Below are 144,179 nucleotides of genomic sequence, written 5' to 3' on the forward strand. Positions count from 1 at the left end.
GCATCCATTGGTTCAGGTTTCTTGTTTTTGTATATAGTGACATAGCATTCTGTGCCTTTCATAACTGTGGCAAAGAGCCACTGCATCAAAGTTCAAGAAACTTCTGGACTTAAAATACAATTTGCAACATTCTGTTGTTATTGTTTTATAGGTTTAGAATGCTGAAATCTTTTCCAAGTTAAATAAACAGTTTTACATTTTTTATAAAATGCAATGTGTCCTAAGAGGGGTAGCAGTCATTTATGACTATGTATGAATGAGCTTGGTTGGTTCTTTCCCCTGAAGAAAGCACAAGGACAGAATGCCCCCATTAGAAGGGAAAAGAAAGTCAGGAGGATAACTGTGAAAGCTCTCCAATCTTTTCACATTCATACCTAATCATTTAAATAATATTTAAACAAATTAGGCAATTACAATTACAAATGCAATTACAAATAAGCAGAATTAGGACCCACTGTAAGCACACACCTTACAAAGAGAGCAGATGCACAGGGGACACTGGAAAGTGGGAAACTAATAGGTGCATCCAGTTACCATGGGCATGAGGCAGCATAATTACTGAATGAAGTATATGGGTGCTCAGAGTCTCAATTGCACTTCACACTTTTTCTTAGGGTTGGATTTAATCATAAACCATTCCCAAATTCTACCACTGCTAATTCAGAAATACAAATAATACAAAACCCAAATAAGTCAATATATTTTCGGGTCACACACTGTGTCATACCATGTCAAGTACATTTACTATGTGCTAAGTGCTCATTTGGTCCTCACCACAGCACTATGATATAGACGTTATTATTCCAGTTTACAGATGAGAAATCTGGGGCATAAAGAGGTTAAGTAATTATTTCAAAGTCAGAGCAACTACCAAGTGGTGGAAACAGGATTCAAACCCATGGGTCCACTGACTCCCAAGCTTAAGGTCCTCATCACATATTTTGCTGTTTTGTATGTATTACTGTGAAATATTATCAGCAGTATATACATACCATTCATTAATTGAAATTTTGTTGAGCACTAAATGCCAGGCCCTATGCTGTGCATAGGGAATACAAACATGAATAAGGGCCTCTCTATTCCTGCGGAAATTTGAACGTAATAGAGAGTAAAGCAAAGTCAGATCATCTAGGATCAAACGCTGTCTCAACTACTAGCTGGTGTGTATATCTCAGGGAAGTTATTTAATGTCTTTTGGCTTCAGTTTTCCTAAAGGTAAGATGGGAATAATAAGAGTTCCCACCTGCATAGTTAGAGAGAAGACAGTCCACAAAACTGCCCTCACATCTGACATCAACTACAGAGTTCAGGGGTTCCTAAGATTTCCCTCAGGTTTGATAGTTCTCTAGATGGACTCACAGAGCTCATTGAAAGGTGTTACACTCATGGTTACAGTGTATTATAGGGAAAGGATACAGATTGAAATCAGCCAAAGAAGAGACACATGCGACACAAGTCCAGGAGAGTTCCAAATGCAGAGCTTCCAGTTGTCCTCTCATGGACAGCACTAAATCCTAGTAGAAATTATGCATGACAATATGCACAGAGTATTGCCAACCAGGCAAGCTCACCTTGGTGCCACTGTGGCTGAACTCAGTCTCCTGCTCCTCTGCTGGTCAAGCTGACACCAAGTGGCTCAAAGTCCCCACTATAAATCACATTGTTAGACTTTCTGGCATGGTCAAGGCCCCCAGGTAAAAAAGGACACCTTTATTAGATGGGACATTCCAAAAGCTTAGCAATTAACTCCAAGGGCCAAGGTTAAATTCTTTCAACTTCAGTTTTCCTATGTGTAAAATGCGAATAATAAAAGTTCCTACTACTTAAGATTGTTGGGCAGAACCATGATATGATTAATAATTAGCATAGTACCTGGAACACGGCGAGCACACAATAAATGTTAGCTAAGATGATTATTGTCTCTGACATCTCAAAAAAGCAGGATTAATTGGAGGTAATCACAAGGCATGATTATTTTTTACTCCCACTGTCCCTTTAAAATTTATTCAGCAATGAAAATACTTTCCTTGACTCTGGACAAAATCTCAGGCATTTGCACAACATTTATGACTATTCCTAAGTAATAAAAAGTATTTAGGTCACTATCATAAAAACAGTCTTAATTCAGAAATCAGAATGTCCCCGTCTCATGTAATAAGTACAACTTCCATCCTGAGTTGATGTTAAGTCATCTCCTGGAAGAGTTCTGCTGAAGGCCGGCATCATTCAATGGGAAAGAGAGGCCTTACCTTTCCTTCACCCCAGCACTGCCTCTCCAGCCCTCAGTATTTCATCTCTCTCCCGGCTTGCTGACCATGCAAGAGGGAAAGAGAGTGGAATGAAGGAGCACAAAAGGTGGGCAGAGAGGCCTTATTTGATTGATCTTCTTGTGGGACAAATTCTTCTTTGAAGGGCCTGATAGGTGTTTAAAAATGACTCTTTCTCACTAACAATTTCAGGACTCTTTAGACTTCCTCCCCACCACCCCCACCACCAAAAAAATGGGAATATTCAACTAATCTGTCTCTGAGAAAGGTAATGTATTTTATACTCTGGATGTCCCTCTCCTTTCTCTACTGGTCTCCTTTCTCTCCTCCAGGCAACAATCTTGGGAAGGATTACAAATGACTCCAGACTGGCTCAGTCCCCAAATGGTTCACATTTGCTCCATGGGAAACTCTCAACTTCCCCCAATAAATTCTGGGAATGTCCCCTTGCTCCTGCTGTCAGTGGAACTGTCCAGCCTATCTGCCTTTTACAATTCCTAGGCAAGACTTAAAAAGCAGTCATGTCTCTATAACAGCCAAAGACACACAACTCCAAGTAGTCCCTTTGAAATCCCTTTTTCTTGACTTGAGGTGAAGGTACAAGTACCCTCCATCTCCTTCTTGTGGGGTACTCACAGCATAACTCTTAAAAGGAATCTTCCCCTGGTGAGTTCTAAAAGACTAAAATCTGGTTGGTTTGTACAGGTTAGTATGAAGCCCTGATACATCCCAGAGTAATTTGGACAGAGAATAAAAATGTATTTGCAAAGCCCTCTTGAGGGCCTGGGGGAAAATGTGGAAATATTAAACTTCCCCACCTGGGTAATTACTGATATTCTCACAAGCATTGGGGACTACAAATTTAGAAGGCCGAGCCCTCAATCTTGGGGTTTCCCTTATGAAGTTTGTTACTGCAAAGGAGAGGTTAAGCCTACTTAAAATTGTGCCTAAGAATCACCCCCAGAGGACCTCTTTTGTTGCTCAGATGTGGCCTCTTTCTCTAAGCCATGTAGTCCTCCTTCCTACATGGAACATGACTCCCAGGAGTGTAAATTTCCCTGGCAACGGGGGACATGACTCATGGGGATGAGCTTGGCCCTGGCATTGTAAAATTGAGAAAGCCTTCTTCAACCAAAAGGGGGAAGAGAAATGAAACAAAATAAAGTTTCAGTGGCTGAGAGATTTCAAATAGAGACTAGAGGTCACTCTGGAGGCTATTCATATGCATTATATAGATATCCCTTTTTAGTTTTTAGCATATTTGAATAGCTAGAAGGAAATACCTGAAAAGTTGAACTGCAACCCAGTAGCCTTGATTCTTGAAGATGATTATATAACTATATAGCTTACCTGGTGTGACTGTGTGATTGTGAAAACCTGTAGATCCCACTCCCTTTATCCAGTGTATGGACAGTTGAGTAGAAAAATGAGGACAAAACGTAAGATAAATAGTAGAGGGGTTGGGGGTATGGGATGTTTTGGATGTTCTTTTTTACTTCAATTATTACTCTTATTCTTTTTTGTGTGGTAATGAAAATGTTCAAAACTTGATTATGGTGATGAATGCACAACTATACAATGGCACTGTGAACAACTGATTGTACACTGTGGATGACTGTATGGTTTGTGAATATATCTCAATAAAATTGAATTTTAAAAATAGATAAGGGGAAAAAAAAGAAAAAACACCCAACTAGTCACCAGTGTGAAATGATTTCTTGACAGACAAGGAAGGGCAGAGTACATACCTCATGGGCTGGGCATAATGAACAGGTTGCCCTGTTTAAACATATTCTGTTTATTCTTGTTGACTTGGTGGAAACAAGGTTGTGGTTGTGGACTCCCTAGACCTAGATGAACAACTGCTAAGAGCTGCAGAAAGGGAATGAAAGCGTTCAGTTAGCCTAGTTCTCTGGTTTACAAGTTCAAATGACTGATAGCTAACAGCTTGCTGACAACCCATAGGAGAGACCTGTTAAAATTTTAGGAAAACATCAAGGGACACAACAACTTTTCACCTCTCAAATAAATGTATTAAAATTGCTTTAAAGGTCCTGATGTCATCAACATGGTGACTTAAGACATTCCCTGAAAAAGCCTCCCCAGAGATTCAGCAAATGAAAGGACAAATCTCACTTGCTTAGAACTCTGGAGGATGGTAGAGACTGGAGAAGGACTCCACAAACCCAGAATCAAATAAAAAGAAAAATATCAGGTAGGAAATTTCCATCCTGGACCCACTGGTCTGTTCTCCTCACCCTCAATTGGTCTTAAACAGCTTAGGAGTCACTCAGAGGCACCAGCAAGACTCCCTCCTACTGCAGACAGAGACTAAAGAACAACTCACAGCAGTGAGTTAGAACCCCACGCATATCCAGGTACAGGGATCCAAGCCAGCAGAGACCCAGGGTGGAACACAAATTGCTGAAGAGTGCTACATTCAAAAGGGCCCCTGGCAGAGACAGGGAGAAGAGACCACAGTAGAACAATTGGCAAGAGGTGTGTTCACTCAACCCAGTTTCTGTTGGCTGAACCACCTAAACATAAAACAGACTTTCCTGGAGTGACCCATCTTTCTGTATTGAGCACATCTTGTCCCTGGGGTGGGATACCCTAACAGGGAAGAAACTAGAGAGAGAAAACCCTCACAAAAAAAAGGGGTGGGGCTAAAATGAACTGCTGTAAGACAGGACAGGTTTCAGAACTGAAAAGTATCAGGAAAACAGGGCACTGAATGAGGAAGAGAATTTAAACAAATCATAGGAGCTGGAGAGAAAATTCTGCACAAAAACAAGCAGAACAGATAAAGTTTCCCTGAGAAGGAACAGAGGAAAGGAAGCTTTCTCCTAGAGGTGAAACAACTGCACAAAAAGAGCAATCATAAAAATTGTACTGCACTTCCAGAGCAAGAATCAGATGAAGAAGAACTGAGAAAATCTGAACAGTTAAACATAGGCTACTCTAAATGCCCAGAGTAAGTTGGACCAAGCATCAAAGAAGATCTTTAACACCAAGCCAATCATCAGTAAGCCCTAGACAAGATGGAGAAAAGGACCTTCAGTGTTAGCCCATCAAGAGAATCAGATGTCTACATATCAGAAATAAATTACAAGTCATACTAAGAAACAAGAAGATATGGCTTGGTCATGGATGCAAATTAAAACTTCAGAGGAGATACCACATTTGAAAGAACTAACCAAAGAACTTCAAACAAATCAAAATCAATGCAAGGTGATGAAGGAAACTATGGATAAATAGTTAAAGGATATTATGAAGACAATGTTGTTTTTGTCTCACTTTACACCTTTATATTTTGCAATCTGTTATCAGGAAATATGCCTTTTCTTCTTCAATTGTACTCTGATTCTTAGAGGAATTGAAGAGTAGGGCTATATATTGAGGATACAGTACTTTTGGGTTTGGCATTTACCCTTTAGTTACTCTTACTGATGATCTTCATTTCTTCACACTACTCTAAGCCACTCTTTCCTGTCTTTTCCTTTGAACCTGTAGAACTCCTTTTAGTAATTCTTCTATGACAGGTCTTTTGTTGATTAACTCTTTCAGTTTCTGTTTTTCTATGAATATTTTAAAGTCTCTCTCTCTCATTTTTGAATGACAGTTTTGCAGGATAAAGAATTTAGGCTGGCAGTTTTTCTCTTTCATTATCTAAAATATAACATACTACTGTCTCCTCACTTCCATGGTTTCTGATGAGAACTCAGAAATTAGTTTTATTGAGGATCCTTTGTATATGATGAATGCTTCTTTCTTGCTGCCTTCAGAAACTCTCTTTATCTCTGACATTTGATATTCTGATTAGTATGTATTTTGGAGTAGGTCTATTAGGATTTATTCGGTTTGGAGTATGTTGCACTTCTTGGACATGTATATTTATGTTTTTCATAAAAGTTGCAAATTTGGGGGCATTATTTCCTCAAATATCTTTTCTGCCCATTTTCCTTTCTCTTCTCCTTCTGGGACCCCCATGACATGTGTTTGTGTGCTTCATGCTGTCACTCAGATCCCTGAGACTCTGCTCAATTTTTTCTATTCTTTTCTCTATCTGTTCTCCTGACTGTATGATTTCAATTGTACTGTCTCCTAGTTTGCTGATTCTGTCTTCTGCCTGCTCAAATCTGCTTTTTATGCCTCTAGTGTATTTTTTTAATTCAATTTTATTGAGAAATGTTCATACACCATATAATCTATACAATGTATACAAACAATGGCTCACAGTATCATCATATAGTTGTGCATTCATCACCACAATCAATTTTAGAACATTTTCATTGCTCCAAAAAAATAATAAAAATAAAAAATAAAAAAGACCACCCAAAACATCCCATACCCCTTATCCCCACTATTATTTATTTTTTTTCTTTATTTTATTACTCATCTGCCCATACACTGGATCCAGGGAGTGTCAGTCCCAAGGTTTCCACAATCACAGTCACATGATAAAAAAGCTATATATTTATACAACCATCAAGATCAAGGCTACTACATTACAATTCAACCATTTCAGGTATTTCCTTCTAGCTATTGTAATAGACTAGAAACATAAAGGAATATCTTTATAATACATAAGAATAACCTCCAGAATGACCTCTCAACTCTATCTGAAATCACTCAGCCACTGAAATTTTATTTTGTTTCATTTCTTTTCCCCCTTTTGTGGCTTTCTTAATCCCACAATGCCAGGGCCAGGTTCATACCTGGGAGTCATGTCCCACATTGCCAGGGAGACTTACACCCCTAAGAGTCATGTCCCACAAAGGGGGGAGGGTAGTGAGTTAATTTGCAGAGTTGGCTTAGAGATACAGGACACATCTGAGAAAGAAAAGAGGTTCTCTGGAGGCGACTCTTAGTCATAGTTATAAGCAGGTTCAGATTCACCTTTGCAGAGATCAGTTTCATAAGGGCAAGCCCCTACTGTTTAAGAGAATAGCAGGAATTCTCCAGGGGAAGTTTAATAGTTCCACATTTTCCCAAATCCTTCCAGGGGGCTTTGCAAATAACTTTTTATTCCCTTCCCAAAATATTCTGGGATATATTGGGGTATTACATTAGCCCGTACAGAATAACAAGATCTCATTCCTTATTCTATGTTCCATGTAATTTCACTGTTTAAGTAAACTAACCAAACAGGTTAAATTGGATATTCTGCTACAGAAAATAGAAATTTTGTCCAAATAAACCTCTCTTACTTTGGTCTTACACAGAAGTTGGTGTTTTAAAATACAGTTAATATCTAGCTGAAGCTTGCATAGGAATAACCTCCAGGACAGCCTCTTGACTCTGAATTTTCTTAGCCATTGAAACCTTATTTTGTTGCCTTTCTTTTCCCCCTTTTGGTCAAAAATGCATTCTCAACCCCTCAATCTTAGAGTCAGGCTCATTCCCAGGATCTGTGTCCCACGTTGCCAGGGAGACTCATTCATCTGGGGGCTACTTGTTAAACCATACTTTGAAAGATACTACCTCTTTGTATATATGTTATATTTCACAATAAGGAAATAACTGAAACTGTGGAACTGTAACCCATAACATTCTTGGAAATTTGCTCTGTAACTCCTTATTAAAGTGCACTTGGAAAGTTATCACTTCTATGCATATATATTATATTCCAAAAAATTTTAAAATATGATAAAAAATGAAATAAAATACAGTCAATATCATCCTTTACCCTGTATTCTAATTTACCTTAGTCCTAAGTCCATTTCATTCATATCTCTAATTGTGGCCTGATCTCTTTTTCACTTCTTTAGCAGTTGCTGTATGGAGTAATGCTGACTTTCAGAGGTACAGAACTTTAATTCTGAGTCTTGGGTGTCATACAGATACCCAAATTTCCAGGGAACTACCAGGTTATACACAAAGAGCTCAGCATCTCAGAATTTAGAAATAACAGTTAAAACTCAGCAATAGATGTGACCGCTGTAAGAGCTCACAATCTAGGAACTTTTAAAATAATCCATATTGAACATTCTGTACTCCCTAATTATTGATTGCCCAATCTCTGCCTATGCTCTATCCCTGGATAACCTATGTTTTCTAATTCAATTCTCAGCATTTGCTCATTATAGTTAGTTTATGTTATGACTTATTACTGTTGTGACTTTCATCCCCAAAATTTCTGTTATGTTTCTTTTTATGCTTTCAAATTCTTCTTTATGCTTACACATTATCATCTTAATACCCTTTATCTCTTTATGCATATTTTCCTTAATCTACTTGAATTGATTTAGGAGATTTGTTTGAACTTTTTTGATTAGCTGTTCCAAATTCATTTACAATAGCAACAAAAAGAATCAAATATCTAGCAATAAATTTAACCAAGTTCAGTAAAGAACTTGTATACAGAAAACTAAAAAACATTGCTAAAATAAATCAAAGAAAACTTAAATAAATGGAAGGACATTCCACATTCATAGATTGGAAGACTTAATATCATTAAGAAATCAGTTCTACCCAAATTGATTTACAGATTCAATGGAATCCTGATCACAATTCTAGCAATCTACATGCAGAAATGGAAAAGTCAACCATCAAATTTATTTGGAAGGGTAAGTTGTCCTGAATAGCCAAAAACATCTTGAGAAAGAAGAAAGAATTTGGAGGACTCACACTTCCTGACTTTAAAGCATATTACAAAGCAACAGTGGTTAACACAACATGGTACTGGCACAAGGATAGATATATTGGCCAATGGAATCAAATTAAGAGTTCAGAAATAGAAAGTCATATCTATGGCCAATTGAATTTGACAAGACTGCCAACTTCACTCAATTGGGAAAGAATAGTCATTCAACAAATGGTGCTGGGAGAACTGGATATCCATATGTGAAAGAATGAAGGAAGACCTCTGTTTCATGCCATATACAAAAATTAACTCAATAAGTTAAGGAGTTGAGGAGACTGGATGTAACTCCTGATTTGCAAAGCATAGCAGGGATGGGAGTTAGAGAGTTTGGGAGATGAGACAAAGGTGATGGGCTTTTTGAATAGAGGATATCTAAGCCCATTTGGAGCCTGGGGCAAAAGAGGCAGGAGGGGGAGACATTGCAGATCAGAATGAAGATACTCCATGTTCTGGTTTGCTAATGCTGCCATTCTGCAAAATACCAGAAATTGATTGGCTTTTATAAAGGGGATTTATTATGCCACAAATTTATGGTTCTGAGGCCTAAAAGTGTCCAAACTAAGGCATCAACAGATTATACCTTCACTGAAAGATGGCTGATGGCATCTGGAAAACCTCCTTTAACTGGGAAGGCATGTGGCTGGCATCTGCTGGTCCCTGGTTGTGTTTCGGCACCTCTCCCAGCTCCTGTGTGTCCTTAGCTTAGCATCTCCAAACATCCTTCTGTCTGCAACTCCAAGCATCTCTGAGCATTTCAGTCAGCTCCCAAGTGTCTCTCCAAAAGTCTCTCTCAGATGCTCTTGAAGCATTTTGTACTCTCTTAGCTAAGTATCCCGGCTTGTCATTTTCAAATTCTGCCTTCCATCCAACATCAGGACTCAATTCTGCCAAATTCTCTGCTGCTTTAAAACAGGATCATCTTTCTTCCAGTTTCCAGTGACACATTCAACATTTCTGTTCAAGGCATCATCAGAAATATCTTTAGAGTCCATATTTCTACCAACAGTCTCTTCAAAGAAATCTAGGCCTTTTCTATCAAGAGCCTCACAATTCTTCCAGAACCTTCCCCTTATCCATTTAAAAATCCATTCCAACATGTTTGGAATTTTGCAAACTCAGCAGCACCCCACTCCTGGTACCAAAATTTGTTCTGGTTTGCTAATGCTGCCATTTTGCAAAACACCAGAAATGGATTGGCTTTTATAAAGGGGATTTATTAGGTTATAAATTTACAGTTCTGAGGACATAGAATTGTCCAAACTAAGGCATCAACAGGTGATATCTTCACTGAAGGATGGCTGATGGTGTCTGGAAAGCCTCTGTTAGTTGAGAAGGCATGTGATTGGTGTCTGCTGATCCTGGATTGTGTTCAAGCTCCTCTCTCAGCTCCTGTGCATTCTTGGTTCTTCCTCCCAAGACATTTCAAAATGGTTTTCTCCAAAATGTCTCTGGGTCTCTCTTAGCTTCTCCAGCTCCTGTGTATCTAAGCTTCAAGTTCCTCTCTTAGCTTCTCTGGAGTAAAGTCTGGGCTAGCATCTCCAAACTTATCCAAGCATCTCCAAGTGTCAGTGACAGTGTCATCTCTTAGCTTCTCTCCAAAATGTCCCTCTCAGCTGCTCTGAGCTCCTTCTGTTTGTGAGCTCTTTTATAAGACTTCAGTGATTAAATCAAGATCCACCCTGAATGGGTGGGGTCCATAGCTCCATGGAAATAATTTAATAAAATATTTTACCCACAGTTGATTGAGTCACATCTCCATGGAATCACTCAATCAAAAGATTCCAACCTAATCAACACTAATCAACCTCTGCCCCCGTAAGATTGCACTAAAGAATATGGCTTTTAGGCGGACATAATATATCCAAACTGGCACCCTCCACAAGAGGGGTAGAGAGATTCATCCCAGCTAAGGGCTTGCTCTTAAAAGCAGATATTCAAGCTCAAGGCACTGGGTGTCCAGACCAGCCCCATCCAGCACTGCTGTCCTATAGCCCCATGGGTCCCTCTCCTGGTCTCCATCTGAGCTCCCTCAATGGTTTTGCTTACTCATTCAAAAAAGAAAATACAGTGCTGAGTAAGAGAAGCCATATACAAAAGAGTACATGTAGTAAGATTCTATTTCTCTGAAGTTCTAGAACCAGCAAATTAACCTATGGTGATCCATAGTGATAGACATCTGACCAGTGTTGCCTGGGTCTGGTGGTAGGAAGACCAACTGCAATGGGATATGAAAGAACTTTCTGAGAAGATGAAAATTTCTACATCTTTATTGAGGGCATTGGTTACATGGCTGTGTAACTGTAAAAAGTCATCACCTGTACACTTAAAATGTGTGTATTTTATTGCAAGTCAGTTATACTTTAATAAAATTTATTCAAAAAAATTTAAATCAAAATGGGTCAAATATAAGAACCAGAACTATAACTCGCAGAAGAAAATGTAGGGGAAGTATCTTCAGGATATTATGTTAGGCAATGGTTTCTTAGACTTTACACCCAAATCACAAGTGATAAAAAAAAAAAAATAGATAAATGGAACCACCTCAAAATTAAAAACTTTTGTGCATCAAAGGACTTTGTCATGAAAGTGAAAAGACAACCTACTCAGTGGGAGAAAACATTGAAAACTACATATCTGGTAAGGGTTTAATATCCAGAAAATACAAAGAAACCTGACAACTCAACAATAAAAACACAAACAACCCAATTTTTTAAATGGGCAAAAGACATAAATAGACATTTTTTCCAAAGAGGAAATACAAATGGCTAAAAAGCACATGAAAAAATGTTCAACATCACTAGTTATTAGGGAAATGCAAATCAAAAACACAATGAGATATCACTTCACACCCACTAGAATGACTACTATTAAACAAACAGAAAACTGCAAGTGTTGGAGAGGATGTAGAGAAATAAGAACACTTATTCACCAGTGGTGGGAATGTAAAATGGTACAACCACTGTGGAAGAGAGTTTAGCAGTTCCTCAGGAAGTTACGTATAGAACTACCATACGACACGGCAATCTCACTATTAGATATATACCAAGAAGAACTGAAAGCAGGGGCACAAACAGACATTTTCACACTGATGTTCATAGCCATATTATTCACATTTGCCAAAAGATGGAAGCAACCCAAGTGTCCATCAACTGATGAATGGATGCAAAACGTGGAATATACATACAATGGAATATTATTTAGCTGTAAGAAGGAATGAAGTTCTGATGCATGTGAAAACATGGATGAACCTAGAGGACATTATGTTGAGTGAAATGAGCCAAGCAGAAAAGGACAAATATTGTACGATTGCATTAATATGAACTAAATATAATGAGCAAACTCGTAGATTTAATATCTAGAATATATGTTACCAGAAGATAGAATGAGGATAGAGAATAGGGACTGATGCTTAATTTGTGCTGAATTTTTTAATAAGGTTGATTGTAAATGTTTGGAGATGGATAGAGGTGATGGTAGCACATTACCATGTGTGTAAATAACAACACTGAATCGTGTTTATATGATTGTGATTGAAAGGGGAAGTTTAGAGTTGTGTATATCACTAAAGGAAAGCTAGAAGATGAAACAAGAGACTGTATAACATAGTGAACTTCTTGTGGATGATGAAGATGGTTGATAGTACAAATACAAGAAGGTTTTTCCATGAATTAAAACAAACGTACGTCACAACTACAAGGTGTTAATAATAGGGTGGTTTGTGGGAAAGAATACACCTAAGGCAAACTGTAGACTACAGTTTACAGCAATATCTTAATATTCTTCCAAGATGTAACAAAAGAACCACACTAAGCTAAGTATCATTAATGGGGGGAGAGTGTATAAAGGGCATGGGTTTTTTTCTTTTTGGAGTAAATGGAAATGTTCTAAAATTGTGGTGATGAAAGCACAACTCTGTGATTATACTGAGACCCACTGATTGCACACTTTGGATGAAATGTATGGTGTGTGAATAAAAATGTATTTTAGAAAAATGAGAGCAAGCAATGAAGAGATTTTTCATTGTTATCATTTTAATGAACTTGGAAGGGTAAAGTAATATGCATTAGGGTTGCTGTGATGCTTCACAATAAGCCTCAGGAATGAAACAAACTTTCACTCTTTAGCTTGATATTCCCAAAAGGGATACATTGTGGCCAAAACAATCTAGCTGGAAGATATCATCAGAGTCAGATTAAGTCTGACAAATGTTGGGATATATGACCTTGTATTTAAGAAAACATCAAGTTGGAACTGAGTAATATGCAGCATCATAGGGAAAGATCTGTTAAGATTGGAGCAGAAGTTATCCACGTATATGGGCAGGCATTCTTGTGATTTATCACCACGCTTTAATTGAGCCTGTCATTGATAACGGATTTGGTAGAATAAAATAGTTCATAGAGTAACAAGTGGAAGCTGCTTATAGGACCAATGTGAGCTTTTTTTGTGACACTCATTTCACAAAAGGATGACCAAGGGCATCTCTGGGGGAGGTAAAATAAGATTCTAATGTAGAAATGTATGACTCATGGCAAAAAAATAAGCAAAAGAAACCTGTGGCACATTTTGAAAAGTCAAAAGGGAAGTTTTCTACATCCTTGTTTCCACCATTGAAAATATATCAGGACACTGGAAAAGAGGTTGATGGATGTTATGAAGTATATTGATTGGAGAAGGGGCAGGTTAAAATCACATTTACAAAAAACGACAACAATAAAAAAAAAGAAACCCTACCCTACAACTCAACAATAAAAAGACAAGAACCCAATTTAAAAATAAGCAAAAGACTTGAATAGATGTTTCCCAAAAGAGGATATACAAATGGCTAGAAAGTACATGAAAGATGTTCAACATCACTAGTTATTAGGGAAATGCAAATCAAAACCCAATGAGGTATAAATTCACACCCACTAGAATGGCTACGATTAAAAAAACAGAAAATTACAAGTGTTGGAAAGGATGTGAAGAAATAGTAACACTCATTCATTGCTGCAGGGATTTTAAAATAGTGCCACTGCTGTGGTAGACATTTTGACAGTTCCTCAGGAAGCTAAATATAGAATTGCATATGACCCAGCAATCTTGCTACCCAGAAGCATTGAAAGGAGGGAGTTGAACAGATATTTGCACACTGATCTTTAGAGGAGCATTATTCACAAATGCCAAAAGAAGCAACCCAAGTGCCCATCAACCAATGAAAAGGATAAATAAAATGTGATATATACATATGGTTGTTCAGCCATTAGAAGGAATGAAGTCCTGATGCATGCAACAACATGGATGAACCTTGAAGACATTATGCCAGTTTGAATGTATTGTGTCCCCCAAATGCCATTATCTTTGTGGTCTTGTGGGGCAGACGTTTTGGTGCTGGTTAGATTTGCTTGGAATGTGCCCCACCCAGCTGTGGGTGGTGACTTTGGTGGGATACTCCCATGGAGGTGTGACCCCACCCATTCAGGGTGGGCCTTGATCAGTGGAGCCATATAAAACATGCTGACTCAAAGGACTGGACGGAGTGCAGCTGTGAGTGACGTTTTGAAGAAGAGCAAGCTTGCTAAAGAGGAATGTCCTGGGAGAAAGCCATTTTGAAACCAGAACTTTGAGCAGACGCCAGCCACGTGCCTTCCCAGCTAACAGAGGTTTTCCGGACGCCATCGGCCATCCTCCAGTGAAGGTACCCGATTACTGATGTGTTACTTTGGATACTTTATGGCCTTAAGACTGTAACTGTATAGCCAAATAAACCCCCTTTTTATAAAAGCCAGTCCATCTCTGGTGTTTTGCATTCCGCAGCATTAGCAAACTAGAACAGACATTATGCTGAATGAAATAAACTAGTCACAGAAGGACAAATATTGTGTGATCTCACTGATATGGACTAATTATAGTAAACAAACTCATAGAGTTAGAATCTAGAATATTTGTTAGCAGGGTATAGATGGGGGTAGAGAATGGGGAGCCGATGCTTAATTTATACAGAATTTCTATTTACATTGATTGTAAAGGTTTGGAAAGGGACGGTGGTGATGGTGGCACATTACTATGAGTGTAATTAACAGTACTGAATTACATATGTGAGTATGGTTAAAGGGGGAATTTTAGGTCATATATGTTACTAGAATAAAAATTAAAGATAAAAAAATCCTTCTCATAAAAACTCTCCTCATTTCAACTCACTTGGTCCTTCAATATCCATAATGTGGATAGGGTTTTCTAAAAGTTAAGAAATTCATGAAAATTTGCATTTTTGCCTGTCACCTCACTTTGGAATTTTATACCAATTGGTGCCTCAAACTTCCAATTTAATACTGTTACATCAATTTTTATCATCATTTTTATTGAAATATGAAGAACTATCATACATATAGGACTAAGTGCTTTATACAAATATAAACAAAGTGCTATGGTAATGTAGAGGAAGGATAAATAAATTTTATTCAGGATTGGGAGTAGAAATCTGACATGGAAAGCATCACTGTGGAGATTACATTTGATTTAAGACTTCAAGGATTCACTTGTCCATTTAAGAAATATTTAATGAGTACGTACAATGTTCTAAGTAATGTTCTAGGTGCTGGAGATGCATCAGTGAACAAAATCAAGATCACTGCTCTCATGAAGCTTACATTCTAGTAGGAGGATGAAAGACCAGGCAATAAACAAATTATATAACAGAGAGTGATTAATAGAAAAAAAGAAAAAGTAGAGCAGGAATCAGAGTTTCATGAGACAGTAAAGAGGAAGGCTGTCCCAAGTATAAACAAAGTATGAAGGACATTCAAAACAGTATGAACAGGCTGATGCATGGAGACATTTGGAGATGCAGACAGAAGGACTTCTGGAGATGCTGAACTAAGAGATGAAGCCCGGAGTTTGCCCTGGAGAAGCTAAGAGAGGACCCCCAGATGCTTAGAGAGAAATGCCCTGGGGGAAAGAAGTAAGAATGCACAGCTGCTGAAAGAGAAGAGCAAAGATAGAAGCCCAGAGACATTTTAGAGAAAGACATTTTGGAACAGAACCGGGGAGCAAGGGACCAGCAGACACCAGCCATGTGCCTTCCCAACTGACAGAGGTGTTCCAGACACTATTGGCTGTTCTTCAGTGAAGGTATCATCTTGTTGATGCCTTAGTCTGGACACTTCTAAGGCCTTGGAACTCAAAGTTTGTAACCTAATAAATCCCCTTTATAAAAGAAAAAACAAAAAACAAAAAACAGTATGAACAAAGTCCTGGAAGCTGAAGGGGAATAGCATGATCAGAGAACTGAGGATAGTGTCATCTGACCACAGCATAGAGCAGTATTAAAGATGTGTATACCAGCCCTGCCTTACACCACATCCCGACTCAATAAATTTTCACTAAGCATCCAGTTCTTTACAGGCTGCTCTCACCTTCTTTCTGGAACCCATCAGCTTGCCTTTTGTTTTTATCTGCATGGACACATATCTGAGACTTATAAAGAGAAGTACAAGTTAAAAAATGAAAATCTATTTTTAAAAATTGTTCTTTAAAACTCTGTAAGACAATTAGCTGAAAAGGTTTTGGTGCCAAAAAGTATATCATGCATCTATAAAATAGTACACAATATAGTAGGCATGGTGCCGATGCTACAGATACAATAATGTACAAGATGGATACTGTCTTTGTCTATGTAACAAAGCGTAACACAAAGTTCCTCATCTCTCTATGTGGTCCAGCACAACTCGGGGAGACTGAAGGGGTAATGGTAGATCCACTGCTCAGGACTCAGAAGTGACACCATCTGGTGGAAGATAGCATACGCAAGCACTGGAAACAATTGAGAAACCTCTGTGCTACTTGCTTCACAGGCAGTCTAGACAGTAGGCGAAGGCTGAGAAATCAAACAGTAGAGCTTGGGAAAGACCAGAGGTCCTGCAATACTGAGTTAGGCCAAAAACCAAAGAAATGTAACTTTTTATTGTGCATGCGGCTTTATTTCTCATTCTCATTCCGGGTCAACTTGACTTGAAGAAATTCAGCAGAGTAGCAACAAGCACTGTAGACTGTATTCACAACTTTATAATCACAAATGTATCTTAAAAATACTACTTTGGTAGAACCATTTTTTTCCTTTAAATACAACCCATAGTCTTCAGGATTGAGTCCGCTCTCGGCCTAACATTCTTCATTGCAATCCTAACCCCAAGCCTTCCTTTGGAATAGCGTCAAACTATCACCAGTACATAAATTCTAATTCCTTTCTTTAAAAGAAGTTGACATAATCAGCTTAAAGACTCGTTCCCACAAAGTATGGCTTCAAATCTGTATGCTGAATCCAAATACAGCAGCTTAGGAAACAAATTATTTTTCTCGAACTTTTAAAAGAGGATATGTTTCATTAACAAAAAAGATGGAGGAAAAAAATCTTTCTTCTGAAGTTAGCAGCCTGAATTGCCTTTGAAAAGTGGGACTCTGCTGCCCCCTGCCTTCCACTATCAAAACTGTTTAGTATAGAGTTGGAAATGACTAAATCATTGAAGGACAATAATATCCCTCTCTCTCCCTCTCCCTCCCTCTCTCTCTCTCTCTCTCTCTCTTTCACAACACACACACACACACACACACACACACACACCAAAACAAAAGATACTGATATTACTCCAATTTAGGAGCTCCAAAAGCATCCTCTGTTATCTAAACACCACCGTTACCTAAATACAGGTTACCCAGACACAGTGATCAGCCTCAGGAGCCTGGCACAGCCTCAGCACACTGGAGAGAATTATGCATCTGCCTCCCAGAATCTGCCCATCTGTATTCTTCCTAGACTAATCCTCCCTTCCATTCTGACAGAGAATTTCCAACCCTCACCACCCAGGTTTTACCCAAACCTTGTTGGGTATCCAACAAGGTCTTCAAACTCAAAATTACCAGAACCAAGCTCAGCATGTTCCCTCACAAACCAGCCAATTTGAGGATTTCCTTCTGTGATCTTTGTTCTTTTTAATCATACAACAATTCTCTAGTCAGTCAAGTTTAAAAAAAGTCTTAATACCATCTTTTTCTTTTTTTCCTCTTGCTGGCCCCTAGGTTCAAATCAATTGCAGGTACTGCCTTCTTCTGTGACATCTTTCAAACTTATCACCTCCTCTCCATTGTTACACTCATCTAGTCCTTCCGTGGACCTTTACCATTTCTTCCTGGAATCTTACACTAACCTTCTAAATGTAATCTTCACTACAATACCTCGCAGATGGAATTGCCTTCCTGCGGCTCTGCTCTTATCACATCACTGTGTGCCTCACTTCACAATGAAGTCCAAACCCTTTAATCTGGCATTCAAGGCCCTCCATGATCTGTCACCAACTGATTCTACCACTCTTTTTAAGTGCCCTGTATTGCAGCCACACGGAAGCAAAAGCTGGTCCCTGTAGACGGTCCATGGACCTTCTTCTGTGCCTTGCTCTTGAAACCTCTTCCTGATGCTTCATATCACCACCCCTATTATACCTAGTTCTTTTTGTTCAAATCATATGCTCCTTTCAATTTCTAGGTCAGATGCCACTAATTTCACAAAGCCTTCCCTAATTCCTTCAGTTGGAACTTCAGCATTCTTTCTATGTAATCCAATAGCATTCTATTTGCTGCTTTCTTCAGTTCAAATGATCAAATATTTATTGAGTCCCTCTGTGAAAAGGACTATGCTATGTCTGGGCACATTGAGGTGGACAAAAATAGACATGATCCCAATCTTTGTGTATCTTAAAGTCTAATATTTACCACTTTCTAACTTGTACTGTCTTTCTACATTTATCTGGCCCTTTTAGATTGAAATTTTCCTAAGTGCAGTATCAATGTTTCAATATTTCATCCACTTTTTATGCCTCACTTATACATAATATCTAGCAGAGTTCATTGCATGTGCTCACTACTCATTAAGTATTTGAATAAATTAATAAAAGCATTAAGTGTTACTAGATATTTCCAGGTCATTACTTACTTCCCAAGTTCGAGTAACTGCCTAAGTTTAAGTTTGAGAGTATAACAAATTCTATGGAATCCCTGATTTTAAAAATTGTTCATAATTTAAACTATACACATAACAGAGTAACATGCAATCTTTGAAGACAGAACTAGGCATAAATTCCAGCTCTTCTATTTACCAGCTGTGTGTACTGGGATTTGGAACAGGGTATAGGGGAGCAGTTACTTAAGCACTCTGAACCTTGTTTTCCCTATCTGAGATTGGATGAAGGTTAAGTAACATAATGCAAAGCAACTAATGCAATCCTTGGCACGTGGATGTTCAAGAAATTGAAGTCATCACTATTGTTATTTATCACTGTTTTTTTCTTCTGAAATGTAGCATATCAATACCAATCCATGAGTTGTTGTGATTTCAGTGGCATGCTTGTTTTTGTACCTTCTGGGAGAAATACTGATGGACAACTGACTCAACAGTCATTTCCAACCCTCTTCTCCCTTGTCATCTTCCACCAGAGGCAGCTAGGAATGGCCATGTGACCCAGTCTGGACAATAAGACATATGCAGAGCTTTGGAGGGGTGATATCATCAACAAGACATTCCCTGAAAAAGCCTCAGCAGAGACACAGTGAATAAAAAGAAAATCTCACTTGCTTAGAACTTTGGAGGATGGTAGAGAATGTATCAGGTAGGAAAAGTGCAACCCAGACTGCTGGTCTGTTCCCATTCCTCTCCCTCTCATCCATTCCCACACAGCTTAGGAGTCAAACTTAGGCAACACAGCTTGGGTCCCTCCCATTGTGGACACATATTATAGAGCAACTCACAGCAGCAAGTTAGAACTTCATGCATATCCAGGTTCAGGGACTTAAGTCCACAAGACCCAGGGTGGAATACAAGCTGCTGAGAAGTGCTGCATACAAAAGGGTCCCAGGGGATGGGGGGAGGGGACCATGATAGGCTGCTGCCAAGAACTGCTGCCAAGAACTTCTATGCCCTAACTCAATCCAGTTTCAGTTGTCTGGACCACTTAAATACAAAATGGATGCACCTTTTTGGATTAACCCCATCTGACTCCCCAGAGCAAGATATTCTAATGTGGAAGAAACCAGAAGCAGAAAAATCTCACAGAACAAAAGGGGGAGAGGGGTTAAACTGAACTGCTGTAAGATAAAGATAGGTCTCAGAACTGTGTAAGGAAGTGTGAGGAGAAGTCTAAGGGAAAGGGGGCACTGAGTAAGGGGGAGAATTTAAATAAATCATAGGAGCTGGGGAGAAAATTCTGCAAAAAAAACAGAACAGATCAAGATTCCCAGAGAAGGAGAACAGGAAAGGAAGATTTCTCATGGAGGGGAAACTATTGCAAAAAATGCAATCTTAAAAATTACAATGCATATCCAGGACAAGAATCAGATGAAGTAGAGCTGAGAAAATCTGAACAGTTAAACATGTACTATTCTAAAGATACAAAATAAGTTGGACCAAATGCCAACTTTGTGGCCTTCACACAAAGCCAATCAACAATAAAACACTAGACAGAGGGGAAATTGGACTTTTAGAGTTAACTCATCAAGATAATCAGATGCCTAGACATCAGCAAAAACTTACAAGAGGGGAGGCAGGGCAAGATGGCAGCATAGGGAGGTAGGAATTTAGTTAGTCCTCTGGAACAACTAGCATATAGCCTGGAACAACTAGTAAATAGTCTGGAACAATGGTTAGAGGACATCTGTGACCGGCAAACATTGTACACCAGTTTGTAATTGGTGGAATGACTGAGATGACAGCATAAGAACTGTAAGTAAAGCTCCCCAAACTGCGGCACTGGCGCCCCTCTCCCACCAGCATGGCAGGCTGAGTTGGAACACTTCCCTATAGGAAAAAGAAGCAGTCTAACTAGGAGGAAGGGAAGGTAGCTCAACCAAGCTCCAGTTGCAGTTTTTATTAATGAATTTGGACTATGGAATACAGGCTACAAGCACAGTAAACCCAGAGCAAACAGGAAAGGAACCTGGCAGTTTCTCCTGACAGAGAGGAGGTGGGACTAATGGAAAAATAAATAAATAAATAAAAACAGAGGATTTTGGAATTGGCTGAGCACAGAATACTGAAAAGGGGCTGTGTCCCAAGAAAAGCAGCACAGAGAACTGGGCACCAACTCCGTTTCTTGACTGGTAATTAGGGGGCTGTGGAATGACTCTGAAAAGGGGATTTCTTTATTTTTTCTTCTTTTTCTCTCATTCTAAATAGCTCATTAGAGAAAGCTTCAGGCACTTTTAATTGTCAGTGATGACCCAGACAAGGGTGGAATTAAGATAGAGAGTGAAAGGAAGAAGTCAAATATAGGAGATAAATCCCTAAAGGACTGATCTTCTCTAAGAAAACAGATAGGTATGGCCCAGTTCAAGAGGCTGTCCTCCCTCGGAGAACTCAGACCCTAGGGCCTGGGAAAGAAGAAAAACAGAAGCAGCTTAAACTTGGCTTCTGATGCTCTTAGCCCCTGGTCAAGACAGGGCCCACTGAGAATTAAAGGCAATGCACCTCTTTACACCAGTGGGGAGCTGAGACCTGACAAGTACCACCTACTGGGCAGGATAGAAAGAGCACAGTGTCTAGAAGTCTCACAGGAAAGTCTGACAAATTACTGGGTCTCATGCTCAGGGAAACCTGATACAGATTATACCCTCCTGAGACCAGGGCCCATCTGGTCTAGGAAAATGTGATTGGGGTGATCAGGGAAACCAGATGCCTAGACAACAAAGAATTATGAATCACATTAGAAAAAATGAAGATATGGCCCAGTCAAAGGAAAAAACTTACACTTCAAATGAGATACATAAGTTGAAACAACTAATTAAAGATCATCAAACACATGTGCTAAATCAATTCAAAAATCAAATCAACAAGTTAAGGGAAAATATGGCAAAGGAGATGAAGGACATAAAGAAGATATTGGGTGAACATAAGGAAGAACTTGAAAGTTTGAAAAAACAATTGTCAGAACTTTAGGGAATGAAAGGCACAATCAAAGAGATGAAAAACATGATGGAGACAAACAATAGCAGATTTGAAGAGGCAGAAGAAAGGATTCAGGAACTAGAGGACAAAAATCTGAAATCCTACACAGAAAAGAACAGATAGGGAAAAGAATGTAAAAATATGAGCAGGGTCTCAGGGAATTGAATGTCAACAAGAAGCATATGAATATATGTTTCATGGGTGTCTCAGAAGGAGAAGAGCAGGGGAAAGGGGCAGAAACAATAATGGAGGAAATAATCACTGAAAATTTCCCATCTCTAATGAAAGACATAAAATTACAGATCTGAGAAGCGCAGCATACCCCAAACAGAATAGATCTGAATAGACCTACTCCAAGACACCTACTAATCAGATTATCAAATGTCAAAGACAAAGAGAGAATTCTGAAAGCAGCAAAAGAAAAGCAATCATTTATATACAAAGGAAGCTCGATAAGACTATGTGTGGATTTCTCAGTAGAAACCATGGAGGTGAGAAGGCAGTGGCATAATATATTTAAGATACTGAAAGAGAAAAAGTGCCAACCAAGAATTCTGTATCTGGAAAAACTCCTTCAAAAATGAGGGAGAATTTAAAATATTTTCAGACAAGCTGTCTCAGAGAATTTGTGAACAAGAGACATGCTCTATGAGAAACAGTAATGGGAGCACAGCAGGCAGATAAGAAAAGACAGGAGAGAGAGGTTTGGAGAAGAGAGGAGAAATGAAGACTATCAGTGAGAGTAAAAACAGAGAGAGAGGGAAAATAAAATAAAAAGATATGATCTATAAATTGCAAAAGTCAAAATGGTAGACAGTAGACATTACATTCAGTTAAATTAGTCAGAAACCAAAGTACGGGTACTCTATGGACTCACTAATATGAACTAACACTGATGAGCAAAATTTGAGAGTTAAAGTTGAGGACACAGGTTATCAAGAGATAGAAAGAGGTTAGATATTGGGCATTTGATGCTGAGGGAGTACATAAGGGTAAACAGGATTGATTGTATAGATCTAGAAATGGTAGCATAATATTGTGTGATGGTAGCACAATATTGTAAGTACTCTGAACAAAGATGAGTGTGAGTATGGTTGAAAAAGGAAGGCTATGGGCATGTATAAACCAGAAGGAAAGATAAAAGATAAAGTCTGGCATTGTATAACTTAGTGAAACCTAGAGTGATCAGTGATGGTGGTTAAATGTTCAAATAAAAGAATGTTTTTTAAAACGGGAGAACAAATGAATGTCAACATTGCAATGTGTTAAAAATTGGATGGTGCAAGGGAAAAAAATACAGTCAATGAAACTAGAGTCTATAGTTAACAGTAACATTGTAAGATGCTTCCATTAATTGTAAAAAAGGCAATATACCAAAGCTAAATATCTATAAGAGGGAGTTATAAGGGAGTGATATGGGATTCTTGGTGGTGGTGGTGGTGTCTGGCCTTTTCATTGTATTTTACTTTTTCTAATTTTCTTCTACCTTTTGTATTTTTATTCAGTTTTTTTTCCTCCTTTTCCTCCTTTGTGGAAGAAATGGAAATGTCCTCATATAGGTTGTGGAGGTAAATGCACAGCTACATGACTATATCAGGAATCACTGTTTACATAGAATGGATTGTATGGTATGTGAATAAAATGGTTTAAAAATAACAAAGGGATACAAGTGCTGGAGAAAACATGGTGAGAGGAATGTACCTATTCACTGTTGGTAGGGAAGTAGAATGGTGCAGCCCATCTGCAGGGCACTGTTGTGGTTCCACAGGAAGCTAACTATGGGTTTGCCATATGGTCCTGCAACCCCATTATTGAGTATATACTTAGAAGAACTGAGAGCAGGGACATGAATGGACATTGTACACTAGTGTTTATTGCAGCAATCTTCATGATTCACGATGGATGGAGGTGACATAAGGGTACCTCGACTGATAAATGGAATGGTGAACTGTGGTGTATATACTCAATGGAATATTGGGCATTAGCAAGAAGAAATGAAATTGTGAGGAACGCAACTAGGTGAATGGACCTTGAGGACAGTATGTTGAGTGAAAAAAAGCCAGAATCGAAAAGATAAACATTATAATACCTCACTAATATGGACTGACTATAATATGCAAACTCTGAGAATTGAATCTGAGAGCATAGTTTATCATGGGAAGGCTTATGGTAAAGGTTCTTAGATTGTAAGCTCTTACAGCACACATCTATTCATGAGTTGTAACAGTTATTTCTAAATTCTGCGATAATGAACTGTGCATAAACTGGCTGGTCCCTGGAATTTCAGGTATCTGTGTGACACCTGAGACTCAGAGGCAGAGTTCAGCAGCTATGACTATCAGCATTACCCCATACAGAAAATGTTAAAGAAGCTGAAAAAGAGATCAGACTTTAATTAGAGATATGAATAAAATCAACTTGATTAGGAGAAAGGTAAATCAGACTAAAGGGAAAAGGATGATATTGACTGTATTTTAAAACTTCAACTTTTGTGTGACACCAAAGGAAGAGATGTTTATTTGGTCGAAAATCTGTATTTTCTGTAGCATGCTATATAATGCAACTTACATGGTCAGTTTACTTAAACACATAATTACATGGAAACTTGAATAGGGGGTGAGATCTAGGTGGTTTGTACAGGTTTGCAAGAAACCCTGATACATCCCACAATAATTTGGGCAGAGAATAAAAAGCACTTGTGAAGCTCCCTTGAGGGACTGGGAAAAAATTGGAAATATTAAACTTCCCCACCTGGGGAATTGCTGATATTCTCACAAGCATTGGGGACTACCTTGTACTAGGCCAATCCCTTGATCTTGGGGCTTGCCCTTATGAATCTTGTAACTGCAAAAGAGAGGCTAAGCCTACTTATAATTGTGCCAAATAGTCACTCCCAGAGAACCTCTTTTGTTGCTCAAATGTAGTTTGTATCTCTAAGCCAACACTGCAAGTAAATTCACTGCTCTACCCCCATGTGAAACATGATTCCCAGAGGTGTAACTCTCCCTGGCAATGTGAGACATGACTCCTCGGGATGAACCTGGGCCTGGCACCATGGGAAAGCCTTCTTGACCAAAAGGGGTAAGAGAAATGAAATAAAATAAAGTTTCAGTGGCTGAGAGATTTCAAATGGAGTTGAGAGGTCATTCTGGAGGTTATTCTTATGCATTATATAGATATCCCTTATTTTTATTTTTATTTCTTGGAGTAATGAAAATGCTCAAAAAATTGTGCTGATGAATGCACAACTATTTGATGATATTGCGAACAACTGACTGTACAGTTTGGGTGATTTTATGGTATGTGACTATATCTCTTCAAAATTGCATTAAAGAAAACTTATAAGAAACAGGAAGATATGGTTCAGTCAAAGGAACAAATTAAAACTACAGAGAGACTCAGAATTTGAAACAACTAACCAAAAATGTTCAAACAAATCTAAATCAATTCAAGTGGATGATGGAAAATATGGATAAAAAGATAAAGGATATTAAGAAGACAATGTGTGAGCATGAAGAATTTGAATCTACAAAAAGAAACAACATAAACACACTAGAGGCATACAAAATTAGATTTGAACAGGCAGAAAACAGAATCAGTGAACTAGAAGACAAAACCATTGAAATCATACAGTCAGAAAAACAGATAGAGAAAAGAATAGAAAAAAAAATTGAGCAGTGTCTCTGGGATTTGAGTGACAGCACAAAGCACTCAAACACACACATCAGGGGTGGTCCCAGAAGAGGAGAAGCGAAAAGGGGCAAAAAAGTATATTTGAGGAAAGAATGCCGAAAATTTTGCAAATCTTATGAAAGACATAAATATACATGTCCAAGAAGCACAATGTACTCCAAACAGAATAAATCCTAATTGACCTACTAACACACATACTAATCAGAATATCAAATACCAAAGATAGAGACAATTCTGAAAGCAACAAGAAAAAGTGATTCATCACATATAAGGGATCCTCAATAAGACAAAATGCCTACTTCTCATCAGAAACCATGGAAGTAAGAAGGCAGGGTGATGATATATTTAAGATACTGAAAAAGAAAAACTGCTAGTCCAAAGTTGTTTATCCTGCAAAACTGTCATTCAAAAATGAGGAAGAGTTTAAAGAATTCACAGTTAAACAGAAACTGAGAGAGTTCATCTAAAGACCTGTGCCTACAAGAATTACTAAAGGGAGCTATTCAGGTCGAAAGGAAAAGACAGCAGAGAGTGGTTTGGAGTAGTATGAAGAAATGAAGATCATCAGTATGAACAACTAAAAGAGTAAATGCAAAACCCAATACTACTGTATCTTCAATATACAACTCTACTCTTTAATTCATATAAGAATTAAAATACAATTGAACAAGAAAAAGGCATATTTCCTGATAATGGATGCGCAAAATATAAAGTGGTTTATAGGACAAAAACAACATTAAAAAGGCAAACACAGGGATAAAGGTGCAGAGAACGTGTATGCTACTGAAGTAGGTTGGAATCTTTTCAAATTGGTAGTTTATAGATGTAAGTTGTGTAGCATAAACCCCAGGGTAACCACAAAGAAAGTATTTTAAAAATATACAGAAAAAGAAATGAGAAAGGGATCAGTCAAATACAGCACAAAATATCAACTATGAAGAAAAGAAGGCTGCAATAAAGGAAAAAAGAGACAAAAAAAAAAAAGATGCGCTATACAAAAACCAAAGGACACAATGTTTGAAGTAAGTACTGCCTTTATAGTAAGAACAGTGAATGTTAATGAATTAAACTTCCCAATCAAAGACACAGGTTGTCAGAATGGATGAAAATGCATGATCCAACTGTATGTTGTTTACAAGAGATTCATGTTAGGCCCAAAGACAAAAATATAGTTAAAAGTGAAAGGATGATAAAAGTTATACCATACAAATAATAAACAAAAAAGACTTGAGGTATCTGTCCTAATATTGGGAAAAATAGATTTTAAGTCAAAAGCTGTTATAACAGACAAAGAAGGATACTATATATTGATGAAAGGGGAAATCCACCAAGAAGAAAAACAGTCATAAATATTTATGCACCTAACAATGGTGCCCCAAAATATATGAGGAAATGCTGACAAAACCAACGGAAGAAATAGACACCTCTACAATAATAGTTAGAAACATCAATACACCACTCTTGTCAATAGTCAGAACAACTAGACAGAAGATCTATAAGGAAACAGAGAACTTGAATAATATGATAAATTAATTAGACCTCACAGACATATACAGAATATTGCACTCCAAATGGCAGGACATACATTCTTCTTAAGTATACATGGCTCATTCCCCAAGATAGACCACATGTTGGGTCCCAAAACAAGTCTCAATAAATTTAGAAAGATTAAAATCATACAAAGAATCATCTCTGACCATAATAGAATGAAGCTGGAAACTAATAACAGAGAACTGGAAAATCCACAAATATATGGAAGTTCAATAATACTCTCTTAAATAATCAGTGGGCAAAGAAGAAATTGCAAGGGAAATCAGTAAGTGTCTTGAGACAAATGAAAATGAAAATACATCATATCAAAACTTATGGGATGCAGTAAAAGTAGTGCTGAGAGGGAAATTTATAACCCTAGAATCTTCCATTTAAAAAGAAGAAAGAGATAAAATTGAAGGCCTAACTGCACACCAAGAGGAACTAGAAAAAATCAGCAAATTAACCCCAAAATAAGCAGAAGGAAAGAAACAACAAAGATTAGAGCCAAAATAAATGAAATCAAGAATAAAAAACAACAGAGAATTAGCAAAACCAAAACTTGGTTCTTCAAAAAGACCACTAAAATTGTCAAACCCTTAGATAGAATGACAAAGAAAATAAAAGAGAAGATTCAAATAAATAAAATCTGAAATGACAGAGAGTACATTGCTAAGGACCCCACAGAAACAAAAAGGATTATAAGAGAATATTATGGACACTTGTACACCAACAAGTTAGACAACCTGAATGAAATGGACAAATTCCTAGAAACACATGAACAAACCTACACTGACACTATAAGAAACAGAAGACCTCAACACACTAATTACAAGGAAAGAGATTGAATCTGTCATCAAAAACCTACCAACAAAGAAAAGCTCAGGTTCAGGTGGCTTCACAGGTAAATTCTACCAATCATTCCAAGAAGAATTAATACGAATCCTGCTCAAACTGCTCAAAAATCAAAGAGAAGGAAACCCTACCTATCTCATTCTATAAAGCCAACATCACCATAATGCCAAAGCCAGAAAAAGATACTACAAAAAAAGAAAATTACAGACCAATTTCTCTTATTAATATAGATGCAAAAATCCTCAAAAATTAGGCAATTAGAGCAATTAAGCAACTAAAAGAAATATAAGGATCCAAATTGGAAAGAAAGAATTAAAACTTTCCCTATTTGCAGATGGCATGATCCTATATAAAGAAAGGACTGAAAAATCTACAACAGAGCTACTAGAACTAATAAACAAATTTGGCAAAGTGATGGGGTACAAGATCAGCAGGCAAAAATCAATAGTGTTTCTGTACACTAGTAATAAGCAATCTAACAATGAAATCAAGAAAAAAATCCATTTACCATAGCAACTGAAAGAATTAAATATCTAGGAATAAATTTAACCAAGGATGTAAAGGACTTGTACTCAGAAAACTACAAAACATTTCTAAAAGAAATCAAAGAAGACCTAAACAAATGGAAGGACATTCCATGTTCATGGATTGGAAGGCTGAATGTTGTTAAGATATCAATTCTACCCAGAATGGTTTACAGATTCAATGCAATCCCAATCAAAATTCCAATAATCTACTTTGCAGAAATGGAAAAGCCAATTATCAAATTTATTTGGAAGGGTAAGGGGCCCCAAATAGCCAAAAACATCTTGAGAAAGAAGAACTAAGGGTACACACACTTCCTGAATTTAAAACATATTACAATAAGGGAGGGGTATGGGATTTTTTTAATTTCCTTCTTTCTTTTTGGAAGAAAAGGGAATGTTCTCATATAGATTGTGGTGGTGAATGCATAACTATGTGATTATAACAGGAGCCATTAATGGTACACTTAGGATAGATTATTGGTGTGTGAATAAAACTGTTTAAAAAAATAAACAGAAAACTACCAGTGCTGGAGGAGATGTGCAGAAAGAGGTATACCTATTCACTGTTGGTAAGGAAGTAGAATTGTACAGCCCCTTTGGAGGGCAGTGTGGCAGTTCCTCAGGAAGCTAAGCATAGAATAGCCATATTATCTAGCAATCACGTTACTAGGTATGAATTCCAAAGAACTGAAGACAGAGACACAAACAGACATTTGCACACTGATGTATATGGCAGCATTATTCATGATTGCCAATGAATGGAGGCAGCCCAAGGCAGCAACTGATGAGCAAAAGGGCAAGCTGTGGTGTGTACATACAATGGAATATTGTGCAGCTGCAGAAAGAAATGAAGTTGTGAGGCATGCAACGATGTGAATGAACCCTGAGAATATTATGTCGAGCAAAGTAAACCAGAAATGAAAGGACAGATATTGTATGGTGTGCTGGTTTGAAGCTGCTATGTACCCCAGAAAAGGCCATGTTCTTTAAATTCATTCCTGTGGGTGCAGACCTATTGTGGGTGGGACTTTTTGATTAGGTTGTTTCAATCAAAATGTGACATACCCAATTCAAGGCAGGTCTTAATCCTTTACTGGAGTCGTTTATAAGGATAAAATACAGAAAAAGCAAGAAGCTCAGACAGCCACTGAAGGGAAGGGCCAGCAGACACCAGCATGTGCCTTCCCATGTGACAGAAGTGTCTCAGATGCTGGCAGCCTTTCTTCAGAGAAGGTATTGGTTCTGTTGATGCCTTAATTTGGACATTTTCATGGCCCTAGAACTGTAAATTTGTAAGCTAATAAATTTCCATTGTAAAAACCAACCCATTTCCGGTATATTGCATTGTGGCAGCTTTAGCAACTGAAAACATATGGTCTCACTAATATGAACTAACTATTATGAACAAATTCTTAAAGTTGAAAGCATAGGTTAGCAGGAGATAGAAAGAGAGCAGAGATTGGGCAATCCATCCTTAAGGAGTACAGAATGTTCAATAAGGTTGATTGTAAAGGTTCAGAAATAGATAACACAATACTGTGTAATGGTAGCACTAATACTGTAAGTGTAATTAACAAAGCTGTGTATGAATAAGGTTGAAAGAGGAAGACTAGAGTCATGTATGTCACAGAAGGAAAGCTACAGGATAAAAACTGGGACTGTATAACTTAGCAAAACCTAGAGTGGACAATGATGGTAGTTAATTGTATAAATATCAGAAAACTAGAATAAATGTACATCACTATTACAAGGTGTTAATAATAGGGTGACATATGGGAAAAATACAATTAATGTAAACTAAGGTCTATAGTTAACAGTAACATTGTAATATTCTTGCATTAATGTTAACAAAGGCACTATAACAAAGCTAAAAGTCAATAATGGGATATAAGAGGGGGTGGGATTTTTTCCTTCGGAAGAAATGAAAATGTTCTCATATTAACTGTAGTGGTGAATGCATTAAATATGTGATTATACTAAGAGCCACTGATTGTATACTTCATATGGTGTGTAAATAAAACTTTAAAAAAAAAATAAGAAGGGGGGTAAGGAGTATGGGTTGTTTTGGATTTTCTTTTTAAATTTCTTTTTCTGTAATAATGAAAATGTTCTAAAATTGATTATGGTGATTTACAACTATGTAATGATATTGTGAGCCACTGATTATATGCTTTGGAAAGTTTGTATGGTGTGTGAATATATCTCAATAAAATTGCATAAAAAACACATTACAAAGCAGCAGTGGTCAAAACAGCATGGCACTGGCACAAGGATAGATATATTGACCAATAGAATCGAATTGAGAATTCAGAAATAGACCCTCATACCTAAGGTCAATTGATTTTTGACAAGGCTGCCAATTTCACTCAGTTGGGAAAGAATAGCCTCTTCAACAAAGGGTGCTGAGAGAACTGGATATCCATATGCAAAAGAATGAAAGAAGACCCATATCTCACACCATATACAAAAAATTACTCAAAATGGATCAAAGACCTAAATTTAAGAACCATGACTATAAAACACCTAGAAGAAAATGTACAGAAGCATCTTCAGGATCTTGTGTTAGGCAATGGTTTCTTAGACTTTACACCCAAATCACAAGCAATGAAAGAAAAAAATAAATAAATGGGACCTCCTCAAAATTGAAAACTTTTGTGCATCAGAGGAATTTGTCATGAAAGTAAAGAGACAACCTACTCAATGGGAGAAAATATTTGGAAACCACATATCCAATAAGGGCTTAATATCCAGAATATATAAAAATATCCTATAACTCAACAATACAAAGACAAACAACCCAATTCAAAAATGGGCAAAAGAATTGAATAGACATTTTTTCTGAACAGGAAATACAAATGGCTAAAAAGCACATGAAAAGATGCTCAATTTCACTAGCTGTTAGGGAAAGGCAAATTAAAACCACAATGAGATATCATTTCATACCCACTAGAATAGTTATGATTGAGAAAACAGAAAATTGCAAGTGCTGGAGAGGGTGTGCAGAAATAGGAACGTTCATTCATTGCTGATGTAAATGCAAAATGGTGCAACCACTGTGGAAGACAGTCTGGCAGTTCCTCAGAGTCTAAGTATTGAATTACCATATGACTCAGTAATCCTGATACTAGGTATATACCCAGAAGCACTGAAAGCAAGGAATCAAACAGATATTTGCACACCAATGTTCACAGCAGCTTATTCACAATTGTCAAAAGACAGAAGCAACCCAAGTGCCCATCCCCCAATGAATGGATAAATAAAAATGTGAGATAGATATATCACACACACGTACACACACACACATAATGTACAATTATTCAGCTCTAAGAAGGAGTGAAGTCCTGATGCATGCAACAACATGGATGAACCTTAAGGACATTATGTTAAGTGAAATAAGCTAGACACAAAAGAACAAATAATGTATGATCTCATCAATATGATCTAATTATAATAAGCAAAACTCATAGAGTTAAAATCTAGAACATAGGTTACCAAGAGATAGAATGAGGGTAGAAAATGGGGAGCTAATTCTTATTTTGGGCAGAATTTTTAATTAAGTTGATTGTAAATGTTTGGAGATGGATAGAGGTGATGGTAGCACATTTTTGGAGTGTAATTAACAGTGCTGAATTATGTATGAATGTCATTGAAAGGGGAAATTTTCGGTTGTGTATGTTGCTAGAATGAAAGTTAGATGATAAAACATGGAACTGTATAACACAGTGAACTCTGTTGTTGATGATGGACTGGGGTTAATAATACAAGTATAAGAATGTTCTTTCATGAATTATAACAAATATATAACACTAATACAAGGTGTCAATAACAGGGTGATAACATGAGAAAAAAATACACGTAATATGAACTATGGACTATACTTAATAGTACTATTTTAATATTCTTTCATCTATTGTAACAAAGGTTCTACACTAATTCAAAGTGCCAACAATAAGGGGGTATATGGGAATTATGTATTTGTTTACATACTCTTCTGTAAACCTGTAATTTCTCTAAATAAAAATAATAATTTTTTAAAAAGACATATGCAGAGGTCTGCTAGAGAAATTTCCAGGAAGCTTTCCAAATAACAGAGATAGATAGATAAGTCTGGGGACTGCCTTCCATGCTATCCCTTTTTCCTGCCTTAAATGTAGAATGTAGATGCATTACTTGGAGATGCAACATTCACCTTGAGAAAATGAGGGAAAGGCCAAAAGAATCAGAGATGCTAGCTCAGATAACACAGAACAACTGAACCAATACCAGTAGTTTCTAACTCCAGACATCTTATGTGAGAAAAGCAAACCCTATTTGTTTAAGTCAACATAAATCAGTTTTTATTACTTGCAGTCAAACACAATCAAAATTGATTCAACATCTTAAAGTAGTTTAGGGTATATGTAAGAGGACAATATAAAAAGGCAAATTTATATCTATGTTCTTCAAAGACTCTTCAAAACATAAAAGTTTGGATATCTTATCAAACTTTATACAGGAAGGGTTCTCCTTAAAGTCTAAGAAGGATTCAAATTAAATGAAGAATCATCTAGTAATAAACTAATCCTGAGGGAAGAAACTAGAAGCTTTAGCTGTCAAGAAGAGTTCAGGATGCCTATCACTTGGATATGTCTCCTGCCCTAGTCCTTATTGGTGTTATGTCTGAATAGAGAACTGTAAATGAAAAAAACCTTGCAATGTTTGGATTATCATTCAGCAAATATTCACACACTCCCTCCTCCCTCTGTGGGTGATATACATCTCAGCACTTTGATTTGGTCTTGGCCATGTGTCTTGCATCAGCAAATGTGTTTGAGAATATAACAATAATAGAAGCTTGAAATATGTTAGCATGATTGGACTTACCTTTTGGCACTCCTGCTTTTCACCATGAGGACATGACTCAGGTAGCCACTGGTACAAGGAGAATGAGAGATATTTGATGTAGACTTGAATCAAGCCTGAATCTTGAAGACAAACCAAGCTGAGCCCAACCAAGATCAGCCTAATCCCAGCCAACCTGTAGGCATTTGGATAAGAAAAAAACTATATTTATTGTTGTATGCCACTGAGTTTAGGACAGATTATGCAGCATTATTGTAGAAATAACTAAAAGTATTTCTCCAAAAACTTGTTAAGACCTAAGTGTGCAAGTTTCCCTGCTTTTGGATTTCTCTGATAAAGTGGTTCACATCCAGGGGCAATTTTTTGCCCTCAAGCAGACATTTGGCAATGTCTCAAGAAAATTCTGGTTGACACAAGTTGGGGACAGCAGAGGGGTTAGTACTACTGACATACAGCAGGTAGAGGCCAAGGATGCCTCTAAACATCCTACAGTGCACAGGGCAGCCCACCTCAACCAAGAATTATGTGGCTCCAAATATCAATAGTGCCAAAGTTGAGAAACTCTCTCGTGATACAATATGACACAAATAAATGATATATTCTTTTCTGCCTTACCACACACCTCTGCTCAGCCATAAGGACTACTGTGTAGTTGTGATAAAACTGATTGATTAATTAATTAATTAAATCTGTAAGACCTTATTGAGTGCCAGCCAACATTTATTGAGTGCCAGAGGCTAAGAATCCACAGCTGAATTGGCAGATGAAATTCCTGTCCTCATGGGGTTACATTCTAGTGAGGGAGATAGATAGGCGATAAATAAATAAAATAATTTTAGGTAGTGGTGAGTGGTAACAGGGTAATGGTATAGAGAATGACTATGTGGTAAGACTCTCTGAGGAACTTGCTAAATGATGAGAGAGAACCAGTCATGCAAAGGTTTGGGGGAAGAGCATTGTGGGAAGAGAAAACAGTGCAAGTGCAACAGTTGCACAACACAAGAGTGCATGATGAATCAAAGGAGCAGAAAGGCCAGTGTGCCTGTGGCATAGTGGTTAAGGAGAATAGGGGCAGGAGATGAGGTCAGAAAGACCAGGGCAGGATCACTTAGATGGTTCCAAATTTAGATTCAAAGGAAGATGTTGGAGATGTCAGACAGAGGAAGATCCCAGTGCCTGGAAGTGACCACATGCAGTGTTAGTAAATATTCTTGAGCATCTGAGGAATACTCCCTGGTGTATATGGAAAGCTAGGATGAGGGAGGAAGTTTACAGGGGAACTGGAGAGAGTAGTGAACAGGTAGGGGCAAGAGTAGGAGAATTTGAAATACTTTTGTTGCTACACTCCACAAATACCCATAGGCAGCTTTATTCCAAAGAAGTTTAGGAAGATATTTATAACTAGAGAAGAAAACTATTCCGTTTTTTTTTATTTCAAAATCTTCTACTTTCTTAGAATGTTGCCTTTATAGTTTCCTGCCTCTTCATTACTTTTTAATGAAGATACCACCACTGTTGACCCCAAATTTTCTCTTCTGGGATTCTGGAGACTTGGCAAAAGATGGAAGAAATAATTTGGTATCTCTGAAGTGAAGAGGAAAGCCAGGAAGTCTACAGACATGTTGCTTTGTGCCACGTATCTAAAGGTCGTCTCTAGGCCTTACATAATTTTGTTTTGCTTGGAAACCAGGGTCATTAGACAGACCTGGGTAAGTAGGTTGTTCCTGAGTCATAATTGTCTCTTAATTGTCTGTATACCTCTGTAAGATCCCCAAGGATAAGAATTATGTCTGTTTTGTTGATAACAGTATCCTCAGCTTCTAGCATTAGTGCCTGGCTTACAGTAAGCCCTCAATATATATTAGGTGAATAAACAATACTTTATAAAAATAAAGTTTAACAGGCTTTTAAAAATTAAGAGATTCCATATACCCACATCTATAAAAAATAAGATATGTATATTTATAGATAAAAGAGAAAAATAACTATAGTATTCATTGATTCAATAAGTTCCTCTTTTTTTAACATCTACTAAGAGCCAAGCACTGTGCTAGAAGTAGAGACCTTGCTGGGAAGCAAGCAGTTCACAGTCTCAAATGAAGAAAGAAAAATCTGTAGCATCTTTGTACACAGATAAAGTAATCACTTTCAGGCAGGGGAGTGGAGAGGTTATTGGTGATTAGAGGGAAAAAAGATTGAGAAAGGCCAGGAATACTTCCTAGAATACCTGAATTTAAACTACTATGGGAGAATATATTCTTTCAAATTAAATCCTAATACCTTCAGGCAGCATAATTAGCTAAATGCTTTTAAAATAAAAATGGTGTTGCCTTCCAGGAGACATTTGGCAATGTCTGGAGACATTTTTGATTGTCACAACTAGATACATTCTCCTGAAATCTATTTGGTAGAAGCCAGGGATGCTGCTAAACATCCTACAATGCAGCTTCCCACAACAAAGAATTATCCAGTCCAAAATGACAATATTGCCAAGATTGAGAAACCCTGATCCAGAATGAGTGAACTATTAAGTACCATGAAAATAAAAATCCACAGAAATCATTTAGTCAAGGTTTCTCTAACGCAATTAATGTGAGCATCACAATCAATTAAATTCGCTGTCTCAACTGTGAAACAAAAAAGTGCAAATAGTAAAATTATTAAATTTTGTGATGGCTATAAAGTATTTAAGTCTCATGATATGTACAATTCAAATATTTATATTAATGTTATATTCCTAGTATTAAAAATCAAACTCAGTGTCTCAGAAAAACATTGCTCAATTAGAATCCCAAATTGAAAAATGTCATACTTAAATAGAAATTGTGGGATTTTATAGCTTTCAGCTCTAGGATGAAAAAGTCTTATCCCATTTCTTTTGAATTTAAAATTACATTACATAGTCATATATTCAGTATCCTTTAGCTGCATATGTTTGCTCCCTATAGGAAGTTTATAATTTGTAAAAGGAATTTTATGCAGAATACAAATTGGGAATATCACATGACTACCTCTTGAGGACACTGAGCTGAGCAAACAACATCACTTTATCTGATGTCGTGGCTCTGGATTGGTCTATCTGTTCACCCTAGAGCTGACTGGAATTATAGATCAGGGACATCACTGTCATACCCCAGCTGCTGCAGAAAGCTACTGGAAGAAAAGGAGATTTATGAGTATTTTGGTTATACTGAACCGAAGATACAGGAGCTATACAACAGGGAGCCTAGTGGTTTTAAATTGTAGGCATTATGCAAAAAGAAAATGCAGAGTTGAGTGTCAAGGGAGTCCTCCAGTAGCAATAGGACACCTTTGTAAAATCTCTAAAGAATAGATTTAACAGTTATTAAACACCACCCTATTTTTGCAGGCAATGAACTTTTTATCACAAGAAGAAATACAAGGGATTTTCAAGAAAACGTCTGTCATTTAGCAGTGATAGTGACCTCAGCACTGAAAAGCAATTCAAATCCCAGTTGAGAAAAGTTATTTAACCCTTTGGGGGTGGGTGAATTTGGAGCTCTAACTTTAGCAGGTTATTATTATTGTTGCCAGTTGAGAACCTCTCATGCTGAAGGGAAAAGTTATTGAGAAACAACCATGATTAATTCTGTTATATGAGACACTGATGAATTATTTCTCTTCAATTATATTATCAGATCATGATTTTGTTGATTTTGATCAAAGTTCTGTGCAAGAGTTAAGGAGATATAAGTAGATGTCATGTGATCTTCAAAACAGGTTACGGAAGATCAAAACTAGATTGAGGAGGCGGGGCAAGATGGCAGACTGGTGAGCTGTATGTTTTAGTTACTCCTCCAGGAAAGTAGGTAAAAAGCCAGGAACTGCGTGGACTGGACACCACAGAGCAATCTGTCTTTGGGCATACTTCATACAACACTCACTGAAAACGTGGAACTGCTGAGATCAGCGAAATCTGTAAGTTTTTGCGGCCAGGGGACCCGCGCCCCTCCCTGCCAGGCTCAGTCCCGGGGGAGGAGGGGGCTGTCAGCTCCAGGAAGGAGAAGGGAGAATTGCAGTGGCTGCTCTCAACGGAAACTCATTCTACTGATTCAAACTCCAACCATAGATAGACTGAGGCCAGACACCAGAGACTCTGAGAGCAGCCAGCCCAGCAGAGAGGAGACGGGCATAGAAGGAAAACAACACGAGAAGCTCCAAAGTAAAAGCAGAGGATTTTTGGAGTTCTGGTGAACACAGAAAGGGGAAGGGCGGAGATCAGGCCTTGAGGCGCATATGCAAATCCCGAAGCAAGGCTGATCTCTCTGCCCAGGGCACCTTTCCTTAATGGCCCTGGTTGCTTTGTCTATTAGCATTTCAATAACCCATTAGATCTCTGAGGAGGGCCATTTTTTTTTTTTTTGTTTTTTTTTTTTTTTTTTTAAATCCTTTTTGCTTTTTCTAAAACAATTACTCTAAGAAGCTCAATACAGAAAGCTTCAAAGAATTGAAATTTGGGCACGTCAAGTCAAGAGCAGAAATAAGAGAGCTCTGAGACAAAAGGCAATAATCCAGTGGCTGAGAAAATTCACTAAACAACACAACTTCCCAAGAAAAGGGGGGTGTCCGCTCACAGCCACCATCCTGGTGGACAGGAAACACTCCTGCCCATCGCCAGCCCCATAGCCCAGAGCTGCCCCAGACAACCCAGTGTGACGGAAGTGCTTCAAATAACAGGCACACACCACAAAACTGGGCGTGGACATTAGCCTTCCCTGCAACCTCAGCTGAATGTCCCAGAGCTGGAAGGGGGAGCAGTGTGAATTAACAGAGCCCCATTCAGCCATCATTTGAGCAGACTGGGAGCCTCCCAACACAGCCCAGCAGCCCAGAACTGCCCTGGGGGGACGGCACTCACCTGTGACATAGCACAGTCATCCCTCAACAGAGGACCCGGGGTGCACAGCCTGGAAGAGGGGCCCACTTGCAAGTCTCAGGAGCCATACGCCAATACCAAAGACTTGTGGGTCAGTGGCAGAGACAAACTGTGGCAGGACTGAACTGAAGGATTAGACTATTGCAGTAGCTTTAAAACTCTAGGATCATCAGGGAGATTTGATTGTTAGGGCCACCCCCCCTCCCTGACTGCCCAGAAACACGCCCCACATACAGGGCAGGCAACACCAACTACACACGCAAGCTTGGGACACCAATTGGGCCCCACAAGACTCACTCCCCCACTCACCAAAAAGGCTAAGCAGGGGAGATCTGGCTTGTGGAGAACAGGTGGCTCGTGGACGCCACCTGCTGGTTAGTTAGAGAAAGTGTACTCCACGAAGCTGTAGATCTGATAAATTAGAGATAAGGACTTCAACTGGTCTACAAACCCTAAAAGAACCCTATCAAGGACAGCAAATGCCACGAGGCCAAAAACAACAGAAAATTATAAAGCATATGAAAAAACCAGATGATATGGATAACCCAAGCCCAAGCACCCAAATCAAAAGACCAGAAGAGACACACCTAGAGCAGCTACTCAAAGAACTAAAGATGAACAATGAGACCCTAGTACGGGATATGAAGGAAATCAAGAAGACCCTAGAAGAGCATAAAGAAGACATTGCAAGACTAAATAAAAAAATGGATGATCTTATGGAAATTAAAGAAACTGTTGACCAAATTAAAAAGATTCTGGACACTCATAGTACAAGACTAGAGGAAGTTGAACAACGAATCAGTGACCTGGAAGATGACAGAATGGAAAATGAAAGCATAAAAGAAAGAATGGGGAAAAAAATTGAAAAACTCGAAATGGACCTCAGGGATATGATAGATAATATGAAACGTCCGAATATAAGACTCATTGGTGTCCCAGAAGGGGAAGAAAAGGGTAAAGGTCTAGGAAGAGTATTCAAAGAAATTGTTGGGGAAAACTTCCCAAATCTTCTAAACAACATAAATACACAAATCATAAATGCTCAGCGAACTCCAAATAGAATAAATCCAAAAAACCCACTCCGAGACATATACTGATCACACTGTCAAACATAGAAGAGAAGGAGCAAGTTCTGAAAGCAGCAAGAGAAAAGCAATTCACCACATACAAAGGAAACAGCATAAGACTAAGTAGTGACTACTCAGCAGCCACCATGGAGGCGAGAAGGCAATGGCACGATATATTTAAAATTCTGAGAGAGAGGAATTTCCAGCCAAGAATACTTTATCCAGCAAAGCTCTCCTTCAAATTTGAAGGAGAGCTTAAATTTTTCACAGACAAAGAAATGCTGAGAGAATTTGCTAACAAGAGACCTGCCCTACTGGAGATACTAAAGGGAGCCCTACAGACAGAGAAACAAAGACAGGACAGAGAGACTTGGAGAAAGGTTCAGTACTAAAGAGATTCGGTATGGGTACAATAAAGGATATTAATAGAGAGAGGGAAAAATATGGCAAACATAATCCAAAGGATAAGATGGCCGATTCAAGAAATGCCTTCACGGTTTTAACGTTGAATGTAAATGGATTAAACTCCCCAATTAAAAGATATAGATTCGCAGAATGGATCAAAAAAAATGAACCATCAATATGTTGCATACAAGAGACTCATCTTAGACACAGGGACACAAAGAATTTGAAAGTGAAAGGATGGAAAAAAATATTTCATGCAAGCTACAGCCAAAAGAAAGCAGGTGTAGCAATATTAATCTCAGATAAAATAGACTTCAAATGCAGGGATGTTTTGAGAGACAAAGAAGGCCACTACATACTAATAAAAGGGGCAATTCAGCAAGAAGAAATAACAATCGTAAATGTCTATGCACCCAATCAAGGTGCCACAAAATACATGAGAGAAACATTGGCAAAACTAAAGGAAGCAATTGATGTTTCCACAATAATTGTGGGAGACTTCAACACATCACTCTCTCCTAAAGATAGATCAACCAGACAGAAGACCAATAAGGAAATTGAAAACCTAAACAATCTGATAAATGAATTAGATTTAACAGACATCTACAGGACATTACATCCCAAATCACCAGGATACACATACTTTTTCTAGTGCTCACGGAACTTTCTCCAGAATAGATCATATGCTGGGACATAAAACAAGCCTCAATAAATTTAAAAAGATTGAAATTATTCAAAGCACATTCTCTGACCACAATGGAATACAATTAGAAGTCAATAACCATCAGAGACTTAGAAAATTCACAAATACCTGGAGGTTAAACAACACACTCCTAAACAATCAGTGGGTTAAAGAAGAAATAGCAAGAGAAATTGCTAAATATATAGAGACGAATGAAAATGAGAACACAACATACCAAAACCTATGGGATGCAGCAAAAGCAGTGCTAAGGGGGAAATTTTTTAGCACTAAACGCATATATTAAAAAGGAAGAAAGAGCCAAAATCAAAGAACTAATGGATCAACTGAAGAAGCTAGAAAATGAACAGCAAACCAATCCTAAACCAAGTAGAAGAAAAGAAATAACAAGGATTAAAGCAGAAATAAATGACATAGAGAACAAAAAAACAATAGAAAGGATAAATATCACCAAAAGTTGGTTCTTTGAGAAGATCAACAAGATTGACAAGCCCCTAGCTAGACTGACAAAATCAAAAAGAGAGAAGACCCATATAAACAAAATAATGAATGAAAAAGGTGACATAACTGCAGATCCTGAAGAAATTAAAAAAATTATAAGAGGATATTATGAACAACTGTATGGCAACAAACTGGATAATGTAGAAGAAATGGACAATTTCCTGGAAACATATGAACAACCTAGACTGACCAGAGAAGAAATAGAAGACCTCAACCAACCCATCACAAGCAAAGAGATCCAATCAGTCATCAAAAATCTTCCCACAAATAAATGCCCAGGGCCAGATGGCTTCACAGGGGAATTCTACCAAACTTTCCAGAAAGAACTGACACCAATCTTACTCAAACTCTTTCAAAACATTGAAAAAATGGAACACTACCTAACTCATTTTATGAAGCTAACATCAATCTAATACCAAAACCAGGCAAAGATGCTACAAAAAGGGAAAAACTACCGGCCAATCTCCCTAATGAATATAGATGCAAAAATCCTCAACAAATACTTGCAAATCGAATCCAAAGACACATTAAAAAAATCATACACCATGACCAAGTGGGGTTCATTCCAGGCATGCAAGGATGGTTCAACATCAGAAAAACAATCAATGTATTACAACACATTAAAAACTCGAAAGGAAAAATCAATTGATCATCTCAATAGATGCTGAAAAAGCATTTGACAAATCCAACATCCCTTTTTGATAAAAACACTTCAAAAGGTAGGAATTGAAGGAAACTTCCTCAACATGATAAAGAGCATATATGAAAAACCCACAGCCAGCATAGTACTCAATGGTGAGAGACTGAAAGCCCTCCCTCTAAGATCAGGAACAAGACAAGGATGCCCGCTGTCACCACTGTTATTCAACATTGTGCTGGAAGTGCTAGCCAGGGCAATCCGGCAAGACAAAGAAATAAAAGGCATCCAAATTGGAAAAGAAGAAGTAAAACTGTCATTGTTTGCAGATGATATGATCTTATATCTAGAAAACCCCTGAGAAATCAACGATACACCTACTAGAGCTAATAAACAAATTTAGCAAAGTAGCGGGATACAAGATTAATGCACATAAGTCAGTAATGTTTCTATATGCTAGAAATGAACAAACTGAAGAGACACTCAAGAAAAAGATACCATTTTCAATAGCAACTAAAAAATCAAGTACCTAGGAATCAACTTAACCAAAGATGTAAAAGACCTATACAAAGAAAACTACATAACTCTACTAAAAGAAATAGAAGGGGACCTTAAAAGATGGAAAAATATTCCATGTTCATGGATAGGAAGGCTAAATGTCATTAAGATGTCAATTCTACCCAAACTCATCTACAGATTCAATGCAATCCCAATCAAAATTCCAACAACCTACTTTGCAGACTTGGAAAAGCTAGTTATCAAATTTATTTGGAAAGGGAAGATGCCTCGAATTGCTAAAGACACTCTAAAAAAGAAAACGAAGTGGGAGGACTTACACTCCCTGACTTTGAAGCTTATTATAAAGCCACAGTTGCCAAGACAGCATGGTACTGGCACAAAGATAGACATATAGATCAATGGAATCGAATTGAGAATTCAGAGATAGACCCTCAGATCTATGGCCGACTGATCTTTGATAAGGCCCCCAAAGTCACCGAACTGAGCCATAATGGTCTTTTCAACAAATGGGGCTGGGAGAGTTGGATATCCATATCCAAAAGAATGAAAGAGGACCCCTACCTCACCCCCTACACAAAAATTAACTCAAAATGGACCAAAGATCTCAATATAAAAGAAAGTACCATAAAACTCCTAGAAGATAATGTAGGAAAACATCTTCAAGATCCTTGTATCAGGAGGCCACTTCCTAGACTTTACACCCAAAGCACAAGCAACAAAAGAGAAAATAGATAAATGGGAACTCCTCAAGCTTAGAAGTTTCTGCACCTCAAAGGAATTTCTCAAAAAGGTAAAGAGGCAGCCAACTCAATGGGAAAAAATTTTTGGAAACCATGTATCTGACAAAAGACTGATATCTTGCATATACAAAGAAATCCTACAACTCAATGACAATAGTACAGACAGCCCAATTATAAAATGGGCAAAAGATATGAAAAGACAGTTCTCTGAAGAGGAAATACAAATGACCAAGAAACACATGAAAAAATGTTCAGCTTCACTAGCTATTAGAGAGATGCAAATTAAGACCACAATGAGATACCATCTAACACCGGTTAGAATGGCTGCCATTAAACAAACAGGAAACTACAAATGCTGGAGGGGATGTGGAGAAATTGGAACTCTTATTCATTGTTGGTGGGACTGTATAATGGTTCAGCCACTCTGGAAGTCAGTCTGGCAGTTCCTTAGAAAACTAGATATAGAGCTACCATTCGATCCAGCGATTGCACTCCTCGGTATATACCCGGAAGATCGGAAAGCAGTGACACGAACAGATATCTGCACGCCAATGTTCATAGCAGCATTATTCACAATTGCCAAGAGATGGAAACAACCCAAATGTCCTTCAACAGATGAGTGGATAAATAAAATGTGGTATATACACACGATGGAATACTACGCGGCAGTAAGAAGGAACGATCTGGTGAAACATATGACAACATGGATGAACCTTGAAGACATAATGCTGAGCGAAATAAGCCAGGCACAAAAAGAGAAATATTATATGCTACCACTAATGTGAACTTTGAAAAATGTAAAACAAATGGTTTATAATGTAGAATGTAGGGGAACTAGCAGTAGAGAGCAATTAAGGAAGGGGGAACAATAATCCAGGAAGAACAGATAAGCTATTTAACGTTCTGGGGATGCCCAGAAATGACTATTGTCTGTTAATTTCTGATGGTTGTAGTAGGAACAAGTTCACTGAAATGTTGCTATATTATGTAACTTTCTTGGGGTAAAGTAGGAACATGTTGGAAGTTAAGCAGTTATCTTAGGTTAGTTGTCTTTTTCTTACTCCCTTGCTATGGTCTCTTTGAAATGCTCTTTTATTGTATGTTTGTTTTCTTTTTAACTTTTTTTTTCATACAGGTGATTTGAAAAAAGAAGGGAAAGTTAAAAAAAAAAAAAAAAAAAAAAAAAAAGATGTAGTGCCCCCTTGAGGAGCCTGTGGAGAATGCAGGGGTATTCGCCTACCCCACCTCCATGGTTGCTAACATGACCACAGACATGGGGGACTGGTGGTTTGATGGGTTGAGCCCTCTACCATAAGTTTTACCCTTGGGAAGACGGTTGCTGCAAAGGAGAGGCTAGGCCTCCCTGTATTTGTGCCTAAGAGTCTCCTCCTGAATGCCTCTTTGTTGCTCAGATGTGGCCCTCTCTCTCTGGCTAAGCCAACTTGAAAGGTGAAATCACTGCCCTCCCCCCTACGTGGGATCAGACACCCAGGGAAGTGAATCTCCCTGGCAACGTGGAATATGACTCCCAGGGAGGAATGTAGACCTGGCACCGTGGGACGGAGAATATCTTCTTGACCAAAAGGGGGATGTGAAAGGAAATGAAATAAGCTTCAGTGGCAGAGAGATTCCAAAAGGAGCCGAGAGGTCACTCTGGTGGGCACTCTTATGCACACTTTAGACAACCCTTTTTAGGTTCTAAAGAATTGGGGTAGCTGGTGGTGGATACCTGAAACTATCAAACTACAACCCAGAACCCATGAATCTCGAAGACAGTTGTATAAAAATGTAGCTTATGAGGGGTGACAATGGGATTGGGAAAGCCATAAGGACCAAACACCACTTTGTCTAGTTTATGGATGGATGTGTAGAAAAGTAGGGGAAGGAAACAAACAGACAAAGGTACCCAGTGTTCTTTTTTACTTCAATTGCTCTTTTTCACTCTAATTATTATTCTTGTTATTTTTGTGTGTGTGCTAATGAAGGTGTCAGGGTTTGATTTAGGTGATGAATGTACAACTATGTAATGGTACTGTAAACAATCGAAACTACAATTTGTTTTGTATGACTGCGTGGTATGTGAATATATCTCAATAAAATGATGATTTAAAAAAAAAAAAAAAAAAAGCTGTATTGAACTTAGTTTTCAGAACTGTGTAACACACTGCTTTCGCAGAGTCCCACGTGACTGCTTTCAAAAAAGTCGTTTTTTCAGCCCAAAAAAAAAAAAAAAAAAAAAAAAAAAACTAGATTGAAATGAATTTGAAAGAAAACTAACTTATGTATTAATTTTATGTTAGGACTTACCAAGCCTTAATAAATAAATTAGCTCTGACTTTTAATCGACAGTAGGAAAACTCTAAACTTAAATGCTGAGAGCCAACTACATACCCACACAGTGCTAGGTGTTTACTTACACTGGTTTAACTCTTCATAACAATCTACAAAGAAGTTAACATTATCTTCACTTTATAGATAAGAAACTGAGGCTTTTCTCAATTTAAATGTTTTATCCAAGATGGTTAAAACTGGGAAGTGGTACAGCTGGGCTAGGGAGTGGAGGAGAGCAGGGAACAAGAGCTGTTGAATCCCAAGGCTAATATTACACTATGCTGTCACAGGAAATTACATTTTAATTGTGTCAGACACATGAATATTAAAATGCATCACTTGAAAGAGAAAGTATTAATACTGTAAGTTGATTATGAGCTCTCCTAAGCTCTATAACCATCTATCCATTTGCTTACTTGATATCACCACTTCAGTGTCCAACAGGCAATACCAGCTTAAACAGCCCCAAATAAATGGATCCTCTTTCACACCTAACCCTGCTCCTCTTTCTGTTTCCCATAGCCCAAGAAACAATATCAATATCCACCTAGCTGCAAAGAAACATGGATGTAAAAGGGAATGTAACGAAAACTGTAAATAATGCTATTATTTGGCTAGATTCTAGGTGTTTTTAATTTTATTCTTTATACTTCTCTATATTTTCCAGATTTTCTTTTTTTTAACCTTTAACATGATAAACATAGCACATGATTACATCCTTATTGTTTAAAAAACAAAAAACCGATATAGATTTTTAAAAAGTTTTGTTTTGTTTTTTACTTTCTCAATACAACTTCCCTCCTCACAAGTAAACACTATTTGCATATCCTTTCAGGTATTTTTCTATGTAAATATACTATATTTTTATTTTTATGCATTTTCATACAAGTACATAGTTTGGAATTTATACATTTACATATATACAGTTTTTAATAGGTGAAATTCTCATACATTATATTGTAACTTTATTTTTTTCCTCTTAACAATATATCATGGAGATTTTTCCAAGTCAACATATACTAATCTCTTTCTTTCTAATAGCTACAGGATATTCAGTAGTCATGACTGTATCATAATTTATTTGTTCTCTGCATCGCTGAATATTTAGGCTGTTTCCAATTCCTCATTATTACAAATAATGCTGCAAAGACCATTCTTATAGATTTGCCCTGTTTCAGGAATTCTTAAATAAACTTTTTTTTCACATCTTATCATCTCTGGGGCTGAAAAGCATCTTACAACTGATGGCATCTTACCATCGCTTGTCAGCCAGGTGGTATTTATGATCCTGTTGTGTAAAACCTTTCCTTAACACTTTCTGGGAAGAGTTTAAAAAAAAAAAAAGCATTAGCCTCAATACAATCTAGTTTAAATGAAACATAGTATCTTCCCATTGGTATATTTCTGTTAAGTAGCTATTTATAGGTAGGATTGCTGGATCAAAGGATATGTGCATTGCAAATTTTGCTAGACACTTCCAAATCGACCTCCAAATAAGTGAAGCAATTTATACAGCCATCAGCCATCTGGGAGAGGGCCTGTTTAACTCACGAACAGTGGATATTGTAGACCTTTGAATATTTATCAACATCATAGTTTATAAATTGGAATTTTTTATTGACTTAATTTAATCTTTTGTCTCATACATAATGCAAGTATTTCCTTCCAGTTACTCTTCTTCAACTTCGTGATATCTTTCACCTGTGTTTATTCCTATTTTTAATGTACCAATCCTGTCAATTTTTTTCCTTATGGCTTCTGGAGTTTGTGTCTTGCTTAGAAAAACCTTCTTCATCTCAAAATTTTAAACAATTTTTCTACGTTTTGTTTTAGTACTTGCATATTTTTTACCTTTATCTTAATCCATTTGAGATTTATTTTTATGTATACTGATCTGAGAATCTGTTTTCCAAAAATGCAGCCAGCTATCCTGTCTCCAAGTCATTCACAGGCTACTTTATCTTTTATCTGTGATTTGAAATAGTACCTTCGTTAGATACTGTATAACCACATGGTACAAGTCTGTTTCTTCACTCTCCATTCTGTTTCACTGATCTATTTATCTTCTCCCCTGACAAGGCTACCCTATTTTAATTATTGTAGTTTGTTTTATGTCTCTAGTACACAAACATAAAAAAGTTTCCCTTATGGTTTTATTTTTAATTTATTTTTCTTGGTTCTTTATTTTACATATGAATTTCTGAATGCATTTAAGTGGCATATACTGCTCTAGTAATGCCCTAATATCCATCCCCTCCCTTTTCCTTTAATAGAACCCCTGCTTTTAAGCTGAGAACATGGCTTATATAGAATAAACACCATTCCCAGCATTCCTGACAAGGAGGTATGTTAATGTAAGAGTTTTAAGTGTTTTTTACAAAGAAGTAAAAAAGTAGGTACAATTTCTGGTAACTGTTCTTCAAGAGAAGGTGTGTGACTTTCTTCCTCCTCTCCACTGGCTGAACTGTAGATAGAAAGAATGGAGATAAGAGGTTTTGAAACTGGCAGAGAAACAAGATAGTGGGAACCTCAGTTGCTGACACCGTTAAGTGTGACACCAGCCCTGCATTGCCCACCTGAACTTTTATAAGAGAAATACACATCAATTTTTAATTAAATGCAATTTTATTGAGATATATTCACATAACATACAATCCTTCAAAGTGCACAATTGTTCACAGTATTATTATATAGTCATGCATTCATCACCATGATCAATCTTTGAACATTCTCATTATTCCAAAAAATAAAACAAAAATTACAATACAAATGAACATTCAAAACATTCCATTCCCCTTACCCCTCATTGTTCATTTGCTTTTTTTAACACTCATTTATTTTTTTAACTTAATCAAAAAAATTTAAAAATGAACAATAAAACATTTCAAACAAAACCAAAACAAAGGAATAAGAAAAAAAAAATAACCTAAAATAACTACATTGCTTCCAACATGTTCCTATCATACACCAAGAAAATTAACAAACCGTAACCGAACAAAGGAATAAGAAAAACAAATAACCTAAAATAACTACATTGCCCCCAACATGTTCCTACCCTACCCCAAGAAAATAAACAAACTATAACCCAACAAGGGAATAAGAAAAACAAATAACCTGAAATAACTACATTTCTGTGAACTTGTTCCTAACATACCCCCCTGAAATTAACAAACCATAGTAGTTGCTGAGCATTCCCATAACATTAAGTTTACCCTCTGTGCCAGTTTGTATGTATTTTGTCTCCCAAAACACCATTATCTTTGATGCAGTCTTGTGGGGGCCGATGTATGAGTGTTGATTAGGTTGGAACCTATTGATTGTTTCCAGGGAGATGTGACTCAATCAACTGTGGGCAAGAGTTTTATAGGATAATCTCCACGGAGTTGTTATCCCACCTACTCAAGGTGGGTCTGAATTAAATCACTGGAGCCATATAAATGAGCTGACAAACAGAAGGAACTCAGTGCATCTGTGAGTGACATTTTTTTTCATTTTTTAATTCATTTTTATTGAGATATATTCACATACCATGCAGTCATACAAAGCGTACATTCAGTTGTTCACAGTACAATTAGATAGTTGTGCATTCATCACCAAAATTAATTTTTGAACATTTTAATTACCACACACACAAAAAATGACAAGAATAAAAGTTAAAGTGAAAAAGAACAATTAAAGTAAAAAAAAAAACACTGGGTGCCTTTTTTTTTTTTTTTTTTGCCCCCATTTTTCTACTCATCCATTCCATATGCTAGACAAAGGGCAGTGTGGTCCAAATGGCTTTCCCAATCACATTGTCACCCCTGTGAGTGACATTTTGGAGAGCAACTGAGAGTGACATTCTGAAGAGGAGCTGCAGGTAAGAGAGGACAAAACACCCAAAGAGCAACATTTTGGAGAACGCCATTTTGAAATGTAACCTGGGAGCAAGCGGACACCAGCCACATGCCTTCCGAGCTAACAGAGGTCTTCTGGACACCACTAGCCATCCATCAGTGACAGTACTCTACTATTGATGCCTTAGCTTGGACACTTGTATGGCCTTAAGACTGTAACTTGTAACAAAATAAAACCCCTTTACAAAAGCCAATCCATTTCTGGTATTTTGCATGACTGCAACATTAGGAAATTGCAACACACTCCATAACTTATTTGTTCTTATTAGATTATTATTCCCCCTTCACTATTTGCTATAGCTAGATCCCCTATATTCTACAATATTAAACATTTATTTTACATTTTCCATACTAGTGGTAACATACAATATCTCTCTTTTTGTGCCTGGATTATTTCACTCAGCATTAGGTCTTCAAGGTCCATCCATGTTGTCATATGTTTCACAACCTCATCCGTTCTTACTGCTGTGTAGTATTTCATCGTGTGTATATACCACATTTTGTTTATCCACTCATCTGTTGAAGGACATTTGTATTGTTTCCATCTCTTGGAATTGTGAATAATGCTGCTATGAACATCAGTGTGCAAATATCTGTTCATGTCACTGTTTTCAGATCTTCCATGTATATACTGAGAAGTGAAATTAATGGATCAAAGGGTAGCTCTATATCTAGTTTTCTAAGGAACCACCAGACTGTCTTCTAGAGTGGCTGTACCATTATACAGTCCCATCAACAATAAATAAGAGTTCCAATTTATCCACATCCTCTCCAGCATTTGTAGTTACCTGTTTGTTTAATGGCAGCCAATCTAATTGGTGTGAGATGATATGTCATTGTGGTCTTAATTTGCATCGCCCTAATGGCTAGTGAAGATGAACATTTTTTCATGTGTTTTTGGCCATTTGTATTTCCTCTTCAGAGAAATGTCTTTTCATATCTTTTGCCCATTTTATTATTGGGCTGTTTGCACTATTGTCATGGAGTTGTAGGATTTCTTTATATATGTACACATATCAGTCTTTTACCAGATATATGGCTTCCAAATATTTTTTCCATTGAGTTGACTGCCTTTTCACCTTTTTGACAAATTCCTTTGAGGTGCAGAAGTTTTAAGTTTGAGGAGTTTCAATTTATTTTTTCTTTTGTTGCTTGTGCTTTGGATACAAGGTCTAGGAAGTGACCTCCTAATACAAGGTCTTGAAAATGTTTCCCTACATTATCTTCTGGTAGTTTTATGGTACTGTCCCTTATATTTAGGTCTTTAATCCATTTTGAGTTAATTTTTGTGTACGGTGTGGCGTAGGGGTCCATTTTCATTCCTTTGGATATGAATATCCCACTCTCCCAGCCCCATTTGTTGAATAGACTGTTATATCCCAGTTCAGTGCTTTCAGGGCCTTATCAAAGATCAGTTGGCCATAGATCCGGGGGTCTACCTTTGAATTCTCAATTCGATTCCATTGATCAATATATCTATTTTTGTGCCAGTACCATGCTGTTTTGACTAATGTGGCTTTATAGTAAACTTCAAAGTTAGGGAGTGTAAATCCTCACACTTTGCTTTCTTTTTTAGAATGTTTTTAGCAATTCAAGGCTTCTTTCCCTTCCAAATAAATTTTATAACTAGCTTTTCCAAGTCTGAGAAGCAGGTTGTTGGAATTTTGATTGGAATTGCATGGAATCTGTAGATGAGTTTGGGTAGAATTGACTTTTTAATGACATTGAGCCTTCCTATCCATGAACATGGAATATTTTTCCATATTTTTAGGTCCCCTTCTATTATTTTTAGTAAAGTTATATAGTTTTCTATGTATAGGTCTTTTACATCCTTGGTTAAGTTTATTCCTAGGTACTTGATTTTTTTAGTTGCCACTGAGAATGGAATCTCTCTTGAGTGTCTCTTCAGTTAGGAACATTACTTCTGATGTATAGGAACATTACTGACTTATATGTATTAATTTTATCCCACTACTTTGTTAAATTTATTAGCTCAAATAGCTGTGTCATCAATTTCTCAGGGTTTTCCAGATATAAGATCACATCATCTGCAAATAATGACAGTTTTACTTCTTCCTTTCCAATTTGGATGCCTTTTATTTCCTTGTCTTGCTGGATTGCTCTGGCTAGCAGTTCAAGCACAATGTTGAATAATAGTGATGACAGTGGGCATCCTTGTCTCATTCCTGATCTTAGAGGGAAGGCTATCAGCCTCTCACCATTGAGTACTGTGCTGGCTTGGGTTTTTTCATATATGCCTTCTATCATACTGAGGAAGTTTCTTTCAATCCCTACCTTTTGAAGCATTTTTATCAAAAAAGGTTGCTGGATTTTGTCAAATGCTTTTTCAGCATTTATTTAGATGATCATTCGATTTTTCCCTTTTGCTTTGTTAATATGTTGTATAACATTGATTGATTTTCTTATGTTGAACCATCCTTGAATGCCTTGAATGAACCCCATTTGGTCATGGTGTATGCTTTTTTTAAACCTGTCTTTGGATTTGATTTGCAAGTATTTTGTTGGGAATTTTTGTGTCTATATTCATTAGGGAGATTGGCCTGCAGTTTTCCTTTGTTGTAGCATCTTTACCTGGTTTTTGTATTAGAGTGATGTTAGTTTCATAAAATTAGTTAGGTAGCTTTCCATTTTCTTCAATGTTTTGAAAGAGTTTGAGTAAGATTGGTGTCAGTTCTTTTTGGAAAGTTTGGTAGAATTCCCCTGTGAAGCCATCAGGCCCTGCGCATTTATTTGTGCGAAGTTTTTTGACGACTGATTGGATCTCTTTGCTTGTGATTGTTTTGTTGAGATCTTCTATTTCTCCTCTGGTCAGTCTGGGTTGTTCATGTGTTTCCAGGAAATTGTCCATTTCCTCTACAGTATCTAGTTTGTTGGTGTACAGTTGTTCATAGTATCCTCTTATAATTTTTTTAATTTCTTCAGGATCTGAAGTAATGTCCCCTCTCTCATTTATTATTTTGTCTATCTGGTTTTTCTCTCTTTTTGATTTTGTCAGTCTAGCTAGGGGTTTGTCAATCTTGGTGATCTTCTCAAAGACCCAACTTTTGGTTTTGTTTACTCTATTTTGTTTTGTTTTGTTTTGTTTTCTATGTCATTTATTTCTGTTTTAATCCTTGTTATTTCTTTTCTTCTACTTGGTTTAGGATTAGTTTGCTGTTCATTTTCTAGCTTCTTCAATTGTTCCATTAGTTATTTGATTTTAGCTCTTTCTTCCTTTTTAATGCATGCATTTAGAGCTATAAATTTCCCCCTCAATACCAACTTTGCTGCATCCCATAAGATTTTACATGTTGTGCTCTCATTTCCATTCATCTCTATATATTTAGCAATTTCTCTAGCTATTTTTTTCTTTAATGCACTGATTGTTTAGGAGTGTGTTGTTTAGCCTCCAGATATTTGTGAATGTTCTAAATCTCTGATGGTTATTGACTTCTAGTTGTATTCCATTGTGATCAGAGAATGTGCTCTGAATAATTTGTCTTTTTAAATTTATTGAGGCTTGTTATGTGGCACAGCATATGATCTATTCTGGAGAACATTCCATGAGCACTAGAGAAGAATATGTACCCTTGTGGTTTGGGATGTAAAGTTCTATATATGTCTGTTAAATCAAATTAATTTATCAGTTTGCTTAGGTTTTCAATTTCCTTATTTGTCTTCTGTCTGGTTGATCTATCTGTAGGAGGGAGTGATGTACTAAAGTCTCCCACAATTATTGTGGAAACATCTATTGCTTCCTTTAGTTTTGCCAATATTTGTCTCATGTACTTTGGGGCACCCTGATTGGGTGCATAGACATTTATGATTATTATTTGTCTTGTTGAATTGTCCCTTTTATAAGTATATAGTGACTTTTTTGTCTCTTATAACATCCTTGCATTTAAAGTCTATTTTATCTGGGATTAATATTGCTACTCCTACTTTCTTTTGGCTGAAGCTTGCATGGAATATTTTTTTTCTTCCTTTCACTTTCAATTTCTTTGTGTCTCTGGGTCTAAGATGAGCTTCTTGTAAGCAACATATTGATGGGTCATATTTTTAATCCATTTTGCCAGTCTATACCCTTTAATTGGGAAGTTTAATCCATTCACTTTCAATATTATTACTGTGAAGGCATTTCTTGAATCATTCATTCTATCCTTTGGTTTTTATTTTTCGGATATATTTTTCCCTTTCTCTCTGTATTTCCTTTAATGTACCCTTACTAAAACTCTTTAATTTTCAACCCTACTCCATACCTCTCTCCTTACTTTTTTTCTCTACTGGTAGGGTTCCCTTTAGAATTTCTTGTTTGGCAGGGTTGTTAGCAAATTCTCTCAGCATTTGTTTGTCTGTGGAGATTTTAAGCCCTCCCTCAAATTTGAAGGAGAGCTTTGCTGGATAAAGAATTCTTGGTTGGCAATTTTTCTCTTTCAGAATTTTAAATATGTCATTACACTGCCTTCTTTCCTCCATGGTGGCCACTGAGTAACCACTACTTAGTCTCATGTTGTTTCTCTTGTATGTGGTGAATTGCTTCTCTCTTGCTGCTTTCAGAACCTACTCCTTCTCTTCCGCATTTAACAATCTGATCAGAATATGTCTCAGAGTGGGTTTATTTAGATTTATTCTGTTTGGAGTTCATTGGGCATCTGTGATTTGCATATTTATGTCATTTAGAAGGGCTGGAAAGCTTTCCCCAACAATTTCTTTGAATACTCTTCCTAGACCTTTACCCTTCTCCTCCCCTTCTAGAAACCAATAATTCTTATATTTGTGTGCTTCATGTTGTCCATCATATCCCTGAGATTCCAAATGCAGAGTCTTGGTTTCACCAAGTATACAGTCACTGTGGAGGTAGTGGACCTTGTCCAGCTAGTACAAACCTGGAACTAGTATTCTGGGACATTTTCTGTCTTTTATCTTGTGTTTTTCATGGAGAACTATTTTTCTCTGTCTCTCCTAATCCACCTTCTTGGATCCCACATCAATCTTCATTAAACCAAGGTTATTTTTAACTTTCTCTCACAGCCAACACTAATTCTAAGTAACAAAGTCTGGTTGGAAAAAGAACATAAACAGGGACAAGATGGTGGCATAGAGAGGAGTGTAAATTAGTTAGTCCTCTGGAACAACTAATGAACAACCAGGAACAACTAGTAAATAATTTGGAATAACTTCTGGGGGACAACCTTGACTGTCCACAAATTATACACCAAACTGGATTGGGAGGAATGCCTGAGATTACAGCATAAAATCTGTAAGTAAAAACTCTGGAACTGTGCCAGGAGCCCCCTCCCCCCACAGCAGGCTTTGCTTCAAAACTCACTGTGATAGAAAGCATTCCCAGAGTGAGCAAATATAGCTCAGTCCAGCTCCAACTGGGGTTTTAATTAACAAATGTGGACTACTGAATACAAACTACAAACCCCCAACAAGCAGAAAGAGGCTTTTAGTGATGACTGAACTTAAAGAACCAGAAGACTTATCTGTCCCAGGAGAGGGAGCCCAGAAGACCAGGTGTTACCTCTGGCCGATGAGTGAAACTGGGGTCCGTGTACTGGCTCTAAAAGGGGGCTTTCTGTCCCCTTTTCTCTCTGTCAAACTGAGGGGCTCAGAAGAGAGAGCTGCAGACAATTTCAGCTCACAGTGCTCTGACTCAGACAGGGGTGGATACCACAGAGTCAGAGAGACTATTCAAATGCAGATGATAACTTCCTAGGGGATGTATCTTTGCTAAGAGTAAAGAGATGGAGCCCAGCTCTCCCTTCAGAATCAGACCCCAGAGCCAAAACAGAAACTGAAGGGGCCACATCTCCTTACACCAGTTGGGAGCAACAGGCTGACAGGCACCACCTGCTGGACAGGTTAGGAAAAGCACAGTAACTGGAGACCTCACAGGAGAGTCTGTCATTCTTCTAAGATACACCCTGAATATAACCCCATTCTGAAACCTGAATCTGTTCTGATCTGGGAAAAATTGACTGGGGTAAACAAGGAAACCAGATGCCTAGACAACAGAAAACTGCTAACTACACTAGGAAAAAAAAAAAAATCTGGCCCAGTAAGCTAGTTTGAATGTATTATGTCTCCCAAAACACCATTATATTTGATTTAATCTTGTTTGGGCAGACGTATCAGTGTTAATTAGATTGCAATTCTTTGAGTGTTTCCATGGAGATGCAACCCACTCAACTGTGGGTGATGATTCTGATTGGATAGTTTCCATGATGGTGTGGCCCCACCCATTCAGCATGGGCCTTGATGAGTTTACTAGAGCACTATATAAGCTCAGAAAGGAAAGAGCTTGATACAGCCAAGAGGGATACTTTGAAGAATGCACAGAGAGCTGAGAGAGGAACTGCAGATGAGAGACAGTTTGAAGATGGCCGTTGAAAGCAGACTCTTGCTCCAGAGATGCTAAGAGAGAACAAATGCCCCCAAGAGCAACTGAGAGTGACATTTTGAAGATGAGCTGAGGCCTAGAGAGGAACATCCTGTGAGAAAGCCATTTGAAACCAGAACTTGGAGCAGACGCCAGCCACGTGCCTTCCCAGCTAACAGAGATTTTCCAGATGCCATTGGCCATCCTCCAATGAAGGTACCCAATTGTTGATGTGTTACCTTGGACACTTTATGGCCTTAAGACTGTAACTGTGTAACCAAATAAACCCCCTTTTATAAAAGCCAATCCATTTCTGGTGTTTTGCATTCCAGCAGCATTAGCAAATCAGAACACCCAGTCAGAGGAACAAGCTTACACCTCAATCAAGATACAGTTGAGATATTGTTTCACTTTAATGAAACAATCTACTAAAGACTTTCAAAGAAATATGCTAAATCAAATAAAAAACCAAATCAATGAGTTCAGGGAAGATATAACAAAAGAGATGAAGGCTATAAAGAAAACATTGGGCGAACATAAGGTAAAAATCAAAAGTTTGAAAAACAACTGGCAGAACCTATGGACATGAAAGGCGTTGTTTATGAACAAGATACCTGTGCTACAGGAAATACTAAAGGGAGTACAGACAGATAGGAAAACAACACAAGAGATGAAAAACACAATAGAAACATACAACAGCAGATCTCAAGAGACAGAAGAAAACACTCAGGAACTGAACAACAAGACACCTGAAATCCTACACAGAAAAGAACAGATAGGGAAAAGAATGGAAAAATATGAGCAACATCTCAGGGAACTGAATGACAACAAGAAGCGCATGAATGTACATGTCATGAGTGTCCCAGAAGAAGAGAAGAGAAAAGGGGCAGAAGCAATAATAGAGGAAATAATCATTGAAAATTTCCCATCTCTTATGAAACACATAAAATTACAGATCCAAGAAGTGCAGCGTACCCCAAACAGGATATGTATAAACCTACATCAAGACACTTAATAATCAAATTATCAGACATCAAAGAGAAAATGCTGAAAGCAGCAAAAGAAAAGCAATCCATCACATACAAATGAAGCTTGATAAGACTTTGTGCAGACTTCTCAGTAGAAATCATGGAGGCAAGAAGGAAGTGGGGTGATATATTTAAGATACTGAAAGAGAAACCCGCCAAGCAATAATCCTATATCCAGCAAAACTGTCCTTCAAATATAGGGAGAGTTTAAAATATTCTCTGACAGACAATGTGAGAGTTTGTGAACAAGATACCTGTGCTACAGGAAATACTAAAGGGAGCAGTACAGACAGATACTAAAAGACAGGAGTGAGAGGTTTGGAACAGAATGTAAGTACACTGAACAAAGATGACTGAGTATGGTGGAAAGAGGAAGGTTAGTGGTGGACAATGACTGTGAGTAATAGTACAAATATAAAAAAGTTATTTCATGATCTAGAACAAACATGCAATACTATTACAAGGGATGAAAAATTGAGTGGTATATGGGAAAAAATGTATCTATTGAAAACTATGGACTATTGTTAACAGTAATATCTTAACATTCTTTCATCAACAGTAACAAATATACCACACTGAAACCAGGGGTGAATAATGGAGGGGGTGGGTAAGGGGTATGGGATGTTTTGGGCTTTCTTTTTTTTTTCTTTTTTGTGGAGTAATGAAAATGTTCTAAAACTGATTGCAGTGATGAATGCCCAACTATGTGATGACACTGTGAGCCACTGATTTCATACTTTGAATGGATTGTATGGTGTGTGAATATATCTAAATAAAATCTCATTAAAATAAAAAAAAAAAGAAAAGAAAAGAAAGAGGAAGGTTAGGAGCATGTGGGACACCAGAAGGAAAGAAGAAGGATAAAGACTGGGGCTGTATAACACAGTGAAACTGTGAGGGAGAACAAATGTATGTCAGCCTTGCAAGGTGTTAAAAATGGGGAGGCATTGGGGGAGCATAGATGCCCTTATGTAGAGTGGTGAAGGTGGTGAACACATAAATATGTGACCATACAGAGAACCATTGATTGTTTACTTAGGATGGAATGCATGGTGTGTGAACAAAACCATCTTAAAAAAAAAAAAAAAAATGGGTTGATGACAAAACCTCAAGGGCAATATACTGAGTGAAATAAGCCAGATACATATGGACAAATATTGCAGGGTCTCACTGATAAGAACTAATTATAATATGTAAACTCATAGGCATGAACTATAAGGTACCAAAATATAGGATGAGGCTTAAGAATGGGGAGCAGTTGCTTAATATGAGCAGAATGTTCAACTAGGATGAACTTAAATGTTTGGAAATGAACAGAGGTGTCGGTAGCAAGATGTGAGAATAACTAACAGTGCCGAATGGTGCGTGAATGAGGCGGAAAGGGGAAGCTCAGAGTCATATATGTCACCAGAAGGAAAGCTGGAGGTCAAAAGATGGGAATGTATAAAACTGAATCCTGTGGTGGTCAATGTCCATGATTAACTGTACAAATATTAGAAAACTCTTCCATGAACCAGAACAAATGTATGACAATACAACTAGAAGTTAATAATAGAGGGGCATATAGGGAAGAAATATATACCTATTGCAACCTATATACTACAGTTAGTAGTATTTCAACATTCTTTCATAAACAATAATAAATGTACTATACCAACACTACAAGTCAACAATGGAGGGGTAGTGGTTCGGGATATGGGAGGATTACAGTTTCCTTTTCTTTTCTTTTTTTTTTTTCTTTTTTCGTCTTTCACTTTATTTCTTGTCCAGAGTAATGAAAAGGTTCTAAAAATTGAACAAAAATTAAGTGCGGTGATGGATGCACAGCTGTATGAGGGTACCAGGGGCAACTGATTGTACACTTTGGATCTTTGATAATTGTATGGTATCTGAACAATCCCAATAAAAATTAAAAAGAAAAAAAATAGGGTGGTGTTGGGGAAAAATACAATCAGTGCAAACTAGAGACTATAGTTAACAGAAACATTGTATTATGCTTCCTTTAATGTAACAAAGGCAATATACCAAAGCTAAATGCCTTTAAGAGAGGGGCATAAGGGAGGGGTATGGGACTCTTGGCATTGGTGATGTTGTGTGACTCTTTCATTCTACTTTAGGTAAACTCTTCCTTTTTGTTTTTTTTAGCTGTCTTTTTTTTCTCTGCTATTCATTTTCTTTTGCCTCTCTGCCTTCTTTGACTCTTCTTCCTTCTTTGTGTAAGAAATGGAGATGTCCTTATATAGATAGTGGTGAACACATAAATATATGACTACAGAGGGAACCATCAATTGTTTACTTAGGATGGAAAGTATGGTGGGTGAACAGAACTGCCTTTAAAAACAAAACACATTGAAGAAGAAACCTTGAGGGCACTATATTGAGTGAAATAAGTCAGATACATAAGGACAAATGTTGCATGGTTTCACTGATATGAACTAATCATAATATGTAAACGCATAGACATGAAATGTAAGTTACCAGGATATAGAACTGGGTTAAAGTATGGGGAACGGTTGCTTATTATGAGCAGATTGTTCAGCTAGGTTGAACTTCAGTGTTTGGAAGTGGACAGAGGTGATGGTAGCAGGTTATTGTGAGAATAAGTAACTGCTGAATGATACGTGAATGTGGTGGAAAGGGGAAGCTTAGAGTCATTATGTCACCAGAAGGAAAGTCGGAGGTTGAAAGATGAGAATGTATAAAACAGTGACTCTTGTAGTGGACAATCTCTATGATTAACTGGACAAATGTTAGAAATCTCTTTCATTAACTAGAACAAATGTATGACACTATAACTAGAAGCTAATAATAGAGGGGTATATGGAAAAAATATATATACCTAATGCAAATTATGTACTACAGTTAGCAGTATTTTAACATTCTTTCATCAATAGTAATAAATGCACTATATCAATACTAGAAGTCAATAATGAAGGGGGGTGGTTAGGGGTATGGGAGGATTTTAGTTTTGTTTTTTTGGGTGGTTTTTTTTTTGTCTTTATTGCTTTTCTGAAGTAATGGAAGTGTTCTAAAAATTGAAAAAAAAATAATTGTGGTGATGCACAGCTGTTTAATGGTACTGTGGGCAACTGAGCACTTTGGATCTTTGGATAATTGTATGGTATGTAATCAATCTCAATAAAATTAAATTTTAAAAAATCCCATTGGAATGGTAATTAATTTATGAATTCATTTGAGGATGAGTGACATCTAGACAACATTGAGTCTCTACAAGCAAGAAAATGTTTCTTGACTTATTCAGGTGTTTCACATCCTTCTTTAAAATGTAGTTTTCCAATATAACTTCTACAGTCCGTTTTTTTCAAACACCATATTTACATTGAACTTTAAATAGGAAGTGAGAAATGGTAGGTTTGTATAGATTAGAGTGAAATAGTGACACATCCCAAAGTAATTTGGACAGAGAATAAATACATATAAGCAGGGCCCCCCGAGGAGCTGGGGAAAAATGTGGAAATGTTGGACTTCCTCACCTGGATTGTTGCTGATGTTCTCACAAACATTGAGGACTGACGGTTTGATGTGCCGAGCCCTCAAAAACGTAACATCTATACAGTAACAGGCATGGAAGCCTGCAGATAATAGTTTGCCAACCACTAGACTTTTTTGTATTGTTACTTGGAGTTTATCTTCTCACTCTGAGTGAAAAATTCCCTTTCGCTGGCAGATTTTGATTACAGGGAACCTAACATTTTAATTATGTGAGGAGGGAGAAACAGGATAAATTGGAAATGGACAAACAGGGTAAACAACAGGTTTTTCTTTATTTGCCTGTCTTCTAAGTATGAGGAATCACAGTCCCTTGTGGTATCCACAGAACTGGGGCACTACCATACTTATAGGGCTCTTTCATATACTTCTGGGAGCCTACCATATCAGAAGTCTCACTCTATTTGGCAAACAGCAAGCTATGCTAATGGATTTAGTCTGGAAAAATTCCAGACTAACAGCTCTGAATCAGGAACTGGCATAACCATTTCTGGCTTACAACATTACAACCAAACCCTCTTATACGTGCCTCCAAAAATGGGGATAAATCAATAATTTTCATCAGTATGTACCTGTGAGCATCTTGGCCCTCTTGGTTTCTCCAAGATCTGATTCCTTGTTGTAGATATTCTAGAAATGTCTCACAGCACCCTTATTGCTTCTCTAATATGGTAATCAAGTTATCTTAATCACTGTAATTTTATATCATTGTTATTTCTTCTGTAACTTTAATAGAACTTTAAAAGACAACTTGAATCCGGTACAACATCTTGATCTGGAATTCCTAACAGATTCATACTTCATAGTCATTTAATAACTGAGCTGCTTGTATGGAGTTCCCCTCCAAGCTCCATGCTGTTTCACACCTTCCTGTTCTTGCATCCCCTGTTGAACACAATGCCACCTCCTGTTACCATCAATACCACCTAAATCCCTTCTGTTCCTGTACAATATTTTTAAACACTCTCTCTTCTCTCTCTCAGGAAAATGAGAGGAAGGGGAAGTGGGAAGAGACTAGTATAAAGATTAGTATGATTGTTTCCAAGGACCAAGGAGTCCTCCCAGGGTGGCAGCCCCTACTGAATATACTACTGTCATGAATTTGGCCTCCTTGAACAGGGCTCCCTGTTTTTGTCAACACATCAAAAAGGGATTCATCTATTCCATCCTTTAGGGCTGGTTCACCTTATCTGGACTCAAGGAACCAGTAACTATCAAATAAGAAAGTCAAAATTGTTAATTTATAATATGAACTGTAGCTGTCACATAGACAGGAACACTTCTGAAAGCATGACTTTTCCATTTTCAGTGGATGTCAAACTATAATAGAAACTTTGCTTGTATTCAAAATAAGGATAATTTGGTAGATGAATCAAATGTTAAACAACATTAAGTCTAAGATAACCTAATAGGATCTACCTCTATAATGAGGACACTCTCAAATATGTTTTGACATACACTACCAATATTTGCCTTTGTATTTGTAGCACTTTGTTCTATGTGTCCACGACTTTTGATACACACTTTTCTAGATATTTTCATCTATTTTCACCTTATTCTTAAAAAGGATTAAAGGCTTTTTAGATATTACACTATTATAAAATAGAGATGTTATGTATCATATTGCAAAATATAAATGGATATATTTTATAATAAAATATAAATATGATATTTATATATTATATAGTCAGGTTATAGTCAAATCTTGCAGCTCTTGGAACCACTCCATCTCTTGAAGCAGGGATCATATTCAAATATTTAAGGACCAAGGCAGTTAACATACATATATCAAGACTGCCAAGATATAAGGCTGGAGAAACAGGCAAGGAACAAAACATTCAGAGCCATGTAGACAATGCTAAAAGGATAAGGACATTAAACTGACTGGTTGAAGAGCCAATGAAGGATTTCAAATACGATAATGACACAAAAACCCGTACTATGGATAAACTACAATTACTATTATTCTGACTTCACAGTATGATCATAAGAACTAAACCTAAAGGGTTAAAAGAAAAAAAAATAGGGCCAGTTTTCTAACTTCCAGAGAGGTCCATGACAGGTCATACCAATGCTTTAGTAAAATATTACGGAGAATCACTCAGACCTATGCCTGCTTTCAAAGGGCAAAAGTTCCTGCTTTGATATGGAAGAGTCACAGGCACTAAGAATTTGCTTGAGGACCCCAGCAATGTTCTCAAAGAGTAATCACTAACCACTACCACCATCAGGTTCACCTTGGATTCTTGTTAAAAATTTACCATCTCCAAAGTATCTGATCTAGAAAATCTGGGATGGTGCCCTCAAATCCTTTTACAAAAATTTAAGTGCTGTCCCATGTTTCCTCAGAAAAGCTTTATCTAACAGTTACAAGACCTAAAGGATCAAGAGTCAGCCAAGAAAAGCTGACAGGCATAGGCTACAAAAAATGCTAAGTTCTGGAGACAGGGAACAACTTCATCAAAAAACAAACAAACAAACAAACAAAAACGTGCAGAAGGCTAGTTTGACTGGTATGAAGAATGGCATGATATAAAATTGGAAAGGAAAGCTAGGCCAGGGCCATGGAGTATAGATTCCACAGGTACAAAAGAAAGCCAGTAAGGGGTTTTAAGCAGGAGAGAAATATCTGAATTATACTTTTAAAGGATTGTATATTCTGTGTAGAAAACTGAGTTTAGCAGGGAGAGAGGGGCAGCAAAGAAATTAGTCAGTAAGCTATTTCAATAGTCTGGGAAAGATATGATGGTTACTTGGACTGGATTGGCAAGCAGTGGAGGTGGAAACCTAGGAGCATAAATTTTGGAAGTAAAACAGGGAGATTTTCTGACATATTGGTGGTAGGAGGTGATAAAAAAGAAAGAATAAAGGATAGTCCCTAGGCATCTGGCTTAAACAACTGCATATGCCATAAGTAAATTTCTTTTGCTTATTAGAACTGTTACGTGTAGCTTTTAACAACAATAACAAATAGTACTTGGAAAACCGAAGTTGAAAGATCTTACAGAAATCATTATAAAAGCATTTAAAATATAAAGGATCACAAAATTAATCTGCCTGCAAACTAAACTGCATATCTATAACTATATAATAGAATATATACAAATTTGAATCTCTGAATTAAGCACATTAACAAAATACATTTCATTAATACAGGCATACCTCATTTGATTACGCTTTGCTTTATTGTGCTTCACAGATAACGGCATTTTTTACAAGTGCAGTTCTGTAGCAACCCTCCATCAAGCGAGTCTACTGGCGCCATTTTTCCAAAACCATGTACTCACTTCGTGTCTCTGTGTCACATTTTAATTAAGGTATGTACATTGTTTTTCTAGACATAATGCTATTGCACACTTAATAGACTTCATTTATACTGTAAATATAACTTTTATATGTACTGCGAAACCAAAAAATTTGTGTGACTCATTTTATTGTGATTTTTGCTTTACTGTGGTATCTGGAATTGAAACTGCAGTGTCCATCTATACCCTGCCAATTAGTTGGTCTATAACAGCTTTCACGTGTTTTTATTTTTCATATAGCCTCTGAAAGAAGAATCCACAAAAATTACTACTTAGATCTTCTTTGCTACCTCTCATTCTAAAACATCTACTTCGAAGTTTTACACAGGATTCTTGCTATACAAGATTCTTTCCCAAGTTTAGCATCTTAAACAGACTATTAGACACACTCTTCTTTTAAAAGCACCATAGACAGTACCAAAAGAACCAAATTTAATTCTAACACAAAGAGATTATTCTTTCACCTTAGTCCTTCTACAGATATTTTTTAATAAAGGAGGAAATAAGAGGGTTGATCAAATCCTATTATCCTTAAATTGTGAACTTTTGAGCAAAAAGAGTTTCTGAAGCCTGTTTAAGTAAATACAGACTCCTTGACAGATCAGAACCAAATTTCTCCAGTCCTCAACTAACCTTGTTCTTATTTGGCTCCAAATCTCTACAACTGGATATAAGTGCCTACTTGATTTTCCCAGTGTAAAGGTAAACAAACCTAGCCCACTGGAAAAAAAAAAAACCTTACTGGCCCAGAAAAACTTTATTTTAAAAGCTTTGTTATATGCAAAACAGAAATTATCTGTGGAAAGCTACAAATACTGATACATTCATCCATTTAATGTCTTAAAATTACTTAGTATACCCCCATATGCATATATTCATCCATTTAGTACCTCAAATTTTTGAGAACCTAATTTTCAATGAAATTGTCTCCCTTTCAAAAGAATAAAAGTACTGCTTCTAAGTGATATTGATGGATGGTCATTGAAAATAAACCAATCTCATCTTCCCTTCTTGAGTATGTAAACCTATGAGCCATAAAAGGTAAGAATTTTATTTGAAGAGAAAAATCTTTTTAAAAAATGATATTTCACAAACTCAGACATGACAAAAGAACTAAAGAAAGTATGAAAAAATTATTTGTATTGAAATGCTTTTTCAGGAAGATTTCAAGATTTTGCACAGGCACAGAGAAAACAAACAGAATAAAAATGTATATAAACAGGTCAGTTTGAAACTGACCTCTATTTGAAATAGATTAAATAAAAATATTTTAGCCATACTTAAAAATACACGACTGAAATAAATTTTTTCTTTAATTCAAGTTTTCTCAATCATTTTGAAATACAGGTGAACTGAACTCATACATTAAGGCAAATTCTGATTTTAAATACTTTAAATTGATGAACTCTGCTTCATTTAAACTGCTAATCTAGGGAGAAAGTTTTTGTAAAAAACATTTTATTGCTACAAAGGGAAGCATAATCACAAAAAGCTTTCAAACATATCAACACAAATTACTATTCAATGTCCAGTGCAGTAAAAAAAATACACAGCACAAAATACTTGCCCAGTTTATCTCTTCTAGGGTAAGCATTCAAAAAATAAATGCACACTTGAATATTACTCCCCAAAGCAGCATTTAAGTTCAAATGATTAGAACAGATATACTAAGAATACACATCTATTATTCTTAACACCAATAAAGTAATAAAAATTAAGCTTAAAAATTATACAAACAATTTATCAGATCTAAGTTTGGTAGCTATAAAAACTAAACTAAAATAGTCTTACCTTCATTTTATTAAACAAATTGCAAACATTTAGAAATCATATTAAACAAATTTTAATGTTTGGAATGCATGCAACATCGGTGTTATTTTAAGTTGATAAAATTTTTACCCTTTTCCAGATTAGCACAGAAATTTAAAGCTCTTTTTAAACCTGACTAATATCTTATATTTAATTTTCTTCAGGCTGGTCAATATACAAGTGACCAGGCTCTTCCTCTGCTTCTTCCCCCACTCCCTCTACTTGCCCCACTCCCTCTGCTTCCCCCACTCCTCCTACTTCTCCCACTCCTCTGACTCCCCCTATTCCTTCTACTTCGCCTCTCTCCACCTCCCCAACTCCCTCTACTTCCCCCCATTCCTGCTACAACCCCCTCCCCCTCCATTTCCCCTACTCCCTCTATTTCACCCTCTCCCTCTACTCCTCCAACTTCCTCTACTTCCTCCACTTCCCCCTCTCCCTCTACTTCTTCTTCGTCCTCTTCCTCCTCTTCTTCTTCAATAGGTTCATCAATCTTTTCATCTTCCTCCTCATCTCCTTCTATTTGCTGATCCTGAGAATGATCTTGAATTTCAAACGGATTCTCACCCTAAAAAATGAGAAATAGCTTTTAAAGTCAGCACACTAACACATTCTTATACTAAATTTAATAAATCAAATGCTGAATATTATATGATTCCACTTATATGAAATATCCAGAATAAGCAAATTACTGAAACAAAAAGTAGATTAGAGGTTACCAGGGCAGGGGGAAAGGCAAAATGGGGACTTACTGCTTCATGTATACAGTTTCTCTTTTGGGTCATGAAAAAGTTTTGGTTATGGACGGTAGTGATGTAATTACATTTACATAACATTGTAAATGTAATTAATGTCACTGAACTGTACACCTAAAAATGATTAAAATGACAAATTTCTGTTATATGTATGTTACCACAATTTAAAAAGCAAAAAATGTAGTAAACAGTGACAAATATGATTACAAATTACAAAATAGGACCCTAAGGAACAAGACCAAAGAACTGGGACTATTCAGCTTAGAGATCACCTGCTTGGGGGATTAACTGAATGGTCTTTAACGATATAGCAGGCTTCTTCATAGAGTTTCTGATAATCACTACAATAGCCAAAACAAACCTTCTTAAAATTTTATTCTACAAAACAAAAATTTAGTTAACTAAGTAAATAATAGATTTTCATAAATCTTCAACATAACAGCTTTGTTCAAGTAGAATGATTTTAAGTGATGTATTATTTTATACGTAACTAAAATTTTATTTCTCTAAATATCCTGTATAGTAAGTTCTTGTATGTGCACTACATGTTCATAACATGCTATATAAAGAAGGATTAAAGTAACAATACATGGTAAAAATCCTGAGGGACCAATGGGTCAGGTATACCCAATTGTTCAAATCTGAGTTTCCTATCATTAGGAGCAAACCTTCTTTCTCCCGGCTTCTTGATTCTATAAGGAAGTTTCTTCTAGAGCAACATATCTGACCTACCTCCTACTCAAGAAAAAGGAATGACTTATCTGATCAGTATGCTTGGGAGAAGAAACTGTACACATAAAATATGGTCCCTTATGGGTTCTCTTGTGGATCTCCTAGCCACAGAAAGGATATATTCTAGTCTGTTCCATGCCATGTGATAAATTGGGGGAAGTCTGTTGCTGTCTAGCTGGGCCAATGACAGGGGTTGGGGAGACATAACTATCTTATTCAAAAAGTCCACAGTAACTACACATCTAAGACATATCCTCCAAGCCATCCTTTAAAAAAATAAATAAATAAATAAAGAATAAAGCTGACATTTGATCTTCTATCAGACTGTGTATTACTGCTCAATTGGTTTAGAGCTAGAAAGAAAGAGAAGAGTCACTTATTGACTTCCTACAATCCCCACACTTAAGAATACAGAAATTTTAGCAATGCACAAGATATTAAGAAAAATCTTCCTAATAGGTTGTACAATACCTAAATATCACAAAAGGTTACTATGACACCATTTAATTACTGCAATATTACAGTAGTACTGAAAAGGCTTTTGTGCTAAAATCTTACCTTAACAAAACGTTCATATCGTGCTTTCACTATTGGATTATTTAAAATGCTTGTAGCAGTCAAGACACTCTCTCTTTTTATTTGTTCTTTATAAGCCTATGAAAAACAGAACATACTCATGGTACCTAAAAACCATGTCATGAAAAATATTTACATAATTAAATATAGCATTTTATGTCAGATCCTTAGATTTAAATGAATTGTTTTCTGGCATATTGAGTTATAGAGTAATAAGAGCTACCATGTCAACAATCTAAATCATCTACAGATTAGAATAATGTAGATTTCTATTAACTAATCAACTTTAATTTAAAAAACACTAACTCTCCAAATACTAGAAGTCTAGGTCTACAAGGTGTTTTTTGCCTTTCCACTCTATATCCACCTCCCCCTCCACCAACTATTTCCAACTACTAATTTTCATGCTACCCAAACAGAAAGAATAATTGTTCTACTATACAAGTAATTAGCTCCCCTGGGCTATAGTAATCATAAGGCTGTATTATGCAGAGGAAGAACGGTAATAATGTGGAATGTCTAGTTGTTAAAACGGTGGCAAGGGAATAGCAAAAGAGAAGAAAAAAATAAAGATCAAGAAAATATTTGTGCTGAAAGTGCCTAGAAATCTGAATTAAATGAGTTCCACTTCAGTGCAAAATACGAATTTAAGATTCAGGTATGCTTGATTTAAAAACTAAAGCCTTTAATATTTGCTTTTTCTAAAGGTGTTTTTCAAGCAAACTAATTAAACATTAGTTTTGTCTGAAATAAATCTGGTGCTAAATATCACCAGCCAATCTGGAAGCAGAAATGTTCTCATCGAAAAGAAAATAGTAAACTTTTCAGTGATAGTCTATTCAAAAAATAAAACAACTGATGGTAACCAGCAAGTTTTTAAATTTATTTTTCCTAACCATCAGAAAAACGTATCACTTATAAATCAAATCTTTACTTCCCTTTACTTCTTGTTTTAAAAAAAAAAAAAATACATTCAAAAAACTATTTTACACTAACTTAAAAAAACATTAATTCAATGAAAGCTATGATTTCCTAAATGCTTACAATGTGCCAGGCACTAATTTAAGTGCCTTGTATGTTTTAATTAATTTAATCCTTAATCACAAAAGAGATCAGAATGATTATCCATCCACATTTTACAGAAGAACTGAAACTATTCAGAAAAGTTAATTTACTTGCTCAATACACTTTATGTACTGAGCCAGGACTCAAACCCAGGATGCACTGCTCCAGAATTCACAATCTTAACCACTATGCTACACTACCACTCTAGGTACCCTTACAGTTATTCACATCTAAGATTAATAGGGATTGTATGAAGGTAGTTATTAAACAATAGCCAAAGGACAATAAAAGATTGATGGACAATTCAATGACTTTATTAACATATAACAAAACATACCTGCCTGCCTTTGATATGGTCAGGAGATTTTAAGTGCTGCTGAACTGTACTATGTAAAGCAGGGATATACACACTGCAGGCACTACAGTGAACAGTCTCTACTTTCATCATGTGATCATCTGCAGTAACACCTAAAAAGAAATTAAACTATTAAAGAATAATAATGATTTATATATACTTATTCCTGACAAATCGAGTTTTTACTACCTAGTATATGCAATTATTTATATTCCTTCTTCCTAAAACAGGATCAGAATATGAAGGTCTATTTTTAGTTTTTCTACCACATCTATATGCCCCAATTTCTGAGATGTGGATAGGAACGACATCACCAAGATGGCAAAGCAAGATGCTCCAGGACTCCAGCCCCCCAAAGAAGCTTTGAATAACAACCAAAAAACTTGCATAACCATTACTTCTCAGAGCTCTAGAAAAGTCAAATAGCTGCTGAAACTGGAAAAGCACTAAATCAAGAAAAAGGCAACTTAAAAATGATAGGAAAATGTTGTAGGGCCCTTGCTGGCCCTTCCCCTGCCCACTCTCCAGCTCAAAGTGCAGCCAGCTCATGTCCCAGCATGGAACCCTAGTCCTAGCTCTGGAGGGAGCAGATACTATGCACATACTAGGGTGCATGTATGTCTGTGCCAATATATCTGGTGGCAGCCTGAAGGACTATATCAGTAAAACTGTCGCAAGCTTGCTGTCCCAGAATTTGCCCTGTACATGGAAGTGGCTTGCAGGGTAGGTGGAGCACTGAGAAAGCAGTCAAGTTGCGGCTGCCTGGGGAAAAGGAGTGCTAACTTTGGGACCTGCAGGGTGGCATAAGGGACTGGAAGGAAAGACTGTTACTAGGGGATAGGGGATGTTCAGATCCATATGGATGGGAAAATTCCTAGGGCCTTGCACACACCAAGAAGAGAGACCTCTATGGAAAAGACCACAGATGACCATAAACTTTCACCTCAGACTGCTCTTTACACACACTGTTGGGCAGGCTACGCTCTGAAGGAAAGCAATTACACAGAACAGATCTGCAAATACCGAGAAAGGGGTTTTCCTCCCTTTGTTTTGTTGTTACTTTCCAGCATTCAAGAAAATGTCATAATAATAGCTGAATACAAGCTTAAGGAACAGGTATCTCAGTGACTAAATTCCAAAAAAATTTTCTAAAGAATATTCCTTAGACTATTAAAATATCCAGAGTGCAACAGAAGATTATATGGCATCCAAAGAAACAGGGAAAAATGGCCCATTCAAAGAGTAAGAGAAAGCATTAGAAACGGCCAAGAAGGAACACAGGCTTTTGGCTGTATCAGGCAAAGTTCTTTTGTTGTAATTGTCTTAACTATGCCCAAAGATGAAAAGGATAACACAGACAAAGAAATAAATAAGGAAACAATAAATGAAAAAAAGAGAATTCCAATGAAGAAATGGAAATCACGAAAAGGAACCAAACAGAAACACTGGAGATGAAGACCACAGTAACTGAAATAAAAACTTCCCTAGAGGGTAATAAAGAACAGGCAGAAGAAATAATCAGCAAACTTAAAGATAAGACAATTGAAATTATGCAATCTGAAAAGCAGAAAGAAAAAAGTTCAAAGAAAAGTGAACGCGCCTAAGGGACCAGTGGAACACCATCAAGCAAACCAAGATATGCATTATGGGAATTCCCAGAAGGAAGAGAGAAAGGAGCAGAAAGAATATTTGAAGAAGTAATGGCAGAAAACTCAATCTTAACAAAAGACATAAATATATACATCCAAGAAGCTAAAAAAAATTCCAAATAGGATAAACTCAAATATACCCATAACGACACATGATGAACAAACTGCTGAATGACAAAACAAAGTGAGAATCCTGAAAGCCACAAGAGAAGCAGCTCATTATGTATGAGGGAGCTTCAATAACATTAAGTGCCATTTCTCATCAGAAACTATAGAGGTAAGAAGGCAGTGGGATGACATATTTAAAGAGCTGAAAGAAAAAAAAAAAAAATTTCAACCAAGACTCCATATCTGGCAAAATGGTCTTTCAAAGGTGAGGGAGAAAACGGACAAATATTTTATGATCTCACTGATATGACCTAATTAACAATATGTAAACTCACAGACACAAAATACAAAATATAGGTTACCAGGATATAGAATGAGGCTAAAGAAAGGGGAGCGTTCTTTTAATATATGCAGAATGTTTAACTAGGGTGAACTTAAATGTCCGGAAATGTACAGAGGTGACGTACAGTAGCATGTTATTGTGAGAATAAGTAACAATGTTGAATGGTGAGTGAGTGTGGTGGAAAGGGGAAGTTGAGTCATGTATGTTACTAGAAGGAAAGATGGAGGTTAAAACATGCAAAGTGTAACACATTGAATCTTGTGGTGGACAATGTCAGTGATTAACCGTACAAATATTAAAAGTTCTTTCATGAACTAAAGCAGATGTACGACACTATTTTAAGGAGTTAACAATAGAGAGGCATATGGGAAGAAATGTACCTACTGCAAAGTATGAACTACAGTCAACAGTAATATAATGTTTCATCAACAGTAACAAATGTACCACACCAACACTATGGGTTAATAATATGGGAGGATAAGGCGTACGGGAAGATTAGGGTTTTCTTTTTTTATTTAATTTCTTTTCTGAAGTAATGAAAATGTTCTAAATTTGATCATGGGGCTGTATGCACAACCATGTGATGATAATGTGAACCAGTGATTGTATATTTCAGATGGTTTCTATGCTGTGTGACTATCTCTCAATAAAATCACATTTAAAAAAATGAGGGAGAGATTAAGACATTTCCAGAATACACAAATGCTGACAGAGTTCACTGCCACTAGACTGGCCCTACAAGAGATGTTAAGAAGAGCTCTCCAGGTTGAAAGAAAAGGACAACAGATAATAGATTGAAGCCACATGAAAAGATTATCTCTGGTAAAAGTAACAACATGGGAAAATATAAATGCCAGGACTAATGTATTTTTACTCACTTGTTACTACTGTATATTTACTCACTTTGTACTCACAGGACTATTGCATTTGCAACACACTTTTTTCTTTCTGCAGGACCTAAAACACATATACCTAAAAAATAATGATAAATGTATGGTTTTAGACACACTAGGTATAAATATGTAATTTGTGGTAAGAACAACATAAAGGAGGGGGAGAGCAGGGAAGTATAGGAACAGTTTGTATGTTGTTGAAGTTAGGTTCGTATCAAATCAAACAAGACTGTTACAGATTTAGGATGTCAAATTGAAACCCCATGGTAAGAACAAACATAATATTTGAAAATATTTACAGAAGGATATGAGAAGGGATTCTATAGGGTTCACTACAAAGTTCAACTAACCATAAAAGTAGGTACAAAAAAGGGATAAAACTTACAAAATACACATAGCAAAATGACATAAGGAAGTATGGCGTTATCAGTGGTTACTTTAAATGCAAATGGGTTACAAACTCTTCAGTCAAAAAGCAAAGACTGGCAGAGTGGAAAGTAAAGAATTACCCAATATATGCTGTTTGTAAGATTCACCTTAAATTCAAAGTCAAAAGTATGCAGAAAGTGAAAGAACAGGAAACTATATATTCCATGCAAAGCGTAACCAAAAGAGAGGAGTGACTATACTAATATCAGGCAAAATATACCATAATCCAAAAATCTGTGAGACAAAAAACATTATAAATTGATAAAAGTTTCAACTCACCAAGAAGATAAAACATGCAAATATATATGTACCTAGTAACAGAGCCCCAAAATACATGAAGCAAACACTGACATATTTGAAGGGAGAAATCAATGGTTCTACATTAATAGTAGACTTCAATATAATACTTTCAACAACGGAGAGAACACACAGAAGATCAGTAAGGAAACGGAGGACATAAACAGTACTATAAACCAACTAGACCTAACAGACATATATAGAACACTTCATCCAACAGCAGAATACATTTTCTTCTCAGGAACACATAGATCATTTTCAAGGACAGATCGTATATAACGACAAGAAAGTCTCAATAAATTTAAAAAGACCAAAAGGAATAAAGCTAGAAATCACTAACAGGAGAAAAAGGAAAACATTCACAAAAACATAGATATTAAATAATACACTCTTAAACAACCAGTGTGTCAAAGAAGAAATCACAAGGGAAATTAGGAAGTTTTTTGAGAAGAATGACAGTGAAAATAGAACATACCAAAACTTGTAGGATGCAGCAAAGGCAGTACTCAGAGGGAAATTTATAGCTCTAAAATGCTTACCTTAAAAAAAGATCTTAAATCAGTAACCTAACTTCACACCGGAGGAACTAGAAACTGAACCCAAAGTGAACAAAAGGAAGGAAATAATAAAGATTAAAGCAGAGATAAATGAAATAGGGAATAGAAAAACAGAATCAACAAAACCAAAATAGTTCTTTAAAAAGATCAATAAATTTGACACACTTTTAGGTAGACAAAGAAAAAGAGAAATGACACAAATAAAAATCAGAAATGAAAGGGGGACATTACGGTATACCAACTTTACAACAATAAAAAAGATTATAAGACGATATTATGCACACCTGTATGCCAACTAACTAGATAACTCAGATGAACTAGACAAATTCCTAGAAACACACACATGACCTACACTGACTCAAGAAGAAACAGATGATCTCAACAAACCTATACCAAATAAAGACATTGAATCTGTAATCAAAACCCTCCCAGGAGATCCTAAGAAGGTGGCTAGGTGAGACAGGGCAAAAAAACACCTCCGTGAAAAATACTAGATAAAAACCAGAATACCAGTTTCAGCGATGCACCAGCTGGACAAGCTCGGCTAAAACCACAGGGACCGTGCACTTGGTGAAACTGGGAGTCTGCATTCTGAAATAAGCGAGTAAGCCAGCTGAAAGTCCCGCAGCCATGCTGCAGTGTGGGGAAACCAGGGGTTGGCATTTGGAGATGGACTAGTTCTTTTTAAAAAAAAAAAAAAAACAACAAAAAAAAAACCCAGGAGTGGCTGCAGTTACGACAGTGAGAACGACGCAGTGAAGCATGGCAGGACTGGGCTGCACCAACATCTAGGTGTCTGGTGTGGAAGACAGACCGCTGCTGATTCCCTCAGGACGGGGGGGGAGAGGGGAGAGCCAAAAGGAGAAAGAAACCGCACTGTTTGCAGCCGGCTCCCCGGCAGGCTGGACACTCCTGCTCAGGGCTGTACCCACAGCCCAGAGCCGCGCCAGGAAACCCAGTCTGACAGAGAGTGTATCCCACGGCACCGTGCACAGGCCACAGTATCAGCCGTAGACAGTGGCCTTGGGTGCGTACACAGCTAGTTGTCCCAGAGCTGGGAAGGCAGAGCTGTGCGAAAAGGGAGGGGGGTTGAGATGCCCCATTCAGCCATCTTTGCTTCAGGCTGGGAGCACCCCTGTATGGCCCGGCGTCCCGGGGCTTCCCTTGAGGGACAGCGCGCACTTGTGACGTAGCACAGCCTTCCCTCAGCAGAGGTCCTGGAAGAGCACAGGTGAGAAGGGGGGCCCACTCAGAAAACCCAGGGATGCTACGTCAATGCCAGGGACTTGTGGGTCAGCGGCAGAGAAAATCTGTGGCAAGACTGAAATGAAGGCTTAGACTCTTGCAACAGCCTTAAATCTCTGGGAACACCTGGGAGGTTTGATTATTAAAGCTGTCCTACCTCCCTAACCACCCAGACACATGCGCCACATTCAGGACGGACAGCACCAACAACACACCCAAACTGGGTTCACCAACTGAACCCCACAAGAACCATTTCCCCACACATCACAAAGACAAAGTTGAGGAGAACTGACTTGAGGGGAATAGGTGACTCGCAGACGCCATCTGCTGGTTAGAGAAAGTGTACGCCACCAAGTTGTAGATCTGAAAAATCAGATTGGTATTTTTTACAACTTGAAAGAACCCTATCAAGCAAAGCAAATGCTAAGAGGCCAAAACAACAGAAAATCTTAAAGCATATTATAAAACCAGACGATATGAAGAATCCAATCCCAAACACCCAAATCAAAATTTCAGAAGAGACACAGTACTTGGCGCAATTAATCAAAGGACTAAAATTAAAGAATGAAAGCATAGCACAGGATATAAAGGACATGAAGAAGAACATGGCACAAGTTATAAAGGACATGAAGAAGACCCTAGAAGAGCATAAAGAAGAAATTGCAAGAGTAGATAAAAAAATAGAATATCTTATGGAAACAAAAAAAACTGTTGGCCAAATTAAAAAGACTCTGGATACTCATAATACAAGATTAGAAGAAGGTGAACAATTACTCAGTGTCCTAGAGGACGACAGAACAGAAAATGAAAGAACAAAAGAAAGAATGGGGAAAAAAATAGAAAAAATCGAAATGGATCTCAGGGATACGATAGATAAAATAAAACGTCCAAATTTAAGACTCATTGGTGTCCCAGAAGGGGAAGAGAAGGGCAAAGGTCTAGAAAGAGTATTCAAACAAATTGTTGGGGAAAACTTCCCAAACCTTCTACACAATATAAATACACAAAGCATAAATGCCCAGCAAACCCCAAATAGAATAAATCCAAATAAACCCATTCCAAGACATATTCTGATCAGACTCTCAAATACTGAAGAGAAGGAGCAAGTTCTGAAAGCAGCAAAAGAAAAGCAATTCACCACACACAAAGGAAACAACGTAAGACTAAGTAGTGACTACTCAGTGGCCACCATGGAGGCGAGGAGGCAGTGGCATGACATATTTAAAATTCTGAGAGAGAAAAATTTCCAACCAAGAATACTTTATCCAGCAAAACTCTCCTTCAAATTTGAGGGAGAGGTTAAATTTTTCACAGACAAATAAATGCTGAGAGATTTTGCCAATAAAAGACCTGCCCTACTTCAGATACTAAAGGGAGCCAGCCCTACTGACAGAGAAACAAAGAAAGGACAGAGACAGAGAATTTTTAACAGACATATATAGAACCTTACATCCCAAATCACCAGGACAAACATTTTTCTCTAGTGATCATGGATCTTTCTCCAGAATAGACCATATGCTGGGACATAAAACAAGCCTCAATAAATTTAAAAAAAAAAAAAAAAAAAATTGACTATTGATATTCAAAGCACATTCTCTGACCACAATGGAATACAAATAGAAGTCAATAATTTTTGATTTGTAACTCCACTATTTACTTCCTACATGATATAAAATACACAAACTCTAATGACAAATCAGTGGTTTGGGACTCAATGTAAAATATGTAATTTTTGACAAGAACTATGTAAAGGTGGGGGAATGGAGGAGTACAGGAACACAGTTTATGTGTCCTATTGAAGTTAAGTTGGTATCAGAGAAAAACAAGAGTGTTACAGATTTAAGAGGTTAATTTTAAGCCCCACAGTAAACACAAATTATCAGAGAATAAGACCATAGAGATGAGAAGTAGAGTATGGGTGATGAGAAGTGGGGGAAGGGGCAATGGGGAGTTAAGAAATGAGTGTAGGGTTGCTGTTTGAGGTGAAGAGAAATTTCTAGTAATGGATGGTGCGAAGGTGATAGCATTACAACATTCTAAATGTGATTAATCCCACTAATGGAATGCTAGGGAGGAGGTGGAATGGGAAGATTTAGGCTGTATATAAGTTTCCACAATTGAAAAAAAAAATACAAGTGTAAACAGATGACAACTGAATGCCACAGATGATCCTGGATGGGATCTGAGGATGGAGGACAGGAGGCTCAAAGGGACAGTTGAGACTTAAGGAAAAAAAAAAAAAAAAGGAAATACAGAATGTAAGCTTTGTATCAATGTTGAATTTCTTGAACTTCTTAGCTGCACTTAATGGGATTGCATAAAAGAATGTTCTTGTTCATGGGAATTGTATATGTGAATTACATTGTTTGTTCAAGGGTGTGTGCAGCTTGCTCTCATATGTTCAGAAGACAGAGCAATAGATGATGGACGATAAATAGGGAGGGAGGGAGGGAAAGAGAAACAGCGGTGTGACAGCATGTTAAAGTTGGTGGATCGGGGTATTGGGGGAAGGGGGTCAGGGTATGCTGGAGTTCTGTGTATGGGGTTTGTATTGTTTTTGCAACTGTTTCTATAACTTTGAATTTATTTCAAAATAACATTAAAAAAAACAAAAAACCCTCCCAAACCAGAAAAGTCTACCCCAGAATGGCTTTATTTATTAACCTTCAAAGAAGAATTAATACTAATCCTTCTCAAACTCTTCCAAAAAATTGAAGAGAAGGAAACACTTCCTAATTATGAGGACATGATTACTCTAATACCAAAGCCAGGTAAAGACATCACAAGAAAAGAAAATTATGAATATGGATACAAAATCCTTAACGAAATACTAGCCAACAGAATTCAACAGCATATTGAAAGGTTTATACACCATGACCAAGCAGTATTTATCCCAGAAATGCAAGGGTGGTTTGACATAAGAAATCAGTGTAATACAACATATTAACAGAATTAAGGAAAAATACGATCATCTCATTTGGTGCAGAAAAGGCATGTGATAAAATAAAGCACCCATTATTGATAAAAACACTCAGAAAACTATGACTAGAAGGGAACTTCCTCAACATGGTAAAGGCCATAGTATGAAAAATCACAGCTAATGTCATATTCAAAAGTGAGAGAATGAAAACTTTCCCCACAAGATCAGGAACAAGACAAGGATGCCAGCTTTCACCACTGCTATTCAACATTTTACTGGAAGTTCTAGCTAGAACAACTGGATAAGGAAAAGAAATAAAAGGTATTCAAACTGGAAAAGATGACATGATACTATATATACAGGAAATCTCAAAGAGTGTACAAGAAAGCTACTAGAGCTAATAAACAATTTCAACCAAGTGGCAGGATTAGATAAACAGGCAAAAATCACAGGTGTTTCTAAACACCAGCAATGAACAATCCAAAAATGAAATCAAGAAAGTAAATCGATTTACAATAGCAACTAAAAGACTAAAATATCCAGGAACAACTTTAACCAAGGATTATAAAGGATTTGTACATGAAAACTACAAATCATTACTAAAAGATATTAAAGAAAAAGATAGCCGATCTTCATGGATTAGAAAACGTAGTATCATTAAGAAGTCATTACTATCCAAAATGATTTACAAATTCAGTGCAATCCCAATCAAAGTTCCAGTAATCTTCTTTGCAGAAATAAAAAAAAGCTGATTATCAAATTCATATGGAAGGACAAGGGTCCCAAAACAGCCAAAACTACCTTGAAGAAGATCAGCGTTTATAAGATTCATACTTACCAATTTCAAAACTTACTAATAAAAAGAAGTGTGATACTGACACAGGACAGAGAGACCAAGGGAACAAAACTAAGAGTCCAGAAATAAATCCAAACACATATGGCCAACTGATTTTTGACAAAGTGCCAAGTTCACTCAATGGGGAAAGAACAGTTTCTTCAACAAATGGTGCTTCTAAACTGGATACCCACATGGAAAGAACGGAAGTGGACCCCTATCCTCACACCATATACCAAAATTAACTTAAAAAGGCGTCAACAACCTGAATATAAGACCTAAAACTATAAAAACTCTTAGAAAAAAACATAGGGAAATATCTTCAGAACCTTGTATTAGGAAACAGATTCTTACATTTTATACCAAAAACAGGAGCAATGAAAGGAAAAAAGAAAAACAGGTAAACTGGACTTGATCCAAATTTAAAACTTTTCTGCAACAAAAGACATTAAAAAGAAAGTGAAAAGACAACCAATAGAATGGGAGAATATATTTGGAAACAATATATCTGATAAAGATTTAGTATCCAAAATATGTAAAGAACTCCTCCAACTCAATAAAGACAAACAATGCAATTAAAAAGGGGCAATACTTGAATAAACATTTCTCCAAAGAAGACATACAAATGGCCAAGAAGTACATGAAAAGATGCTCTACATCTTTAGCCATTAGGAAAATGCAAATCAAACTACAATGAGCTACCACCTTACACTCACAAGAATGACTATTATTATCACCTTACACTCACAAGAATGACTATTATTATTTTTTAATGGAAAACAAGCGCTTGCAACAGTGTAGAGCAACAGGAACCCTTGTACATTATTAGTGGGAATATAAAATGATCTAGCCAGTTTGGTGGTTCCTCAAAAATTTAAACATAGAACTACCATATGATTCAGCAATCCCACTAAGTGTACACCCAAAAGAACTGAAAGCAGGGACTCAAGATATTTGCACACCGACATTCAGAGCAATAATATGCACAATAGCCAAAAGGTGGAAGCAACCCAAGTATCCATCAACCAATGAATGGATAAACAATATGTGGTATATATAGATATAGGTAGATAATAGATATACACACACACACACACACACACACAATGCAATATTACTCAGTCTTAAAAAAGAATGAAGTTCTGATACATGCTACAACATGGATGAACCTGGAAAAGACATTGTGTTGAGTGAAATAAGGCAGATACAAAAGTTCAGATATTATATGACTCCACGTACATGAAATAACTAGAATATGCAAATTTAGAGACAGAAAGTAGAAGACAGGTTACAAGGAGCAGGAAGGGAGAATGGGGAATTAATACATAAAGATAAGAGAGTTTCCGTTTAGTATGAAGGAAAAGTTCTGGTGATAGATGATGGTGATGATAGAACAACACACTTGGCAATGGCTGAGATGGGAAAATTTATGTTGTATATATGTTACCACTGTGGGAAAAAAAAGAGATTAAAGAGAAAATGGCAATTAAATGTGATACATGATCCTAGATTGGATCTAATAATGGAAGAGAAAATGTCCAAAAAGACATTATTGGGATAATTGAAAAAATTATAATATGGAGTGTATACTTTATTATCAATGCTAAATTTCCTGAACTTAATAGCTGTACATAAATGGTTATTACATTAGGTCAGTGTCCTTATTCTCAGGAAAGGTATATGGAAGTGTTAAGTGCTCATGGAGCAAGATATATACAACCTACTCTCAAATGTTTAGAAAATAGAGTTGTGTGCGTGTGAGAGAGAGACAGAGAGAGAGAGGGAGGGAGAGGCAATTGTGCAAAGAAATAAAAAGAGGGAAAAGGAGGAGGGAGGGAGAGGAGGGAAGGAAGAGAGAACGGGAGAAAGGGAAAAAGAGAAAACAATGTAGTAAAATGCTAATATTTGGTAAATCTGGTGTCTGGTGGGGCTTACATTGGAATTTTATGTCTTGTTTTTGTATTATTTTTACAACTTTCCTGTGAGTTTGAAATTATTTCAAAATTAAAAGCTTAAAAAAATATGCAGATTACAAACTGTAAGGTATTAATACATTATATTTCCTAATCATGTTATACAATCATGCTCTGAGGCTTCCAAGTCCTTTTCCCCAGAAATATATATAAAGGAAAACAAATGTTGAATTATTTTGTAGTAAAATAAGAATTTCCATAATTATGAATGTGATCGTGTAGGGAAAGCGGAAAATATGTCAAAACGTATTCATAAATAGTAACGGACATTTATTACTGGAGAAAGTGCAAATATATGCAAGAAAAAGGTATGAGAGAAAATTGCACCTTCTGGGAATTCCAATTCATTATGGCTATGGCACAGATTACAAAGGGACAAAAGATGAAAACAGAGACATAAAGCAGGGCCTAGATCACAGAGATCTTTGTGTGCCATGCCTAGGAATTTGAACTCAATCCTGTAGAAAATGGAGAGTTTTGAAGCAATAAGAGCATGCAGAATTGGAGATAAGAAAGACTAGAAGTAGGGAAACTACAATTGTCAAGAGAAGAGATAAGGATTTAAGCAAATACAAGGTTTAAAGGGGAGGTAAAGAGATTTGGTAAATATTTGAAAAATAGAACTGATAAGATACAGTGCTACCGAGAAAAGTAAAGTAAGTATCTAGGATAACTCCATACTTCTGGCTTTAGTAAATGGAGCCACTTTCCAAAATAAATAAAGGAGATATTTGTTGAGGTTTTGTTTTGTTTTATTTGTAGGGGCCACAGGTGGGGGGGGTGATGCGCAAGGAGAAGATAAATCTTTTGGGTATGTCAGTAAGCAACTGGATGTATGCAACTAGAGTTCAGAAGAGAGATCTATGCTAGAAATACATATTTATAAGTAATCAACATACAGATGTTAATTTAAGCTCTAAAAGTAAATTAATTCATCAAGAAGAAATATAAAGGGAGATGTTAATAGAGCTAAAGACAGAGTACTGGGAAAAACTTCTAAAAGGTTGGTAGAGAAAGAAAAGCTCAAAGGCTAAAACATGACAAAGGTATAAAGAGAATATCAGGACAGAGAGGTGCCAGAAAAAACAAGGAAGGAAACAGATTTGCCAAGAATGCAACTGTCAGTGAAAAATGTTGCAGAAGATGATTAAAAAGAAGCTACAGAAGTTTGTGTCGGTAAGCTCTGTCAGTGCAGTTTCAGTAGTCTGATGGTAGCAGACAACTGTCCAATCTAGGGAAAGAAATAAATGAGAAGTGAGGAAGAAACCAACATGGACTATACTTGAAGAAGCTTGGTTGTTTAAGAGAAGAAAAGGAAGAGTTTAAGGGCACTATTGTCTGTTTTTCTTTTCCCTTTTTTAAAGATATGAGCATGTTTATAGGCTTCAAAGAAGGAATCAAAAGAGAAGGAAAAACTGAAAAACAGAAGAGCAAAAGTCCTGAAGGAGATGAAAAGGAATGAAAGAGGAAAAGAACAGATGGAAGAAGTAAGTTTTAAAGTCAGTTTCCTCTAAAACTGAAGTGAAAGAGGTTAAGGGAAGGAAGAGATAAGTTTGTAAGCATGAGAGCAGGAAGTCAAAGGAGTTGATTTCTGATAACCCACTAAGGGCTATCTCACATGTGCACTGTAGGGTACAGTGGGCATCATTTATAGTGAAATAGGTTATGGTATATAAAATACACATGTGGACTTCTAAAACAATTTGTTTAAATGCTTACCTTCCATAACATCTTTTTCAAGTATTTTATTTGCTTCTGTTTGACTATTTGTCTGTTGCTTACGGATAGAAGTTTTCTTGAATTTATTCACCATACATTCCTAGAAAACAAAATAGGAAGGTTTTGTAGATCAGAATCCAAAAAGTTTCAATGAGTACCAAGTATCTGCTTAGCACCATGCTGGTCCTAAGGAAAATAAAGTACAAGAACTAGCATCTGTTCTCAAGGAGCTTATTAAAATTTAATTGAAAAGACTATAATAAAATACCAGGAAATAACAAAAATTATTCACTTTACAAAATGTATTTTATAGAGATAAAGAAAGGTCAAAGAGATCTGGAATAGGAAATAGTCAAAAAGTCTTCTCAGGATAGGTGTTTTAAGTCCCAAATGACAGATGGGAACCAGTTAAAGGAAAGACATTACAGAAAGAAGTTGAACTAAGGAACACAATTCTGCAGGGATATAAAGGTGTAACTTGCTAATGAAAATTACAACTCTTTTGCCTAAATTAAATGTATACACAATTATCTATCCAGATCAAGTTCCCTCTTCAAACATTCCTATTCCCAATAATCATCCCCCTTCTCGAAACCCCTACAGTACTTCTGCCTACACCATTTATTCTTGGAATTTTCACTTAACTATGTCATTTGCGTATGTGTAAATGTGTTTTATTTCTTATTACTGTTAATTCATCATGGGTAATGTCTATATCATCAGTGCCTGACATAGCACCTTTAGAAGGTATTCAAGAAAAACTGAATTGATATCACACATTATTAACACTAAGAACACTAAAAGAATCACCTGACTCTGATTCCAAATGCAGATTCTAGCACTTAGACACTTAATTTCTTTGAACATAGTCTTTCATCATAAAAATGAGCCGTTATGATGAAACTCAAATGAAATGAATGGAAGTACCCAGCAAAATACCTGGTACACAATACTTTCAATAGATAGCTGAATTTACATCAATAAAAAGTTGTTAAAGGAATTCTTTTCCTGACATCTCTTCCAGAAATCACTGTGAAAATGTAAAATGTTTTCTCAAATAACAAATCCAAATACTATAACAAGGAATTCACATCCAATTCTGGGCCTATTTTAAAACAATTCTTTCTTTAAATAGCAAATTAAATTTTAGAAACATAAAATGGGAGGGGGATGGAGATGCTGGTGAAAATATAAAATTGCAAGAATTCAAATGTCAGATAAGGTCAAGAACAGCTACTTACATGCAAAAACTCCATAACTACTTTATCAAATTTGGTTTGTTTCTGAATGTGATCTAATGTCTCCTGGTGTGAAGAACTTTCCAGATGCAGTTCAATATCTTTTTCTTCAAATGTTCGAAATTTACAAAATGAACATGTGAATGCCATTCTATTAAAAAAAAAAAAAGTTATTCTTGAAATATTATCTTAAACTTAATACACCAATAAAACTAATTTTACCAGCATAAATGATTTTCTTTCTTCCACTTTATAGCTGATCTAAATTTACCTAAAGTCAAAAAGACAGTATTTCCTTAATTATCTATTTTACAGCACTGCCATAACATTTTACATTTATTGTCCAACCTGGAACTTCTGAGTACGCAAGGTAGAATCAGTGGATCTACCAAAGCTAATCCTGAGTTACCCACTTCAAACCTAGACCATTACAAAGACAAAGCAAATCCTGAGAAACATTAAGTTACAAAATTCTACTACCTATTTTATACTCTACTCCATCCTTAAGTTTCCCAACCAGTAAGGCAGCATCAATAAAGAAAAGTGGATTACCAGACAACCATAATTCACTTCCTCAGTGTTCTTAGGTCACCACAAGTCCTACCCCATAAAAACCACTCAAGGATAACTAAAGGACTGCCCAGGACTAGATGACTGTGCACATTTAAAAGCCTAGGAGCCATCCCAGAATGAATCCCACCCCCCCACACCTTCCCCCCAAATTTAGTTATTTCCATTTATGTCTTATTATTATTTCCTTTTCCTTGAATTATGACAACAGTCTCCTAACTGGATTCTCTGCCTCCAGTCTCCATTTTCCAATTAATTTCTTACTCTACTATCAGATTTACTTTCCTGATTAAGAAGAATATGGGCTTTGGAGATGACTGCTGGGTTTACATCCTAGCCCCTTTATGTGACACTGGGCAAGTTACTTAACTTCTCTGAGCCTCAATTTTCTCATACATCAAATGAGGTGTTGCAAGGTTTAAACCAATACATAAAAACCATTAGAACAGCTCCTTATAGAGGTATTGTAAGGATTAAAAAAAATTAATACATACAAAGTTCCTGGCACACAGTAATTATTCACTAACTTATTTTTCCTTCAATACCACATTACTGCTCAAAGGGCTTGGCTTAATGGCTCAAGTCTCGAAAAACAAAGTTAAATCATGTTCCGCTTCCATTTACAAAACTTCTTAATCTCTCCTACTTCTCTTTTCAGTTTTAGCCAATACCTAGAACAGTATCTGGCCCAGAGTATACCTTCACTAAACCCTTCAATTAGATTACATCTTTTACCCCTACTGGAGTTATCTCAGTCTACATAACTTGCAATTTCCTAAATATCAACGAAACATTCCTATTTCTTTGTTTTTACCTCAAGCCATACCCTCTACCTGGGCTACCTCTCAACTCTTACTACAATCCTACCATCTTCCTAGATCAGTTTAGATACTACCTCCATCACAACCTTCTCTGATTGCCCAGCACCCTTATTTAGAAGTGATCTCTCCCAAGAGCACTTTGCATTTCTCTTAGGTACCCTCCCCTCTCCCCCCAGGTTCCTTTAAGGGCAGTTATGCACAGTCACTGTTTCATCCTCTTTATTATTCTGAAAGCATTCAAATATTCAAAAGTAATATATCACAGAAACAGCAATTTACAGTCAATCTCTTATCCTAACTCAAAGCTAAGCTGCTTTGGTAAATTAAAATAATTTTAGAATATTAAAAAATTCCTATCCTAAGATGACAATTAAGTTGAATTGACATTCTTTTAGTTACATCAACAAGTTTTGGAGAAAACAGCCAAATAAAAGTTCTGTTTTTTTTCATTTTCTACAAATCACAACATTTATTAAATCAACATGGATATATCAAATCCAAATCTACAAGTTTTAATAGGCAAAGTATTCATAGGACAATTAAGTATAAAAATTACTCTTACAATGTAAAATAATCTTTAATCTTCAGACTCCTAGCACATTTGATGCAAAGTGTTAAGTTTAATTATTTTCACATCAAAGTAAGCACTTACCCCTGCCAAATAAAACAACTGAATCAGATATGAAATGGAAGAGATTCTCTCAAAAACCAAAATTACCTGCCTTCTTAAAACCAGAACTTCTTATTTATGTGTAAATTCTTAATAAGCTTAATTATATTGTTTCTCATGTTTCAGCAAATTAGGAGCAACAAACCAGAAAGGGTACAGGAGAAGGTTATTAAGGCTACATACCAGGATTGCATAAAGAATACCTAATAGGCTAAAATCATCGAAGACAGAGTAAATAAAACCAAACACAAAAGGGAATTCAGATGCAACCGAATTTTCTTTTACTACATTTTACATAAAACAAAACCAATGTATGTATCAAGACTAAGTAATAAAGAGTATCCTGCTGCTTAATGTATGCTGGAAACTCATACATTTTTAAAGCTCTTCATCGAAAGCTTTGAAGATTCTTCACTTAAAATTTTATCTTTTGAAGTAGTTGAAGTTTGAGTTACCAGAAAATTCACTTATGTGAAACATTTCATTCTGTTAATGCTACACAAGCAATTTTGAAAGAGCAAAAATATATTTTGAATGGGAAATACACTGTATTTACATTTTAAATTTTATATTCTTTAATTTCTTGGGTAGATTTCAGAAAAATACACATATACACAATCAATTATATTCCTGGCATTTTAAAAAAAATTATATTTCCTAGTATCCTTTCTTTTTTCTATGCATAGTTTTACATTTACTTTTCTATTCTGCCTGCATTTTCCCCATGTTACTACAGGTTTTACAACCTTTCTTTCTGAGGGCAGCCTAAGAGCCCATAAGGGATGTATAAAACCTCAGATTTACTTGGTCACTCTCTAAAGCTGGAATTTGTTTCCTACTTGGAGTGATTATAAATAATTTTGTAATGGGCATCTTTTTAGATAAACTGCTTCTATTATTTTTAGGTTATTTTCTTGGAGTTCAGTATTATTTAAAAACTTCAAAAATGTGCTAAATTGCTTTCCAATAGATTTATTACCACATTATCTACCTGAAAGTTATAATAGCATCCATTTCGCAGTACCTTAGTTAGCAAATCAGTTATTTCTTTTCTCCTGGCTAATAAAATGGCATACCATTTTTAAAATTTTCAGTTTATTTAACTTACAGTGAGTTTGAACATCTTCTTACAATTAACCATTGTTCCTTCACCAAATTACATATTAGGGGTCTTAGTTTTCCCACTTTTTAAAAAACTTGGGTGTACTTATCCAATTTATACACGAATCATTCCTTGTGCTTATATTTTCCAAGTCTGTCTGCTTTCAAGTTTTAAATTTTTATTTAGCCAAATTTGCCAATCATTTCCTTTGTAATTTACGCTTTAACTTTTAAACCTAGAAAAACAAAATTTCTCCAAGCAGAAATTAAAACATTCCATTTTATATTCCTATAATTTTCCTTTTTTAATCCATCTGGATTCATTCTTGTTAGTATAGGATGATCCAAACTGACTTTCTCTTGGCGTTATCAGTCAGTTGTTCAAGCAACTCCCTTCTGTTTGTAATATCTTTTATTAGATACATTTCACATTTTTACATATATTGCAGTGTATTATAGGCTAATAATTGTCACACTGATTAGCTTTATCCATTACCACATATTTAGTCCATCTTTCTAATGTTTTACTATGTACAAAAGCTAGTAGCTACTCACTTATTCTCTTTCAGAATTTCCCTGGGATCTGGATTAGAAAGAAGAGGTATGTTTATAATACTCAGTTTTTCTATCACTGTGTCTTTATGTAATCTCTCTCAAGAAGACTGGTTTTCTTCATCTTATGACCTGTATTTCTGTTTTTAGAATGCTCTATCTCCAGTTTATATTTCTGGATTACCATATGAACAGGACCTCTTTTTTTCTAATAAGTGGACACTGCATAAAAACATCAAAAATAAAGCAGTCTTACGCAATGTTTCATCAAATCTTTTCATTTGACTCTTAGGAATATTTTTGTATTCCAATTAAAATATTTGCTCTTTCTAGGAAACTATTTTTTAATGGGCCCACTTTTCTGACTCTACTAAGCACAAACCTGTAACCATCTCCATATTTCTCACTGTTTTTTTCTCTTCTGCGCCTTTGTTTTTCGCGTCGAGCCTCAATTCGTCGTTTTTCTTCTTCTTCATTCTTAGGATCAGTTTTTGCTAAGGTATCAGAAAAATAAGTCAAAACTAAAAATCATTCTTTCATTTTTCCCTTTCTAAACACAAGTTCATAAAGTACAGACATTTGGGATTTACTTGCTAATCATGATTTAAACTGAACTCACCAGAAAAATCAGAATTTGAGCTTATCCAGTATTTCTGAAACGTCATTCACTTGAATACCATCATCATAAATTGTGTCATATATACTTCTCATCTTTGTGATTACTTGCTACGTGTTTTTCTTTAAACCTACTTGTTTTCATCCTTATTTCACTAATAATAGGGATAGCACCAAAAATCAACTCACATACCACACTCTGGGCAGTGATGAAGTAATCTGACCCTGGAGGCAAGGAATTTAGAAATACATTGCAGGAGCTCTTCCAAAATTTCTTAAAAAAAGTATAAACTTCAAAACAAAAGCAGGTACTTTAATTTTTTAACATTTTTAAATTGTGGTAAAAACACAATACTTACCATTTTAACCATTTTCAAGTGTACAATTCAGTGTCATTAAATATATATTCATAATGTGCAACCATCGCCACTATCAAGTATTCATACCCTCAATGGAAACTCTATACCCATTAGCAGTCACGCACATCCCCCATTCTCCCTTTTCCCCACCCCGTGGCAACCACTAATCGGCTTTCTGTCTCTCTGTATTTGCCTATTCTGAATATCTCATATAAATGGAATCATACAATATATGGGCTTTTGTGTCTGGTTTCTTCCATTTAGCATGTTCTCAAGGTTCATCTGTGTTGTAGTATGTATCAACAGTTCATTCCTTTTTATGGCTAAATGATATTCCATTGTATGAATATAACATATTTTGTTTACTTATTCTTCTGAATGGACACTGGTTTGTTTCTGCCTTTTGGCTATTATGAATAGTGCTACTATGAACATTTGTGTACAACTGTTTGAATACCTGTTTTCAATTCTTTGGGGTATATATACCTAGGAGTGGAATTGCTAGATCATATGGTAACTATGCTTAATCATTTGAGGAACGACCAACTATTTTCCACAGCAGCTACATTATTTTAAATTCCCACAAGTGAGGACGTTCCAATTTCTCCACATCCTGTTTTTTTTCTTTTGAATTATGGCATCCTAGGGGGTGGGAAGTGGTATATCTCACTGTGGTTTTTTTTGTTTTTTTTTTCATTCACACATCATACAATCATCCATGATATACAATCCACTGTCCACAGTATGATAACATAGTTACGCGTTCATCACCACAATCTATCTCTGAACATTTTCCTTACATCAGAAAGAACCAGAACAAGAATAAAAAATAAAAGTGAAAAAAGAACACCCAAATCATCCCCCCATCCCACCCCATTTGTCCTTTAGTTTTTATCCCCATTCCTCCACTCATCCATACACTAGATAAAGGGGGTGTGGTCCACAAGGTCTTCACAATCACACTGTCACCCCTTATCATCTACATTATTATATAATTGTCTTCAGGAGTCCAGACTGCTAGGTTAGAGTTTGGTAGCTTCAGGTATTTACTTCTAGCTATTCCAATACATTAAAGCCTAAGAGGTGTTATCTATATAGTGCATAAGAATGTCCACCAGAGTGACCTCTCGACTCCATTTGGAATCTCTCAGCCACTGAAACTATTTCGTCTCATTTTGCATCCCCCTTTTGGTCAAGAAGATACTCTCAGTCCCAGATGCCGGGTCCACATTCATCCCCGGGAGTCGTACTCTGCGTTGCCAGGGAGATTTACACCCCTGGGAGTCGGGTCCCACGTAGTGGGGAGGGCAGCGAGTTCACTTGTCGAGATGGCTCAGTTAGAGAGAGAGGGCCACATCTGAGCAACAAAGAGGTACTCAGGGGGAGACTCTTAGGCACCATTACATACAACTTTAGACTCTCCTTTGTGGTAATGAGCTTCATAAGGGCAAGTCCCATGCTCGAGGGCTCAGCACATCAAACCGCCAGTCCCAATGTTTGTGACAACATACGCTAGGGGATCAGCATCTCAAAGTTTAGAGATAGGCCTTACAATTCAGGGATAGAGTTAACTGCTGTAAGAGCTTACAATCTAGGGACTATTACAATTATTGTGTCCACGTTAGGCTATGTTCTAAGATTCAATTCTGAGTTTACACATTGTAGTTAGTCCATATTGGTGAGGCATCATCCCTCTCACCATGTTTTCTCCAACACTTTTACTCCTATATATATATTTTCCTACAATTTTATAGAGTTATATTCACATACCATACATTTATCCACAGTGTACAATCAGTTGTTCATGGTATCATCATAAAGTTGTACATTTCTCACCACAATCAGCATTTGAACATACTGATTACAAGAAAAATTGGTTTTTTTTTTTTTTTTTAGCAATAAGAAAAAATGATAAAAAGAAAAATAACATGTCATACAATACAATATACTACTAAGGACAGCAAATAACACCACTACCAAGAATCCCATATTACTCCCCTATATCCCCTTCTCATATACATTTAGCATTGGCGTATTGCCTTTGTTACATTTAATGGAGGTATATTACAATGTTACTGTTGACCGTAGACTCCAGTTTGCTTTGATTATGTTTCTTCCTGAATACCATCCCTTTTTCAAATTTCTACATGGTTGACATTCATTTGCTTTCCCACATGCAAAAACATTTTTATATTTGTATATTTAGTAACAGTCATTGGCCACTCCAGTTTTTGCCACATTATACAGTCCCAGTCTTTATCATCTATCTTTACCTCTGGTGTCATACATTCTCCTATCCCACCTCTTTCAGCTTTACTCACAGACATCTTTGTTCAGTGTACTTACAATACCATGCTACCATCACACAGTATTATGCTATCTATTTCTGGATCTATGCAATCAATCCTAAACATTCTGTAGTCCTTCAGCATCAAATGGCTGATCTCTGCCCTCTTTCTATCTCCTGGTCGCCTGTGTTGTCAGCTTTTAACTCCCAAAGTTTGTTCATTAATGTCTGTTCATATTAGTGAGACCATACAGAATCTGTCCTTTTGTTTCTGGCTAACTTCACTCAACATAATGTCCTCAAGTTTCATCCACATTATTACATGATCCATGTCCTTGTTCTGTCTTACAGCTGCATAATATTCCATCATGTGTATATACCACAGTTTGTTTATCCACTCGTCCTTTGATGGACATTTGGGCTGTTTCCATCTCTTGGCAATTGTGAATAATGCTGCAATAAACATCGGTTTACAAATGTCTGTTTGTGTCTTAAGTTTCAGTTCCTCTGAGTATATACCCAGCAATGGAATAGCTGGGTCATATGGCAAATCTATATTTAGGTTCCTGAGGAACCTCCATACTGTCTTCCAGAGTGGTTGCACCATTCTACATTCCCACCAACAATGAATAAGTGTGCCTCTTTCTCCACATCCTCTCCAGCACTTGTCATTTTCTGTTTTTTGGATAATGGCCATTCTGGTAGGTGTGAGATGATATCTCATTGTGGTTTTGATTTGCATTTCCTTAATAGCCAGTCTCACTGTGGTTTTGATTTGCATTTCCCTAGTGACTAATGATGCTATGCATCTTTTCATGTGCTTCTTGACCATTTGTGTAGCTTCCTTGGAGAAATGTCTATTCAAGTCCTTTGCTCATTTTTCAACTGGGTTATTTGTCCTTTTATGTAGAAGTTGTTCATATATTCTATATATAAGTTCCTTTTCAGATCATGATTTGCGAATATTTTCTTACATTCTGTGGGCTGTCTTTTCACTTTCTTGATGGTGTCTTTTGAAGCAAAAGTTTTAAATTTTTATGAAATCTAATTTATTTTTCTTTTGTTGCTCATGTTTTTGGTGTCATATCTAAAAATCCTTTGCCAAATCCAAGGTCACAAAGATTTATCCCTATGTTTCCTTCTTAAGAATTTTACAATTTTAGCTCTTAACATTTAGGTATTTGGTCCATTTTCAGTTAATGTTTGTATGTGGTGTGAGCTAAAGGTCCAACTTCGTTATTTGCCAGGTGGCTGTCTAGTTGTCTCAATATTGTTTGTTGAAAAGACTATTCTTTCTCCACTGAACAGTCTTGGCATTCTTGTCCAGGTGGCTATAGATATATGGGTTTATTTCTGGACTCTCCATTCTATTCCACTGATCTATATATATCTAGCCCTTTGCTTGTATCACCTGGTCTTGATTACTACTGCTTTGAAGTTTTGAAATTAGGAAGTGTGAGTCCTCCTATTTTTTCTTTTTCAGAATTGTTTTTGTTATTCTGGGTCCCTTGAAATTCCACAGTAATTTTACAATCAGCTTGTCAATTTATACAAAGAAGTCTGCTGGAATTCTGATAGGAACTGAGTTTAATCTGTAGATCAGTTTGGGGGGTATTGCCATCTTAATAATATTAAGTCTTATAATCCATAAACATGGGATTTTTTCCATTTATACAGATCTTTAATTTCTTTTTTGATCAATGTTTTACGGTTTTCAGAGTATAAGTTTCATACTTCTTTTGTTAAATTTATTCCTAAGCATTTTATTAGATACTACTGTAATTGTTTACTTAGTTTCATTTTTGTATTGGCTCTGAACTTTTTAACAATTGGTGTAAAAATGGAAATATGATTATCTCTAAGTGACATCATGTCCAGAAGATTAAAAGCAAACTGCTTTTCTAGAAGAAACACAGCTTTTCCTAAGTATCAAGGACCATGAAAAATTACTTCTCCGAGTCCTAATAAAGGGGATTCTACATGAGGTAACATACCACTTCCTCAACAGTACCCCCCATAATTAATATAACACTCCAAGAAGGGGGTTTGAATAAAAATCATGTGTGAGGACTTTCTGAAAATATAAATGTTCTGGCCCCACCTAAATAAGGATTTATTCAGGGCAGGTGAATTTAGAAATTCTCTTTCGACAATACTGATGTTCACAACTGATTAATAAGTGCACTACAAATTCACAGAACACTGGGTAATAACCAATGAACTAGGCAAAAGAGGTAAGGAAAAAAAGGCAAACGTAGAAATAAAGTCTTTTGAACTCTTGAATATTCTGTAAAAATAGATGTCATAATACTTTGTATAACAGAAAGCAACAATCTTTAGCAACAATTCAATATATAGGAGAGAAATAAAACTCACATAAGTACTTCGACCAGTAAAAATTTAACATTTTAAGAGGTATCTGCTAATTAAAACATAAAATACCAAATGTTTGGACAGTAAGCAATACATTTCTAAAGGTTACCTGCTGAATAGTAACAGTTAAGATGTATCTTTTGATTTCAACAATGTTTGTTCAAAAATAAATACATTAGAATGCACAAATATATAATGATACTATGAACTGATTGTACACTCCAGATGATTGTATGGTATGTGAATATATCTCAATAAAATTTCATTATAAATTAATTAATTAATTAATTAAAGAAAAAATCACTAAGTTCTTTGGGCTTAAAAAGAGAAACAATACCTTTAAAAACCTTAAAATTTTAATCATTCAGAAAGTTAAACAACCATGCAAGTACACTTGTTTTCTAACCTAGTGCTCTAGACCAAGGGTTCACAAACTTTTTCTGTAAAGGGACTGTTGGCTTTTCAGATTACATATGGTCTCTGTCACACAGTCTTTGTTTTTTATGTTTTTTCCAACCCTGTAACATGTAAAAAACATTCTTGGTTCTCAGGCCAATACAAAACCAGGCTGAAGGCCAGATTTGGAACACAGGCCATACTTTGCCAACTTCTGCCCTTGACAAGGGTACAAATGTTAATAAAAGCGTAGCAATAAGTAAATAAATCAGTATTCTAAATATAACTGAAATCCAATGTTTAATACTATTTACAAACTGACATACAACTGGAAAAAAGGATAGTTATATCCTAATGCACGAATGAAGCAGAACTAAACAATCTTGAATTTTTCATCTATGATTCTGAATGCTGAGCCAAAAATTCTGCAGTCTTTAAATGTTCTTACTAAGTTTGATTCAGATTTAATTTGTACAATTGTAATTATAGAGTTCTTCTACATAGACTTATGAAAAAATATATCTAAAGTACTGAATTTAAAGAAAAAATTCTGAACAATAGCCATTTGTTTTCTTACTTACTGGGTGATTTGCTGAGGCTCATCTTCTCCACGGGTTTTGCTAGCTTGGGTTTCTTGATAAAGGTTCCGCCAGGTTTATTAAATGGCTGCATCATTTTTCTCTTTATTCCTCTTGCTGTAGCAACTGCCACATTGGTAGGCTTGTTCTGATAGTCAACAACAATTCCAGGTCTATGAATGCTTCCAAAATCACCCATATGCTGTAAATTTGTGAAATCAAGAAATATTAGAATATTGTTCAAAGTTAAAATATGAATTCATATAAAATTTACATGTATCTATCTAATTTTCACCTGAAAATCCCCACAATGTAACTTAATTTTACATGTCACTCTCAATAAACACATCAAAAATCTTAAATTATTACATGACCTCAAATCCAGTGATTTTCATTTTCAGTAGAACAAATAGAGATTATTTCCTATTTTCTTATTTTCACAATTCATAATGTTGAGATCATTAACATATGTGCCTGTCATAATATTACCACTTGTACAACTCTCTGACAACTCCTCTTCAGAGTCCCTAGCTGATGTTATCCCATGAAAAGACCTTAAAAGAAATCTTTATTTTACTAAAACCTACTAAGTACTAAAACTACTTAGCTTAAAACTAAGATACACAAAGAAGACCATATTTGTAGCATGAAGTAAAAAAGATCCAGATATCATTTAGGATTTCTCCCTGCTGAAAAGGGGAATGAGAAGGCTAGATGGAACATTACTATGAAATAGGAGAGTTAAAGCATAACCATGCATCAACTTCTAAGACACACTTCAGATTAAAGAATTACATCTGACATTCCATTCACATTCTTACCTATAGAAACATATTCTGACCTATAAGTCCAAGAAGCAAGAGTTTACAGATGAAGAGTCATGCAACCAGATGACTCTTTTGTGTCCCTTCCTCTTCTCTTGCCATTAATAAAATCCACTACACCAAGAGGCCACATGTCCACAGAAATTTATTCTGCTAACCTTACTTTTAGAAGAAAAAGACTGAGGAGTAATCTGAAGAGAAGGATCCAATGGGAACTGTACAAGTGCAGATTAAAAAGGAAGGTCCTACTGGCTCATCTACTTCATTGAGAGGAGGAAAGAGAAGTCCATTCAGACTAGAGTGGTGAATATGAGGTACAGAAATACCTGTTTAACGATCATGAAACCAGAACCTTTGCCAAAATAATTTACACCATGGAAAATGTAAAGTGTTTCCCAAATTTTCAAACTGGAATGAATTTTCAAATTCTAGTTTATCCCAACTATTTTCAATTAGCCTACAATCATAAAGTATGGTGGAATAGCAACATATCAGTTGCTTACATCTGTATATTCTGCTTCGGAATACCTAGCTAACTAGTAGACTTGAATTAATCAGTGCTTCCAGGTGATTTATAGTCACAACAGAAAAGCTGTCATTAAGTATCCATTAAAGGTGCAATGCATTTTACATAAGAGTAACTATTGTCAGTGCAAAGTTTCTACACAAGTCTGACAAACTACACTAGTGCACCGTAGGTTAGAACAGTCAAAAACATGTGCCCTACTACATTTTTTTATAAGAAGTACTTTCCTCTACAAAGATACTAAAAACTGACTTAAAAAAATTTCTTACACTATAGCAAACATAAACAATATTTTTCATGCGATCAACTACATAGTAACCCCACAATCTACATTTACTAGATAAAATGTCATGTCATTCAAGCTACCTAAGAACACAGGGCATAATCTTTACACTCTATATCTTGAAACTGAACACTTGAGAACTAGTATATATGCTCATTTAAGCAATAATTTACAAAATATTACTTCCTAGGAAGGAGCCATAAACATGTTTATACAGGTAGAAAATTATTTCTCAATAGTAAAGCTAGTGACACAAGAGAAAATAAAACAACCAACAACAGGACATATTGTTGAGAAAGTGAGCTGGAAATCAAAGTGAACACAAATCATTCTACAACCTATTATATCCATCAACTTCATCATGAAAACCTAGTTAGGGAACCTAAACTATCACCAACTTGTAGTCTCATGTTTAATGTGAAATACGGAGCTTGGAAGAAATTCTACTTGCCAGAGTTTAGCAGAAATGAATAAACATTTTATCATACATTGCACCTTTAACCCACTCAAAAGCTCAAAAAGGGTTCAGTTATCTTTTACAATAATCCAAGAACTATCTCACCAGCAAAACTGCTAGTGTTCACAAGGAAAAATGCAACTCCTTTTAACCCCTTTTAGACCAAACCTAATATCCTCACCTTTTTAATAAAGGGAGATTGGCAAAACTTTATGAACAATCATCTTATATTTCTGCCACTTATTTTCTAAGGTGCTGAAAAAACTTTTACAGTCAACCTAAAAAATATGTTTATGACTCAGCTTTTGCTACAAAATACACTGGGATGAACAGTGTTCATTCTAGTTGAAAACCATGGTCTTGAAAGGGTTTAAAAGAGTGACTAGTGAAAAGAATCTGAAAAGATTCTGTTGTACTTACTCCTCGGCCTCGGCCTCTGCCTGTTGATGGTCCTCCAAAAGCATCATAGTTTCTGCTTCCAAACGTACTTTCAGGATAAGCAGGCGTTCCTCTCCCCCGAGAGCCTACAGGTGCAGGCTTCATATGGGGTGAAGAAAAACTGCTGTAGGAAGAGTAATTCTCTCTTCCTCTGTCCTCCATAAACCCAGGCCTCAATTTTGAACGGGAGTAAGGTGCTTCCCAGCTAGACCCGCCCTGGTTTCTACCTCCGAAAGAGTCAAGGCTATTCCGGTAGGAGCTCTCAAATCGACCACCATAACTACCTCCGAAGCGGCTTTGTTCGGGTTCATTAAAACCATAGCCAGATCTGTACAGATCTCGCCCACCCAGAGAAGACCTGGAGTCGTAAGACTCATAAGGTCCAAACCTGGAAAAATTGCACAGTGAGGGAAAAAACAAAAGTAAGCTTACTAATGTTAGACAAGTCAAAAAACAAATTATCAGTTGACATTTATCAACTAAAATTCATTTATACCATACTGGTTTGCACAGTTCTAATTTTGTTCACATTTGATTAGGGCTGGGCGGTTCAACATGTGACCAGACAGAAAGCTATCTGAGTCAGTGTCTAAATGTGAATCAAGTTTAGTAAACCTTAGCTTAAAAATCTGCTTTTTAGCAGCTTTTCTATTTTATTTAAAAGAAAAGATTTGTCTCTCATTTTTTAAGCCCAGCCCTAGTCTTGGAAAAAGTCATTTGCTAAAGTTCATGAACTATTCAAAGTTTATTTGAATCCATCCCTAATTTTAAAAATACATAGTATTTACAATAGTTTGGCTTTCAGTAGGGACACATATTGAAGACTACACAGATGTAGGCTACTTGTGACACAGAACAGATCCCTTTGCAACCCCAATATCTATACCACAAAACTGCTTCACTGCGTCTGTAGTAGTGAAAACTTTGTAAATTAGCTCTGGTTATAAAATTTGACAATTTGCCAAACTTAGGCAAAGGTCAATAATCAATCCTCAGTCACTTTTTACTTATAGACTAGTAAATCTAACAAATCTAGAAGGATAAACATATAAAATCAAGCATAAAAGTAAAAGATCAGCAACATATATACCCTCTGCATATGAATTTTCAAGGCAGATGAGAATACATTTTATAACGTCTTCAATTATTTGAAAAATAATTTCCTGACAGGAAATTATCACAAAAAACTACTCTAAAAAGGGGAGCACACAGTCTCCTCATGGTTTTAGTAGTCAACAACAACAAAAAAAACACCAAATCATTTTCTCACAAATCTAAACCATGGATTACAAAAGCTGCTTGATATCTTACACAACACAATTTAATAAAGGTCCACGATTACACACGAGATAAACAACATCTACTGTAATAGTTTATGCACATTACATTTACGATGTAATAGGGCAAAAACTGAAATATTAAAGCATTTAAATGTGTTAACATTATTTCATTTATTTACAGATTACTAAATAGGAGGTACTATTTACTCCTGAATCCTACTAATCATATAAAAATTATTCCTCTTTCCAACTACATTTTTCAAAACATATATCACATAAATAAAATTCTTATTAACTCATCATTTTCTTGATTTTTCTCTACTACAGTGACACATCATAGTGACACACTTGAAGCAGAAGGAAGAAAAGTAAGCATCATCCAGTACATCATTAAGGAATCAGATTCTTCAATTATGACAAAGGACGACGGTTTCAAATGTCTCCTAACTAGTTTTACTTATATTCAGTAGGATTCTTTGTGTTTCAAAAAGCAGATCCCCTTTGCCTAAAATGTGGTCAACCCTAAAGTCTGTAGGTTTTCACCTAAGGTTTAAGCTTTACACAGTATCAACACTGAAATACAAATACAACCTAAACTATAGTTCATTAAAATAAGCAAAATTCCAGTATTCACAGCTTTAATACAATGTTCCTAGCCTAGAGTACAAGTGTTTTTGGTGTATGCTGGACATGATTTAACGAAAAGTACATTTTTATTATTACGATATGCTCTTGCAACTTACTTAAAAATCTAAAGTAAAAGAATACCTATCTTAAATGTTTCTTTGAAACTGAATGTTGCTCAGCTGGTTCAATTAAACCCACTCTAGTCAAAAACAGCTCTGCTGCTTTAGATACCACCCTGCATTACGAAAGGTTTTTTTTTTTTTTAATCATTAAGAAAAAGCTTCACACTAATATTTCCCATAACATATTATATCATTTGGTCAGGACATTCTGATTGATAAAACTAAGTTAAAAATAAAAGAAGTTTAAAAAAAAGTTTACTTCTAGAGACAGAACATCCTACTTTATTATGCTGAAATAATAATAGTTTTCTGGTATTTTTAGAAAGTTTTTATACCCATTAATTAGCATTTAAAACATTTAAGGTGATTATTCAATAGCAAATAGTGAAGGGTAAGTATCATAACATACCTAAGGAACACTTAAATTAAAATAATATATCCAGAATCTTATAGTTGTCTAATTATTTGGCCAAGTGGTTAAGCAATTTACCTGCTACCCCCACCACCACCACTGTGACTGTCCAAGCCATATGAGTGGTTTAGGTAGGAGTCCATGGATCTTTGACCCCCATAGGATCCCTGGCCATAGTCACGATCCATCCCTATAAGAGTTTAAAAAGAAAAAAAATTAAATGATGCTCACCTTTACTGGCACTCAAAAGAAGAAATTTTAGATAAATATCCTTGAATGTCAGACCTCCATAAGATCCAGGGCCATAATCACGATCCATTCCTAAAATAGAGTAATAAGAAACAGCCAGTAAAATACACCACTCTACTCAATCTTCTTTGCATAAAACAGCTAGATATTCAAATCAATCACCTGAGTTAGTAATTTATCATTAACATTTAAGATAAAGTAAAACACAAGGATAATCTACTGAAAAATCAGATCTGCGATGAAACCTAATGTTTCAAAGTAAAACATTACCAACCAAAAAGCTGTATATTAGAACTATTATTTTCAATTTAGCTAATTATTTTTTTTACTAGTGGACTACCCTAAGGCCCTGTATTGGTATACATGGAACACAGAGATCATTAACTTAATTCCTATTCTTAAGAAGTCAACATTTAATCATTTCAAAAGGCAAAACTGCTGTCTTAAGTATAGTTTCTCTGCAGACAATTGCTCTCAAAATGTCTAAAAATTCAGAAGTAGCCACATTTTCAATTAGCCACATTCACAGTTAACTGAAATAAATAATTTTAAAAAAGAAAACCCAATCTGTAGCAATGTGCCTGTAAATAACAAGGACTAAACAAAATATTTAAATCTTCAAATACTTTGAATAGAGGGAATGAATGTGAATTCTAGCATGCAAAAAACACTAAAATAAAATTCTAATGCAATAAAGGTACTAAGCATATTTTATTACACTGCAATTCTACCTCTGACAAAACCAGAGGTAACAAAACAAATATACTATGACTATAAAAATGTAAAAATAAAAAAGCATTCAAAATGTATTTCTTATAAAATCCTTTAAAATCTTTTGTTACCATCCTCACCCAATTTTATGTATAAATTAAATACAATATACAGACCAAATACCTTCATTTATATTTTTAAAAACACTAAACTTTAATTACAATCATTTTAAGCTTTACAGTCTAATAAGTCATAACTTTTAAAAATCTTACAACCTTAAATCTGTAAGAGATCTTAATGATTATCAAATTCAATCTTCTCATTTGATAGATGCAAAAACTAAAGCCCAAAGAAATGAAATGATTTGCCCCAAGTCCCAAAGTTATCCTCCTCTACAACCTCAGGCTGTTGCTTCTACATCAAACACCCACTTCTATCAATACAAAATATCTGCCTACTGAAACCTTCTAATCTATTTAAGACAATTTCAAATAATCCATTCAAGAAACCTTTTACTGTCTGTTATTTTCTCAGTTGAGTATCATCTCTTTCTTCTGAATTTCTACAAGTCTGTATCCCTTGGCGATACTTATGATACTCTACCTTTGATTAGCCATTTGTGGCCTCATCTTAAATTTGTATTAGTTTTGTGGTCAGAGTCCATTTTTTACCATTTTTTTTTTTTATATACCCTAGAGGAAAAGTTCTCAAAGAATGGTCTATTGACCACTGGGGGTTGCCAAGACCCTTTCAAGGGGTCTGCAAAGTCAAAACTATTTTCATGAATAATACTAAGGCATTATTTGCCTTTTTCATTGCGATGAAATTTGCACTGAAGGTGCAAAAGCACTGGTGGCTAACACCACTAGTGCTTTGGCACACATCAAGGCAGTGGTACAAGACTGTACTAGTAGCCCTCTTATTCAACATCACACACTTGCAGTGAAAAACTAAAATGCTATCTTCATTCAAGACTATCCATGATGAAGCAGCAAGAATGATTAATTTTATTCAGTCACAATTCTTGAGCACATGTCTTTTTAAATACTCTGTGTAGTGAAACGTAAGTACATATAAAGCAATTCTGTTGTATATCAAAGCATGAGTTATCTACAAGAAAAGTCCTTGTGCGAATGTTCAGATTGTGACTCGAATTAGCCACTTTTTACAAGGAACACAATTTTTACTAGAAAGACTGACAAACTATGGTTTTTAGATCTAAGTACTTAATAGACCTTTTCTCAAAATTGAATGAAATGGAAGAGGGGCAAGATGACGGCATAGAGAGGAATAGAATTTAGTTAGTCCCCTGGAGCAACTAACAAACAACCAGGAACAACTAGTAAATAATCTGGAACAACTGCTGAGGGACAACCATGACGGTCCACACATCATACACTAACTTGGACTGGGTGTAATGGCTGAGACTGAAGCATAAAATCTGTAAGTAAAAACTGCAGAATTGTGCTGGGAATCTTCTTCCACCATGGCAGGCTGAGCTACAAGACCTTGCTGTAGGAAAAAGCAGCAGTCCTGGAGCAAGCAAATATAGCTCAGCCCAGCTCCAACTGGGGTTTTAATTAACAAATATGGACTGCTGAATACAAGCTACAAACATAGACAAACCCCTAACAAGCAGGCAGAGGCTTTTAGAGACAACTGACCTTGAAGAGACAGAAAATTCCTGTGCCCAAGGAAAGTGAGCCCAGAAGACCACATGCTGTCTCTGACAGGCGAAACTGGGGTGCCGTGGACTGGCTCCGAAAGGGGGCTTTCCTTCCCTTTTTCTCTCTCTCAACCTGAGTGGCTCAATTGAGAGAGCCACAGCCATTTTCAACTGGCAGCACTCTGACCCAGACAGGAGTGAAGATAACAGAGTCAGAGAGACAAAGGAGCAATTCAAATGCAGACAATAGCTCCCTAGAGGGTGTATCTTCCCTAAGAGGAAGGAGGTGGGGCCCAGCTCTAGTGCCCACCTTCCTTTCAGAACTCAGACCTCAGAGCCTGTGGGAAAAAAGCCAAAACAGAAACTAAAGGAGCCATACCTCCTTACATCAGTTGGGAACGACAGGCTGACAGATGCCACCTACTGGCCAGGTTAGGAAAAGCACAGCAGCTAGAAGCCTCACAGGAAAATCTGTTATTCTAAGATACACCCTTAGGGAAACTCGAAACTGAATATAACCCCATTCTGAGACCTGAACTCATTCTGGTCTGGAAATTTGGGGTAACCAAGGAAACCAGACAGCTAGAGAAGAGAAAACTACAAATTACGCTAGGTAAAATGAAGATATGGCCCAATCAAAGGAACAAACTTACACCTCAATTAAGATACAGCTGAGATACTGTTTCACTTTAATGAAACAGATCAATTAAAGATTTTCAAAGAAATATGCAAATCAACTAAAAACAAATCAATGAGTTCAGGTAAGATATGGCAAAAGAGATGAAAGATACAAAGAAAACACTGAGAGAACATAAGGTAGAAACTGGAAGTTTCAAAGAACAACTGTCAGAATCTATGGAAACACAAGGCACAACACAAGAGATGAAAAACACAATGGAAACATACCACAGCAGATCTCAAGAGGCAGAAGAAAACTCTCAGCAACTGGAAAAGACACCTGAAATTCTACATAAAGAAGAACAGATAGGGAAAAATGGAAAAATATGAGCAACATCTCAGGGAATTGAATGACAACAGGAAGTGCATGAATGCACATGTCATGGGTGTCCCAGAAGGAGAAGGGAAAAGGGGCAGAAATAATAATAGAGGAAATAATCAATGAAAATTTCCCATCTCTTAAGAAAGACTTAAAATTACAGATCCAAGAAGCACAGCATACCCCAAACAGAACAGATCTGAATAGGCCTACACCAAGACACTCAATAATCAGATAATCAAATGTCAACGACAGAGAGAATCCTGAAAGCAGCAAGAGAAAAGTGATCCATCACAAAAAAGGAAGCTTGATAAGACTATGTGTGGATTTCTCAACAGAAACCATGGAGGCAAGAAGGAAGTTGTGTGACGTATTTAAGATACTGAACGAGAAAAACCTCCAACCAAGAATCCCATATCCGGCAAAACTGTCCTTCAAATATGAGGGAGAGTTTAAACATTCTCTGACAAACAGACAATGACAGAGTTTGTGAACAAGATACCTGCTCTACAGGAAATACTAAAGGGAACACTACAGACAGAGAGGAAATGACAGGAGCGAGGTTTGAAACACAATTTTGGGTGACGGTAGCACAACAATATAAGTACACTGAACAAAGATAACTGTATGGTTGAAGAGGAAGGTTAGGAGCATGTGGGACACCAGAAGGAAAGAAGATAAAGACTGGAACTGTAAAACTCAATGAAACCTAGAGTGCTCAACAATTGTGATAAAATGTACAAATACATTTTTACATGAGGGAGAACAAATGAATGTCAACCTTGCAAGGTGTTAAAAAATGAGGTGGTATTGGGGAAAAAAATACAATCAATGCAAACTAGAAAAAAAAACTGAATGAAGTGAACCTGTCACTTCACAGAAAACAGCTGACAGTATTTATCAGCAATAATAAAACTTAAACTTTCAAATGAAAAATTGCAATTTCAGAAAGCTTGTATCTACTACCATGAACTTGACATAGCTTTTCTGTGGTATTAATGAATATAACTTTTTATTACTGTATAGGAAAACCTGTCAGTATTTGAAAAACCTGCATAACTCAGTAAACAAAGTATTTTCCAAATAACTAATGCTTGCTACTACTAAGGGATCATACATGATACAAAGATCCATGCAAAGCACAAGTCAGACCAATGGAATTTAATATAACATGGTACAAAAAGTTCATCAATACACAAAGACTACTGAGACTTTTACAATGTCTTTCATACGAAGACTTCAAATCTGGTGTGTAGTTTACACTTACAGCACATCTCATTCAGACTAGCCAAATTTCAAATGCTCAACAGCATAATTCCAGTGGCTACCATACTGAACAACACAGATCTAGACTAATAAAATAATTATTTGTCTTTAGAGTTGGTAAGTATATAGTATAATTTACACTCATGTACCTCAAATAGAGGACAATCTTGAGATTAAAATTAAGTTTTCCCCCCAAAAAAGTTTTCCTCTAAGGCCTCACATTAAAAAATAACCTTAGGAAAAAAAATTAAAAATAAAAAATAACCTTAGTACACAGAACATAAAATAACGTGGATGAACCTTGAGGCTATTCTGTTGAGAAAAGTTAGCCAGAAACAAAAAGACAAATACTGTATGGTCTCACTAATATGAACTAATATTAAAAAGCATTTGAGAGTTAAAAGCTGATAACACAGGCTACCAAGAGATAGAAAGAGGGTAGAGATCAGGCATTTGATGCTGAAGGACTACAGAATGTTGAGCGGAACTGACTGTATAGATCCAGAAATAGACAGCATAATACTGTGTGATGGTAGCACAACATTGTAACTACACTGAACAAAGATGTCCATGAGTATAGCTGAAAGAGGTGGGCTAGGGGCATGAATGACAACTGAGGTAAAGATAGAAGATAAAGACTGGGACTGTTAACTTAGCAAAAACTGGAGTGGTCAATGATTGTGTCTAAACGTACAAATATAAAACTGTTCTTGCATGTGGGAGAACAAATGAATGTCAACCATGCAGAGTGTTGGAAAGGGGAAAAATATAATCAAAGCAAACTGGAGTCTATGGTCAACAGTAACACTGTAATATGCTTCCATTAAATGTAACAAAGGCAATATACCAAAGCTAAATGTGTATGAGAGGGGGATATAAGGGAGGGATATGGGATTCTTGGTAGTGGTGGTGTTGTCTGATCTTACTATTATACTGTACTGTATGGTATTTTCTTTTCATTATCTTTTTGATTATTCATTAAAAAAAGTTTTTTTTTCATAGCAATCAATATGTTCTAGTGCTGACTGTGGTGATAAATGCACAACTGTATGATGATACCATCAACAAATGATTGTACACTGTGGATAATTATCTATGATTTGTGAATATAGCTCTATAAAACTGTATGGAAAAATATAAACAGGGATAAAAGTGCTGCAGAAAACATGGAGAGAAAGATGTACGTATTTACTGTCAGTTAGGAGGTAGAATGGTACAGCCTTTCTGGAAGGCAGTGGGTGGTTCCACATGAAGCTAAGTATGTGAATGCCATAAGGTCCTGCAACCTCATTGGGGAGCATTTACTTGGAGGATCTGAAAGCAGGGACATGAATGGACATTTGCACACTGGTGTTTATGGAGAGAGTATGCATAATTTGCAATGGGTGGAGGTGGCCTAAAAGTACATGGACTGAGAAACAGAATGGTGAACTGCTGAGTGTGCATACAATGGAATACTGAACAACTGCGAGGAGTGAAGCTGTGAGACGCACGAGGTGAATGGAACCTGTAGACAGTATCTTGAGTGAACTACGCCACTTAAATGCCTTACCAATATGGAATAATTACAATGTGTAAACTCAGAATTGAACCTTAGAGCACAGCTTATCAGGGGAACGCTTACTGTAACAGTCCCCAGATTCTAAGCTCTTACAGCAGTCACATCTATTCCTGAATTACAATGGCTATCTCCAGATTCTGAGATGCTGATCCCTTTTTGTATAACCTGATCGATCCCTGGAAATATGGGTATCTGTGAGACACCTGAAACTCAGAGCTAGAACTTGGCAGATATGAATGTCAGTATTAGAACATATAGCAACTGTTAAAAAAGCTGAAAAAGAGTTCAGACTTCAATTAGAGACATGAATGAAGGAGATGTGGTTAGGACTAGCGCAAATTGGGCCACAGGGTAAAGGACAATACTGACTGCGTTTTAAACCTCAAATTCCACGTGAGACCAAGGCAAGAGATGTTTAGTTGGTACAAGATCTATCTTTCCTAAACAATTTAACTCACACAGTTTGTTCAAATACCATAATTACATGGAACTTTTAATAGGAAGTGAGACCTGGTAGGTTTACATAGGTCAGTGAGAAATAGCGACACATTCCAAAGTAATTTGGCAGAGAATAAAAACATATATGCAGGGCCCCCTGAGGAGCTGGGGGAAAATGCAGAGGTGTTGGGCTTCCTCATCTGAATTGTTGCTGATGTTCTCACAAACACTGAGGACTGACGGTTTGATGTGCCGAGCCCTCTATCACGGGACTTGCCCTTAAGAAGCTCATCACTGCAAAGAAGAGGGTAAACCTACTTATAATTGTGCCTAAGATCTCCCCCTGAGTACTACTTTTTTGCCCAGACGGGGCCCTCTCTCTCTCTCTAGCTAAGCCAACTCGGCAGGTGAACTCACTGCCCTCCCCCCTACATGGGATCTGACTTCCAGGGGTGTAAACCTCCCTGGCAACGCGGGATGAATCTGGACCTGACACTGTGGGATTGAGAACATCATCTTGACCAAAAGGGGAACGCAAAATGAAACAAAACAACGTTTCAGTGGCTGAGAGATTCCAAATGGAATCGAGAGGTCACTCTGGTGGGCATTTTTATGCACTATATAGACAACCCTTTTCAGGTTTTAATGCTTTAGAATAGCTAGAAATAAATACCTGAACTATCAAACTACAACCCAGTAGCCTTGACTCTTGAAGATGACTGTATAGTGATGCAGCATACAAGGGGTGACAGTGTGATTGTGAAAGCCTTGTGGATCGCAGTCCTTCTATCCAGTGTATGGATGGATGAGAAGAAAAATGAGAACAAAAAACTAAATGAAAAATGGGGGGGGGATGATTTGGGTGTTCTTTTTTACTTTTAATTTTTTATTCTTATTTTCACTTTTTCTGGTACAAGGAAAATGTTCAAAAAATAGACTGGGGTGATGAATACACAACTATGTGATGGTACTGTGAACAACTGATTGTACACTTTGGATGACTGTATGCTATGTGAATATATCTCAATAAAATTGAATTAAAAAAGATAACCTTAGGACTAGGTTCAGTCAGGTACACAAAGTAAAAATTCATATATTTTGTTATGCCTACTAGTTTCTATTAGAGTTAGCAGTGGTTCCTTTTGGATACTAAATACCTTAGTTGTTTTTTTTTTCTTTTTTCATTTATATATTAGAGGAGCTGCAAGTTTACAGAAAAATCATGCATAAAATACAGAGTTCCCATATACTACCCTATTATTAACACTTTGCATTAATGTGTATGTGTGCTGCAACTGATGCAAGAACATTTTAATAACTGTACCATTAACTACAGTGCATGGTTTACACTAGGGTTTACTGTGCTGTACAGTGCTACAGATTTTTTAATTTTTATTCTAGATGCATACACACCCTAAAATTTCCCCTTTTAGCCACATTCAAATATACATTTCAGTGCTTTTAATTACATTCACAATGCCAATACTTCAGTTTGATTCTTTGTGTTTTTATTTCACTATGGAGTCATAAAATTGCTAACATTTATTGCACACTTACCATATTCCAAGCACCGTGGAGTACACAAAAATAGACCTATTTTTATACAGCAATAATTATGGAGTATTTTCACAGTACTACTTAGTTAATTAAAAAGGAAAGAGGAAAAGAACATTGTATAAATAGTGCAGTTAAAGGAACAGACTCTAAGATGACTACTTATATATAAAACAATTATCTTTTAAGTTAATGAAATGAATTTTAAAATCACTTTAAAATAAAACTATAAGAATATAACATCTTCTCTTTACTATTTATATTAAACAAGAAAGTACATGACTCAGAAAGATAAACTCCCTAATGATTTAAATCAAATCTCTTCTAACATTTCGATCACTCTATCATAAAAGATAAACTCAACAATCGTTAAAACTCATTCACAATTAGATCACAAGTTTGGAGAGAAGAACTGACTTATAATCAAAATAACTAGCTATGTGGTGCTAAGTTTTGAATGAGACCACTTTTCTGCATCTCAACACTACCAGCATCCTGGTCCAGTCACCATAATCTCACACCTTGATTACTGCAACAGCCTCCTGTTTTTCCTGCTTCCACATATGCCCTCTAACTATTCTCAAAATAGCCAGAATAATCCTGTTAAAATCTAAGTTAAATGATGTCCAATACTCAATACTCTCCAACAATTGCCTATCTTCCTCCAAGTAAAAGCCAAATCCTTGAAATAACCTGTGATACCCTATACCAAAGGTTCTTAGCCAGAGACAACTCTACCCCCTACAGGTCATTTGGCAATGTCTGAAAACTTTTTTGGTTTTCGTACATAGGGGACAGGTGCCACTGGCATCTAGTGGGTAGACACCAGGGATGCTCCCACACATCCTACCATACACCAGACCCCCCACACACACACACACACAGCAAAGAATTATCCAGCCCAAATAATCAAGTGCCATAGTTGAGAAATCCACCCCATCATCTCTTTTAACTTCATCATCTACTATTCCACCTTGTTGCAACCTCACTAGACACCCTTTCTGTTCCTATAACAAAGCAGGTGTACACCCATTTTTGTATCTGTTGATGTCTCTGGAATGTTCTTCTCCTGTATCTGCAGCGCTCACTCCCTCAACTCTTTCAGTTTGTCACTTAAGACTGTTTCCTAGGTATAAGCAAATTACCTTCGATTTTCAATGCCTTCTGGCTATATCTCAGCACCGTGTCTTAAGACCGCTAAGAAAAATCTAGTCAAGCCAGTCTTTTAAGTCTCTCTGAAACACACTGTGCTCAGCTCTGTCTTTGTTTCTGCTGTTGTCCCTTCCTGGAATGCCCTCCCTTTTCCTGGCTGCTGTCTATTTAAGAAAACACATTATGAAGCAAAAAGGAAACACAGAGACACTTGAAATACAACTTCCTTCCAAGAAACGGTAGGAAGGAAACAGTGTCTTGACATATTTTCCAATGCCTCCTACTCATTCAGTTGCTGGAAAATACCATGCTAACAACGAAGTGCATTGCTACAATTTTGCTGGCTTCATTTGGTACCTATACAACTTTTATTTCCTAAAGCCTAAAACATTCTTCCTCTAAATAGCTTCATGGCTTGCATCATCTCCCTTAGATTTATGCTCAAATGTCAACTTCCTGGTGAGTCCTTCTCCAGATATTCTCCTTAAAACTGGAAGCCACACACACACTTGTCCCCTTCCTGCATTATTTTTCTTCATGGCAATTACTACCATCTAACATACAAAATGCGATCTTTATCCTTTTTTATTGTCTATTTCATGCCACTAGATTGTAAACTCCATAAGGGCGGAATATTTGTCCATTTTGTTCACTGCTATACTCCCTGCTCCTAGAACCATAGCTGATACACAGCAGACACTCAATATGTGTTGAACGTATGAAGTCAAATTATGTTCCTGAAATTAAACTAAAATTAACATTTCTAACATTAATGATAGAAATTTCTGAAGAACTTTTTACAACACTGCACAATAAGGAGATAAACGTCCACCTCAGAATGACTCTATATTTCAAAGTCATATAGTTAGACATTAAATCCAACTCTTTAGTAAATCCTACTGGAGATCATGGCCTGCTACCATTCCAAATTTTTCTGTCTTTGATAATAGCATTAGTTCTAACTCAATACAGTTTAAAATCCTGGATTCATTTTTATTCATCCCTCTTTTTTTTTTCTACCCATTACTACTAGTCAGCCTGCAAGTTCTGCTAATTTTCTCCAGGAAACATCTTAATATTCTTTCATTACCACCATTATTTCCCAAGTTCAAGATCTTAAAATCCTTATACTTGAATTTATGAAATGGCTTTCTAGCTCATCTTCTGGTTTTGAATCTAACCTACTTATGGATGCAAATTAAACTTGCTTTGTTAATTTTATCATGTCACTCTCCTGCTCAAAAATATAAATGGGTTCCTTTCTTCAGCACTCATTCAATATATATTGACTACTTCCTATAAATTAAGCCATTTTAGCCCCCATCAAATCCAAGGTTTTTTTAAATCCTTAGAGATGAGTAATGGAAAGTAATTATACAATAACTATAAAATGGCATCATCTTCTTTAATAATACATTCATTTCAGTTTATTTTGTGATTATAACTTCCTTATATACATTTTGGCAGTGAAGATACTTAATGCCACTCCCTCAGGTCCTTCATATAATGATTTTCAACTTCTTTGAACTGTACTGAGTTCTTTTCTGCATTATCATCTTGTCTGGCAGGGATAATAACTCTTATAACTACCAAAATGACATCGAAGTGCATAACTCTCACAATTCTGTCTAGCTCTGAAGTCACAACACTAATGTCATGCTTATGTCAATAAATGATGAGACTTCTTCAGGTGCTCCTCTAGACAGCTTTTTACATATTGACACATTTGAATACACTGAAGCAAATGACCTTAAAAAAAAAAAAGTCAAAATGAACTACAATGAAACTTTTTAGAACCAAGCCAATAATATACTTTACCTATAGTACTTAATATCACAACTTCTAATTCAACAAAAAGAACTCAGCTATTTCTTGTAATTTATCACGGAGAATGTAGTCGGGGTCTTTTGGAATAAATTAAAGGAATCATCATCAAATAAAGCAGATAAAGAGTCAAATTAATCTGAATAACCCCTAACATTTTATGACCCAAAATTTCCAAATTCAAAAATACTGTAACAACATTAACACTTAGAAGTAGTGCAGCAAGAGTCAGAACAATGCCTGGAACAAGATGGAACTGGCTTTTTACACTGGTACTTTATTTCATGGATATGAAGAGTAAAGCTGAAATGCATTTCCTCAACAAATTTAAGAGCAAATGAAAAAGGATACTTACCATTAAAGCCCTGGTAAGTATTCCTGCAAGCCGAGTGTGTGTAATCTATGAAGACACATTTAACAGAAAAGAATTAGTGCCATATCTGCAAAAAATTCAAAGCTGTATACCCAACAAAAAATTCAAAGATGTACACCCATCAAAAACAAATAATTTTTAAAATGCCATTAACTCAATTATCTGCTAGAGTGGGGTTCAAATAATTAGCAATTAATACTCCATTTGAGAGAACATATCTTTTCTCTTTACTACCTCCCCAAAATTATGGTAATATGAAAATTAGATTATAACACCTAAGGTATATATAGCTACAGATACATAAAAGAGCAGCCAAAAGGGGGATCCAGCATACATTTATACTGAATAACAAAAGGGAATGCGGATAGATTAAATTATGTACCAAATAATGTTAAAAAAAACTTTAAAATGGTTAAAATGGGAAATACTGCTAAGTGTTACCACAATAAAAATTTAATTATGCAAAAACAGACATCTAAGAATTGATTCTACACAATATATAATTTTTTCAAAATCAGTGTTTCCTTTACCACTTAATTTGCCTTTACAGATTTCAGGAGTTCATCCAAGAAAAGCATATGTATATTAGTGTATGTATGCATGAGTTATATCGATCCAGGATTTGGCACAGCCGAAAACCTTATATTGCAAATTTCCTTGCCAAAACTAATTTAACAAATATTAACCTCAAGAGGTTAATTTTACAAATAAATACTGAAAGGAATTTAGTACAGTGATCATTTGGTTACAACAGATCCCTGCTACAGTACACAGGATTAGATTGACACATTGTTAGTAAAATTCCATCCCAAATATAGTGGGGAGTGGAAGGACAGTGAGAGATGGAGTATTTTATCACTGACATTGTTTAGAATTTTATCAGACACTGTTTAGGACTGTAACACATGGTGATAATAAAAATCAGACATACTAAATTGTACTATTGTTTTTCAATTCAACAGACAATGGATTCCCTTATTAAGCCTGAGGGTGGGAGGGACTGGGGCGGGGGAGACCTGCTCTCATTGCCCCCACCTTGGTAGCCTCTGCTGTTCCCTGGCCATTGTTGGTACTGTCAAACTTTAGCATGAAAACACAATACTATAGTTTTAGCATAAAAACACAATAAAATATTTTTAAAGTTCAAGCCCAACTCTGGCCATTTCAAATATTCATAGTTTAAAGGCATCTATATAAAAATGAAAGTCCAAATAAAACAAAAACACCAGTCTGCTACTGTTAACAACCGAACTTTCTAATTCAAACTAACTTTAAACCATCCACAAAAGGGTTATTCCAGTCCCCTGCCATATATATACTTAGATTTGACAGCTAACTCTTTCTGGAATGAAATCAAATCAAAAGATCATTTAGTAGACTCACATGCTGAGATCATACCTCATTCAATATTAAAGATCATTTTTTTGTGGGGTTAGAGGCTTACAACTAGTTAATGAACTGATTTTATTTAGAAATACCTGGTTACTCGGGATTAAAACCAGTTTAATCATTCAAGCCCTTTTCCTTGTCTCCTTAATGCTGTCACTAAATTCCATTTTATCTTGACACAAATTTCTATAAAAGTCGGGAAAGGTTAGAAGATAAGGTAGAGATGATATTAATTCTACTTTGTGAGCTGTAAAAACGATTTAAAGAACTGATATGAGAGACGACAAAGGTATTGCTAAAATAAAGTTTATCAGTTAAGTACAACACAGTCGGCTGTGTACAGGTCTGAATCTGAAGGACACTCCGTGCTTGCTGTGCCAGAATTGCGACTAACTTAGATCTCCTCCATACACAAACCACGGAGAAATGTTTTGATTCACAGAAGTATTTCAAATGGGGGATTAACTACCAGGTGAATATCCCAGTTTGCTAACCAGAAACATCTTGCTTTCCATTCAGTAAAGAAATCTCTCTACACATTCTATACATACTTACAGACGCCCTTTAAACTCATCTCAAGCTAAGAGAACATCACTGTGGACAAGCCTCCGGAAATTATATCTGGTAAGACGTAATCTGAAACTGAGGATTAAATGGATGGTATGGGTCGCTCCTCAGTGGGGCGAATGCGAGATGAGATGGGGGAGGACCCCAAGCTCGCCCTTTTGACCGAGAACAGGAAGTTGGACGCACCAGGACAATTTCCAGGCACCCGGGCCAGGGCGAGTCCGGGGGCTGAGCCCAGAGGCCGCCGCGCTTCTGGGTGCGTTCCTTCCTACACCGAGGCCCGCACAGAACTGCCCGGTCCTCGCGGCAGCCGGCACCCAGTAGACCAAATCGGCGCGAGAGGATCCCCGAAGAGGTAGCCTCAAGGTGCTGGGCCTGCTGCAGACGGCGGCGTCGAGCTCGCACAACAAAGCTCACACGGCCATCTTGAGACGGTAAGCAGACCCCCGGCGCAGGCCACCACGCCTCCCGCCCGGCTCGGCAACCAGCCAAAAGCGGCACTTACCGTCCTCGAAGTCCATGGGGGAGACTCGGAGCCGACGACCTCGGCAGCGCCGGGCTGAGCTGTGGCCAGCAGCGAGCGCCCACGACCCGCAATTCCACACCAACAGTGCGTACGACAGAAAGCGTAACCACCCGCCCAGGAGACGCAGCCACAGTGAGGCTAGAGGGGAGGGGCTGGCCGGCGCGACCAGCCGCCGCGGCGCGGCCTGCGATTGGCTGACGCGAGCAGGCGGACGGGCCCTAGCGTGGGGGCGGGAAGTAGGTGTGTTGTCACGCCCCCGGTTTCTGACCGTTCTGAGCGCCAAGAGGTAAGGAAGGGTAAAAAAAAAAAAAAAAAAAAAAAAGAGCGCCAAAGACTGGCGAGGGTCATGGGAAAACGTGCAGGATGCACTGGGAGGTTAGCTTGCGTCCCGCCATATTTGATCCTGGCAAGAGCGAAAGGCTCTGGTTGGAATACCTTCTTCCTGCCCAAACTATTCAACCACGTGCCGGCCTTTCACTTTTCATTGGATGATAATGCTGATCAGAAAATGAAGAAGTACTTACGGAGATTCTGCCGTGGAGACACAGAAGTTCCGGACGTTCTTAAAACTGTCAGCGGAGAACAGATTGCCAAATAGGAAATATTTATAGGAATGATCCAGGACAGGCTATTGCGAAATTCTGAATTCTAAGGTGTGAAATGAAAGTGCTGTAAAAATTCAGAGACGGGGAAGATTTGTGAGGGCAGGAATCGCCCAGGATTTGAAAGATGACCACACGCAAAGAAACACATTACAGCATTGTATTATTACCACTTTGGAAATAGTGTTAAGGACCGTGGACAAAGCCATTCACCCTCAGGGCAATATGGGAAAAGACAACCGTCTGATCACTGTGACTCTGGAGCAGCTTGAAACGCAGGTATATAATTTTTAATAGAACAAATTTAATTGACCAATGAATTGACCACCAGGTGGAAACCATGAATCAAACTATTTGCTCTTCTTCAAAGTTCGACTAGTTGCTGGAATCGCGTTCCAAAAAGAGAGCCTCTGGTGGGATATAACTGGAGGGAAGACTCAGGGATATACTAAGTATATTACTGTAACCTCATATCAGGGCAAGGCATTGTTTCTTCCTTCTCCACCCAGACTGATTCATCTTGTTCTCCACCCTTTTCTGGCCTCTTTTTTTTTTTTTTCCTCTCCCCTATACATGTTTTCTGTTCACCTGAACTGAACATGTTGAAAACTAAACTCATAATTTCTCTCTTCAAACCTGTTCATCCTCCTATATTCTTTCATCTCTGTTGGAGGCATCATGAGCAACCCAATAATCGGAGCTAGAAATCTGTGACTCATCCAGTCAAGACTTGTCCTCCCCCAGCCTCCCACCCCCAAATCCATACTGAAGTCCTTCATCTGCTTATTATTATTATCACCTCCTAAAGCTTCTTTAAACCTGTCCCCTCTATTCTATCCGCACTGCCTCTACCTAAGTTTAGATTTTCATTATCTCTCTCCCAATCTATTGCAGTTGTTTCCTAATTAATTTCTCTGTCCTTTGGCCTTGACAGTCTCAGCCTCTAGGCTGCAGTGATCAAACTGCAAATCTGAGCATGTTATCCATGAGTCTCTATCGTCAATTGAGTCAAATCAGAGCTCCTTAACTAGAACACAGGCTGCAAGATCCAGCCATTGCCTCAACTGCTAGTCTACCTGCAGTTTCCAAAACACTCCTAGGCTTTTTCATGCCACTGAACTTCTACTTATTTGTTCCTTCTGCTCTGGACACCACCTGATAATCTTGCTTGTCCTCAAAACACAGCTCAGGATTTACTGCCTACAAGACTCACTCTCAGATCCTACTCCACCTCCTAAGCCAGTACTTCTCAAACATTAATGTGCATGTGAATCACCTAGGAATCTTGTTAAAACTCAGATTCATCTTCAGTCTGGGGTGGGGCATTTCCAACACTGGAGCTGGGTGGCAATTCTGCTTTTCTAACCACTCGTATGTGCCGCTGCTGCTGCTGGTCCCAGACCCTGGGTCTTATTAAAAGTCTTCCTGTGTGTTCCCTAGGCTAACCTTTTTCATACCACATTCTCCCAAACATGAAATACTCTGCCTGGCTTTATGACTCCCCACATTAAACTGTAAGTCCTTTGAGAGTAGAATCAAGTCTCCCTCCTTTTGTCCTAGCAGACACTCAGTAAAACTGTAAATGAAACCAAGTAAAACTCAACTGAGCTCTCCCTGACCATTTTTATCTGTATTTTCCCTGTTATTTTTTTCATGATTTACCTTCTGGCAAAGGAATGATTTTGTAACTTGAGGACTTCAGGTCTTGGCATGACGGGAAGTTAATAAATGAGTTCCTAACTCCAGAAGAAACCTGATCTCAGCACCATTGTATGGAGAGACAGAGAGACAGAGAAGTACACATGTCTTTTCTCCCTTCTTTCCTCTTTCCCATAGGAAGTGCTCTTACCGAGACAGGTGGCCGTACCCCAGAAAAACCCCACAATCCCTGAGAGTTTCATTAAGCCTCTCCCCTGGTTCTATTTTTCAACAAATATTTTACTGAGCACCAACTTAAGTGTCAGGCACTATTTTCTTTCTTCATTGTTATCTCTCTTCCACCCCCCAGCAGTCTAGCCAGGCTACCTGGCTTGTTACCACTTTGGTGGGTCAGATTTTTTACCCTAAAAGACCAATGCTTTGTACAACTTCTTATGCCATTGCATTTTCCATATATTTTACAACAAGTGGCAGGTTAGTAAATGCCAAACTAGCAAGTGTTTTGGAAAGGAAAAGAAAATAGAACTTTTTAATGTAAAGATAAAAAGAATGCAGGGATGGGGCCAAGAGAAGACTGCAGGGAAATGGAGGAAATGAGGGATGACACCTAAGATCCTGTTGGGGGTTGAATCATGTTCCCAATAAAAGACATGTTCAAGTCTTAATCTGTGTTCTAGTGGGTGTGAACCCATTTGTAAATAGGACCTTTGAAGATGTTTTATTATTAAGTTGTGAACTCATTTGTGAATACGACCTTCTAAAATCCTGTTTAGATGAGGCCAAATTGAATAAGGGTGAGCCTTAACTCATATGAGCGGAGTCCTTATAAGCAAAGGGAATTCAGATGCTTTCAGTCAGAAGAAGCTAGAAGTCAGTAGAAGCCTGAGGAACAGACAACAGGGGAGAGAGATCACCATGTGACGTAGGATTGCCAGAACACTATAGACTCCGAAAGAAAAGCAAGCCTCCAAAACTGCTGTGAGACAACAAATTTCTGTTAAGCCAACTCGTTGTGTGGTATTTGTCGTAGCAACTCTGGCATTTCTAGACAGACCTGATACTGAGAGTAGTCAGAGAAGCCCCTACCATCCCACTCCCCAGAACCTGGGAATACCTAGCTAAGAGGACCCAGGAGACTTCTTTCCTCATCTCACCCTCTGCCTACATACCTTCTGCTCCAACCAGATGGACAAGCCATGTGTTTTCATGTTTGCATGCCTTTGATTTTATTTCCTCTCTCCTTCCACTTTTCTTCAAGGGTCAATATAAATGTCACCTCTTTTTGAACCTTTCCAAAGTTCTTAGAAACACACCCACTTCCCTCCATGTAACCTTATTAGCAATTATCACAGTGGGATTTTTGTTATAGTTAGCTACATCCTTGCTAGCTCCTCATTCACACTTTTTGGGGTGAGGACCTGTTTTAGATTCCTAGGCAACTCAAAGCAAACATCATGAAATGGGTCAGGTTAGACAACAGAAATGTATTTGCTCATGATTTTGAGGCCAGGAAAATGCCCAAATCAAGGCATCATCAAGGCAATGCTTTCTTCCTGAAGACTGGCTGCTGGCCATCCTTGGCTCTTTTGTCACATGAGGCACATGGTGGCATCTGCTGACATCTCCCAACTCTTCTGGATTTCACTGAGTTCAGCTTCTTGGTTCCATGACTTTCTCTCTCTCTGTCTAGATTTCATTCAGCTTATAAAGGACTCCAGAAATAGGATTAAGACCCCTCCTCATTGAGGTGGGTCACACCTTAACTGAAGTAGCCTCATCAAAAGGTCCTACTTATAATGGGTTCACTCCCACAGGAATGGATTAAATTTAAGAACATGTTTTTCTGGGGTACATACAGCTTCAAACTACTACAGGACCATTCCTTGTACCTCTTTATATGGCCCTTATATAACACATTGTCACTGTTCGTCAAGAGGGAGAAGCATTAGCCAAAATTACCCCTAAAGAGAAGGCTTATTCAGACAGAAATTGGGTGCCTAGAGTTTCATCTGCACAACTACAACATCCTGGGTTTATTCTGGAGAGTGGCAGTGAGATTGAAAAGGGGAATCCTGATTTCACAATGCTTTCCTAACTTGCTTCCAAAGAATTCTTTCTCCCCATATTCTTTAGAGGACCCTTAACCACTTAGAAAGGGAAGTCAAAAACTAAAAACTTTCTGTCTTTCAGCAAAGCAGTCAAACTTAACACAAACAAGGTAATTCCTAATGAGGGCTCTGAGGACTTACCAAAAAAAGAGTTCGTTACAAGGCCACAATGATAGAAAACTGCCAGAAACAGCTGGTGTGACTGCACGGAATGAAATGTGTTTTATACATAGGGGAAGAAGTCTCTCCCTGATTTTAATGTAGAATTTCAAAAAGACACTGGTGTCTCTAAAAGCTGAAAGTAGTAAAATCAAACTAATAACTAACATTTTTTAAGCCCTCTCTGTAAATAAATATTCCAAAGCACTTTATGTGCAGTTGCTCATTTTAAAACTGTCCAACAGTCCTATTATGTAGGTACTCTTATCATCTCTACTTCACTGATGAGGAAACCAAGACCCAGAGAGGTAAAGTTATTTGCCTAAGGTCACACAGCTAATAAAGGATAGAGCCAAGTTTCAAACCCAGACAACCTGGCTCCTGAGCCCAAGATCATATCTCCATCTTTGAAGTAACTACTATGCTCTACTGAGCAGTGATTGTAAGACAGGAATTTTGATAGATATTTTGCATGCCTTATGTCTAATTCTTACAACGATATATGTTATAATCTTTTCCAAATGAGGAAAACTGAAGAGAAGTTAAGTTACCTGCCCAAGGTCACACAACCAGTAATTGCTGTCTTCATATTCGTAATGAGTATTACAGAGTTAGTTTTGTTTATGTCTATTGGTGTATGGAACCAACCTGTAGACCCAATAAGGGTCCTCAGGTGGAAAAAAAAAAAAAAAGAGGGAGGGCTTTGCTAATTTAAAGATCATTTTGCTTAATTCTGGTCAAAAAGACTGCACATCAAAAGAAGCAATCATGAATGCTTTAGAGATCCCCACTTTGTCCTGTGCTACAGGCCTTCCTCAGGTTAGAAAAACTTGACTAGTTTCATATGCATTTCCTTCCCAAGAAAGCAAGGTAAAATTCCAAATGCAAGGGTGCCTTCAAAATGTATTGTTATCTTCCTTCCTTGGGTACATATGATATAGAGCACACATTTCTGGAAAATGAGGTTTATTCCATTATAGAGGCTCAATTAAAACTCTGAATTATCACCATTCATTTTATCTTAGTAATATTTTGTAGTATGTGATAAATTTTAATTTATTAAATATTCTATTGAAAGCAAGCTTCAACATCTGTCAACTCCACTGATTGCCAAAATTAATTTGGCAGATCTTCTTGCTGGAAAGGTGTCTGCTTTCTTCCTGGTTCTGCCACATATGTGCCTCCCAAAGCTGTAGTCTCCATTGAAAGGATAATTGTTCCAGATAGAGGAAGATGAGGGTGTACAAGGAGTCAAGTTCTCCTGCTGGAACATCCAAGGCTTGAAAAGTAGGTTACTCTACCAGATTGTGCTTCTCCCACTAGATAATGAGATATCTGAACCTAGAGATTTCATCTTTGTATCTCCAGCCTGGAAATACCATACCTGACACATGGTATGCTCCCTTTACAATGTTTGTGATTATATAAAAAGGAAACAGAACCACATCCAGCTCCTATATTTAGAAAGTTTTGATTCTACAATAAGGCAATACCAATAAGTAAAAATACAGATGTAAAAATTTCAAACATATACGTATACCATCTAAATCCCCTTCTTTACAGTCCTCACCCACCACATATAGTTTACAAACAGAAAAAAGGCACAATCCTAAAATAACCAGTAGAGGGCACCACATACCAACTATAATCAAGAGTTGGCTCCTGAAATTGAGCATATGTTCTAATTGCTACCGATCTGAAGGGTTCTAAATGGACAACTGGGTTGAGAATATTCTTGTTGGCCTATGATCTGCAGGTATCTGTATTTCTATTTTGGTAAATTATAGACATAGAGGTAAGTTTTTCCTGTTTGCTTCATCTCTTAGAAAATATATAATCACTAAATTTCATTTTTAGAGATGGCTTTTAAAAGGATGAGACAATGGAAAATGCTTATTATAATGGTATATTTGAAAAAGATACAAAATTGTATATGCAGTCTGATAAGAGCCATGTCAATAATTTTTTTTTTAAAAGACAATGCATAGAAATAAAATGGAAAGAAACATTGGAAAATGTCGAACAGGGATTCTTTTTGTGATGACTTTTTAATATACACATACACATATATTTATTCTTCTGTACTCTCCAAATTTCTTGAGAACTTTTATAATGTAAAATATATATTTGACACAAAATGAGGTGTGATATTTATTAACAATTAGTGTTTAAAAATAGTTATCTTTAGCCAAATATTATATTTCATTCTCTTTAGGGATAAAGTTATGGATGAAAACAAAACAAAACAAAAGAGGCTCAATTAGCCAATAAGTCACTGGTTCTCAGTCCTGGCTCTAGTCTAGAATTATCCAGGCTACTTTTAATAAGTGCCAATACTCAAGTCCCACTTAGGGGATTCTGGTTTAATGATGAACCTGAAACTGCCACCAATACTTAATTATTTTCAAGACTCTTAAGAGAGATGCTATCAGAATAAGTGCTCTTCTGCTTCAGTAACTTGTAAAATGTCAAGTCTAGAAAAAGAACTTTTGAGATTGAGTAACCATCCATTAACCAATCAATCTGTGTGTGGAAAAATGGTGAAACAACTACACCCAGAATTAGGGCTGATACAGACATATGCACATCTCATGGCTCTAAAAGCTGGCTCAGTTCCAGTATTTCCTCTAACTACTCTCTTGCCCATGGGAGGTAATTAGCTAATGACAGTAAAGGGTTTTTAAGCTTGAAACATGTTGTATAAATGCAAAACACAGGAAACACACAGAGGATTTCCACTGAAAGTCAATACTTTTCATCCAGAAACGCTTGATGTATCTTTCAGCCAATTTCTCTTTTGCAACTGAAATCTTCCTAATGTTTAATCCAAAGGAAACAAAACAAATTCTTTTTTTACACACCTTTCCTACAAAGCAAAGAATAAGAAGGTTGCCCTCTTCAGCTTAGAAGTGAGGTTCCTGCCCCAACAAAACACCACATTATAATCTGAGTTTGTGTGAATAAAGTTCAGGCAGTTGGCTGGTTTGCTTGGGTAACTGAAGGCTGATGCAGATTATTCTGATTAATCCAAGCCTCTTACTTTACTTGTTTTTAAAGAAGCACATCCTTGTAGGGAAGTGAATTCTTCTAAAAGAAAGCCTCCTGAATTTTATTTTACCAGATCCCCACCTACAAAAAGCACACCGTTTTGCTCTGTCCGATGAAAGCATTGTCTTGAATGAGGCACAGAAGAGAATTGTTTAGTTGTTTAGTCTGGAGAGGTATGCAGAGATCATCTAGCTCTAATTACCAGACCTCAGACTTTTCAGATGAGGACAAAAAGGCCTAGTGAAGGGAAGGTACTTGACCATGGTCACTCAGCTAACCAGTGGAAGCAGGTTAGACTAGAAAACGGGTAAGGTTAACCCAAGGAGCTTTCTAACACACGCTTGAGTCCTGAACAGCTGTTGGCCTTTTGCTTCTCTGCAGTCCCCTCCCCTCCTACCACATCCTTTTCAAGAACTCTAAAAAGAGGTATTGAGAAGGGGGGTAGGGTGAGGAGGACTGTAGCTGGGAAGCAGTTGGCCTCTGCTTTTTCTAGGAATCTACTTGTTGGCTAGGGTCACTGAACAAAACATACTGATTCTAAGAACTTGACTTTCTCCCTGCCCTCTCCCCAAACCTGCCTGGGAGAAAACAGATGGCATGGTCTGGCTTTAGTTATTTTGACAAAACCTGTGCCCTGGCTCTGGGAATTGATATCCCTTTTGGGAGGTAATAAATGTTCCTATTTACATAGTACACCCTTCTTCCCCATATAATTTACTAAGGGAAGAAAGGTCATAATTTTATGATGTTTAGTTCTGTAATTAATGTGAGGCAAAGGAATTTTTTATAAGTTTTAATTTCTTTATCATTTTTTTGCATCAGGAAACTAGAGGGGAGAAAGAAAAATGTTAACAATATACTTGATTGTTTCTTTAGTTAAGTTTTAAGACAAAGTAATGAGGAAGAGGCTCCTCTATGTCCTACAATTGCTTTCTGTAACTCTACTCACAGTTTTTCCTCCAGGGCAACAGTTAGAGTAACCTCCGGAGGATGTAACTGGAGAAACCAACAACAAAGCCATCTTCAGTCAACAGAAAACTTGGTACTCATGTGCTATAACCATCCCTCTGAATCCCATGTTGAAAATACAGCCCTTCCTAGGAGCCAACCCATGATGCTTTGAGAACTCACCTCTGCATGCTTCCATTGATGCCCATTAATTTATCTGAAAATGAAGAACAGCTGTAACTCAGCAAAATTTCTTATTTATAAGGGATAGCCCTTGTCTCTCTTAGCCACTTCTCTCCATGCACCCAGATTCTTGTTTCTTGACCTGTAACTTACCAGAGAGTAGGTTCAATACTAGTATCTTCTAAACTTTACTTAAAAATATTGGCAAATGTGAGCTTAAAAATGAAGTCCCTATATTGAGAAAACTCTTCTTCAGGGTGAAATAAAATGGTCAAAAACCTCAAAATAGTTTACCCTCAAAACCAATGAATACCCAGATTCTAAAGGAAGCCCTACCAACAGAGAGACAAACAAAGGAGAAAGAGATATAGAGAATTTTAACAGACATATATAGTACCTTACATCCCAAATCACCAGGACACTCATTTTTCTCTAGTGATCACAGATCTTTCTCCAGAAGGGACCATAAGCTGGGACATAAAACAAGCCTCAAGAAATTAAAAAAAAAAAAAAAAAAAAAAAAAAAAATTTGAATATACTCAAAGAACATTCTCCAAACACAATGGAATACAAATAGAAGTCAATAATTTTTGAACTATAACTCCACTATTTACTTCCTACATGATAAAAAATACACAAACTCTAAGGACAAATCAGTGGTTTTGAACTCAATGTAAAATATGTAATTTTAGACAACTATATAAAGGTGGGGGAATGAAGGAGTATAGGAACATAGTTTATGTGCCCTATTGAAGTGAAGGTGGTATCAAAGAAAAACAAGATTGATAGGGATTTAAGAGGTTAATTTTAAGCCCCACAGTAAACACAAAGAAATTATCAGAGAATATAACCATAGAGATGAAAAGTAGAGTTTGGGTTAAGAGAAATGGGGGAAGGGGCAATGGGGAGTTAAGAAAGGAGTGTAGGGTTGCTGTTTGAGTGAAGGGAAATTTCTAGTAATGGATGGTGGCAAAGAGCATAACATCATTCTAAATGTGATTAATGCCACTAATGAAAGGCTAGGGAGGGGGTGGAATGGGAAGATTTAGGCTGTATATATGTTTCTACAGCTGAAAAAAGAAAAAGAGAAAAAAAAGACAGTCTAACTAGACGACAATTGAATGCTAAGGATGAACTTGGATGGGATTGGAGGGTGGAGGACAGGTGGCTCGAAGGGACACAGTTGAGACATAAGGAAAAGGAAATATAGAATGTAAGCATTGTATCATTGTTGAATCTCTTATACTTCTTAGCTTTGCTTAAAGGAATTACATAAAAATGTTCTTGTTCATGGGAAGTACATACGTGAATTATAGTGTATGTTCAGGGATGTGTGCAGCTAACTCTCATATGTTCAGAAGACAGAGAAATATATGATGGATGATAGATAGGGAGGGAGGGAGGGAAAGAAACAGTGATGTGACAGCATGTTAAAGTTGGAGGATTGAGCTATTGGGGGAGGGGGGTCAGGGTATGATGGAATTCTGTGTATAGGGCTAGTATTGTTTTTGCAACTATTCATGTAACTGAATTTATTTCAAAATAAAAAAATAAAAAAATAATTAATAAAGCTGGGAAAACAAACCACAATGAAAAAAATTAGTAAATTCTAGCCAGATACTGTTGCCTGCTAAATGACCAAACCCTAGTTCCTGCTCTCACTTTGAAATATAGGAAATTATCAAGTGTTAGAGAGCTGTTAAAGGCATATTAGCACCGAACAAACTTTTCTTTTGATGTAAACGGCAGATTTAACAAAGAACTTAAAACAGATCAAAAAAAAAAAAAAAAAGAATGAAGAGACATCCATATAGTAGTTATTTAAAAATAAAGACTATATGGCTAAGATAATAGATGGTTATTATAGGCCTAACAATAACATGAAACACTGGTGTGAAAAATATTGGGAAACAAGTTGGGAAATCTGAATATGGATTGGATATTAGATGATCTAAGTGTGCAACAATTTAGTTACATTGTTAAATTGTATCACTAACATATAATACGTATCTCTTGCTGCACCAAAGGGAAAGTATAAAATAGGTGAGTAATCCCAAGGAGCACAGCTCAGTATAGCATTGTTCTCATATTGTAGATGGTAGTTAAAGCATATAGGCACATACACAGCTGGCATTTGGATCCTAGCTCTGCCACAAGCCGAGTGAACTTGGACAAATTTCACTAAGAAAGTTTCTTTATCTGTAAAGTTGAGATGTCAATGGTGCCCACTTCATATGGTCTTTGCTGTGATGGTTAAATGAAATAATCCATTTAGCACAGTGCCTGACATATAGTAAGCACTCAATAAATGTTTTTATTACCATTATTATGACCCTGGACAAACTTCTTGCCCCATTCCCTATGAATGTCAGCATCAGTGATGTAAGGGATCTTGCACACGTGTGTGTGCATGTGTATACATGCAAGCACATGTGGGTATATACTTTCTGAAAGAATTGTGTTTTCACTCTTGACAGATTTTCACAGATTACTCATTTAGGGAAAAAAACTGATATGAATGGTTGATTGAGATCTAATGTATTCCTTTCCCCCCACATTTCCCAGTTGTCACATTAAAAAAAAAACAAAAGATGTAAAGTGGCATTTAAATTTGAGTCACCACATAAGGACACATAAATACAGCAAATTCTATTATCCAAGGTTATAAGGGGCATTTTGATAATCCAATACTCTAACATATAGTTAAAAATTCTTAAAGAATTAAAAAAATATTGTATGTACTAAACCCTAAAACTAGACTGGCCACTATCTTTTTTTTTTTTTTTTTCATGTTCCAAAAAACAATTCATGGACTTTATTATGATTTAAAACTTTTGCTCTTTGAAAACATCATTAAGAAAATAAAAAGGCAAGCCACAGATTGGGAGCAAATATTTGCAATACACATATCTGACAAAGAACTTGTGTCTAGAATATGTAGAGACCGCTTACAGCTCAGTACTAAGAAGACAACAACCCAGTTTTGTTGTTTAGGGCAATAGGCAAAAGAATTGAACAGACACATCAGAAAATAAGATATACAAATAACCAAAAGTTTGTGAAAAGATGCTCAACAACATTAATCATTAGGGAAATGCAAATTGAAGCCATAATGATATATGACTACGCACCCCTTAGAATGGCTAAAATTTTAAAACGTCTTACAAATGCCAAATATCAGGAAGATTGTAGAGTAACTGGAACTCCAATAAACTGCTGGTAGGAATGTAAAGTGGTACAACCACTTTGGAAAACTGCTTGGCAGTTTCTTATAAAGTTCATAACTAAGAAAAATGAAAACATATGTCCACACAAAGACTTCTACACAAATGTTTAAAAGCCACTTTATTCAGTATGGCCCAAAACTGGAAACAATCCACATATCCATCAACAGGTAAACAAAGAAACAAATTATGGAACATTCATACAATGGAATGTTACTCAGAAATAAAAAGGAACAAACTAGTGATATGGGCCACTACACTGATGAATTTCAAAACATGACACATGAAAAAAAGCAGACTCAAAAAAGTACATCTTACTATATGGTTCCCATGTATGTGAAACTCTAGAAAATGTAAACTAATCAATAGTGCAGAAAGCAGAGTAATAGTTTCCTGGGGCCAGGAGTTGAGGTGCAGGCTGACTGCAAAGGGGCATGAGGAAACTTTCTGAGGTGATGGAAATGTTCTACAGCTTAATTGTTGCTGGGCAGATACATTTGTCAAAACTCATGGAACCATACACTTTTAATGGGTATAGTTTGTTGTAAACTGTATTTCAACAAAGCTCTTTTTTTTTTTTTTTTTTAACAAAAGTAATAGTTGTTTTTCTAAAATGAAAAGATTCTAAACTCGGGGTTGGAATATACTGGCCCACAAGCCAAATCCAGCCAGTGTTTGGCTATACACTACCTACAAGCTAAGAATAGTTACAATTTTTTTTTGATTGATATAAAATTCACATAACATAAAATTAACCATTTTAAAGTGAACAACTCAGTGGCATTTATTGCATTCACAGTATTGTGCAAACAACACCTCTATCTAGTTCCAACACATTTTCATCACCCCAAAAGGAAACCCCATATTCATTAAGCAGTCACTCCCCATTGCCCCCTTTCCCCAGCCTCTGGCAACCACCAATCTGCTTTCTGTCTCTATGGATTTGCCTATTCTGGGTATTTCACTTAAATGGAACCATACAATATGTGACCTTTATGTCTGGCTTCTTCCACTTAATATCATATTTTCGAGGTTCATCCAAGTTGTAGCAAATATCTGTACTCCATTCCTTTTTATGGCTGAATAGTATTTCATTGTACAGATAGAACTCATTTTGTTTATCCACTCAGTAGTTTTTGGCCACCTGGGTTGTTTCCACCTTCTGACTATTGTGAATTGTTCTGCTATGAGTTTGTGCACAATCATTTGTTTGAACACCTGTTTCCCATTCTTCTGGGTACTTACCTAATAATAGAATTGCTGGGTGTTATGGCAGCACTATGCTGAACTTTTGGGGGAACTACCAAACTGTTTTCTTGTTTCTGTAAATGGCTAGAGAAGTACCTACACAGGAACCTTGATTTTAACCCTTGGCCTGCATAGCCTAACATATTTGTTATCTGGACCTCTATAGAAAAATTTCCCAACTTCTGCTCTAAAGAGAACTTTTTAACTGTATAATGCTTTACAGTTACACAGGACTTTAGTATGTATTATCTCACTTGTATTTCAGTTGCTTTTCATAACTACATTGTGGGGCAAGAACGGCACATGCCAGGACCCTCATCTTCCAGGTGACCAGAGACCCAGAAAGGGGTCAGAGCCTCACCAGTTCCCACAACTGCTAAGAGCTGGAGGTGGGACTCAAATCTCCACCTCCTTTCTCAAAATCCAGCTTCCTTTTACTCCCCCTCCTGCTAACCCAGTCCCTTCAGCAAAATGTATCAACAGTTGGACTAAGAAAGTATATTACTGAGCCTTGTGTTAATGCCAAGAGCAAGGGTGGGGGGAACCCAATTCTAGGACCAATAATGTCACCAAAATTATCTGAGCGCTGAACGCAGTTGTGAGGTTGAACTTCTTGGTCCACCCATGTCCAGCAAAGATTTCTTCAGTAGGGCAGAGGAGGAGACGTCTCTGTGCCAATTTGAATGTATTATGTGCCCCCAAATGCCATTATCTTTGATGTATTCTTGTGTGGGCAGACCTATTAGTGTTAATTAGATTGTAATTTTTCGAGTGTTTCATGGAAATGCACCCCACCCAACTGTGTGTGATAACTCTGATGAGATAATTTCCATGGAGGCATGGCCCCACCCATTTAGGGTGGGCCTTGATCAGTGGAGCCATATAAATGAGCTGACAAACAGAAGGAACTCAGTGCAGCTGAGAGTGACATTTTGAAGAGGAGCTACAGTCAAAAGGGACACTTTGAAGAAAACACAGGAGCTGCAGATGAGAGAGAGTTTGAAGGCAGCCATTGAAAGCAGACTTTTGCTCCGGAGAAGCTAAGAGAGGACAAATACCCCAAGTGTAACTAAGAGTGACATTTTTGAGGAGCTGCAGCCTGGAGAGGAATGTCCTGGGAGAAAGCCATTTTGAAACCAGAACTTTGGAGCAGATGCCAGTCACGTGCCTTCCCAGCTAACAGAGGTTTTCTGGACACCATTGGCCATCCTCCAGTGAAGGTACCTGATTGCTGATGTATTACTTTGGACACTTTATGGCCTTAAGACTGTAACTGTGTAACCAAATAAATATCCTCCATCTATTGAGCAGGGGACATTGTTAAGGAGCACACCATTGGGAAAGACACAGAGGAGGCCCCTAGTTCAGCTGTGGGGGGTGGGGTGGCTCAAGAAGTGTTTAAAAGTTGAGCTGAGCCTTGAAAGGCTAGATAGGTAAAAGGTAAATAATGGGTATTGCCAGGCAGACAGAAGAAATATGCAAAGGCACTGTGGCCAGAGAGAGCCCACCAGGTGGAATGCTCAGAGTAACAGAATTTGGCAGCTTCGAAAGCTGGATGTGGCAATACTGCAGTGATCACTGGATGTCATGCCAAATGAATCTCACCCCTCCTGTACCAGAGAGTCCTGAGGTGGGGTTCCCATGATCCCAAAGTTAATTTTTAAAAGAAACAATAATACTGTTTATCTTAAAAATTTTATCAGAGCCAAAAATAGTTAAGATGGCATTGCAGAATTGGTTATAATAGCAAAGAATAGGAAGTATGCCAGTTTGGATATATTGTGTCCCCCAGAATAGCCATATTCTTTGATGCAATCTTGTAGGGGCAGACTTATTAGTCTTTTGATTAAGGTGGAACCTTTTGATTTAGTGTTTCCACCGAGATGTGACTCACCCAACTGTGGGTGAGAACTTTGATTGGGTTATTTCCATGGAGGTGTGGATCCTGCCCATTCAGGCTGGGTCTGGATTGGCTCACTGAAGTACTTAAGAGAGATCAGAAGGCAAGAAGAGGAGCTATGACGGTGGCATAGAGAGGAGTGGAAGACTGTTAGTCCCCCCCCAGAACAATCCATAAATGACCAAAAAACTAGTAAATAACCTGGAATAACTGCGGGGAGACAAACGTGACTGCCCACTTATCATCCACCAATCTGAAATGGGAGGAATTCCCAAGATTGTAGCATAAAATCTGTAGGTAAAACTGCAGACCCGTGCTGAGAGCTGAGAGCCCCTCCCTCACAGAAGCCTCGCGGTGCTAGAGAGCAGCACTCTCTCAGCCCAGCTCCAACTGGGGTTTTAATGTTAACTGCACAATACAGACAGTGAATCCTCAACAAGCAGACAGAGGCTTTTGGTGACAACTGACCTTGGGAGAGTCGGGGGACATATCTGTCTCAGGACAGGGAACCCAGAGGATTGGGTGCTATCTCTGGCTGATGGGTGAACCTGGGAGATTTTCTGTCCCTTTCTCTCTCTGTGGAGAAAACCTCAGCCGTTTTCAGCCTACAGTGCTTTGCAGTAAAGACAACCTCAGCCATTTTAAAATCAAAATACTTTGATCAACAGAGTCAGAGAAACAAAGAACTTATTGATATGCAGTGACCTCTCTGGAGGGGGCATAGCTTCCCAAGAGGAAAGGGAGGGGCCCAGCTCTACTGCCTGCCTTTCCAGAACCAGACCCCAAAGCCTGGGGGAGGAGAGCCACACCCTCTTACACAGGCAGTGACAGGCTGACAGGTGCACTTGCTGGGCAGAAAAGCACAGGGGTATCAATCCTCTAAGAAAAACCATCAGGGAAACCAGATATTGAATATTTCCTCCTTCTGTGATCTGAGCCTGTTCTCATCTGGGAAAACCTGATTGGGGTGGCCTAGGAGGTCAGATGCCTGGACAACAGAAAACTACAACCTACACTAAGAAAAACGAAGCTATGGTCCCGTCAGAGGAACAAACGTACACTTCAACTGAGATACAGGAATTTAAACAACTAATGTTAAATCAGTTCAAAAAGTTTAGAGAATATTTCACAAAAGAGATAGAGGCTGTAAAGAAAACACTGGGCATACATAAGGCAGAAATCGAAAGTTCAAAAAACAACTAGTAGAATCTATGGAAATGAAAGGCACAACACAAGAGACAAAAGGCACAATGGAAACATACAACAGCAGATCTCAAGAGGCAGAAAAAAACACTCAGGAACTGGAGAACAAAACACCTGAAAGCCTACATGCAAAGGAGCAGATGGAGAAAAGAATAAAAAAATATGAGCAACATCTCCAGGAACTTAAGGATGAAACAAAGTACAAGAATGTACGTATCATTGGTATCCCAGAAGGATAAGAGAAGGGAAAAGGGGCAGAGGCAATAATAGAGGAAATAATTAATGAAAATTTCCCATCTCTTATGAAAGACATAAAATTACAGATCCAAGAAGTGCAGCGTACTCCAAACAGAATAGATCTGAATAGGCCTATGCCAAGACACTTAATAATCAGATTATCAAATGTCAAAGACAAAGAGAGAATCCTGAAAGCAGCAAGAGAAAAGCAATCCATCACATACAAAGGAAGCTTAATAAGACTATGTGTGGCTCTCTTAGCAGAAACCATGGAGGCAAGAAGGAAGTGGTGTGATATATTTAAGATACTGAAAGAGAAAAACCGCCAACCAAGAATCCTATATCCAGCAAAGCTGTCCTTCAAATATGAGGGAGAGCTCAAAATATTTTCTGACAGACAGTGAGAGACTTTGTGAACAAGACACCCGCCCTACAGGAAATACTAAAGGGAGCACTACAGAGTGATAGGAGAAGACAGGAGTGCATTGTTTGGAACACAATTTTGGGAGATGGTAGCACAGCAATGTAAGTACATTGAACAAACATAACTATGAATACGGTTGAGAGAGGAAGGTTGGGAGCATGTGAGACACCAGAAGAAAGGAGGAAAGATAAAGAATGGGACTGTGTAACTTGGTGAAATCTAGAGTGTTCAACAATTGTGATAAAATGTACAAATATGTTCTTTTACGAGAGAGAACAAGCAAATGTCAACCTTGCAAGGTGTTAGAAATGGGGAGGCATGGGGAGGGATGCAATCAACATAAACTACAGACTGTAACTAACAGAATCATTGTATTATGCTTCCTTTAATGTAACAAAGGCAACATACCAAGGTAAAGGCAGATAAGAGAGGAGGATAGGGGAGGCATGTTAGACACTTGACATTGGTGGTGTTGTCTGACTCTTTACTTTGATTTAAGGTTACTTTTCCTTTTGCTACTTCCTAGCTGTCATTTTTTCTACTCTTTCTTTTGCCTCTCTACCTTCTTTGACTCTCCCTCCTGCCTTGTGGAAGAAATGTAGATGCCCTTATATAGATAGTGGTGAAGGTGGTGAACACATAAATATGTGACCATACAGAGAACCATTGATTGTTTACTTACGATGGAATGCATGGTGTGTGAACAAAACCATCTTAAAAAAAAAAAAATGAGTTGATGACAAAACCTCAAGGGCAATATACTGAGTGAAATAAGCCAGACACATAAGGACAAATATTGCAGGGTCTCACTGATAAGAACTAATTATAATATGTAAACTCATGGACATGAACTATAAGGTACCAAGATATAGGATGAGGCTTAAGAATGGGGAGTGGTTGCTTAGTATGAGCAGAATGTTCAACTAGGATGAACTTAAATGTTTGGAAATTAACAGAGGTGTCAGTAGCAAGATGTGAGAATAACTAACAGTGCCAAATGGTGTGTGAATAAGGTGGAAAGGGGAAGCTCAGAGTCATATATGTCACCAGAAGGAAAGTTGGAGGTCAAAAATGGGAATGTATAAAACTGAATCCTATAGTGGACAATGTACAAATATTAGAAAACTGTGCAAATATTAGAAAACTCTTCCATGAACCAGAACAAATGTATGACAATACAACTAGAAGTTAATAATAGAGGGGCATATAGGAAAGAAATATATACCTATTGCAAACTATATACTACAGTTAGTAGTATTTCAACATTCTTTCATTAACAGTAACAAATGTACTACACCAACACTACGGGTCAGCAATTGAGGGGGGCTGGTTAGGGATATGGGAGGATTTGAGTTTCCTTTTCTTTTTTTCTTTTTTTATCTTTCACTTTATTTCTTGTCTGGAGTAATGAAAACTTTCTAAAAATTGAACAAAAATTAAGTGCGGTGATGGATGCACAGCTGTATGAGGGTACCAGGGACAACTGATGGTTACACTTTGGATCTTTGGATAATTGTATGGTATCTGAACAATCCCAATAAAAATTTAAAAAAAAAAAAAGAGAGAGCGCTCAGAAGGCAACACAGGTGCTGACTCTTGGAGATGCTTGGAAATGCAGACTGAAAGACATTGGAGATGCTAAGCTAAGAGATGAAGCCCAGAGTTTTGCTCTGGAGAAGCTAAAAGAGGATCCCCAGATGCTTAGAGAAAAACACCCTAGGAGAACAAGCAAAGATGCACAGGAGCTGAGTGAGAGAAGCTAAGAGAGACAGAAGCCCAGAGACATTTTGGAGAAAGCCATTTTGAAACGCAACCCAGGAGCAAAGGACCAGCAGATGCCGGTCACGTGCCTTCTCAGCTGACAGAGGTGTTCTAGATGCCATCAGCCTTCCATCAGTGAAGGTATCCTCTTGTTGATGCTTAGTTTGGACACTTTTATGACCTTAGAACTTTGGTTATTTGTAACCTAATAGAAAGCCAATCCATTTCTGGTATTTTGTGTAGCCACAGCATTAGCAAACCAGAAGAGGAAGCAACCTAAATATTTGTTAACAGATGTTTATATAACTCAGTTATGATGAGTCTAGACTAGAGAATGCTGTGCAAACAATGAAACGGTTGAGGTAGCTCTTTATGTTTGATATGGATGTTTATGATATATAAAGTGAAAAAGGTTACTCAACATGATGTGCAGCATGATCTCATGTGCATGAATATATTTATACACATGGAATTCTATAAGGATCTACACTAGTCTATTGAGTGGTTAACTGCAGAGTATACAGTGAGACATTTACTAAGGGATTTTTCACTTTCCACATTTTACACTATTGAATTTTTACAATAAGTTAGTTTTACATGTATATTCAGCAGAAAAATAGTGACACTTCTATTTGGGGAACATAAAAGGCAATTATGGGTGATGGCCTGGCATCTTCCAGGCATCACTATGAACAACAATATTTTGGGCTCTCCAAATGGAGACATACTGATTGATAGGGATTTCTAGTTGATTGATACCACTTTGTTAGAAAAGAAAACATATTGCTTGGTTCTTCCACCAAGAAAGCATGTCACTGAAATATGGAAGGGAAAATATGATGACACCCTCCCACCCCTAAACTTGGCAAGGGGGATCTAGTCTGGACCTAATCACTCTTTTCCTACCTCTCTAAAGGAATCAAACAATGCTTTTAAATCAGGGCAAGAAACTCTTCCTCTGCCACCCTTTATGATGACACTATCTGAGGGTAAAATTGATAAAGATCAAAGCGTAGCAGCATAGTTTTCTCCAAAGATCCCTGGATCTTCTCCAGGAAATGAGAATCTTGACAATCTTAAATGCTAAGACAAAACACCCAAGGTTCCCTTTACAAAACAGATAATGTCAGAGCAATCCCAAGGAACACAACTCCCATAGCATTGTTCTCAAGAGAGCCTTTCAAAATCCTGTCATCGTCATGTGTTTTCTCAACTCTGCCAGTAAATATTCTCTTACTGCCTCCTGTAGTTCCCCTAGTCTAGACATTATAATTATCATGACAATTTCTCCAATGTCCTAATTAACAGAGAGGAAAAAAAAAGTCCCCAAAGAAGAAAGCCAGGACCCCAGTACTTAGAATTAGCAGTCATATCTGCCAATGCCAATGAAGAAATTAGCCAAATTTAGAGGAGAATGATTCATCTGCTTCTTCATTTCCCTATCTCCTCTTGCCTCCCTTTCCTGTATTCTTCTCAAAGGAATATATCAAAGTTTGCTTCTACTTTTCCTGGGTTCCTGTTTAATCTTCTTATCCCTGATGACCCTGCATGGGCACATCTCAGTCATCAGAATCCAATAGAGAGTCTGTGTGGGCCAGGACATTCCAGTTTGTGGAGTGTTTTGCAAGCCTTGTGGGTTTTTTTTGTTTTTGTTTTTGTTTTTGTTTTTGTATTTGTTTTTTGTTTTTGTTTTGTTTTGTTTCTGTGAATAAATTAGGAATTTCTGCAATATACTCCAGCACACTCTTACTTGACAACCTAAATGTGAGCAACCTGAGCCTATTCAAACAGGGCCCAGTTTCCTGATTTGGAACAGGAGGTCTGTAAAAGAAGCATCTATCCAACCACACTTCTTCTTTCCCCTTGTGCAATTAGGACCCGGTAAGCTTAACAATAAAGCCACTGTACTTATTCCAGTGTCCCACCCCCATTTAGCTACCTCAGCAGTGAGTCAGGGGATTCCAGGGGTGCCCAGATGCAGTTCTGCCCAAGGTCAGGACCACCTTTCTCACAAAGGGCTTGATATTTGCCGGCAGCTGCAGGATAGTTATTTATGAGCCAAAATTCCCCAGAAGTTCATTTATGGTCTGAACCGCCCCGCCCTCCTGGGGAACTCAAAGCCAGTATCCTGTTACTTCTGCCTATTTACTTTCCTCTCTCTCTTCTTAACTCTCATTTTAAAATTTCCTGTCTTTTTTTCTTTAAAGAAATTTGGAGGGGTTAGCAGAGCAAAGGTTGGGGGGAGGATCAGTAGAGGGGAGAAGAGGCTCTGAACAGATAGAAATAGAAGGGATCCTTCTACTCTTCTGTCACTCATCACTCAGTTACACACACACACACACACACACACACACACACACACACACACACACACTACAGCACCCAGGGCTTTGTGAGCATCTAAGGACCAGGATTCCTGACTAGATAACCCTGGTCCCTGGATGCCCCTTAAATCAGGAAAGCCAGAGATTGCTGCCCCCCTTGCATTCTCCTACTTATTTCCTGTCACAGTTCCCTTCCCAGATGAATGTCTAGCCTTTCTAAGAAAAGTCAGATGGGTCAAAATACCTTAAGAGGTTATCTGTTTCTGACAATAATATCATTAGTATAACATTTAACAGTTTAAAAAGCCCTTTTACTCATTATCTCCTATTTGCAGATAAGGAAACCTGAGAGCTAACTGAACAAGCAAATTAGGCATGTGATGGCATTGGGACTTGGCCTAAAAGCAAGTCCCAGGGATTCTGGTCTCCAACAGTTGCCTCTAGTATAAGCTGCCCTGCCCCTAGCCCCTGGATCAAGGATGTCATATTAAGCTGGTGTCTGTGCACCATTGACCACTAAATGGACCAGAGGTTGGCTCCTGACCTGAGAGCAGCCTGCCCTTCAGCTGGCTAATGGATCATGAAGGCACCATGGATAAAGAGCTCTAACCAAAGGGGCAATGTCAATGAGCAAAGTCATTAGGACTAGCTCTCTCTGGCATTTGCGTCGAGGAATTGGCTTGTTGGTAAAAAGAGAAAAACAGAACAGATAGATCATAGATAAAAGGCAGAGAGACCAGGAAACAGACAGAGGGAATGGAGTTGCCGCAGTCTCCCAATAGCTTACTGATTCTAGTTTGTGCTTCTCTGATAAATCCCCTCTTTCCTAGATGGCCTCAGTGTTCCTCTGCTCTTGGAAACTTTCCGTTCTCTATCTGACAATGACCTATATCTCCATCAGGACCCAAGAGGAAGATACGCACAGTAAAGGGGGTTCCCAAATCCCACAGTTGTTCTCCTTTGCTTCTGGCCTACAAAAAGAGGACCTGGCCTAGTCCATAAACTCAGTTCATTGCAGCCTCCCCAATTCAACTTGTGAAGTAAACAACACATGGAACATGCTTGCTGAATACAGGTGGCCTCTTTGGGTCTTTGAAGATCCACTTCTGAGTCAGATAAAGTAATATATGATAAGATAATCATGAAGTTTTGATTTACAAATTCTGAGATTGTATTCCAATGGGGAAAAATATTTTACATGTAAAGGGTCATATTTTTCTGGTAAGAAAACACTTCCAAAATTATACTGCAGAGCACTGCAGTTGCCTAACACAATCTGTTTTGTAAATAACAGTTCTGCAACACCTCTCTGTGATTAAAAAGATGTAATATTTGAGAGAAGGATGATAACTGGAGCAATTTTCTATCTCAAAGAAAGACTGTCCTCAGGAGGATATCTTTCTGCATTCTTGTAGATCTTACAAAAGAAAGTATAACTTGGCACAACACCTGAAACTGGCTTTTGTACTTTTCCTTTTGTTTTCAAGTTTCCCTTTTCCATCTTTTCTTCAGCTATAATTATTTAAAAGTCACTCTGTATAATTTCCGGGTGTATGCTCATGCTTTGGGGAGGAGCCACTTCCCTGAATACTTTTTTACCTGTTTAACAAGAAATATTAGAAAACAAGAGCCTTACATGCTTAAATCAGGACATTTCAAAATGCAACTGGCTCTGCAAGCCCAAAATATATAGTCTAAACAAATATGATTCAGCTTAAATTTGCAGTATGGCCTAGAGCTTTCCAACCAGTAATATCCTGACATGAACCAGTATATGGAAAGTATCTGCAATCCTTCAAAACTGAGGTATAATGCTTGAAACCCCAGTTTTCTGTTATCAGGGAGGTAGGGCAGTGAATGAATCAGGTCAGGATGTGTTTATTTGCAAATAGAAACAACAGAGAGAAAACACACACCAAAGAATGGCATTACATCCAAAAGAGATTTATTCGCCTCCCCCAACAGTTAAGTCTGAGGATAAGCATGGCTGACATGGCAGCTTGATGATGTCATCAGAGAACTAGGTCCTATCTTTCTGATTCAACATCATTAGTGTGGCTTTTTTCCCTGTGGTTGCAGGATGACTGTTGTACTTTCAGTTCAAATATATGTATTCAAGGCAAGAAGAAGAAGGAAGAGGACATGGGAAAACAAAGAAAGAGAGACAGGTGAATATGTCCCTTTAAAAAATTTCTTCCAGAAGGACCACCCAATAATTTCTGCTTGTATCTCATGGCCAGAACTGGGTCACATGATCAACCATGCCTACAAGGGAGCCTGGGTGACTAATATTTTGGTTTTCTGGCTTCTGTGGTAAGAGCAATTGGGAAAATGGTTTTGGTAAACCAGCCCAGAGCCTCTGCCACAGGTAGAATGGTAGAAAGAAGAAGTACTTCAAAGTACCCCATTGAGATGGGAAGCTCCCAGGCTTATCCACTGAGAGGTAAATGTGTCATTCTAGACAAAAGAGCACTGAAATTGCTTTCTGATTAAACACCAATGTTCTACCTGAACAACATGATTGTGGCCAGGAGGAGAGAAGCTGCCTTCAGAGAAAGACTACAGGGAGGAAGGCATTACCTGAAATGGAGATGGCCTGATTAAAGAAGGCTTCATACACCTCTGTACCTAGCTAACTCCTACCCGATCCTTCAAAGTGCAGCGTATGTAACAATTCCTCTGGAAAGCCTACCTTGATTTCTTCTTATACTGAATTATATGTTTTTGCTTCCAGAAAACCTTGAAGTTGCCGTCTCACAGCATCTCTCTCTTTTTGTAATCGTTTGTTTGATGTCCTCCTTTCTCATGAAAATTCTATCATGGTAGAGTCCATATCTTCTTTTTTTTCAATTGAGATTGTTCACATACCATACAATTATCCAAAGATCCAAAGTGTACAATCAGTTGCCCATGGTACCATCATACAGCTGTGCATCCATCACCACAATTAATTTTTTTTTAATTTTTAGAACATTTTCATTACTCCAGAAAAGAAATAAAGACAAAAAAAGGAAACTCAAATCCTCCATGCCCCTAACCATGCCCCCCTCCATTATTGATTCATAGTTTTGGTATAGTACATTTGTTACTGTTGATGAAAGAATATTAAAATACTACTAACTGTAATATATAGTTTGCAATAGGTATATATATTTTTCCTACATGTCCCTCTATTATTAACTTCTAGCTATAGTGTCATACATTTGTTCTAGTTCATGAGAGAGATTTTTATTATTTTTACATTTAATCACGGACATTGTCCACCACAAGATTCACTGTTTTATACATTCCCATCTTTTAACCTCCAACATTCCTTCTGGTGACATACAACTCCGAGCTTACCCTTTCTAGCACCTTCACACACCATTCAGCACTGTTAGTTATTCTCACAATGTGCTACCATCACCTCTGTCCATTTCCAAGTGTTTAAGTTCACCCTAGTTGAACATTCTTTTCATAATAAGCAACCACTTCCCATTCTTTAGCCTCGTTCTATATCCTGGTATCTTGTATTTCATGTCTATGAGTTTACATATTATAATTATTTCATATCAGTGAGACCCTGCAATATTTGTCCTTATGTGTCCATCTTATTTCTCTCAATATAGTGCCCTCAAGGTTTCTTCATCAACCCATTTTTTTTTAAGACGGCTTTGTTCACACACTATACATTCAGTCCTAAGTAAACAGTCGTTGGTTCCCTGAATAGTCACAAATTTATGTATTCAGCACCATCGCCACTCTATAAGGACATCTCCATTTCTTCCACAAAGAAGAAGAGTCAAAGAAGGTAGAAACAAAAGAAAAAGAAAAGAGAGGGAAAAAAAAAACATGGTAGCTAGAAAGCAACAAAAGGAAAGATAGCATTAACCTAAAGTAGAATAAAGAGTCAGACAACATCACCAATGCCAGGAGTCCCATATACTTCCCCTATGCCTCCCCGACCACCCCCGTATGCATTTAGCTTTGGTATATTGCCTTTGTTATATTAAAGGAAGCATAATACAGTGTTTCCATTAATTACAGTCTCTAGTTTGCATTGATTGTATTTTCCCCCCAACCCCACCCTATTTTTAACACCTTGCAATGTTGACATTCATTTGTTCTACCTCATGTAAAACTATATTTCTACCTTTTATGATAATCATTGAGCACCCTAGGTTTCCCTGAGTTACACAGTCCCAGTCTTTATCTTTCGTCTTTTGTTCTGGTGTCCCACATGATCCTAACCTTCCTCTTTCAACCATATTCACAGTCATCTTTGTTCAGTGTACTTACATTGCTGTGCTACTATCTCCCAAAATTGTTTTCTAAACCTCTCACTCCTGTCTTTTCCTTTCTGTCTGCAGTGCTTCTTTTAGTGTTTCCTGTAGAGCAAGTATCTTGTTCACAAACTCTGTCATTGTCTGTTTCTCAGAGAATATTTTAAGCTCTTCCTCATATTTGAAGGACAGTTTTGTCAGATACAGGATTCTTGGTGGTTTTTCTTTTTCAGTATCTTAAATATATCACCCCACTTCCTTCTTGCCTCCATGGTTTCTATTGAGAAATCCACATATAGTCTTATCAAGCTTCCTTTGTATGTGATGGATTGCTTTTCTCTTGCTGCTTTCAGGATTCTCTCTTTATATTTAATGTTTGATAATCTGATTATTAAGTGTCTTGGCATAGGCCTATTCAGATCTGTTCTGTTTGGGGTATGCTGCACTTCTTGGATCCATAATTTTATGTCTTTCATAAGAGATGGGAAAATTTCATTGATTATTTCCTCTATTATCTGCCCCTTTTCCCTTCTCTTCTCCTTCTGGGACACCAATGACTCATACATTCCTGCATTTTGTTTTGTCCTTCAATTGCTGGAGATGTCACTCATATTTTTCCATTCTTTTCTCTATCTGTTCTTTTGTGTGTGGGCTCTCAGATGTCTTGTTCTCCAGTTCCTAAGTGTTTTCTTCTGCGTCTTGAGATCTGATGTTGTATATTTTCATTGTGTCTTTCATTTCTTGTGTTGTGCCTTTCATTTCCAGAGATTCTGCCAGTTGTTTTCTTGAACTTTTGATTTCTACCTTATGTACGCCCAGTGTTTTCATTATGCGCTTCATCTGTTTTGCCATATCTTCCCTAAACTTTTTTTTTTTTTTGAAGTTTGAGTTAAGGTTTCTTTTTTTTTCTTTTTTCTTTTAAATTCATTTTTATTGAGATATATTCACATACCATGCAGTCTTACAAAACAAAGCATACATTAAATTGTTTACAGTACCATTATATAGTTCTGCATTCATCAACAAAATTAATTTTTGACATTTTCATTACCACACACACAAAAATAATAAGAATAAAAACCTAAATGTTTTGAATCGATTTAGCATTAGTTGTTTCAATTCCTGTATCTCAGTTGAAGTGTAAATTTGTTTCTTTCACTGGGCCATAACTTCGTTTTTCTTTAGTGTGGGTTGTAGTTTCTGTTGTCTAGGCATCTGGGTTCCTTGGTTACGGCAAACAGGTTTTCCCAGACCAGAACAGGCTGAGGTCTTGGAAGGAGGGAATAGTATCTGGTTTCCCTGAGGGTATCTTAGAAGACTGGTACACCCTGTGAGGCCTCCAGTCACTGTGCTTTTCTGCCCAGCAGATGGCACCTGTCAGCCTTTAGCTCCTGACTGGTGTAAGGAGGTGTGGCTCATGGCTGTTTTCCCCCAGGCTCTGGAGTCTGGTTCTGAATGGAAGGCAGGTAGTAGAGCTCAGCACCACCTTCTTCCTTTTAGGGAAGATACACTGTGCCCTAGGGAGAGGTCATTTACATTTGAATAGTCTTTCTGCCTGTGCGATCTCCACCCTTGTCTGGGTCAGAGTGCTGGGAAATGAAAATGGCTGAGGCTTTCTCCACTGAGCTGAAACAGGGACAGAAAGACCCCTCAGGGCCAGTCCACAGCCACCCTCCAGCTCTCCAAGGTCAGTCGTCACCAAAAGCCTCTGCTTGATGGGGATCTGTAGCTTATATTGAGCAGTCCACATTTGTTAATTAGAACCCCAGCTGGAGCTCAGCTGAGCTATATTCACTTGCTGGGAGAGTGCTGCTCTCTAGCACCACAAGGCTTTGCAGTTTGGGCTGTGAGGGAAGGGGGCTCCCGGCTTGGATACACAGTTTTTATTTACAGATTTTATGCTATGATGTCAGGCATTCCTCCCAATTCAGGTCTGTGTATGATGAATGGACAGTCACATTTGTCCCCCCACATTTATTCCAGATTATTTACTAGTTGTTCCTGGTTGTTTATCAGTTGTTCCAGGGGGACAAACGAGCTTCCACTCCTCTCTATGCCACCATCTTCTTCTGTCTCTCGAGTCCATATCTTTTTTTTTATCTTCATTTTATTGAGATATATTCACATACCACACAGTCATACAAAACAAATCGTACTTTCGATTGTTCACAGTACCATTACATAGTTGTACATTCATCACCTAAATCAATCCCTGACACCTTCATTAGCACACACACAAAAATAACAAGAATAATAATTAGAGTGAAAAAGAGCAATTGAAGTAAAAAAGAACACTGGGTACCTTTGTCTGTTTGTTTCCTTCCCCTATTTTTCTACTCATCCATCCATAAACTAGACAAAGTGGAGTGTGGTCCTTATGGCTTTCCCAATCCCATTGTCACCCCTCATAAGCTACATTTTTATACAACTGTCTTCGAGATTCATGGGTTCTGGGTTGTAGTTTGATAGTTTCAGGTATCCACCACCAGCTACCCCAATTCTTTAGAACCTAAAAAGGGTTGTCTAAAGTGTGCGTAAGAGTGCCCACCAGAGTGACCTCTTGGCTCCTTTTGGAATCTCTCTGCTACTGAAGCTTATTTCATTTCCTTTCACATCCCCCTTTTGGTCAAGAAGATGTTCTCCGTCCCATGATGCCAGGTCTACATTTCTCCCCGGGAGTCATATTCCACGTTGCCAGGGATATTCACTCCCCTGGGTGTCTGATCCCACATAGGGGGGAGGGCAGTGATTTCACCTGCCAAGCTGGCTTACTAGAGAGAGAGGGCCACATCTGAGTAACAAAGAGGCATTTTGGAGGAGGCTCTTAGGCACAATTATAGGCAGGCTTAGCCTCTCTTTGTAGCCATGATCTTGTCAAGGGCAAGTCTCATGGTAGAGGGCTCAGCCCATCAAACCACCAATCCCCTATGTCTGTGAGCACATCAGCAACCATCAAGATGGGGAAGCCCAACACCCGTGCATTCTCTACCAGCTCCTCAAGGGGGCTCTGCATATTTTTTTTCATTTTTTTTAATTAACTCTTTTTTTTTTAAATTAACTGTATCAGAAAAAATTTTTTTAAAACATACAATAAAAAAAAATTTCAAACAAACCATAACAAGGGAGTAAGAAAAAGACAACTAACCTAAAATAATACTTTACTTCCAACATGTTCCTACTCTACCCCAAGAAAATAACCTAATATAACAACATTTCTGTGAACTTGTTCCTACCATACCCACCAGAAATTAACAAACCATAGTCATTACTGGGCATTCCCAGAATGTTAAATTTGCATACAATAGCTTATCTGTTCTTATTGGGTTATCGTTCCCTTTCATTAATTGCTTTCTATCACTAGTTCCTGTACATTCTACATTATACACCATTTATTTTATGTTTTTCAATGTTCACATTAGTGGTAGCATATAATATTTCTCTTTTTGTGCCTGGCTTATTTCGCTCAGAATTATGTCTTCAAAGTTCATCCATGTTGTCATATGTTTCACGACATCGTTCCTTCTTAATGCCGCATAGTATTCCATCATGTATATATACATTTTATTTATCCACTCTTCTGTTGAAGGACATTTAGGTTGTTTCCATCTCTTGGCAATTGTGAATAATGCTGCTATGAACATTGGTATGCAGATATCTGTTCATGTCACTGCTTTCAGATCTTCCGGGTATATACCAAAAAGTGCAATTGCTGGATCAGAGGGTAACTCTATATCTAGTTTTCTAAGGAACTGCCAGACTGACTTCCAGAGTGGCTATACCATTATACAGTCTCACCAACAATGAATGAGAGTTCCAATTTCTCCACATCTCTTCACCATTTGTAGTTTCCTGTTTGTTTAATGGCAGCCATTTTAATTGGTGTGAGATGGTATCTCGTTGTGATCTTAATTTGCCTTTTCACCTTTTTGACAAATTCCTTTGAGGTACAGAAACTTCTAAGCTTGGGAAGCTTGAGGAGTTCCCATTTACCTAATTTTTCTCTTGTTGCTTGTGCTTTGGGTGTAAGATCTAGGAAGTGGCCCCCTCATACAAGGTCTTGAAGATGCTTCCCTACATTATCTTTTAGGAGTTTTATTGTACTGTCTTTTATATTGAGATCTTTGATACACTTTGAGTTAATTTTTGTGTAGGGTGTGAAGTAGGGGTCCTCTTTCATTCTTTTGGATATAGATATCCAACTCTCCCAGCCCCATTTGTTGAAAAGGCTGTTATGTCCCAGTTCAGTGGCTTTGGGGGCCTTGTCAAAGATAAGTCAGCCGTAGATCTGGGGGTCTATCTCTGAATTCTCCATTCGATTCTATTGATCAATGTGTCTATCTTTGTGCCAGCACCATGCTGTTTTGACTACTGTGGCTTTATAATAAGATTCAAAGTCAGGTAGTGTATGTCCTACCACATAATTTTTCTTTTTCAGAGTGTTTTTGGCAATTCAAGGCAACTTCCATTTCCAAATAAATTTGATAACTAGATTTCCAAGGCTGCAAAGTAGGTTGTTGGAATTTTGATTGGGATTGCATTGAATATGTAGATGAGTTTGGGTAGAATTGACATCTTAATGATATTTAGCCTCCCTTTCCATGAACAAGGAATATTTTTCCATCTTTTAAGGTCCCCTTCTATTTCTTTTAGTTATGTAGTTTACTTCGTATAGGTCTTTTACATCTTTGGTTAAGTTTATTCCTAGGTATTTGATTTTTTTAGTTGCTATTGAAAATGGTGTCTTTTTCTTGAGTGTATCTTCACTTTGTTCATTTTTAGCATATAAAAATGTTACTGACTTGTTTGCATTAATCTTGTATCCCGCTACTTTGCCAACTTTGTTTATTAGTTCTAGCAGCTGTATCATTGATTTCTCAGGGTTTTCCAGTAATAAGATCATATCATCTGCAAATAATGACAGTCTTACTTCTTCCTTTCCAATTTGGATGCTGTTCTAGTTTGCTAATGCTGCCGGAATGCAAAACACCAGAGATGGACTGGCTTTTATAAAAGGGGGTTTATTTGGTTACACAGTTACAGTCTTAAGGCCATAAAGTATCCAAAGTAACACATCAGCAATTGGGTAACTTCAATGGAGGAGGGCCAATGGTGTTCGGAAAACCTCTGTTAGCTGGGAAGGCACGTGGCTGGCATCTGCTCCCAAGTTCTGGTTTCAAAATGGCTTTCTCCCAGGACATTCCTCTCTAGGCTGCAGTTCCTCAAAAATGTCACCCTTAGTTGCACTTGGGATATTTGTCCTTTCTCAGCTTCTCCGGAGCAAGAGTCTGCTTTCAACAGCCGTCTTCAAACTGCAGTAACTCTCTCAGCTTCTGGGCATACTTCCGAGTGTCCCTCTTGGCTGTAGCAGCTCGCTCCTTCTGTCTGATCTTATATAGTGCTCCAGTAATTTAATTCAGACCCACCCTGAATGGGCGGACCAACACCTTCATGGAAATTATCCAATCAGAGTCATCACCCACAGTTGGATGGGGTGCATCTCCATGGAAACACTCAAAGAATTACAATCTAATTAACACTGAAAGGCCTGCCCACACAAGATTACATCAAAGATAATGGTGTTTGGGGGCACATAATACATTCAAACTGGCACAGATGCCTTTTATTTCTTTGTCTTGCCAGATTGCCCTGGCTAGACTTCTAGCACAATGTTGAATAACAGTGGTGAGAGTGGGCATCCTTGTCTTGTTCCTGATCTTGGAGGGAAGGCTTTCAGTCACTAACCATTGAGTACTATGCTGGCTGTGGGTTCTTCATATATGCTCTTTATCTTATTGAGGAAGTTTCCTTCAATTCCTACCTTTTGAAGTGTTTTTGTCAGAAAGCGATGCTGGATTTTGTCAAATGAATTTTCAGCATCTATTGAGATGATCATTTGATTTGTCTCTTTTGATTTGTTAATGTGCTGTAATATATTGATTGATTTTCTTATGTTGAACCATTCTTGCATGCCTGGAATGAACTCCACTTGGTCATGGTGTATGATGTGTTTTTGGATTTGATTTGCAAGTATTTTGTTGAGAATTTTTCCATCTACATTTGTTAGGGAGATTGGCCTGTAGCTTTCCTTTTTTGTAGCATCTTTGCCTGGTTTTGGTATTAGATTGATGTTAGCTTCATAAATGTATTAGAAAGTGTTCCATTTTCTTCGATGTTTTGAAAGAGTTTAAGTAAGGATAGTGTCAGTTCTTTTTGGAAAGTTTGGTAGAATTCCCCTGTGAAGCCATCTGGCCCTGGCCTTTATCTGTGGGAAGGTTTTTGATGACTGATTGGATCTCTTTGCTTGTGATTGATTGGTTGAAGTCTTCTATTTCTTCTCTGGTCACCCTAGGTTGTTCATATGTTTCCAGGAAATTGTCCGTTTCCTCTATATTATCCAGTTTGTTGTCATACAGTTGTTCATAGTTTCCTCTTTTAATTTTTTAAATTTCTTCAGGATCCACAGTAATGTCATCTTATTCATTATTTTGTTTATACGGGTCTTCTCTCTTTTTGATTTTGTCAGTCTAGCTAGGGACTTGTCAATCTTGTTGATCTCAAAGTACGAAGTTTTGGTGTTCT

General features: G+C 37.2%; 1 protein-coding gene across 1 annotated transcript; it reads right to left on the reverse strand.

Annotated features, from left to right (window-relative positions):
* Positions 1-64,689: 64,689 nt before the first annotated feature.
* ZNF326 (zinc finger protein 326) lies at positions 64,690-112,448 on the reverse strand. The gene is made up of 13 exons (XM_037826676.1): positions 112,290-112,448; positions 109,811-109,855; positions 98,323-98,358; positions 98,116-98,227; positions 95,579-95,984; positions 93,072-93,270; positions 86,843-86,954; positions 82,750-82,897; positions 81,509-81,608; positions 68,523-68,653; positions 67,103-67,198; positions 65,385-65,625; positions 64,690-65,317 (listed from the first exon to the last, which is right to left on the reverse strand). Exons 1-13 carry the CDS (start codon positions 112,303-112,305, stop codon positions 65,208-65,210), a joined length of 1,752 nt encoding a protein of 583 aa, XP_037682604.1. The 5' UTR covers positions 112,306-112,448; the 3' UTR covers positions 64,690-65,207.
* Positions 112,449-144,179: the final 31,731 nt, after the last annotated feature.

Source organism: Choloepus didactylus, chromosome 2, assembly GCF_015220235.1.
Source record: "Choloepus didactylus isolate mChoDid1 chromosome 2, mChoDid1.pri, whole genome shotgun sequence".
In the NCBI taxonomy this organism is placed as follows: Eukaryota; Metazoa; Chordata; class Mammalia; order Pilosa; family Megalonychidae; genus Choloepus; species Choloepus didactylus.

Excerpts from the sequence above, each read along its gene's own strand:
- ZNF326 (XM_037826676.1), bottom strand. Across the intron at positions 98,359-109,810 it reads TACTTACCAGGGCTTTAATG|GAATGGATCGTGATTATGGC; the intron begins GTAAGTATCCTT and ends ACTCTATTTTAG. Across the intron at positions 67,199-68,522 it reads ACCATATCAAAGGCAGGCAG|GCTTATAAAGAACAAATAAA; the intron begins GTATGTTTTGTT and ends TGTTTTTCATAG.